Genomic DNA, 123,299 nt, shown 5'->3' on the forward strand with positions numbered 1-123,299 from the left:
AGCACCCCTCTTTCTGTGCAGCTCTCTTTCTGTGCAGCTCTCTTTCTGTGAGCCTATCGAATGCATCATTCAGATATTTATTTTTACTGTTTGTTTTTCTCGACTCTCCCGTCACTTCTTGGTCGGGGGGGGGGGGGGTGGGGGGGGGCTCCCTGCGTTCAGAGGAGAGGGATTCTCTTTGAGAGCACTGGGTGGGTCACCGCTTGTGAGGGGTGGGGGGTGGGGGTTGGGGGGGTTGGGGTGGGAGCAAACACAAAGGCTCACCTATTCAGTGTCTGTTGGACAAAAGCGAGCGAGGTTGCAAGGTGGACGGATAGAGGAGCCCTGGGGGGTGAGTTAGGCTGGGGGGGGGGGGGGGGTGGGGGGGTGACGTTGGGGGAGGGGGAGATCATCCTTTCATTTTCCCACTACTGAAGTGAACACATGATTCATCTGCAACTCTGCAACTCCAAAGCTGTGGTAGTAGGGGTGAGGGGTGTGTGTGTTTGGTGTGTGTGTGTGTGTGTATGTTTGTGTTGATCTAGTCTCTCGCAGCGACAACCACGAAGTAACTCAAGTCCTTGTCGAGTGTGCTCCGAATCACCAGTGTGGGTGCGACAAGGTTTGAATGTACTTTTGTATTTGTAATTTATACATTTTAGTTTAGTTTAGTAGTTTAGTTTAGTTTAGTTTATTTGTTTATAGTTTTGTGGACAGTTCTCTTTGATTAACTGTACAGTTAAAGGAGCAGCTTTAGCCTATTTGGCTAATTTCCAGCTGTAGTCCCCGGCCAGTAGTCAATAGGCAACCTAAAATACATTAGTTAAAACAAAGAAAGAAAAAAAGTAAAATAGTTATATTTGACTAATATTTTACACAGAAACGGTTGCATTAGGCTTCGCTGTGTACTCCTCAGTGGATGCTTTTTGCGGGCTGTGAAGGGATTGTGTGTACTGAGGTGTGCTGTGAGACACGTCCACCTAGTGTGTTTCACTGACTGTGTGTTTCACTGGCGGACGGCCCTGAAAAAAAGAAAAAAGGGGATCAATTGTGAGAGACAGCGAGACATCTCTGTGGATCGCGTTTCGATTGGATTTAACCCACCTCCCACAGCCCCCCTACGCCCTCCCAAAGCCACAGAAACAAATGTCTGCCAGGGATAATTAACGCAAACATTTTGCTGGAAATGAAAGACTTTTATTAAAGCTTTTCATGACTACAGTGTGCCAGTCGTCCAAGTCCACCACCAACTGGGAGAAGAAATGAACTCCCCCATCGCTCTCTCTCTCTCTCTCGCTCTCTCTCTCTCTCTCTCTCTCTCTCTCTCTCTCTCTCTCTCTCTTTCTGACTCAACTCCTTTGTTCCTGATAAAGACATTCCATGGTCTTTGTACCGTCTTTCTTCTTTTTTTCAGCAGGTCGACGGGGCTTTGTTAACCGAGAAAAAAAAGAAAAAGAAAAAATAGTCCTGGCAGGTCACACAATGAGAATGTATGTGCTTATATTTCACAGGCCTGGCAGCCCAAGGTATTCATCTCAGCATCCCTGTTACTTGGTGAACTGTCAAGAACTGCTCACCAGCCAGTAGAACGAGCTTTGTTTTGCCAACAGCTCATATTTTGTAGGGTTGGCTGTTTGATACATTGAACGGTTTACAAGATAGTATTACCTCACAGTGGGGTAAAGAGGGGGTTAAGCTATTTGACGAATATTAGATGAAAGGTAAAAACAGGTCTGACCTCTTTAGTCAAATTTTAAATTGGATTCTTGTCAGCGATTGACTAAAACCTTGTCAGACTACTTTATCACCGTTTGTCTGTTAAAACCAACACACATTATAATGTAGACAGCTTAGCAGATTCTCAGTAGCATTTGATTATATTATGGAAACCAATCTTTCAAAAAGCTTGAAGTCTCTTTCAAAAAACTTGCCAATAATGTGATGTGTGATAGTAACGGACTTCTACAGAGGGCCAAGCTGAAGGCATGCTCTTCAAAGTAACCCATGACAGTTGTAATAAACTGTGTGGTTGGTTATTCCTATTTCCAATTGAAGGTGCGTTCACTTGCACCACGTTAAGACACCGTACGTGTCATTAGGTTAGGCGTTGTGTTCTCCAGAATGGCAAGTTTAAAACACACACCCAAACAGCCAACGCTTCGAACTGTCTTTTTGGACTGTACTGCAAATGTATTGGTTGTTGCTTTATGTCGTGCGGCTAGCCGGGTCGAAGCTGGAACAATTTCATGTTCAAAGTGAGTTCCCCTCCAAGGATACGCGCCACATGGTCGTTTGCATGGCCCCTCCCCCCTCTCTCCCTACAGACAACGTTCCCCAGACGAAAATAATTGAGCGGGTCGCACAAGGTGTCTTAACGCGTCCCAGGTGAACACACCTCTAGTCATTTAGCAGACATGTTGATCCAAAGGGACTCGCACTAGGAGGCATCACCAAAACTAGGCTTTCCTCTCCCCGATTGGTTGCTTGGTTGGTTCGCTGGCGGGTAGTTAGCTAATTGGTGAGACTGCTAGTAAGTTAGTTAGTTATCTAGTTCATTTTTGTGCTAGAGTTTGCACACTGAAATCGTATTCATCTACTTTATGTTTTTCTTCGTTCCAACTTCCACCGCATTAATATGCGCAACAGATTGGTGCTTGATGACAGACTTGTTTATCTGTTGGTCTAAATACCTTCCCATGTGATGTGCTTATCAGCTGTGGATCTCACCTGTGAAACCCATTTATCCTCCTATTCACAGCCATAGAGCCACAGTTTGCAGGCTTCAATAAACATGTACTATGTTTCCTTTTTTCCCAGGTCTTTCAACCTCCTCTCTCTCTCTCGCTCGCACACTCTCTCGCTCACACACACACACACACACACACACACACACACACACACACACACACACACAGTTGTTATGACGCAGTTGCAAAACCCAAAAAATTGTACACTGCGAGTGTAATGTATCGGGAAGCTGCTTAACCACCTGAATAATGAAAACAGGGTTTGTATTAAACCCAGGAATGCACTGTGCATTTTCCACCCCTACACAACCAAGACTGCTGCTAACTTCGCGGTACGCAGCAATCCAAACGCTGGCGGGACAGAGCCCTCTGACCACCAGTTCCTGTTTGATTAGCGTCCACAGAACCAGCGCGGGGCTGCTGAACGGGAGCCTTGTTCTCCGGGCCTTTTGTTCCTGTGGATCCCCTGTGGCCTTACACTGGTTCTGCAGCCCCCCCCCCCCCCCCCCCCCCCCCCGCCTCCACACACACACACACACACACCACCCCCCTCACAGAAAAAAAGTGAGTGGGATTGCCATGGTAGATTACAAATCCTTGTTTATACAACAACAAAATGAAGTCTGCCCCGGTTGAATATCCTGCTGCGCTGGCTGGGGTTTCTCAAGGTCTGGAAACTCTGTGGGAAAGAGCGGAGCTGCTGCCGTTACCACGAGTACGACTACTACTACTACCACCACCACCAGCCTGCACCGCCTCCCCGCTCGCTCCCTGCCAACACAAACAGCCATTACTACAACCCGACTCCTGAGGAGGACCCCCGAAACAGAAACGGGGGGGGGGGGGGGGCCTTGTCCCGGGATTTACATGCCAGAAAGAGGGGCAATTAGGAACATTGTTGCATGGAGGAGCAAGAGATTTTCATTACTAATGCTGTTGACCCAGAGGATCCCCATGGGGGGCGCGGGGGGGGCTGTCTCCCTACGATAACGAGGAGCGTGACCCGCTGACCGCGGAGGGGAACGGGGTGTTAATGAGGCCTCACTGTGGGGGTCTGGCGAGGGGGGGGGCGGGGGCTGGGGGTTGAGGTCCTGGCATCTGGCTCGGCCGCGGTGGGTCGGGCAGCACATCTTCTATGTGATATTCTCACGACAGTTCCCCAGGCATGTGGAACGCATCCCGCCGCTTTGATCTCACGACTCAAGGACTTTGCTCTGGAGTTCTTTTTTGGCGGGGGGGGGGGGGGGGGCAGGGGTTCTTAATCTGCTGGTGGTGTTTAGAAGAAGAAGAAGAAGACAGCCGTGGTCATAGGGGAAGCAATGTGGGGCTGTTGTTGAGCGATGCACGAGTCTTGTTTAAGTTTAAACCCGAGATGCCATGACTTCTGTTCCAAGTGATGAGATATACTGTAGTATGAGAGCAATCCTCCCAGGGCTCAAGCTAACCAGGGATTCTTTGGTCTGTTGACAACAATGGCGGTTCATCGGGCACTATACGCCGGGGAGGAAGTGATGTGAAGGGCTTCGTCCTTTTAAGGCTGTGCGGTTCGCAGCGGTAGATGACTTTTATTGTTATTAGACGCTACGTCATTTCAAATATAACCGAGCTGATGGCGTCAGCGAAGACGTTACACTGTGCAGGTTAAGTGTTCCAACTGATTCTAGTTTTCTCAATATTGAGAATGACTCAATATTGCCCAATCTCATATGAACGACACAGCGGAATAAGCCCATATACCCCTCCTTTAGCGGTTACTGGTTAGTCTGTTTCTAAGGCCTACTAAGGAACAAAAAGTCCCTGTACACACTGGTAAGTATAAGCAAATCCCCATTCTGGTTCAGGGCAGAGAGCAGTGCTGTACAAACACGAGTTACAAGGAACGTTAGGAGTGCATGAAGCATACTCTTCATAGCGGTCATAATGCCTCACTATGAACAAGGCCATAATTACACGCCACTGGCGGTTTATATGACACCAAAAACAGGATGAGTCAGCCGTATCTGTGTGCCTACTCAATCTTCCCCGAGACATAAGCCCACAGTTCTCCTCAACAGATGTAAAACATGACCACACGGACCTGGCAAGTGGGTACGGGGCACCAAACCCAACAAATAAAGCAGAACCAAGGACCATTGTTCTGGGGGGGGTTACCTGCGGCGGGGGGGTGGGGGGAGTGGAAGCCCTTGCTCAGGGGTGCTGAATGTCTCTCTTGTACGTTGGTCCCAGATGGGGGTCTCTGTGGTGGACTCTGCGGTAGCAGGCCTGGGAGGGTGCCCGTACGCCCAGGGTTCGTCTGGCAACGTGTCAACGGAGGACGTGCTGTACATGCTTCACGGCATGGGCATTCGGACGGTGAGTGTCCCCGTCACTGTCACTTGGTGGGTTTTTCAAAGCGTTAAGATTTTGAAGTGATGTTATTCAGCGTGCCTTTGTGATTGCCAATAGTGACATTGTCATCTGGTCGTTATTTGGATAGTTGATTATGGAGATACTTTGATTGAAAGTCCTTTCGATATCGTCCCGATATTTTTTTGGAAACCAATGAAGTCACAGATTAGCCCACATATTTTGTGCTCCAAGTGCTCTCCCTTCTGGTTGGACTCACTTACTACACATTCAAGATATTTAATTTTTGGGTAAACTAGTTGTGTAAACTAGAAATGTGCTACTCTTATGCTCTTATACTATACTTAACATCAGCGGTTTGTGGTTTATTAAAATGAATTAATGGGAATTACAAATTTTAAAAAAAAAAGTTTAATGATGAGATGAGGATGAATATGGGGATGGTAGTGGTGATGATTGTGAAGATGGCGGTGAATGGTGATGATGAGGATGAGGACAGTGATGGTGATGATGCCGATGACGTCAACCAATATTATTATTGCTTTGTATTATCTATTTCAGGGAGTGGACCTCTCCAAAGTGATTGCGGCGGGGGACTTCATCTGTCACTCGCTCAACCGCAAGACAAACTCCAGGGTCGCGCAAGCAAGAGGATCGCAGCTGTGAATCACAGCCTGGGAGAAGCAATCCTAGGCACTTCAGCTGCTAGTGTTGCTGGTTATCTCTATGTCCCGTTTGCCATCTGCTGGTGAAGCAGCCAGTAGATAAGGCAGTAACTGGGCAGCCTAAAAGCAGAGACGAGGTCGGTGGCAGTCACACAGAATGAGAACGATTTGGGTCTCGCCCAGCTCAATTGACATGGCCAAAGATGTCTGATTTAGATATTTATTTTTACCTTATTTTGGTTTTATCAAATACATTGGCTGTTGAGGACAACAAAGTAACACACCCACACCCACACACATTGATAATGATGCCTCAAATCCCAACCCCCTGAGCTCACTTACCATTGCCAAAGATTCCTGATTTGGAAATATATGTATTTATATCTATATCTATCTATTTATATCTATAGAGAGAGAGAGAGAGAGAGAGAGAGAGAGAGAGAGAGAGAGAGAGAGAGATAATGATATATTACTTGCATTTTATCATTCATTCATTTTATCATTCATTCAGTGCACTGGATAGCAAGTGATGTCGTTCATGGACTGCAATCACTAACATGGGAGGCAAAACACAATTAACTTAAGGTCTGAAAGCCCAGAAGGGAATGTATGTTGGCAATTGAAGCAGATACTTATCCAAATGTCTGTAATTTTGTGTTTGAACATTACATCCATGACATTTTGCTGTACAGTTCTTAGAAGACAAAATACCTGACAGGATCATTTGCGTCACTGGTTTGCCCCTTATAAGCTGCCAATCTTGAATGCAGATTCAAAACATTCAAAGCATCCAACACTAGGAGTGCAATCATCAGATAGTAACGCAGGACGATTCACTTCTGTGGAGGATTCAGAAGCAATAGGAGCTTTCTTTCTTTGCGTGCCACCCTAGCATCTCCTTGAGCCTTCTCCAACATATTCTACCGCCTCTCTGCCAGATCAAGCTACTGCTTGCACTCATTATTAGACCTCTCTTTGATACCTAGCATTAATGCCAGGAGATGGGCGGTATCAATGCATGTAATGCCAGTATGTCCTGTGAAATACTTGCACACAAATATTAAATATATGGATATTATGTGGGCGTTGGATGCCATGCCGCTGATGTTTTGCCATTTGGTAACGTGAAAGTGGTAAAGTGTTTTTTTTATCATTTAAAATACATCAATACAATACAATACATAAATGTTGTCATTTTTTCAAGCAGCAAATCAATCAAAACTGCCCTACCTAATCAATAACATCAATCATATCCTGCTACAAATACAAAACCAAAAACAAGAAAACAAGGAAGCATGGACATGAAAGGGGGAGAAATACCAACATGAATACCCCCATAGTCCCTTTACGGAAAGGGTTCCTTAATGTACAGCAACAGCAAAACAAATACCAGTAAATAAATGACTAGTTTACTAATGTAACTACATGGAGCACATGTACCATTCGGCCTGTGGAGCCCCCCTACCGAGGAAAGCCTTATATTCTTCCCCGTCTCATTACAGAGAAACCTTGGTTTCGTTTGTCAGAGAATAACCACACATGTTGGTTTCCCCAGGGGGTGAAACTGGGTTTGGCCTGTTTTCCTCAGCACACTGGAGAAAAAAATGAATCATATTTAAGCAATAGATCACGACAGGCTGTGGAATGTCCTCATTATACCACCGTTAAGGGGCATTGTCCGTCCCGACGCGCAGCGGAGGAGGGACGGCGACCCCCTTAACTGTGGTATAATGAGCATTCACTGACTGAAGTGATCTATTGCTTTTAGAAAACAGTTACGTAAGTATGGCGAAATGAAAGTCATAGGCACCCTCAATTTTGAAAAAACGAGAAAGTCGAAAAATATTTTTTTTAACGAATACAAAAAAGTAGTCTCCTGGCTGCCTGCAAAGTGTGCGGCGGTTGCTATGCAACACACTGTAGCGTCCTTCAGAGAGAAGGCTAGAGACGGTAGCTTGGTTCGCCGGCAATTTAGCCTATCGAGCAGTTCACTCACCGTGTGCCTATTGCTTTACAACATTTCCACCCTCTCCATCAATCGACATATTTTTAGGCTTCAGTGAACTATGGTATTGCTTTTATATATAAATAAACAACAGTTCAAGTTAGGCGCGGGGTGATACTGAACTCTGTAAACTGAACGGGCCTCATAGCTGTGTGTATACGCTCAATATACAACAGTTGGGAACCAATCAGATCGCTTGATTTACGCCACCCGTTTTAATATATAATGACTATAGTGTTGGATATTACAATCACACTTCATTTTGAAGTTCATACTTACCCAGATTTACACAGAATCCCTATGGTCACTAAGATGACGATTACAATGAGCACCAAGTATATCAGACCGTACAGGAGGTGGCCTGAATAGACAAAAAAATACACACGATAATCATTGTATATAGTTGTACTCCATATAGAACCATTATAAATAATTTGATCATGTATAATTGCCTTACCAGTCACCCACGTGTGGCCATCAGATTTTGATTCCCCAGTATCGAAGGTTTTGTGAGAATCCACTAATGTTGGCCAGGGTCCCGCTATATATAATACATCAAACAAAACGTGTAAAGTAGAATCACGTGACCGGCGGTCCCTCAGCTACGAATCACAACGAATCACACCCCTGGAGACGTGAGCACACTCACCGAAGCTTGAACGATTGTGGAGTACACTACTAGCTGTGTCGCATCTCTGCCTCTCGCCGGAGTTCAAGCCTGTGCAGGTACACGGGTACTGAAGTGGCGTGCCCATTAATGCGAGGAATGCCGTTCTGCATTCAGCGTCTCCGCTGAGGAGGAGCGCTGGGTCCATCAGCCAAACGCACTCCTCATTTGCATCGTCATATTCCCCGCACGGCGCGCTCTCCGCATGCCAGCATTTGGATGTAAAGCTTTTCAAGCGCTGTCTGTTTGTTTGGATGCAACAAAAAAACGAAACAACAACAACAAGGGTATAGGGGTAAGAGGGCTGTTTAGCATGCTCAGTGCTGTTTAGCATGCTCAGCACTTGAAATTGAAATTGTTTTTTTGTTTTTTTTTCCCCCAATTACTGCCGAGACAATGCTGACTCCATTATGTGCAGACAAGTGCTGCTGCTCTCACAGAGATGTTAATGGTATTGCATAAGGACATTTCTTTTTTGGTGTATGGGATCCCATTTCATCTTAATTGGCTGGTTTGTGGAGAGGAGCAGGGACAATGAGGGAGGGGGGGGACGAGAATGTAATTCAAGAAGACCTCATGCTAATTAAGATAAGGCTTCTAGTAGGGAAATATACATGGCGTTATTCATTACATTGCCTCACTGAATGATTTGTATTTTTTAATCCATGGTAAAAAATCGTTCACTTGCTTTGCACGTGGAGCTTGAATTTCGTGTGAATCGGGGACAAAAGCTCTGCTATTAAATTTTTTTAAAAAGCAGTATAACAGTACCTTACCAACATTGACTGATTGGGATAGACGTAGACAATGACATGTCACATTATATACATATATACAGTATATATTCTTATATTCAAATGTATCCTATATTTTCGCTCATTCAGACTTGCAGAAGAGGAGATAGATAGTTGACGAAAAAAAGTGAGAGAAAGTGAGACAAAGAGAGAAGAGCCGTAGAAAGTGGGAGCAAGGCAGAGGTCGGAGGGAATGAAAGTGAGACAGAAGAGAGGGAGAGAACGTTAGAGTGACAGATCAAGAGAGAGAGAGAAAGAATGACAGATAATTAGAGCAAATAAGACAGAGAAAGAGTGGTAGAGACACTGAGAAAAAATACAAAAACGAGACACACAGATGGCAGGAGAGAGAGAGATAGAGAGAAAGACTGATTGAGAGAAAGTGTGTGTGAGAGAGATGAAGAGCGCGGCAAAACCAGCCGCAGAGCAGAAGGGCGAGAGAAAGAGAACGGGTGTGCATTGAAGAGACAGAGAGCAAAACAGAGAGCAAAGAAGGAGAAACACAGCTGGCTAGAGAGCAAAGCGAGCCCACACACGCACGGACGCACACACACACACACACACACACAAACACACACAGCCTGCATATTCATGCACACCTGCAGCTCTTCTCCCTCAAGCAGTGGCCAACCCCTTCCTGACAGCTCCAGATGTCACCGCTGCACGTGCCGCTGTGCAGCCTGGCGGCCAGGCGCTGGCAGTCCTGCTCCCCCGGCCCGCAGTGACACATCACCAGCGGCATGGCCACGGCCGCCGGCAGCCCCCCGTAGAACCGCCGCGACGCGTCCCGACAGCGCGTGCGGTCGCACTGCTCGGCACCGCACGCCTCCAGCAGCGTCCCCAGGTTCTGGTTGCACACTCGGTCGGCGAGACACAGCCCTATCCTCTCCAGGCAGGACCCGCCGCCGCCGCCGCCGCCGCCGCCGCCGTACGCTGACACAGCGGGAGAATGGACACCACTTGATGCTGTTGTTGTTGTTGTTGTCGTCGTCGTCGTCGTTGTTGTCGTGGGGACAGGGATGGTCAGGGCCGGCCCGAAAGCCTTTTCGGTGCCCAAGGAGAGCTCAGCACTCGTCGCCCCTCCTTATAAGCCAACATCCACCCCCAACGGACACACACAAACACACACACACACACACACACACACACACACACACACACACACACACACACACACACACAGTGACTGTAATCAGTGCATAGGAGCACAGGAGCTTGTTCCCAGCCCACACCCGGCACAGGGTGAACGGGACACCGGGGCAGACTCCTCTCTCCCATGTCTTCTACCACACCCTTTCTAAAATGCCCAATGCATGACTTGTATATACGTTTAACATTATAATGGTGTTACTCGTTTAAATATATTCAAATCTATTAATACGGTTAAAGAACATCCTTTTCTGTTCATTTCATTGTGGTCCGTCGAGTCAGACCGGGACGGACTAGGAACAAATAACGGCCCTGTAGGACACTTGAGGGTGTGCCAATTTTATTATTTAATTAATTTCTCAATTTAATTTGAATTGCTGTGGGCGGCTAGGGCGCCGTTTTTATTATGTATCCATAGGGGCGCCTTGCTGTCCATATTCATTTTCAAAACATTTGTGATTGGCATGGCGCCCACTATGGACTGTTGCCACCCTAAATGACCGCTAGGTCTACCCACGCCAACCTTTTAATTGCACCTGGTCCATTCCTCCCTTGGTCTTTCTTCATGACACAAACTGTAAGTTGTTTGAGTGTGTATTGGTTTAGCTCAAGGTGCGTGTTGAGATCACTTGAGATCACTTTATAACCCTTATAATTAAAATGAATAATCAGTAGTCTGGATCAGCAGTGTTGTTGTTACATAATGATACGGAAAACATTTTCTCTGTATTGATCAATAACAAAGAATCCAATAACAAAGTGCTCCGTTGAGCTGTTCCAACTAAATCAGGAAGAAGACAAGAAGACGATAATTACCAACACTGAATAAATCGCTGGCTTTCCAGTCCATGTCCTCAGGTGTGCTTCTCTTCCGCGGAGCTAATACACACACAGGAGAAAGATCAAGATTCAAAGTTCAAGATGGTTCATTTGTCAAATGCACAACAATAACAGCAGCAGTCGCTGGCAATGAAATGATTGAGTCTCAAGGCTCAGTTATGGTTCCACGTCGACGCAACGCAGGGACCACGCCGTCGCTTCCACGCAGTCGCTTCCACGCAGTTGTGAACCTGCTTTGGTTCTGCGTCGGGTTTTCGTGAGTCGACCAATCTCAGCCCTTGCTGCTGCGCCGACCTCGACGCAAGGTTACAATTTTTGGGAGGCGCACGTCAGGCCCTTGTGGTGGACGCAAGAAGGGTCCGCAAGGACGTAAAGGTGAAAGTATACTACTCCGTATCCGTAATCCGAAATCCGACTGCGAAACTACGGAGAACCCTCGAGCATTCGCAGTTCTCCGTCGGAATGTCGGACACGCAATGCAATTTGCCGCCCGATCGATCTTATATGCTGACTATTAACCATGTAAATAGTGTTGAAAATAAACTTCCAAAGCTTTTAAAATCTTATTTGGTGTTTTATTAGTCCTTAATGTGCAAAGTAAACAATGTACAAAGTAAATAAGGTGCAAAGTCAAACCGGGAAAAGTGATTCCGGAAATGATTTTGTTAGAGGACCAACCACAGCCCTTGCCGTCTCCGTCCGACTCCGTTGCCTCGACAGATAGTTAAAAAAATATTGGATGCGCACGTTGAGCTACTGAGAGGGTCTCCGACAGGCTCTCCGTCGATGGAGAGGGCTCTTCGTGTCTACGTACAGCACTTTACGGCGTAGTATAAATCCACCTTAATGCGTCCGTAAACCCCTTGCGTCCACGTGCAGCTTTTAAGCTCCTCAACAATGCAATATAAAAATAAAAAATACAAGAGAAACACAAACTGGACATGAAATAATTAGAATGAAATACAGATGTAATAATAATAGCTACAAACAAAATACAATTCTGGACATGAAATTATTTGAATCAAATAAAAATATTATAATAATAGCTGGAAACTAAATAGAATACTGTACATGGTATATAAAAATGTGAAATAAGAATATTTATGCCTAATATGTACTGATGTAGAAGAGTTGAGTGGTTATGTAAAATAGATGCAGCATCAACTGGTGTGAAATGTATACAGACAGATGTCGGCTGTATTAAAGTGGCCTAATAGTGAGCTGAGTAGCTCAGCATCACATCTCCACTGCTCCACCATCAGACAGCCATCAAAGCCATCGCTTCGAATGCATTTAATTCAAACCCTTGCGATGCCCCAGAGAACGGGGCAACCACGATTAGCAATGACCTGGATCTGGGTAAATAAGCGGGCCATTCAGGCTGTTTGAGAGATTATGGGGAACAAGGATGCTGAGAACACTGCACCTGGTTTCTGGTGACATTGTGTTGTGAGTGCTTGCAGAGAGCGACAGGGCTCCACCTCCTCCACCTCCTCCACCCAGACACACAGACACTGCTGCAGAGAAGGGAACTGCTCCAGCATGGCCCTCACGCTCATGTTACAGGCCTCCAAGCCTTTTATTTGACACCCTTTGTCCGGGAATGGAGCGCAGAATAAACAGGGAAGTAGAAAAACAGGATTTTCCTCTAATCAAGCAAAACCTTTTGATGATTAACCCAACCACACACACATGCACGTACGCACACCTGCAGGCAACACACACAGACGCACACATGCATGCACACCTGCAGGCAACAGACTCAGACACACACACACACACACACACACACACACACACGCACAAACAAAAAGACACACACAGTTGTATTGTACATTACGACTTTGTACACATCTTTGAATACAAATGTTCTGAAGGCCTGTATCCACATAAGTGTGTGTTTAATTATGGTATTTCTGTGTGCTCAAGCTGTCAGTAATAGGGAGGTGAAGCTTCTCACCAGTTACAATCATGCTACCGCTCCAGGCTATTTCTTGACCATATTGCTAGCTGCCAAACTCAATTCAGTTCCTTATCCGTCTGAGAAAATGTGATCATTGTTGTGTCGCCAATAATGACAACCGAGGAAAAACAACAACACACTAATACGCACAACATATACTTCTATATCACTATAGCACAATTTGGGTTCATTCTCTAATTATTTATTTATTTAGTTATTAGCCTTATTTATGACTGCATGTCCTAAGACTCAGACTGTTCAGAATCAACCTGTGTTATGCTGGGCATTTGAGAGATAGATAAAACACTCAACACCATGTGAACGATGGTGGTGAGTGTGATATTTACCGCCATCACCACACCGTGAGCCAATAGCAGCTGCATGTTCCATGTTTCCGCACAGATCAGAGATGCAGGCATCTACCGACCTCAAGCAGTCGCGGGGTCTAGAGAGCAGCCCCGTGGTCGCAACATGATGGATCACAGCTCCTGCAAACCAGTCATGCAAAGTTCACAAACCACTGTCAAAATAATTTGTATTTAAGATAAGATAATCCTTTATTAGTCCCACAGTGGGGAAATGTGCACTTTCTACAATTAGAATACTAGAATATATAGAATTTCTAGAATCAATTCAGTTTTTTGTGCATTGATGAAATGAGGTACTTCCCATTAGAAATTAGCATCTCTTTTATCTTGTCAACCACTTTGATTGATTTTACAACTAAGTTAGAGGCGATCACATACATTCACATACAAAAAAGGCCCCCCTGTTGAATAGTAAAATAGATAAATGAGAATGAAAGGCAGAATTCAAAGTGAGAGAATTCAATAAGATGATAGCAAATGTTTTTAATCCATTGAAAATCCATTGAATCCATTGAAACTAGAAGAAACAGTTGATCTGTGACATTTATTATTTATGTCTATGCTTTCATCCCTTTCTTAAAACGCAATCCAAAAGGCTATAACATGTGGCACTCACCTAGTATCAGAGCATTTCCCAGATGTGTTGTCGGCATGTTGACGTGTTCTGGATCTCAGGAGGGGTCAGTGGAGTGAACGGCTGCTGCTCTGTTGACACTGAGCTGACTCTGCCCTTGACGTCAACACAGACGAGCGAGATTTGAGGCAGGTGATGACTGGAGAGGACAGGAGGTGTCCTCGCGATAGAGCCCAATCAATGTGGAGCGTCCGCTCAATTAAACCGACGGAGCCTACTGCCCAAGGGCGTAACTTGGTTTTTGGAAGTGGGGGGGGGGGGGGGGGGGGGGGGGCACAAAAATACGGGGGGGTCTGTGGGTACTCGCCCAGAAAAAGAAATAGCAATTTTAATACAATTTCCTGCATTTCTACATACATTTAGGGACTACGGTAAATATGAAAACAGATCTGATCTGAAACCTCATCTGATCTCTGATATGAAAGCAGTTGATACAAACAAGGTATACAACAATGCTGATGGGAAAGCCAGAGCCATATTTAAATCACATTGGTTGTATTATTATTTTATTTTTAATTCTTATCATGTTAACTCCTTCCTCTCATTATCAAGAAGCCAAAATCAATAATCCTTTATACAGCACATATAACATACCTGCAACTCAGTGCTGCTTCTCCCTGCCTCGCCCTCCCTTTCTTCCATAGGCACCTGCCGCACCTCCACCTCATCAGATCTCTGATATGAAAGCAGAGTCGAGTTATCCTATTGAGCCTGTGGTGTGTGAGTCTAACTTTAAAGCACACTAGCAGCGAGAGAGACTCTGCTTTTCATACATTGTTGACGGATACTTGCTGCGGTTTAAGGTGGACTCGTTTTCAAGTTACATAGGTTAATAGAAAAATCATGCTGTTTTACAGCCACTAATCAACCACCTCACATGTCCTTTCCTTCTTTTCATCCCCTCTCCAAAGAAATACATTAAATGCGTTTCATTTTTAGGAAAAACCCCGCGAAGCCTCTTCATTCAGTGAGCAATTTTTCAAGTGTGCATGTGTGGTGGAACACGTCCGAGACTCCGAGTCCACAGACGCCAAAATGTACTATAGAACCATGTAGGCAGGCTGTCCGTGCCCACTACTCGTCCGTGGCAATTTTATCAGGGCCTTACAATCAGCAGCTCAATTCACATTCTCAGCCAGAATCTGATGGCTGGCCAAACATTAGCGTATTAAGCACGATTTTTGCGGTTAAAAAAGTTGGGGGGACACAAACGGGATTTTGAAAAGAGGAGGGGACATGTCCCCCCCGTCCCCAGTGGAAATTACGCCCATGCTACTGCCCATCGCAGCTGTATAGTTAGTTAAATCAAAACCAATAACAAACAATTTAACTGGATCAGCCTGATCCTTCAAGGCACCTGATCTGTTCTTCATGTAATTTATCAGGGCTGACAGGCTCCATTATTAAATGTCAGCCGTCAGACATTTCCTATATTTAGGTATTCACATAGTACCTATCTCTAGATCAAGGATTTCCAGATTTCGGAAACTTGGTACATAGGGCTTTTTTTACATGCTGAGCCTTTTTGCCTCTTGGACCCATAAGGTCCGCATGGATTTGTTTTCTTTTGTACAGCGAATGAGTCAGCCCCCCTAGGCCACCCCCTATATTAAGTGTGCAAAGTTGTGTGTCAATAGCTCAACAAATTACATCACAGTGTCAGTTTCAATACTAATAATAATAATTAGCGAAGCTCTAATGCCCAAATTTGCAGATAAACAGATTTTGCTCCTGGACTCAGTTCAGTCCAAATCGCTTGGGGCATGACCCCCCCCCCCACACACACACACACACACACACACACACACACACACACACACACACACACACACACACACACACACCGCCCCTTTCAGGACAGCAGTTTGAATTCCTGATTCCTACTCCCATCGTTTTGCATAAATGAAAGACTCCATAACGTGCATGTCATCATTTGACACAAACTCCATTAGTTTTCACGATGGATGAAACTCATCAAGGTTAATTATTTATGAATCTGCAAGAATGTGACTTGAGACGTGACACAAAGAAGGAGGTAAACACCGATGTGCGGTGGCAGGATCCGTCGCCCCTGACATTATATATGTGTGATGCAAGGGGTGGAAATACTGGAGAGACAAAAACCTGAGCCATTATATGTTTACATGTTAATAATATAAGTAAATAAGTAATAATGCCAAGTAGGCCTACCATCAATGAAACAACGTGAAGCAACAGTTCCCTGTTAATCTGAATTAAAGCACGGAAATAACGTTTAAACTAATCTTTGAAAATCAGTAGTATGAGTAAATTCGAATTTACTATATTTGTTGTCAGGGGAAATGCAAAAAAAACAACAACATTGCGCTGGGAAATATTATGCAGACGTGTTACATATAGGATTTCTAACCTAGGTTTATGGCAACCACTCACCCTGGTTGTTTGTCATGTAAAGGCTACAGTACGTTTATTTTGTTGATTGCTGTTAAATACTGCTAGTAATGATGTTGGTGTTTGAAGATTGTATTTGCCTGCGGCAAATAGCTTTAGCTGAGTAGGCCGACAACACAATTATTTTTAATGTCATTCATTCTAATCTGAATAAGATGAAAGCTCCTGAAAGCTGAACCCACTCACATTAACTTAAGTATTACCTTGACACATGACAATGACCATAAACAAAGAATACCTTTTATTATAATTGAAGATTAGACATTGATTTACCATTTACTCCTCAGCACATTAAACACTAGAAGTTAAAAACTAACGATTATTGACAATAGGTTTAAAAAGCCTGTCCATTTGACAGGTGTGTGTGTGCGGGCATGTATATGTGTGTGTGTGTGTGTGTGTGTGTGTGTGTGTGTGTGTGTGTGTGTGTGAGAGGGAGATCCTTATGTAACTGGGATTTTATTCAACTTGGCTAGAACCTTTGAAAGAAAATGGATGGTTGGGTGGATCAACGGATAGATGAATGGATAGATGAATGAATGCATGAATCAACGGATGGATGGATGAATGGGTGGAAGGGTGAATGAAGAGATAGATGAAAGAATGCATGGCTCAATGGATTGATCATGGGATGGATGAATGAATCGATGGTCAGACAGGGCCTATGGTTTCCACCAGAAAACTTAATATTGTTGGTTTACTTCATAGAATCGTGTGATAAATGGTTGACTTGACTGAGGTATTGAAGATACATATTGAAACCTATTGAAGATGTACTGCAATCTTGTTGAAATACGTTTATTCTAGTGAAACAATTTATACTTAACAACACAAGCAATGCAACCATGTCTTTGAGATAAACAGTTGATACCAAGATAAATACATCAGAAAGACAGACCGATGGACGTGTTGTCAGAGGTCTCCAGAGATCTGGTAATGGAACACAACTTTGTGGATACCAGTGAATATCGGCTGTGGTGCCAGATAGGTCACCATGGGAACAATGGCAGGGATGAGGCAGGCGTGAAAATATTACAATTCGAAGCATTAAAATAACAGCACATCCACTGAAGCATCATCAATCAACATTATGAGGGTCAAAACAAAATCATTAGGGCTTTGTCCAGGTAATACTAGGCCACCCAGTTAAGCCCTCTCTAGCTCAATGATTGAAAAAGAGAAAATCAGGATTTTCCTCACGTTTTTAAATTCTTCTAAACGGAGGAAAGGTGGGGATTCTCAAAGCCGCAATATGACAGCGCAGCAGGGGGGAGCACGCTCACGGCCCTCAGCGGAATGCATACCCTTGCAGTCGCGTGTTGTCACGTTTTAAGAGATTCCCGCTGATCATCTCAACCATCTGAACCAGCGCGTCATTCCCCTTGAGTAGACAGACGTCTAAGACAATCTAAACACAATGCATTTGTAAACCCGTTGTAGAATCTAGAGGATATTCCTGTCCGAACACAGCAAACATGAGACTTAAGTGTGGACCTCGAAGCTAAATGTGAGCGCTGGATGGTGGGTGGTGCATGACAAACAAATACAAGAACTCACATGCACACATGCACTATCATCCACTGAACCCTTCCAACCCTTCTAGAAGGACATCTCCCCAGGCGTACCCACTGCTGATCCCCTCCCTCCGCCCACCTGGGTATGTTATCCCTACACATTTATGCTGCTTTGAGGTTTTATCACAAAGCCACTGTAGGAAATACCAAAGATCAAGACAGATCTCTGGTAATGTAACCAAATCCAATGTAATGTAACCAAATGTAACCATCCGTTTTTAATAGTGCACATTTTACTGTGTACTATAGGGAAAAGATGCAAGATGCAATTAAATGATAGGATAAAAATTACAACATGGCAGGCATGGAATAGTATAGAGTATAACAGTTACATCATCAAACTCAGCTTTAAAAACACAAAGCTTCTATGTCGATACGAAACCTATTCTTTGGCAAGGCACAGTGAGGTCAATATTCTTCTATCAAGAGCAAACATCTTTTCCATTGCAAAGTCCATCTGTACATAATAGAGCCTATACTTATGTAACAATAGGCTGTGTTCTTTCCTTGCAAGATTCCATATATTTACAGTAATTACAGTAACTACACCAGCGCGTTTACATATGGATCTACGTCGTTTCAATGCCCGTCTCCTGCGTGGCGGCGTGCGTCGTGATGAGCTCCACGCTGTTGTTCGACAGCACCACCTGGTCGGAGATGCGCGAAACGTTGTCCACGTTGTGGGCCTGCGTGGACAGGGACTTGCGGCTGTCCGTGCTCGCCCTGGTGCGCCTCTTGGTGCGGCTCGGCTTCAGGCCCGCGCAGTGGCAGGAGAACGCCGCCTTGAACTCCTCACGAAACTTCCCTGTGAACCAAAAGTTCAAAGTTCAAAGTTCAAAGTTCAAATTACTTTATTGTCCCCCAATGGGGCAATTTGTTGTGCAGCAGATATATATGTATAGATATATATATCTATTATATATATAGGATGTATTATATATATATAGGAGGATGTATTATATATATATATATATATATATATATATTTTTTTTTATATATATATATATATATATATATATAATATAAAGTCACAAAAAAAAACTATCTAAAGGTGGGGAATACTTTCATGTGGCCTTGCAGAAACAAGTGCATTGCGCGTGGTGTGTTGGCCGTTCTGGCGAGCTTACCGCTTAGAAAGTTGTAGACGATGGGGTTTGCGGCGCTGTTGGCGTAGATGAGCCAGTGAGAAAAGGTGAACCAGGCGTAGACGGTTTCTCTGTCGTTCGTGTTTTTAAAAGTCCCAAAAACCCTGAAATGAATGCGAGACATAGCGGCCTAAAGCGTCAGTTCCAATTCTAATCAGTATTTTTATTTGTTTGTTTGTTTGTTGTACGTATGTTGATATCCATGCTGCATGCTGCACAAAATGTCACAACATGCCAAGAACGGACTAGACCAAAAATAGCCCGGTCTGACGAGTCTGAAGTGTGCGGCGGAGTGGACGGCGGAGGCAGCGGAACCGCCCGGCAGAACCCTTACCTCTTCATCATGTTGAGCACACTGATTGGCAGGTAGCAGAGGGCAAAGACAAACAGCACCACAATCAGCATGCGAGCCGTTTTCCTCCGGGCTCGGACCTGCTTGACCTCGGCGCACACGGAGACGGTTCTCACCCGCACCGGCGCACCGGGTGCGGAGGCCTGGGTGCTGCACTGGAATGAGTGCCACTTCCTCTGCATCACCGATGCGCTGCCTGGAATCTGGTGTTGGGTTTCATTTATAAGTAAAGGGAGAACGCGTCAGCCCCCCCCCCCCCCCCGAGAGACTTGTGGTAGAGCAGTCGAATCCAAGCATTATGAACGGTTGAGGTTTGTACATGCATGCAGGCGTATCGTTGCACCCACACACCTGTTGGCACCACAGCTTGTGGCATATCTGGATGTAGGCCAGAACCATGAAACATAGCGGCGCAAAGTAGGTGACGATGAAGAAGCAGGTATGGTACACCTTGGGGTAGATCTCCTCTGTCAAAAGAACACATCAGGAAGGTTTCTTTAGTGGATGGTTGACTGGTGCCAGACAGTATAACAAGCTGTCACACCGGAGGACAAGTGCAAACTGATTTTTTTACTCTTATTTAAATGATTAAATGAATTACAGACATACACATCCAATCATGCTTATGATGAAATAACATTACCAATTCCTGTAACAGGGAAATTATGTTACTGCTATAGCCAAGAAATCTAATTGGAAAATGCTAGCTACACAATATAATAATTCTAATAATTAAAACTAAATTAAAATTAATTAAAATTATCATATTGCCTGTTCTAGCCTGTTCTTTTTATTAAGTACATTATCTACATACACTGCTACTTCCAGGTCTCGAGAACATCATTATTTGGTTGTTGTGATATCATCACTGTACAATTCCTATAATAACCACGCAGTAGTGTTTACATAGTAGTTTATATTCGTTCCCATTTGTGTGCCACTGAGATTTCCCTCGGGTGATTATGATTACCGGTAATCGGCTAAGCTGGTTTCATCCTACATTTTCCTAGGGTGTTTAATCAAGTAATCTGATGTAATCCTAACATTTCCAGTGGCCAAGAAGCAGAGCAGCAACCAAATCTCTTTTAATTTCACACCCAAAATATCATCTGAAAATACTCAGTAAGTCTATGTTCATTCCAACATTTCTGCTGGAATAACAACACAACCATTTTTTTTTTTATCTCATCTTGCAACACACGACACTAATGCCCTCCCGAGCTCCACCAAGCGATCGTCAAGAGCTGGCCACACACCTCCCCAGTGCTCGTCACACACCGTGAACAGACGGGTCTTGTTGGTGAGCTCTGGGAATAAACTGGTGCACTCCATGACGATGGCCTGGGGTACCATGATGGTGCAGGACACCAGCCAGATGAGCACGATGCTCTTGCGTGCACGCCTCGCCGTGCTCTTGAACATCAGAGGATGGCAGATGGCGTACCAGCGATCCTGGGCGATGCAGCTCAGGGTCAGGACAGAGACGGACACGGAAATGGTCTGGAGGTTACAGACAGAAAACACAACAAAGGATGTGGTTAGTCACTAGTCTGGGGCTTACGCTAGTCTGTTCAAGTAACAGAGCGGAGGAGGTTATGGTGCTTGGCTGGATTATTGCTGAGTGGAATATGTGTGGTTTGGTTTTGATTCTTCTCTTCCAGATAAAAACTAGACTAAATGTTTTTACTCACACTTAAATTACGATCAAGGATTAGTTGGCACGCTGTTTAGTGTCTTTTACAATAATTATTAAATGATTGCAGACAATTCTATCAGTCACTTATTGTGAATTAGGTAATTAAAAAGCAGGTTGGTGTTAGGGCCTCTTGCATGATCCCTATGGGTTCTCTGACATTGGGAATCGATCTTAGAAACTTTCTCCTTGGAGTCCAACATTATAGCCATTATGCTACTTTGCCCTGCGGACCAGCTGTGTATTACGGAGGAAGGAAACTAAATAGGAAACTCCAGGTAGAAGAGTATACAGCTGGAGAACGCAAATTCAAGGCTGTTTGTTGGAGTGTTTTGTCACAGTTTACATATAATAATGATACGGGCCTGTACTTGCAACATTATTTCCAATTGCAAAAGAAACAAAAAAAACTAAAACTAAAAATAATAAGATATAAGAAGTCCAATAACCAAGGATTTAGTGTGTGTTTCTACTGGTGTGTAGAAACACACATTTCTGACATCTGGACATTATACTTTCAGGATGTGGCAAAAACCCAAATTCAAAACTGCATTCATAGTGTTTCTTGCTTTTGATGCATTTGTAAGTCAAATTAAACATTAACCATAGGACATGGATGGATTTGATCTCTGAGGGTGAGGTTGATTGGACACAAAGGCTTTTGTTAGAAAATATATATTTCAATGTCATTAAAAAAGCTTTGGCTGTCATGAGGCCTCATTACTACTATTGCTTTATTGCAGCACAGCGGGGTGGATCAATAGACGCTGTTGATGGTTCTTTATTGGAGAGACAGCTCAAAGCACAGATGATTAAAGGTCTCCTTTCCTCTGGTTGGGTGTTGAGCTCAATCCGCCTCAATAAGCCGACTGGGGAGCACAAAACAAAGGCCAGAAGTTTATCCACCAGTGCCTTTTGCCTAAAAAACATCAGGAAAGACCTTGGAACTGTTGTTAAAAGTCCCTAAATTGTGATTACATTTCCTGCTCTAGTGCATTTGATTGTTGGTGCCTTTTTCTGCACAATGCTTCAGCATTATCAGTATATCAGTATTTGAAGTACTGCAGTCGTGGTTTTACAACCAATCCATGGAATAATGTAGGATTGGTATTAAATGCTTTTGTCTCCTTATAGATTTTTATAAGGGCAATCGCTCTATATTACTTTATTTTCAATGGCTAACCTTCAGGTTGGTATTATTCATGATGCATTTATTTGAATAACTGTATCCTGTCCTTAGCCATTTAAAATATTGCAGTTCAACAAAAGGTCTCTTTAAAGGTCCCATGACATGGCATGGTGTGGTGTGATGAGCCGTTACAAGCCGTTTTGAAAATCTGCCCCTTATGACATCACCGGTGGGCGTTTCCACCTCGATGTGTGCTGGATAGATCAGTCCACCAGCCTACCCAGTGGGCTGTAGCAAACGTTGCTCATCTAATCCGTCACACATCTAGGTGGACACGCCCACCTGTGATGTCATAAGGGGAAGATTTCCAAAACGGTGGAATCTCAACGGTGGAACCTTTAATGAACAGCTCCACAGTAGCTCCCAGTCCTCTTGGGTGTATTGTTCGGCAGGGATGGGATGGGCAAGGTCCCTATCAATGTAAAGAGCTGATTCTGGTCCCACGGACGCAAGGAGGGTCTGCATGGAGGGTCCGCAAGGACGTAAGGGGTCCGTAACCCCCTTGCGTTGTGTGAAGGTGGGACCATAATCATCCCTTAGGGCATGACTAAACTGTCCCTATATCCCCATAAAGAAACTGTAGGACCCTACACACCAAACACAAAATCAAACATACACCCTTGTGCACTTCCCTTGTGCACTTCCCTTGTTCCCCACTTTAAAAATGTGTACCACGCTAATCAATGCTTACTGATTCAGTGTTTGTTGATTTCAAAAACTCTCCACCACCACCATTGGCTGATATTGGCAGGCCTGCCTGAGTGCTTCTGACTGATTTGCCAGACGCTTGTTAACTTAAGAGTGTACCGAAAGCGAAATCATTGCAATTGTAAACATCAGAGGCTTCCATCATATATATTGCCTTTTCTGATGTCCCCACTTATGTGCATGTGTGTGTGTGTGTGTGTGTGTGTGTGTGTGTGTGTGTGTGTGTGTGTGCGTGTGTGCGTGTGTGTGTGTGTGTGTGTGTGTGTGTGTGTGTGCGCTGCTTTGACCTTATCACCTCCCTCAAACAGCATGCCGTTATTGTTATTGTCATTAGATTATACTGTATATAAGGATGTGCAGCAAATTACAAATGACAAGGCCCACCACACCTCTGTCACCTCTATCATGTAGCCATGCACTGACTGAACCCTCTGATCGGCGCAGAAATGGACCATCCTTTGAAATAGGACCACCACTCGGAATGCCAGCATTTGATTACAGTCATCTTGCTACTTATATGGTAATGGTCCTTCTAAATAGAGAAATGAAAAAATAAAAAATAATAATAAATAGGCATGGCCAAATACTTTTGTTTCACGTGAGAATGAGCTTGATTTACATAACGCACAGAACCTGTGAGACGGGGAGGGCAGCTTCAGGTACCTGTATTTCATTATCCATGAGGCTAGTCCAGTTGGGTTTGGCTGACTGACCTAAATGTGGCACAGTAAAGAAAATGCAGAACCTGACCTTTGACATGACCGAATTGAATGCAAAGTTATGCGAAGTAAGTTATGCAGCCCACCGAATCTCGTCATCTCACCTGAAGGTAAGGCACGATTTTGCAGAGCGTGCTTCCAAAGAACCATGTTTCGGTGATGTCCACGACCAGGCTGGCGGGGAGACATGTGAGGGTGACCAGCACGTCGGCAAAGGACAGGTTGACAATGAAATAATTGGTCACCGTCCGCATGTGCCGGTTTTTCCACACAGCGAAGCAAACTGAAAGTAAAGGACAGCAATGCCGTGAGTGTCTTTCCCTCCTACACACCAACTAATCGCTGTGTGTGCCTTTTAAAGCCTTTTGAACTGCACAGTCTCTGTGCCTGAAAGGCAACGTCAATTCATTAGGCTGCATGTTTCAATGCTTGATTATTTCAGTGATTCAGTATGTTCAACACAAGCAAGTTGGTGGCATTCCCTCTAAGCAGTTTGAACACAACAGGGATTGCCGTTGTATAATGGGAATCTTTTTCTATGGTTATACTCTATATATACATTATAGAAGATAAAACATAGTAAAATGGGAACCATTCATTCATTATTTCAGTGATTCATTTTGAGCATAGGGAGATGATGGCATTCTCTCAATGCAGTTTAAACACAGCAGGGATTGCCGTTGTATAATGGGAATCTTTTTCTATGGTTATACTCTATATATACATTATAGAAGATAAAACATATATACCTGCATTGACCAGAATAGATCACTAATAGCCTAGTAGATTTTTATGCTAAAAGTAACATTTTATTCTGATTATTCTAATAGTTATTATAATATTGGAGTAGGCTACGGTTATTCATGAAATACTAGAATATCTCAATGGCATTTAAAGCGCGATTCCATTAGGAATTAGGAGTATTTGACATTTAAATTGGCTTCAGAGGAATGTGCCAATTGCAGCCACTTTCCTTTGAAGCGACCGCAGTAGCTGTCAATCCAATCCGCACAGTTGACACACTGACAACACTAACTAAATCACAGATAATCAGATCACAAACAGCATTAATTAAATACTTTGTACTGCATTTAAAAAAAATTGTTGGTTTTTTTGGTACGTTTGTTGAAATGCAATTAAAACAAAAAGTCATCCACATAATTAATTTAAATACTACGATTCAAACAGTACGACTTACCTAGTGAATTTCCAATAAGTGAAACGAAGAACACAATAATGTATCCTGCGATGAGCACCCATTCATACTGCTTGGGTTGTAGGTACTCCCTCCAGATGTACTTCACAAGTTCATCATCCTCATCCACCAATATAGCAGGAAGACGCAGTTGTTGTTCCACTTCACTGCTGTTATTCATATGGGCGACAGAAGGGTGACACTCTCCACACTTCGAAATGACAGTGATCCCAGATCCAGACATCTGGTGACGGAAACAAGCCTACTGTGTCCCCCCGCTGCGCCAAAACCCGGAGCTCAGAAAGCAGGTGATGCTGAAGAGAGTCACTCGGATTCCTCGCACCTTGTGGCGAAGCGCTGCCAGTTCGCCAATGCACAGCGTCAAAGTGACGCAAAATAACCTACCCAATCTCGCTACGGCTAACCCCCCCCCCCCCCCCCCCCCCCCCCCCCCACTATAAATCCTGCACATTGCATGCAAAGTAAAAAAAAAAAAAAACGACATTGTCCACACAGCTGACCAAGAAAAGGAATGGAAAAGCTGTGGTCATCATGAGCAGGTAGCATGCGTTTCAATCGGCGGTGAGAAAAAGACGCTCTGGTGTTTCAGGGGAACGTCTCTGACAGCTTCTTCAAAGACCCCTCTCCGTGCTGCCAGGTTTAAATCCACAGTTCAGCAGCACTTGCCGTAATGCCTTGTCATTTTGAAGAACGTTTTGGATGTTCTCTTTAGGTAGCTTTCATACAAAATAACGAGTTAAGAATAGATATGCCAGTTTAATGTCATGTTTAAAAAATAAAAGTATCCTAGGCTACATAACCTGTTACAGTATGTATTACTAGGCCATGTGAGTGCACGTATATGCACCCAAATGCGGCGCCACGCGTGTTTCTGAAAGTTGCTAATGTAACTTATCTATCTATCGGTGCCATCTACTGATTTTTTTTTTGTCACTGGGGGATTTTTCTACTTTATTTGTGTAGCAGTGACGTGAGGGCACGAATTACCAGCCTACCGCCTGGTAATTCATACCCTCACGTCACTGCGTCTCACAAGCGTCTCTCCCCTCTCGATACCTTTCCCGGGATCCAGCTGTTTCTTTGAGCTGTTCGTTGGGTTCTAAACACGTGAGCCTCTGGACCGCGTCCTGCCGGCGCACGGATGGCTTGAAAAGTGACTTTTTTTATTTCACCAGTAACATGGAACAAATTGCTGCGCAGCGGTGCTCGTCTTCATTTATTAAATCATGTGTACTGATGCTGTCATAACGTTACTGTCTCCCATGTTACTGAATAAATGATGGCCGTCAATGTAAATACGGTTGTTTGGTGTTAAATGACTTTTTCGGTTTGTTTAGACCCCAGGTTAATTGTCCATCAAATAGTGCCCACAAACGAACAAATACAAACAAATTCTGTGTTTACACGCCACTGCGCATATTCAGACTTAGAGACTGAGGCGCCCAGTTGGAATTATGTGTGGAGATAGTTGCATGCATTTAAGGCTGTGAGATAATTCTGAAATCTGAGTGCAGGGCAGCATTTTAATAAATCGTGAGGGTAAGTGTCGGAGAGGGTGTTTTATAACCGATTGGAATTCCCTTCTTAATAAAAAGGCAGTGCTATAGATACTGGTTGTAAGATTGTATTAGAACGAGACTGTAAGGTTCACCCTTGGCCTATTGAGCAAGCCTGGTGGGTAGAAACTATAGATAATTCACCACCATGTGTTCAACACCCAGACATTTAACATTCAATAATTCTAAGTGCTCTCCTCTCAGTCTCTAAGTTTGTGAGCATGTCAACACAGAATCTAAACGTATTTGTTTGTTTGTGGGCGGTACCTCAGGACACAGCTATGGGAGCTGCTAAACACACTTTAGGGATGTAACCCCACAAGAGGAGGTGAGTTGAAACAAAGATCATGGCTGATTTACGTCTCAACACGTCGACAATAAACCTGTGGTCGTCACAAACCAACCAAGCCAGATCCTTTAAAAGGTGAAGCTGTGTACAGACAATGCTTTGATTTATACAACAGCATTGTTAAATACTGTATCCTGATTGGTTGGAATCAGATTTCTGCCACATGGTACACTGATTGGTTTGTTGGTTTGTTTTGTCATGACAAAATGTCTTTGAACCTTAAAACCTGGGCACTGCTGAGAGGTCTGAGTGTATTTTATTGATTCATTCATCTGGATCATAAACCTGTCAGATGCTTGTATTTTTCTGGTGGCATCAATCTCTATTTGGCTCGCCTGGCCGAATGTATTAGTTGAAATCTTTGCCTGATACATATACAAATATATCTATGTAAAGCAAACATTAATATATTACATTCATTACATACAAACACACACACAGACACACACACACACACACAATGCTGAAGAAACTTGACTGACTTGATAGCCAAGTGGCTACTGTGTTCGCCTCCCAGCCTTGTCTTGACAAATCAAACTGGATTCAACTCATGAGTTTGGTTACAAGGCACACACACTATTGTCTTAGTGAGTCTTATTTTAATGCCAACAAACTATAGCTTGTATAACTTCTGTATGTTATTCATGTATAGCATACAGTGGCGGTCTAGACAATTTGTTCTATCCCTGTGTCTATTATATCCATCAGTGGTTCTTCTGCTGTCACTTCTTGAGAACTCAGGTCAATGCTGTCAAACGACGTGAATGGCAATGTTTACCCATCCATTTATACAACTCTAATGTACCATCGCAGGCATAGTGTTCACCCTTAATCAAACAACATTGCAATGATTGACTTGAGTTTGTGAAATTGAATTGAATTGAATGGAAAGACAGGCATCTAGAATTTGAATAAGGATTGATAGAAATGTATTCATATTTCCTCTGGTTTGTTTCTTTATTTCCTTATGGATTGTAACTATTAGGGAACAGGATATATATATTTCTTAATTGCAAAGAACATTGGTGTGGCATCATACGTTTGTATCTTCATTTGCAAAACAATTAATTCCCCCTCTCGAACCAGCAGTATGTCCTATGCTGCTGGTTCTTCTATGATACAATGATAACACGCTAACAATATTTGCAGTGGGAAAGGTCAACATAATGAACTACTGTTTCTATGACTTGGCTAATTATATGTTGCATTTTATTACATGATATCAGTGTCGTCTAATAGAGACAGCCAAGAAATGGTCTGTGAAACAAAGCAGGTTCTGACAGACTGAAACTTTAATAATAATAACAATAACAACTTTAATTATAACTTTAAAACATTCATGAGTCAATCTGTTTGGAATGAATTGCTGCTAAGGCATCAATAAAAGCTAATGCTGCAAAAATATTCTGCATATAAAGACCACTGGGATAAACACGAAAACAATTGGAAAACAAAACTAGTCCAAAACATGGCATCTATACATCATATATATAATTTTTTACCTTATAATTGATTTATTTCTCATACCACTGCAGACAATAGCTAATTTTGCAAGCAAGCTTATTTATAGCTTAAATAACCTTTCTCTATGAAACCGAACATATTGAAAGTTATTATTCTCTCTTCTCTATTATTCTCCAAATGCACCTTTAGAGTAAACACCAAAAACATTAACACTGTCGATAAGATCTCAAACAATAAACACCTTAAGCACTCACGAAATACCCCTTGTTCAAATGTTTCACATCGGCCAACCCATGTCACTTATTTCTTGTTCATAAAACTACCCATCTTTTGAATGAATTTACCCAGTTTATTTTCATGGTGACCGTGGGAAGTACGACTATGGTGATGCTCAGTCAACACGGGAGCCTTCCTCGACGATGAGCCCTTTTCTCTCTCCACGGATGGCGCACTAGCCGAGCCTGATGGCTCACGATGTGAAGAATACTTTCTTTCAGGAGCCCTGTGAGATTCAAATCTGCTTTTCGGATGGTTTTCGAAAACCGGATCCCTGCTTGAACTCCCTGTTTCGTAGCGGGCCCTAAGCCTTGCTTCGGCTAGCATGTTCTGCTGGTGCATCCTCGAAGACATAATGTTGGTGGCAGAGGTTTGCCGATGCTCCTCGACGTTGAACCGTGGATTTGACGGTTTACCGTAGGACTGTGTCAGCCGGCTCTTGGGGTTGTCTGAAGAGGTCCTGTTGTAGTGGATTGCACCCCGCTGAGGATCTCGACCGGGGAGGATTTGTGAACGCTGTTCTTCGTCCTCGGCCGTTAAAGTGTCTGTGCTGTTACCTGATTTCAAACTAAGTTGTTCAATGCTTTGTGAATAGTGGGCTTCTTTTTTCTCAGGTATGTTGAGCAAAGACCGAATCTTCATGGTGCTCTTTTTCAGAAAATGCTGCTGGTTCTTCTCTGTGGATGTAAACGGTGCCCCCTTGCTTTCTCCATCAATTGCAGCCGCGGATAAAGTTCTAGATGGTGGCTCCTGCCACGAAGACTGGTTCTGAATGTCCTCAAAGTTCTTGACATCATAATGAGACACAGAGCGTTGGTCCTCATTCAGACTTGACCCATATTGACCATAATGTGCTGAGACCCTGTCTGAGCCTCTCTCCATGTGCCTCCCTGAGAAGGGTACGCCATACATGTGACCCGGGGATTCATAGGGACTTCTCAGCTCACTGTTGTTCCTTGGGTCAGCAACACTGTGTCTTTTATCCCAGTTGTCTGTCGTAATGTCTGGGAGATTCATTCCCTTCCTCCCATTGGCTCTCCCAAGGCTTGCATAACTGGAATGCTGCGGAATCTTGTCTGCGTTATAGCTAACGTTATCCCTGGGGTTATCCAACATTTGTAGGCTTTGCCTTTTAAATTCCTCAAAGTTTCGCCTCCTGTCATGCTCTTCTGTAGCCCATTGCATTGAAGAGTAGTGCGGAGCAGGGATCAGGTTGCCAGAGAGATTAGTCGACGAGCTATTTACATAATGATGGGGACTCTCCGAATGTTCTGGAATCGTGGAGTTAAAAACCAGGGAGGACCGCATCCTCGAGTGCAGCGCAGAGCTCGGTCTAGCGTCAGGTGTTTCGTAATGGTCCAAAGAATCAGTGAAGGAAGTGTCAGGGTTTTTGAGGTAAGATTCTATCCTCCACGTTCTCATGAAGGACTTGGAGGTGTTTTCCAGAGTTGGCATGTATTCTTGCACAGAAAGGAGCTGCTTGTCATTGCCGTTGTGTGACGGACGCATGTTCTGGCCTCTGGACATTTGTGGCATCTGGGAGAAGTCCTCCATCATGGGGTAGTTGTTCCTGTCGAGAGGAGAGCATGTGTCTCGAGGGATGTTCCAGTTGCTGGCCTCATGCCTCTGGTTCTGCGGAATCACGGGAGGGGTAATGTGCCTGTCTCCAGCAGCATAGCTGTGTCTTTTGAGGTAGTTTGACATCTCCACAGGGCTCAGTTGAGGCGTGTGGTTAAAGCCCCCCAAATTGTAGTCCTTCAGCGGCATGTGTTCGAATGGCTCTTCATAAATACCCTCTTCGGGAAGTTTCATGCTGACCTGCCTCTCTATCTGAGCTTTCATATAGGTTGTGTCAAGAGTGTGCCTCAAGTGGTTCTTGCGTTCGAACATGTTGCCTGAGCCTGTGACATACGATGTGATTATGGGCTTGCCATTCGCCGTGTCTTTGGGCGTACAGGGCAGAGGTACTGGGCACAGTTCCTCTGGGACAGTGGACCGGGCGTACAGCGTTCGAAACTCCTCATCGTAAGACTTCACCAGATGGCCGGTGATTACCTGCACCATGCTGAGATTGATCTTCTCGAAGGACCACATGAAGCTATGGATAAACATACAGGACCATCAGTAATTGTTATAAGGGCATTAGGATAAGCAATCGTCACTATTAAAGGGGTGCTCTGACTGTTGCTTGTCAAGAAATGCTATTGCACGGTGAGCATCAAATTATTTATTGAATAATCAATATAACGATAAAGATCCCAAATTACAGAGTGTACCCCCCACCTCCAGATCTATCATTACACATACCTGTATGAGCCATAGATTGCTGTTTTGCAGTCAAAGAGGAGAAAATTCTGCTTCATTGCTCCGTGAAACTTGGCTCCTGACTGAGTGAGGTATTCGTGTCCTCTCACCGTGCGCACTCTCATGTTCTGTGGTATAGAAGGAAAATAAAAAATATATGTGTGTTTATGTATAAAATATGTCACTATTTTATCATCAGAAGCCTACAACATAAACAGAGATTAGGAATAACTATCATATGTATATAATGTCCGGTAATTCTCAAAAATAGTTGATTGAACTACTACTTCACATGGATTCACAAGGTGTGTTAGAATCGTTAAACCAGCCAGTTTGTAATTATAACCCCACCCAGTTAAAACAAGAGATACCTAGACTGGCTACCATTTCCACTGTGAGATGATACTCTTATATTCACTTTCTGGCTGTGTGAAAAGAGAACAAGGAGTAAAGCCACTCAATATCATATTCATTGAACGCAATGGATTTGATCTTAAAATTGCCTTTTTCTTTTGAAATGCTTTTATGAATTTGAACCGGTAAGATATTAAACACATCAACGAAGCATATGAATTATCTGGAAATGTAATATACTCTGCGTACGTACTCTAAGCTGTGGAATTTTTATATCTTGACTTTCAACCATTGCAAGGAAACTGTAGAGATTGAGATCATCCAGAAGCACATAGACAGGAACTCCTCTCCCAGCTGCATCCACTGCCTCCTTGAATATGTCTATATCAGTAAACATATCCATCACAATCGCAATGACCTGCGAAGCGAGAGAATGCATGTTAGAGGACAGATTTTGTGTCATTTACCAATGGATGCTTACAGTATATATTCCTGAATTCCTTCCTTACATAAGATACAAGCTGCAACAAGATCGGAGGTAATCCAGAATAACAAACACATTAAGAATAAAAAGCAGTACAGTGATACAAAAACACATTGAACATTTACTCAGATAATAGTCTTCCACGACCCAACCGCAACCAGACATTGGTTTAGTTCATTTCTATATAAATGTTATAAAAGGAGTGTTAAGGAGTGTTTGCAGAAACGCCCAAAGTGGGTTCAACATTGTTTCCCAAGCCAGTCATAATAACTAATCAAAGAATATCTGTTCAACCTGGTGAGCCGGGCATGACTATCTGAGACTTCATCTGACAAGCTCCAGGCCCGAATCAGAGGATAATATTGTACAGGATTTGTTTGGACAGACTCCACTGGAGCATGTTTCTACCGCCAATGCACACATAAATCCCATGACGTCAAGTTGCTAAACCAGTTTGTGACGCTCGACACCCACCCAATTACTCCTTCAAAGTGGAAGAGGAGCAGAACAAATGAAGTGTAAGAGCGCCTCAGAGGAAAAGGTCTGGTGACGCATCCTGTAAGAGGCGGCGGGGGGGCTGAGGAGGAGGGAGGGGGGTTTTGGGGGCAGCATTAGCTCAGGAGGTAGAGCGGGTTGGCAGGTAACCGCAAGGTCGCTGGTTCTATCCCCGGCTCCTCCTAGCTGAGCGTCGAGGTGTCCCTGAGCGAGACGCCTCACCCTGACTGCTCCCGACGAGCTGGCTGTCGCCCTGCGTGGTCGACTCCGCCGTCGGTGTGTGAATGTGTGCATGAATAGGTGAATGTCAGTCAACACTGTAAAGCGCTTTGAATAAAAGTGCTATATAAATGAAGAACATTTAGTGAGTGTGGATTTTGTACTACGTTTAAGTTAACTCATGGAAGTATGGACACTGGAACTTAGTATATGCTACACGTAAACCTCCTAAGATGGCGGAATTTGATTGGTTCGCTATGTCGGGATAGTGGGCAATAGCCCATGATTGAGATCTCAAACTCTGGATATTTTTTTCATCGCTCGGCTCGTAATAGAAACAAATAATCCCGGCAAAAAGTGTTATCTTGTTTATTTTTGGAGTGTTCACGTGTAGTATATACTAAAACAATTATTCACCTCAGGCTCCGTGAATAGTGGGGGCTATTCCCCACTGTTCCCCACTGTTCACTTCGCCTTCGGCGAATAATTGTTAAACAGCCCAGACACTACAGTCAACACTCCATGAACACACGTGACGCGGTCACCTGTCTGGCATCCTGGATGTGTTTGCGTACGACCTCCTTGATGGGGAGGCTGTTCTGTCGCGGCGGGTGATGGAGCAGGTCCACGCTCGTCTGCAGCCGCTCGTGCGCCACCTCCGGCCATCCCAGTTCCAGGTCGGGGGTCACCACGTCCGAGTGCATGGGCCAGTAGGTCCCGGAGGAGCAGTGGCTGTCCGGCGGCGCGTGATGGTGGACGTCCTCTGCCTGGGCGGCCGCCGCCGGGGGCTTCTGCACGTGGGCGGTGATGAAGAGAAGCTCCTCCTCTGAGAGGAAGCTCCCCACGCGCTCCCCCTTGAGGAAGGCGTTGTACGTGTCCCTGTCTCCGCTCAGCAGCTGATCAATGGCCAGGCGGTAGGCCTCCTTGTAAACGGGCTGGATGACGTCCTCGGGTCGGAACTCGCCGAGAGAGGACAGGTTGGACAGATGTTGGGACGTCATCGCGGAGGATCGGGAGCTGAACAGTGGAGGAGAAGGAGCCATGTAGACTCACGTTTCAATCACACACGAACCGACCGAGGGAAATTGTATCTACTCGCTAGTATTGAGGCATATATGACCGTCATACTATGATAACACGCATACAAACATGTAGTACAATAAGGTTGTGTTATGTCGTAGCTAGGATGGACCATCACTTAAACACAGTATTCCAAGACATAGATGAATACAAACTTCATCTGAGAATAAAGCTGTACTTGTTTTTTTAGTTCTCACTATACTAAGGTATACTTAACATACTTCAAATCCCCCATAGTGTATCCACATTTTGTTGCAAACCTATGGTATTTCATTTTGCCATTAAAGGACTGATAATGGCAGCATAGAATAAGGCAGGTTTGTATTCTGGGGATTATAAAGGTATCTTTTACCCATTACATGGTGTGTGATTATGAGTTTAAAGGTTCTGTTTACTCCAAAAGCCTGGGGCATTAAGACACATTGTTGTGTGTCCACAACTCCACACAGAGGTTTATAGGTCTATAACGCAGACAAAGCTACCCCAGCTAGTTCATTTATGTAAGGTTGTGTTTGAAAGAAAATGTAACCACTGCCAAACCTATAACACTATACGGTCTACTGCTATTTCTGAGCAGGACCATGTGTTGCTACTGTCTAATCGGTCCTTCATTAATTTATTCAGACTATACTGTGGAAACGCTATGAACCAGCTACCACGTTTATATACCACCAAAACCAAATACATTTGAAATGGAGTAATAACTTGCTTTACAGCAGTAACTTACATATAGATTGTGAACTATGCAGAACTCCTCTTGAAGGCTGCTAAAATATCCCATTGAAACAGAGTCCACACAATTCTTTACGCACCGCTAGAATGAGAGACTGATGTCACCCAGCTGGGTTCAAACTAAAAGTAGGAAGTGTCTCGACATGAGAAGCCTCTACAGAGGGTGTGGGTTCTAGTTCGGACATGCAAACTTGCTCACTGGCAGCAATAAACCTGTTTGACATTTCTAGCCACACCCATTCTCCACCCTCCACCTGTGTGTGTGTGTGTGTGTGTGTGTGTGTGTGTGTGTGTGTGTGTGTGTGTGTGTGTGTGTGTGTGTGTGTGTGTGTGTGTGTGTGTGTGTGTGTGTGTGTGTGTGTGTGTTTTCAAAGTGTCTAATCTCGGTTCAAAGTTCACCACCAGAAAGAAAGAATAGAAAAAATGAAACAAAGAAAGCTGGAATTATTATTTATGTTTCCGTTTAGCTGTAGAGCAGTTTAGGCGTTTAGGATTACGGTTTGATTCTCACTGTGGCCACCAATGCTTGAAATGTGTGTCTTAAGAAAATTTACATAAATGTGTCATCCAATTAGCACACATTTATATAATTACTGGAGTGCAACAGAGCTGCACATTGCTACTTATGATTTATTAATAAGAAAAGCCATATATGTAATATGGTACCATCTGTAAAAATGGTATTCCCTTTTTGAAGAAGTCTTCATAGCACCCTACTTATTCCAACCAGTTATATGTGTTTGCATGCCGTCCTATTTGGATGTTAGGAAACGTTCATTCCTCTGCGCTTAGCTTGGGGCTGAAGAGTAAATAGTGGTGAGATTCTGTCCAGCTCAGCAACAATTGCCCTTACAGAGCTCCTGTATCAGAAGAATGATCAACATGCTGAAAGGAGTTAGAAAAACAAGAATACCGTATTTTTGATTTGATAACACTGATAATAGTACGTTTAAAAAGTACTTGCAAAATATATATAAACAACGCAAGAATGTAGTTTAATATAAATTAAAAAATATATTAAAAGGCCTCGAACCAAATAATCAAAATAACATTAAATGAGAAAAAGATAAAGGATAAAATAAAAGGACAGACTTTGAAGCAATTTATTTCATTTATTTAAAGTTGTTTTGTTGTTTTGTTGCTTGGATTCTGCTCGCCTTATCTGATCCGGCAGGACATTCCAGAGACTAGGCACCCGGAATTACTCAGAATTACTGTGTTCTTGATGTTTATCATGCTATTGTTTATTGGACCCAGCCTTATACCATACAGAAAACAAATAATTAAAAGGACATTACCGGTCTGATTACCGGGTGATCCAACAATCACAGCAGTCTCTCCTTGCTTCACTAAAACATTTGTTACCAATATCATTTTTCAAAATTGAGTTCTTGTTTCGATTTTTTTTTTCACAGAGCATTAAGCATGCCTGCCCAATCGTGAAAAACCCATAAAATTTGTATGGGTCAGTACGGAGTTGGACAATATTAAAGGCAATCGGCATTAAAAGTTATTAACAAGATGACTTATCACAAAGACTATATTGCTATATTGACATTATTTGATTTTTGGCAGGGCCACACCAGGCTGTTCCAAGGCAAGGTTCCAAGGGCGTGGAATTTTCTTTGGGTGGCAGTATCTCCTGAGGCAGTACAGGTTGTCTGGTATGCTCACCGGCTCCACCCAGTCCACCAAGTCCCGAGGTGTCCCCAAGCAAGGCACCTTACCTTGACTGCTACACCATCGGTGTATGAATGTGTGTATGAAAAGGTGAATGTGAAGCCATAATTGCCTCCCTCTTCACATTTCCATTTCAACATGCTCCATTTCTTACCCCTGTGCTTTTTCCGGGGAACGAATTAGGGCGGTATCAGCGCGCAGATCAATAGAATTCAATAATACAAGAATCAAGAACACTTGATGCTTGAGCAATCCTTTTCTAAGGTAGGCGTTATTTGTTATTTCAGACGGAGCACGAAGGTTTCAAAATTGAATTGTGGACACTGGGGGGAAGAAGATTCAAAGATTCTTCTATTTTTGTTTTTCCATTTTCTCCCATCTCTCTTGCAATCGCTTTTCAAGGCCTGAGTGGAGTCATCTAGTGAAGGTTGAGCACCTCCAGTAGTTTTATAGCATTTGTTGTGAGCCTCATGCTATTAAATAAACAAGTGTTATTGAAAGAAAAAACCTGCTCCTCTCCTCCCTGTGAGAAAAACCCCTCACAAACACACACACAAACAGACACATACAAACACATGCATGTATACATGCACACATACACACACACACACACACACACACACACACACACACACACACACACACACACACACACACACACACACACACACACACACACACACACACACACACAGTCTCAATACTGTTTCACTAGGAGGTGTGAATTCAAATCCACGTTTGCTTCAATAAGAGGTTAGCCTTTTCTGTGAACATAACTATTATGAATATCACAATTATAGGGCAGAGTAATATCTCTAGGTCTCCAGGCTTACAAAATCCTTCCATTTCAGCCAAAGGTTCAACCCCACTCCTACACACTTCACAATCAGTGTGACACAATCAGTGTGACACATAACAACCAGCATGTTTATCATGTATCATGTGAAATTAAAAAGAGGAAACGTGTTGAATAGTAATGAATAGAATCAGAAAACCTGCACAGAGGAGGAAGGAAAGGAGTATGAGAGTGAGCTGTGAACCAGCAGTCAGGAGTCACAGGCATTTCTTTCTTTGCTGTGTGAGCACATAGGAATCACAATAGTTTCACATCCTGTGCTCCATTGGCTGCTCACTCAAACCCATAAGCGCATTGACATTGACATATATATTTCTACCTTTGATCCTGCAAGTCCTTGCAGACACCTGCCCGGCAACATAGTCTCAAAGACGTCATCTAGTATAAATGAATATTTCCTGTTTTCGCTTTCAACTTGCTCCATTTTAGCTCCGCACCGCAGCATGCCAAGAAAGCTTCTGTTAAACTGCGGTCTGAGTTTGTGAGTTACTCACAATGTCATGCGTGACAGCCAGTCAATAGGACGTCCAGAGGGTGATGTATAGCAGTGAGGAGATGTGTGCATTGAAAGCCTCAAAGGGAAGGAATGAGAATGTTTTGCAGTTATCCTGTGTGATCATTAATCACATTTAATAGACACTACCGATCCATATATCAAACTAATGTGTAGGACTAAATACCAGTTGAGTATACCAGTCTTTAATAATTTCCCTCCATATAGAAGGTAATTGTGTTTAATCTTCATGCCTATTGGTGGGATCCTGTTCGTATCAGTATACGTCCAATGAGATAAGGACAGGATATTAAATGACACCCTTCTTTCTGCTTGCTAATTCATAGCACAGTCAGCGTTCGCTGGGAGGAACATCCAAAGGAAGCTTGTGTAATTTCGATTACAAGAAGATTACAAAATCTTCCTTTGGATGTTACGGTAAGGTCTGTGATGGTTTCTCTGTGGTTCCTCTGCCAAACTTGGCATGACATCATCTCTTGCATAAGGACATTGTACGCCTGGCCAGGCAGATGTTGCAGAACCTCGATCGCTTCGATCGCAGGTTTCCTGCCTTGACCAGGGAGGTGAGTCCAAAGTTAAAGCCAGCGAAGCCAATTTGGAGAATCCCGCCAGGGTAAGCTCGATTTTCAAAAGTATCCATGCAAGAAATAACCACAACTCCCTTCAGGCCTCTCTGCAAAGCAACTCCCCCGGAAAACCCCATGACGAGCCCGCTTTGTGGAAGGCTCCGGTCAGGCGCCATGAGTGAACGGACGGAATGCAAGCAAGTAGGGATAGGTTGACTGACAGGTTGGCCATCCATTCCATCATCATTTCATCGTCATTTAATTCGGGCTGAATGAAATGATTTAGTGCAGGCACTAAATCATCCTTTTTTTTGTCAGAGCGTTTGATTTATTCATTGTTTGCGTGATGTCAAGGGAAATTCAACCAATTTGACCATAGATTAATCTAAAATAAATTGCCTTCCCTAGCTTTAAGAAAAGCTTACGGACGATCGTTTACGGACAATCACTGTCTTCTCTTGCAGCTGATGAGTCTCTGTGCTCTGGGAAACCCAAGCCCTATGGTGGTGTCGCATCACTCACAGCGAGACTCACACGTCTGAGCAGGCACTGTACTCTTTTTTTTCTTTTCTGTGAATTATTAAATTGTTTGTTTAGCACTCTCAATCTTATCTGTCAAGTTTGAGATGAGTCGCTATGAGTTGCGAGTTCTGCTGAACAGGAATACCAATATTATCACCATGGGATCTATTTGCAATAATAAAACATCTTCATGTAACTGTACCTGTCTTGAGCGTTACAGGGCAGAATGTGCAATATACCACAGGGCAACATTTGAATATGAGTATTGAGTATTTAAAAGGCCCTCCCACTGATTTGTAAATGTTCTACAGCATATATTATCACAGTGAGATGTTACCTTACCTTACCTTACCTTTATCCTTCAGAGATGTGGAGCAGAGCACTTAAGCCTAAGGAGGACATAATGGCTGATGGTCCGATGGTCCTGTAGCTCTATACCAACTGTGGCAGCCATCTTTGACGGAAAATGGAAGCTTTTCTAACGCCTTTAAGTAACAGTTATTCAACAGTGTCATTGAGACCTAATTTCACCTGAATTAGAAGTGAATTAGAACTAAATTAGTCATATGCTCATAACTATAGAGTAACAAAAATGAAAAGTCTTCATTTGGGCAATAGACTGCAAAATGATGACACCAACTCCAATAACTGAATACAAGCATGAAAAAGCTACAATAAATATGTATTAATAGGAAATACAGATTATAATAGTAAAATAACAATTTAGTGACGTTGTTAGATTGTTACAACAACGTGTATCAATCTTAAGCCTTGCAACATGTGAGATTGAGTAGAACTCAATAACAGCGTTCTGTCCACTTCAACTGGCTGTGCAACTGTGTGTCAGTAACTGACCATCTCAGTGATGTAAATAAATTACCACACGATGTGAAAGATAATATTAGCACCTCATTGGAACACACATTCTTGGTGTTAACACCTGTTCTGACTACTTTCTGCTTCTACACAGAGTCAATACAACGCCATATAAAGTTGTATGGGTCTGATATAAACCAGAAGGCTTCTTCACCAGCCCGCCCCCACACTAATATAGATTGAATATTTACCATTACACCTTTCTACCTCTCTTCTCTTCTGCACCTCTCTCACCCTGCCCGCAATCTAAGGTCCAGTGCATTCATCAACCTCTCCATCCCCAAAGTCCGCACCGTCTTCGGACGCAGTGCCTTCCGGTTCGCTGCAGCCTTTGACTGGAACACCTTACAAAACACACTTAAACTTTCTGTCTTCACCTCTCTCTCCGTTTTCAAACAAAATTTACTACAAATTACAGTTGACTCCTGCACTTGCTAACAGGCTTCTTGTCATGCTCCATTGATTAATTGCTCTGTATTGTATTGTATTTTATTGATTATATCGTATGTACTGTATTATATAGAATTGTTCTGTGTAATTTATTAACCTTGTTTCACTGTTTCACTTTTAGCACTCCCCTCCCCCTTCCCCTTCAGGCTGCACTTGAAAATAAGAATTTTGTTCTTAATTTGCTTGCCTGGTTAAATAAAGGTTAATAAAATACCTGTGTCCAGCAGATGCTTCATGAACTGCCTCCACAGGGCAATGTGGCTTGATTTATTGGCGGCATTATAACGTCAACCTCTGTTCTCTTGGTACTGGCGCGTGAACGATCACTCCACTCAAACATCATATTAAGCATCAGGTAGCCTACGATACTTTCCCTTCTGGCAACACTGGGACATGCTCGGTGGCGGTCTTAACATAGAGGCATAGGTAGGCGGCCGCTTGGGGCCCCCATAGTAGGGGGGCCCCCAACCAACCTCAAAAATATTTAAGCAATATCACACGAGAGGGAGTGCTGTTGTACTGTATATCAGCACGGCTGTGATTCGGTCGTAGGCACGAGGCCGCAGGCCGAGTGCCGCAGATAATCACACCGTGCTGATATACAGTACAACAGCACGACCTCGAGTGTGATATTGCTTTTATACAACAGTGCTACGAGCACATTTTATTAGTTAACAGTAATAAGAAACAAGAGATTATGATTTGTTTGTTTAGTAATCACTTATTCGGCTCCGCCAACAAAAATAGTTCCGCAACTGAAGGGAGACTAGGCTGTCAAACGGCTAACTGGAGGTTCGTTGATGTATCGATTCAATCCAGCCCGAAGTCCGAGGTAGCTGCTGATGCTGTAGAGCTCCCCTTTAGTTGTCCGGATCGATCCATAAAACTGCCTCAACACCGTGTTCAGCTCGGTCTTCTTAATCGATTGAAAGTTGACCTGGATATTTTTTAGATTAATCCAGGTCTGAAGGCAGTTCAGAGCCCAGGTTGTCTGCCTTACAGTGTTCGCTTCATTTTTGCTCTTCTCTAAGTTGTCGAGGTCGGCTGATGTCATATCAGCACACCTGGTTTGCGCTGATGTATCCAGGCCTCTTTCCTTCCCTTCGTCCTCCTCCGAGTCTGATGATGACCATTCATAGTTCAAATCAAATGTTATTTTTGGAAATATGTCCATCTTTACCGTGCAAAGTTTGCCACAATCTAAGATAGGCTATTTAACAGCTGATGTAACGTTAGCTAATAACGGTTATCAGAACGCCCGTACAGCGGAGTGATTATGTCTGTGAAAAGTCCCAGTGCTGTTATACTGTATATCATATTAATTTTATCTTTTCGGTACACAAACAGAGACGAAGCAAGACGAGTCTAAACGTGAAAATAAAAATAAAGGGTTAGGAAATGGGTTAGGAAATAAAGTTACCCAAGCGGCTCAAATAAAAGAAAAAGGAAAAAAGACGCAGATGAATATTTGGCAACGCTGCCAAAGATGACACATTTTTTTACGGCTACTGTCAGGAACTACTGGCTACTGTCATGGATACGTCAGGAACAACAACGTCCAAAGCGTTGAACATGCCGCTACAGCAGCAGCAGCTCGCTGTGAAGTGGTGCTGGTGAAGACCGCCCTGTGAGAAGACGTCAACTGTGTCAGAAGCGTGCAATGTGGAGAACAATCTATGTTTTCTCTATCATGTGCCCCTTTTCCACCGACAGTACCAGCTCAACTCGCCTCGACTCGCCTCGACTTGGCCCGCCTTTTTTTTGCGTTTCCATTGGCAAAAAAAGTACCTGGTACCTGGTACCGGGTACTTTTTTTAGTAGCACCTCCGTCGAGTGGCTGCTGGCCACTGATTGGCCAGCGGCTGCAAACGGGAATAATCACTCAAAGTTAAGTTGTGTCCGGCGTGGTTGGAGTCCACGGACCCGCTCCCGAGGGGGACACGGATCAGCGTTTTGCTGTGTGTGTCGCTCCTTTCCTGGGGCTAGAGTTAGGCTGCACGTGGTTGTGTGTGTCCGGCGTGGTTGTGTGTCCGGCGTGGTTGTGTGTCCGGCGTGGCTGGAGTCCATGGACCCTCTCCCGAGGGGGACACGGACCAGCGTTTTGCGTTTTCGTGCGCATTACCGTATGACAACAATAGACGCGCAGTCATTGTGCTTTTTATTTTCTTTTATTTCCCATCATAACCTTTCCCAGGAATCAGGAAATAGTCTTGATCAGATTCAGATTTCCCAGGAATCCCGTCCCCCGGGATTAAAACCTAATGACGACCTGCCCACGTTGGAGAGGTTCTTTTCTACGACCCGCCCACGTTGAAGAGGTACTTTTTTAGATGGAAACGCGACGTGCCTGGAACCAAACCAAGTCGTGCCGCGCTAAGTCATGGCGAGTTGAGCTGGTACTGTCGGTGGAAAAGCAGCAATAGACCCTCTCTCTAGTTCTCTCTCTCTCTCTCTCTCTCTCTCTCTCTCTCTCTCTCTCTCTCTCTCTCTCTCTCTCTCTCTCTCTCTCTCTCTCTCTCTCTCTCTCTCTCTCTCATAGACTCTCTTTCGCTCTCTCACAGACACTCTCTCTCTCTCTCTCATACACGTTTGAAATGTTCAATCTCAATTGTAATGTCAATTCACTTACAATATCCTGTATCTTGTACATGGGTTTGTTTCTAGAATGATTGAAATGTCTATCTCAAGTACAATGCCAATTTCAACCTCACTCACTCACACATACAAAGTCCATTATTAATCTTGGCACTATTAGCTAAGTACATGACTGTTTGTGGGGTTTTACCCTAACTACTTGTCCTGCTGGTTATATTGATATTGATTTGATCTTAAAATAAAAGAATAAACAGTGCTGGTTTTCCTGGCATTTTGGCAAAGACAAGTGTTGAAACCTTATTCTCTGTTGGGTTCCATCATGACTATATATATAGTTTGTGTATGCAGGGTTTAAAGGGGAAGGGTTTTTTTTCTCATCTCCAACCTTTACTTCCACGTGGAGTACATTCTCCGTGCTCTTTTAAAGATCGGATGAGGTGGGCCCCAGACATAGCTTCACCTTGGGCACCCAATTTTCTAAATCCGCCACTGGACATGCTCTGACGTGGAACTCGATGTGAAAAAATGCTTTAATATCGGCCATGGCCCACCTCCAGGTTTGCGGCAATACACTGTTTTAAAGTGTTATTATTTAAATTTAAAAAGGAATATGTGCTGTTATGATGTCAGGCACGTAGCCTGAATTAGCCGGGTTGCAAAGGGGTTACGATATCAACCCATTGGAACCTGCATTGAGCTTATCAACATAACCCCTGACAGCTTTCCCTGAAATCAACTACACATTCCCCGGTGATGCTGCGGTCGTTGTTCACTGTGTTAAGCTGTAATTTGAATGCCACTTTGTTAGCCTCATGCCTCAGAGTTTCATTTACATATGACAAGCGTCGGCTGTGTCTAAAGGTAGGCCAACCTTGCAGAGCGTGATGTTTCATCACACGTCCACGGACCAACACTTTTCTAACACTTTTTTACTTTTTTTAAACGCTTTTCTGATTTAAAGAGAGGTTTGGTTTTTAATTTACCACTTCTGGGCAGCCATAGGATGTAAGATATTGAAACGTGGATTAAGGATGTTATCCTGCGTTCAGACAAACACACAAGACACACACAAGAAATCCAATTTCAAGAAAGATAGGTCTACTATTGACAGAAGTGGTTGTGGGCGGGTGTGCTGTGAGACATGCGCCGTGCAACATTGGTAAATGGGCCTCCACAGACTTCATTATGTTGAGCATGCTTTCAATTGATTTGGAGTTGGAGTTGATCAATCTCACCTGAGTGTATCGACACACTCAGAGTAACTTAAACATCGGAGGGCAGCTCCTACATACAGAGACATAGGACATAGGTAGGGAGGGAGGTGACAGACAGAGACAGACAGACAAATAACTTCTATGAAGAATATCATGTACATTTATAGGGCCTATATATATATATATATATATATATATAAAAGTCAGCAAGTAAAATTGATTTATAAAGCACATTTATAACGCACTGTTCGCACTGACCAAAGTGCTGTATCAAGTGCATTCAGTAGGTAAAAAATGATTTGTATGGTAATGAAACAGCAAACCATCCCAGTTTCTTGGGGCAGCTTCATACAGCTGTTACCTGTACACGAGACAGAGCGAAGTGTCAGTCATCCAGATCATTCATTAGAACCCTCTAAAATAATATGACGTGTCATGGCAATTTCCTTTAACAGATATTGCGTCTAGGACAGATGAGATTTCTCAATGCAAAAAAGTACACAATACTTGGCAGACAATTATCCTAGGTTTAATGCATGCATTACATTAGACTCCTCTCTAGCAGAGTGAGTCCAGAATACAGTTTGACATTATTACAGTTATTTATACCGTTTCAGATCCTTCCCACATTGCAGATGTCAATAATCAAATCAAGCAATGTTTACCCAAGACACAGAGATGCCTGTGTTCTTATCAAGCAGAGGAGTGCCTAAGAGGATGTCTTCTCCTTGTTTAAGTACGAAGGTTGACACTATTGGTAGACTCTAAGGAAGGTAGGCCGGCGACCCATAGAGAAGGGTTTACATTTATATTATTATTAATCTTTAGTTTTACCAGGGTATTCACATTGAGACAGAAGTCGATTTTACAAATGAGCCCTGGCCAAGAAAGACAGCACCTTGCTAAAGGACACATAAAAACAGAGAAACAGAGTTAGATGCCACTGAGGAAGGTGGGACAGCTGACCACACCACAAGTGTTAACATTTTGATTGACTCTGAGGAGGAAGGTGGTGACTGAACCAAGCACAAAGGTCAATAAATAGACGACTCTGGGGAAAGGCAGGATGGCAAGACAATATGCAAATTTAGAAAACACGGCCTAAGTTATAAAATGAATAACATGTCGATTGTTCCATCACAGACGTCGTTGATCAAAAACACAGACTCTGTGTGTTATCAGCAGATGTTCTTCACATCATTAAACTAAACTAAACGTTTTTTTTTGAGTCTGGTACTGTGGCATGTCAATTAATGTCAAATAGTAGCAGACGTGAAGTATTCGTCTTCTACTTAATACCCAATTCATTATTAAGATAGAAAGTAAACCACCGTTCTTGTGGTACACATTTCAACTTGTAACTTCAAGGGTTAGGGTAAGGGCTTTTTTTCATAGGTGACCTGAAACGACATTGCTCAAACCTCAGTTCAGTCAGCTCAAACCGTGTAACTGGGCTACATCAAACGTTTGAACTTGCAATGGAAGTTGATCGGTCATTGAATACCAGCCCCTGAGGAAGTCTCCACTGCATGTGAAGATTTTGCAGAGATTAATGTTACTGGACGTATTTTCAAATATATTTAACACAGGTAAGAATGTATAGAAGGGAATGCAATTGGATCCTTTGGGGTTTAGCTCTCTAAACATGATGCATGATGATCATACACCATGCATGATCATACATCATACATCATATGATTTCAAAATGTAACAGGCAATTAACATGGGATCAAATAGGATGAATGTGATTGATGACCATTTGATTGGATCTTAAATTTCTCAAATTTACCAAAATAATTTGGTAGACACCACCTTGTTACATGATTTATATGTGGGGGTGAATTAGCACAAAGGTCAACTGACACACCTCCTGAGTAAGAACATCAAGATGTATTCCTGATGGAGTCCCACAGAGATCATTAATTGGCCTGGTTCTCTTTTCCTCTGCCCTCAAACGTTATCTAGAGGACTTGACAACGTTTGAGGTCAGCACTGCCACTCCAGCTTGATTTCCAGGGCAAGCATAACGGCCATGCTTGTCCTGAAATCACGCTGGAGTAGCAATGCTGACATAAAATCTTTTTTGGGCACTTTCTTTTCCACTCCCAACCACTGCCTAAGGAAGAACCGGTAACATTTCAGACATCAAGTGGCACAGGAGGTGTCTTCTTACTCCTTTGAACCTCTGAACTCGAACAGAGTCACGGCATATTTTACATGACAAGCACACAGCCTTGTCATTTGGGGATAAGGATATAACTGAGAGAATGGTGCCAGACCCCACAAGTCACTAGTGTGACTGTGTACGTGGACAGATAGTTGAATATAGTTGTTTCAGTCTTGTTTGTTTGTTTAGAAAACCAATTCTTCTGCACTCTTTCCTTGGAGCCAAATGTGCACAATATACAACTCATAGCCCTGCCCTGCCCTGGTTGTCAAGATATGGTATTCATTTTAATATTTTATAGTTTACATCTGAAGCTCAGCAGGAATGATCCCCCGCCCTTCATTGGTCGAAGTACAACCTTGGTTTCACACACACCTTTATGACTTTTGTTCAGTTGGTTAGCTTTAAGTTTTTTGAACAAATATGATGTTGTTCTGCTGTAAATGCAATTCATCTTCATCTTTAGACAAATTCTAATAATGGCTCTAACTAATGGCTGTGAACATAACAACAAAAGCCGTTTAAGATATCCTAAGTTTCTCCTCACACACCCTTCATCACAAGTCTGATGAAGGGTTTTTCCTAGTGTGGGGGCAACATCTACAAAGCTAGTTGATATGCGTGGGCCAATTAGGGGGATGTGTTTGAATGGGGAATCTCTAGGTGGCCATTATCTCCACGATGATTGGAGAGCGATATTTATCGGCGTAATGACGGTGATAAAAGATTTTTGATAAGCTGCTTCCCGAAAATCAAATGTTGTGTTGACGAGGGTTGCAGGCAGCTGACCGTGGAGGAATCAGCTCTCACTTCAGAAGAGAGAAGCAATGCAACGAGTTAGAAATACAATCCCTGTATTGTATTTCTAACTCAATACAGGGATCTGCAGGTATCTTTAAACTGGAGCATACAGAAATGAATATTAAAAAGATGTTGCAAACGTGAATATCCTGAAATAAAAGCAAGGTGTGCACAAGCTGTCTCCACAAATATAGCTTGGCAAGGGGTGTGCATAAGCTACACTATTTATGTGTCTGTGCGTGTGCGTGTGCGTGTGTGTGTGTGTGTGTGTGTGTGTGTGTGTGTGTGCGTATGCGTGACTTTGAGTGTGTGCATGTTTTTGTGTGCGTATGTGTTTCTGCAAGTGTGTGCATATGTGTGAGTGAGCGGGTGGGTGCATGAATTTGTGTGTGTATGCCTGCCTGTGAATGTGTGCATGTGTGCAACTGTTTGAATGCCAATATGTGCGTATGCGTTTCTGTGTGCGTGCGTGCATGCATGGACGCTGTAAAGGGGACCTTATGTACATACTGTATGTGGTGGGGACCTTATGTACATACTAAGGTCCCAATCTTAGTGTGTAATCATGTGTTAACAATACTAAGCAGAACGCTCCTCTGGGACTGAGTGAGACATTACACAGGGGGCCTCTCACTGCCCGGCTATTCATCTATCGTGCAGTGCAGTGTGGGTAAGAGCCATTGTTGAGAGCTGTGCATCGTGGCAGGGAGGTCAGCCATTATGTGGAGGGGGAGCTGCTCTCTGGCCTGCGATGGCATGCGTTGGCAGGGGATACACGGCTAGGTGTCACTCAGGCCCCCAGAGGCTACTCATGTGGGTCATAGCACCTTGTCGCATGTAGAAGGCGGTGTTACCTGGCTCAGTGCATGCTGCACAGAACGACGCTTGATTAACTCACTTGTTTGATATTTGACGATATTAGTCTAATAACGTCAAATGTACGTTTGAAGAAAATATGCAATGGTGAAACTAGAAGATGATTTTTAGGGAGGTTTAGGAAGGAACTGGTTTACTTCAAGTTATAGCCGGTTTCCGTTATTGTAGTTTTTATTGCATTCTATAAAGACACAGCTTGAGACACACATGGAAACCCAATGTACAAAGGTAGTTTTACAAATGAAGCCCTCACTATGAATTCTAGATTTCTCTTCCAGGGCTGCATTCTAAAAAAAGTCTGGTTTGCTGATTTGCCTCGCATTGCCTCTGATTTGCCTCGCACTTCCTGCTCAATTTTCTGATGTTTTTCCTTGTTCTGTTACAATTGTCAGAAGCTTGGCAAGAGGCTTGGTTGTTCGCCAAATCGTCTTGGGTTGCCTAGGACAGGGGTTTTCAAACTTTGAGTGTGTGTGGACCACTTTATATAATCAAGAATTTTCACGGACCACCTTATAATACACATAATAAAATATGTCTACACACAGTCCTACCTGAATTACCCGCACCTCTTAATAGGCATATATTAGCACTAAAAGTAACATAGCATCAGTACAACAGGCTTGTTAAAAGAACGTTTACTGCACACAACGGCTGCCACATATTTAATGTATTTATTTAAAGCGCATAAGGGCATAATCAGGTTCATTTGAACACCAGGCTTATATCCATAGCAATGATAATGGGGCATTAAATATGTACAGTAATCACAAACGAACTGAACTGAACTGGATAAAGTCAAATATCAAATCCCGGTTCCCTCCTAGCCACTAGACCAAATATTCTGGAACGTTCTAATCTTTGCACTAGCCTATTTTAGTAATCACACAATACCTTCAATTTAATTTCAATTGTATATCATACATACATATTTTTTATTTTTTATGAAAAATATTATTTTATATTTTAGTTTGCTTTTCCACGGACCACATGCAGTACCGTCGCGGACCACAGTTTGAAAATCACTGGCCTAGGATACATCGGAGTGTCCGAACAACAAGTGTTAATCAGGAATTCTACGACTAAGCACGAGTTTCTGACAATTGTAACACAACGAGGAAAAACATCAGGAAATTTAGCAGGAAGTGCAAGAGGCTTAGTCATTCGCCAAATCGTCTATAGTTGCCTAGGATACATCAGTGTATCCCCGGAATTCTACGACTACGTCTTCAGACATTACATATCACGCCTCTATATGGCTGCAGATAACAAGCAGGTTTTGTTACAAAGCCTGAAGAATGTGATTGGTCCTTAAATGATGTTGAGCCAGCTCAGCTCTCCCAATCTAAATTCAGCATCTGTCCTTTATCATGCTGGTGTTTGAAGCTCAAGAATCAAGGAAAAATATTTGAAATCCAGCAATTAAGTTCAAACAACTTTGTCCGTCAAAATGAAAGGCACTTCCTAATATCATCATTGTCCCAATAGGGACGAGTTCTGAGGAGCAACAACAGACAAAAAACACACACGCACACGTGCGCACACAGAAACACAAGCACACACACGCCCACACAGCATCAAATGATAATCCATGAGTGCAACATTCGACACTGCAAAATAACCGCTTTCATTCTTGCATTCTCTTTGATGGTTTGTGTCCATCAATTTTAAACATCCCCCTCCATCTTTGCACTTCCACTCTGTTCTGTGTTGTATTATTCATGTGTGTTATGCGTTAACAAGCCATAAGTTCCCTGCTCCATCTAATTAGGGATTTAAATTTAGGTGTACACACACATGGATAGCAGGGAAAATTATTTACAGTGACACAATATATGTCTGAACTATCAGGCTCTGGTCAGGTAGTGAAACAAATTGTCAAACCTACGTGCTCGCCTAACCTCTTTTCCTTGACCTCGATGGAGATAAGGTAAAGGAAAGACGTGAAGGAGAATTCATGAGGACAAATGCATTGCTCAGACAATCAAACCACACTTACTCACACTTGCGATCGCAGATGCTCATGCTCACCCTCCTGTCCATATATACTGACATGAATGCAAATTAGTATATGAAATATAAACTAGTATATGAGTGTATGAAAATAACTGTCGACCCTTTCCTTGGCATTGGAACAGCTCTTTGGATTGGATTGGATCAGAGCTGCCACTTAGACAATTCAGGGTCATTTCGCTCCATTAGAAACCTTCCTAAGCAGAAAAGACAATTCTACCGCAGCCTCAGTCTGCTTTTCTGATTCATCTGAAAAAAACAAATTAATCGTTTTTTTCAAAAAACCTTTTATTCATTGTTTGATGAATGCGTGTTCACATGGGGAACAGCGTCGACATACATTACCATTCACATACCCATATGAAGCTAACCTTCAACAGCACCACCCATCTGCCTTCTGTTATATTACTCATCTGCACTTCATAGAATTGTATTCAGTCACATACATAAACAGCCTCACGTCCCTAGTCCCTACGTCCCTACATATATAAACAGACTCAATTAAAAATGTGTGTACAGCCGCGTGGATGACGGGTTTTTAAATACGGGTCTCAGAAACTTCCGGAAGCACTCCCGCCCGACTGAAAGTGGCCGACGCTCCTTGCCAGGATGCGGGTTTGACGGGATGAGGGCGGCGGTCTGCAGACTCCATGATGAACAGGGCGGACGTCGTTCCCACGTCTTCAAGGCTCCCCCCTTCAGTCCCCGCTGGGCTCTTTGAACCCAAACCACCGTATTCCTTGTTCCGCCCGAGGGTCGTAATCTGTGACTGAAATGGAAACAGAAGAGTTTGAGATTCATTTGTTAATTATACGTCAGGTTATTGAGAAGTTATTGAGAGGATTGTACACTATATTCTCATTCGGTAACACTCAATAAATATTCTCTAAAGACAACTTTCACTGAGGAAACCTTGATGGTGCCACTCTTATGTTGTTAGTTTGTTAGTGAAACTAATGCAGTGGAATACATCGGAGCTGGTTTTGACCTGGATGATTCATAAGTACGTTTAAGTGCAGGTTGTTTTCTATAATTAATTGACAATATGAAAAGGCTTATGCAGAAGGAATGAGTTGTGCAATATGTGACAGGGGTGGCTCACTGGCTTTGTTCTGTCACATTGACACAGAACAAGACCAAACTTGTCAGTGTGAGTGTGTATGTGTGTGTATGTGTGTGTGTGTGTGTGTGTGTGTGTGTGTGTGTGGTGCGAGTTTGTGAGCGTGTGTGTGTGTGTGTGTGTGTGTGTGTGTGTGAGTGAGTGGGTAATGCTGTCAGAGAGAGCTGCGGCACCTGTACAACACATCACCCCCATCACAGGTAGAACACCTATAATGGTTGATCATGTGAACGCAGCTCTCACATTGTGCGGTAACCCACTTGAAGACGTGAACCAGATACAAATGCTCAAGTGAGTGTTTGTTTGCACTGTGTGTGTGTGTGTGTGTGTGTGTGTGTGATTGTCTTCCAGTCTAGTTGATGCGGTAGCTCCCTGAGACTCCCTGCTGAGTGCATGACGGGCCCGCTGCTTCTGTGAGCGCTGAGTGCCCCTAACACGCGGCGCGTGCGGCGCGGTCACCTCGAGCTAACCTTTTGAGCGCTGGCGTGTGAACGGGGAGCGTTGTTATGTTTACAACAGCGGATTACAGGTGTCCCTCTGAGTGACAAGAGCTCTCTGAACAACGAAAACGATTTAAACTGCTCTCTTCTAGACTATGAAAATGTTTATCAATGATGTGTAACAAAATGAAAATGGCCTCTGAAATGTAAGGGAAAAAAAGAAACATACACTCCTAAAACACATTTAAGGAATGCCTCTGCGTTATGAAGGAGTCCCCAAAAAGCATAGCCTACTTAATGCATGGTGAGCTACAATAGCATTGAATTATTCATTTAACGCCACATGGAATCTCACTGCTGGTTCTGTATTCACTTAAATGTTAATAGGGTTCTCCTCATTCATGTTTCTTGAGCAGAACAGAGAAACAATGCCACTCAGGAAGTTGTGTTCTGGATCAGCCGGCTGTTCCCTTGCATGATCGACAGCCCCATCGCTGTATGAATGAGTGAATGAGCGAATGAGTGCATGTGAGGCACTAGCTGTAAAGTGCTTTCAGTGCCCGCATGGAAAGAGAGACATAAATGCAGACTAATTAGATATAATTACGCATTATGTTCCTCACTCCACTGCTTTATACTATACTATATAGGGCTGCTGCAATGCAATTTCCGCAAATGTGCAATACCCAGCGGTGTAACATCTCGGTTGCTATCGTATTCTTTTATTGTTTTACATCTTATAGATATAGGATTCCATTTAACATCCGTTTAACATGATGGTTACGGCAAAGACATTAATTTGTCAAATTGCTTCTTTCATTAGGCGAGGTTGAACTTGGCTCAGTTCGGAACTCGTTTGCTGTGGCACTTCGGGGGCGGTGCCGTGCTCTCTGAACAGCTGGCGTGTCCCTGATCCTGGAAGGACGGGCCCAGGAGTCACAGCGGGGCAGGGCCTCGATGGTGTGATCTGTTCTGCAGTGGGGAGACCAGCTGTGGCCGTTGCATCTTGGTTTTCCAGATGCAGACCCGGTCTAGTCGGGCAGCGATCCATTGACTATCGCTTTATTAGTTTGAGCATGAACTTGCCTTAGAGAGAGCTACACAGCGAGACTTTTTGAAGGTTTCTATTTTCCTTTTGGGACTTTTGAGTTTGTCCCAGAAAGCCAGGGGAACAGCCATTGAGTAATCAAGGGTTCAAGGCACCTGCTACACTTTAAAAGAAACAAGGCCATTTATAGCGCTTACTAATAATAATAGGGTTTGATCATTTAAGCTCAATGTTAAATAATATCGTGCTTGGTTGTGGTTTGAATTAGCATTGTTGAAGGCATTTAAGTTTGACCCATTCAATTTTGTTTCATTTGTTTAGAAAAAAACTTTAAAGAACCTTTTTGCATGATTTAATTGCCTTCTGTGTGTCGGGTCTTAGCCCCCCTGGTCGGTGGTGGATTCTTGAAAGCGTGCGTGGGTAGTGTTTACCCTTTGAGCTGTCCCCTTCTGCTCATCCATCTCCGCCTGCAGATAGGTCTGCCTGGCATAAACGCCTTTGTTCAATATAATATTGCCTTTTATCTGTGCTTAAGGATTCACAAAAACACTACCAAGAATGTTTATATTATGCTAAGCAGTGTTTTTCCGAGTCAGGACTTTCCACACACTCAGAGCCCTAACACATGTGGGGTAAAAAGCCCCCCCATGCGGACACGTCAAGAATACGTAACAGGGGAACCATTTGCCATTTGTCTTGAAAATCTGGGAAAAAGGCATTTCCATGCACATGTGAGTGAGTGACTGAGATAAGGTGGATTGCAGACAAGACAGAGAGAGTGACGGATGGAAAAGACTGGCAGACTGACTGGTCAAGATGATCAGTCAGACAGTCAGAAAGACAGGTTAGAGACAAGGCAGAGGCTGACAGACAGACAGGCTGACAGACAGACGGCCTGTGACTGACAGATCTGTCGGCCTACCGCAGAGCTCGGGGCTGCGGGCGTGTCCACCAGATAGCGTGCGAAGGGGTTGCATTGGTTTTCCCCTGCGCACTCCTCCACTCGCCGCCTCGGAGCGGCAAGCATCGGTCGAATTACTCCAGGTTTGGTCTAGGAGAAATGAATAAATGCATGAGAAGTTGGAGGTAAGTTCAGAGGGTTGTTGTGGTCTGAGATTGCAGTGCACTGCTCCAGAATCACAATATTGACAGAGAGCAGAAATGAAAGATGTGAAATCGATTTGGCACCTGGGTTTCTGACAGGATTCGTTCCAGGGAAGATGGCGTCGGGCTGCTTACAGTTGCCTGAGGACATAAGCGGAGTTTAACAGAACATAATGGCATTTATAACGTCTCCCATGGCATTCGGTTACAATTGTCAGGTATAAATATTTACCCTGAGTTGAATTACACATGTATCAAGAATGCTGTGTGAAAGACGTTGCCATCTACTCCTTGTTGGAGTCTCCAGAGAAGCATAGATCCAGAGTGTCATGTTTTGGGATGGATATCGACAGTGTTGTGCAAGTTCACACTTCACATGAACTAGTTCAAAGTTCAGTTCATACAAAAGGAAATTAATAAATTCACGTTCATAGTTCACCAATTCAGTTTTGAACTAGTTCATGTTCAGTTCATTAACAGTTTTTTTAGAAACCAAAGAAAAACTGTTGAAAACTGAAAAACTGGAGTGAATATTCTGTGCTTATCTTTTAAAATGAATCCTCTCCATTACCAGCTGCCCATCACTACAATCTCAAATTGTGGATATTATTTGTACACCTGTTTCATTCATCACAACTAAGGCAGTAACTCTATTTAATAAACATGTAATCTGGACCTAAGCATTAATTCAGAATGTCACAAAATCTGAACTAGTTGAAGTTCAAGTTCTTTAGTTAAAAATATGTTACGTTCAGTTCAAAGATCATAGAAAAATGAACTTGTTCAATGAACTAGTTCTTTTGAACTAGTTAATGCACAACACTGGATATCGAGTTGGCAGGTTGACAGTTTGTTCTTTCTACGTGCGCAACAGCCTTCCCTATTTACAGCTTGTACATTTAATAAACCCAAAAAAAACAGCACACACTTTTCCGTTCGAAGTAAACCCATCTCAGTTTATACAGAAGGAGAATAAAACACAGAAAGTCATGAAACATGTCAACCCAGTTAATAGTGCTGCCAATAATAGTGCTGTCAATAACACCATAATCACACCCTAACCAGAAGTATTTATTTCTATACTTTCTATAATTTCTATACTTGAAGCAAAAAAACAAAAAGGCTTTAAACTTACATATTTAGTCTCTCGCCCCATGGGCCTCGCTAGTGAGTTGGGCTGGGTTTGCTGAAAGACAGGAGGAGAACAGGGAAGCCACCCGTAGTGAATAAGACTTGACATCCTCAATATGTACTTCAGGGTGGACTTGTTCAATGTCCTATCTCTACCTCTACACTTGTGGTTGTGGTTCATTACTGATGAGGCTGTATTTTCTATCTGCTTTCCTTTTAGAATAATATCTACATTTACATATTCATTGGCCAAAAAAAAATTTGGAAAATAAATCACACTTCCAAATCTTCCAAAGCACTTCCAGATCACAAGGACACACACACAAACAATATATACCCATATATCTATATCTATTTATATAGATGTATTTGAGATATATACAAACATAGATATAGTTATAGACATAGATATACACACACACACATCTAATTTACTAATGCTTTTCATTTTGCAATATTAATGTAATCTTATTCTGCTCACTTAAAAAAAAAAGTACTGTAAATATTTAATTGTAATTTAATTAATATTTATTTATTTACAGTAGAAAATGTGGAGTTGTATTTTTACCATTTTGTTCTTTCACTGGTTATAATATATATATATATATATTTATATTTATAAAACGGGTGGCTTAAATCAAGCAATCTTATTGGTTCCTAAATGTTGTATAATGAGCGTATACACACAGCTATGACGCCCATTCAGTTGAACTGTTGTTTATTTATATACAAAAGCAATAGCATAGTTCACTGAAGCTCACACGGTGAGTGAACTGCTCTATAGTAGGCTAAATTGCCGGCGAACTAAGCTGCCAAAAGAAGGCTAGAGTAGCCTTCTTTCTGAAGGACGCTACAGTGTGTTGCATAGCAACCGGCACGCACTTTGCAGGCAGCCAGGAGGGACTACATTTTTGCATTCGTTAAAAAAAGGCTTTTCTGACTTTCTCGTTTTTTCAAAATTGAGGGTGTCTACGACTTTCATTTCTCCATATGTAACCGTTTTCTAAAAGCAATAGATCACTTCAGTCAGTGAAATGTTCTCATTATACCACAGTTAAGGGGGTCGCCCCTTAACTGTGGTATAATGAGAACATTCCACAGCCTGTCATGATATATTGCTTAATTATAAAACGGGTGGCTTAAATCAAGAGATCTGATTGGTTCCCAATTGTTGTATAATGAGCGTATGCACACAGCTATGACACCCATTTAGTTTCCCTCCACTGCGCGTCGGAACGAACAACGCCCCTTAACTGTGGTATAATGGGAACATTCCACAGCCTGTCGTGATCTATTGCTTAAATATAAATGTGTGTTATGTATATATGGTATATATACATAAACACACGTACAAACACGGCCACACATATAATAAACACAAGCCGTGTTCCATTAGAGTATAGGAAAGGATTTCAGCTTTGACAAATAATGGTAATCACTCTGTTGCACGTGCTGCCCGATGGAGATAATTCTGTCAGTTCCAATGAAGCCCATCACGCAGCAGATGCCATTCCTGGGAGGTGTTTATTGATGTTCAGAATTCCTCTTGGATGGCATTATGCATCAATATCTGAATGCAATTATTTTTTTCCATTTTTCTTTTTTTTTCAATCATTTAGAATGGGTGCTTTTCTGTATTAATTATACTTTAAATTGTTACATTACGTTTACTGCCAATGGAGCTCTTTCGCATACCATCAATATAACCATGATGTGCTCATTCCTCAGGTTGAAGGCTAAGGCTTTTATTTGACGGGAGATATTCCATTAACATAAATAAAGAAGACGTGTATAAAAAGTGTACGTGGAACTGAAGCATACCGGACAGTATTTGGTCTGCTTTCCCTTAATATGTGTGTGGATAACTTGTGTGTGGATAACTGTTTTAGACACAAGCTGTGATCCCACTATGTCACAGCGTAACTGCAGTTGTGGCCTTTTGCTTTCGTTTTGAGACGATTCTGGACCCAACCCTGCACCTGTTGTCTCCCATCAAGAGTTCAAGGTGTTGGATTCCGTACCTTCAGACCCGTGACCACGTGGTTGGACTCTCTGGACGGCTGAGCCAAGAGCGGGGACACCTTAGTCTGAACGGGGAGGAAAATTTAAACCATCAAAAGAGTCATACACTTTGTACACTTTGTCAACACATACAGAGTTCTACCACACGGCGGTCGCTCACTTTGGGCACGCCGTCGTCCAGTATCTTATCAATGACTGCGTACAGCTCCTCTGACTCCTGTCTGAGCTGGGCAGGGGAGCACATCTGGGAGGGAGGACAGGAGGGAACGGAGGTGTCAGGGTGGAGAGAGCAGTCAGGCGAGGGTTGGTTTCTTCCAGGTCTAGGAGTCTATAACTGTGTTTAGAGTCAAGTCAAATATAGCCCCTTGATCACAGTCACAGTCTCACTGCCCCACATTATACGATACCCCCCCCCCCCCACACACACTAAGCCCTCTAGTCTAAAGGGCAACAGGAAAAAGACTCCATAAACCCAGGGGGAAGACACTTTGAGAAGGGAGGAACACAGAGGAGATATCAGCATATTTCCTTCCAGGGACAACCGCAAGAGCAATTAGTGGCAGGTTGGCAGACGTACAATGGTAGCAAAAAGGATTAGCAATGACAAAGGAAAGCAGAAAAAGGTTACGTCAACACTATTAGAAATGATGGTTGACTACAATTGGTTGAAACATATTTAGCATTAAATATTAGTAATGAGGACGATTTGGTCATTTATCAGACGCTTGTATCAAAAGGGACTTCCAGTGAACTCCGATACATGTGGAACAGGGATTAGGGAATCTTACTCCAGGGGAACGAGGTCATTGGGGACACGACAGCCTGCTCAGCAGGGAGTCCCCAACAGCCTGGGCCATGACACTCTCCTACCCGCCTCCATTAAGTAATGGAGGGTTGCTAATGTGATGATTGAGCACGGCGCTCCAGGAATTACCTCAGCGTGTGGGTCCTCCACACCTCCAGCCCCTCTGGGCTCGTCCGCTTCCACCTGCTTGTCTATCACCTGCCAATGCAAAGCGTCAATTCAGACCCCGGGGAGTTCATTACTATAGGAGGCTAGGTTGACGTTACGTTAATGTAATGGCATTCAGTTATATATAAAACGTAAGACTTATACTGAATTATACCGGCGCTGTAGACCTACAACAGCCCCTTTATCAACGATCAAAGACCTATCCCGGGGATAGGATTTATCATGTTGCTCCTTTATGAACCAAAACATCACATCAGGATACGTTTATAAATAGATAATTTAATAAAATAATAACAACGTCATATATGTTTTATACATCCGAACACAAATCTTTTGAAATATTGCAGTACATATTAAAGGTGACATATTATACCACCAGGTGTGAGTGTGATTAGCTGTTACAAGCCTTTTTTTTTTTTTTTTAATCTGCCTTCTGACATCACGGGTTGGCGTGTCCACCTAGATGTGTGCTGGATAGATCAGTCCACCAGCCTACCCGGTGGACTGTAGCAAACGTTGCTCATTTACCCGTCACACATCTAGGTGGGAACGCCCACCTGTGATGTCAGAAGAGGCAGTTCAAAAACGGCTTGTAACGGCTAATCACGCTCACATCTGGTGGTAGAATATGTCCCCTTTAAAAAATAACGAGCTTAGCTCACCTGCTGATCCAACAATAAGGTGTTTGTGGGGATGGCAGCCAGAGACTTGTAGCTTGACTTTATCTTGTGTGGCTGTGGTTCACCCAGGGAACAGAAGGGAAAATATATCAGTTGAGGTTTGTGGTGTCCTTTGAACTAAAACAGCGGCTTGGTTGGGGCGTCATGTCTATTTGGAAGTCAAACTGCAAGCAGCCACATCTATCAGCCAACTTTATAAATAAAAAACAAGCAAGCACACCGCAATGGACGTTCAAATTAGCGCTGTGTGTTTCTGTAGTGCGGGTAAATGAGCGGGTTCCTGCTGGTTTCTGTTTGAAGCTGGTGTTTGGAATTGCACAGTTCTCATAGTTCGCCCCATGCCATAAAAAAGTGGCAGCTGCATCTTTCTCCTCAGATGCCACACAGACACTTTTCAATGTGTGAAATAAATTCAGACCTCTTCAGAAAGAAGCTTCTACTTTCATTCCTGTTCCCTTTATAGTTTGCTTTGGGCTTTGTTGAAACGCTGCAAACTTTAGCTTCAAGACCCTTCCTGAGCCACGGACGACACACACAGCAAAATCACTCTACGTATACCTCAGCGGATGGAAATAGTTTAAGGGAACATTGATATGAAAAGGAATGAACGCGGGCTCTTTATCAAAACCTCTTAGAGACACGCACAGCGGGAGAGCGCGTCGGCGCGTCGACTTGACAGGCAGATGTCATGCAAACGGCGAACACAAGCGATAGCTACCTTTCTCTTACGGCCCTCCCTGTCAGTGTACTCTGAGCCCCGGCTGCCTGGCCTCGGAGACGGCGTGGAGCGCAGAGAGGGAGAGGGGCACGGGGACGGGCAGGGGGTGAGGTCGCGCGCCAGGGAGGCGGGCGAAGGCGTGAGGGTGAAGCGGTCGGGGGTGGAGGTGTGAGAGCGGCTGGGCGACGGCCATCCAGAGAAGACGACGGGGGCGTAGCGCGAGGGAGACAGGCAGGAGGAGCGGGGGGGGGCGGGTGAGGTCGTGACCCTGGGGGAATCAACCGGGATGGGCCCGGGGGCGGGGGTGTTGCCCGGCGCCGGTGACTTTGTTTTGGGATACTTTGGCGGCTGGTGGGAGTGAGAGGTGAAAGGCTGGTGTTTCTTCAAGCAGGACTGCAGAGATCGAGGTGGTGGAGAAATGCAATCAAGCCTGGCGGTGGCCGGGAGCGGCGAGGGACTGCACACCCGCCGAGCCCAGACGTTTCCTGAGGCCGCTGTTTGGGGCTGATTGAGTTTGGCGGGAGATGTTTGCTCGGGCTTGTCCGCAGATGACCCGGGGACTGTCTGATTAGCACCCCCCTTTGGGCCGGGGGAGGTGGCTCCGGAATACCAACAGGGGCGGGACGGGGGCAGTCGTGTTGACTCGGTCCCCTCATTGGGCCTGGTGAGATCCGCTCCTTTAGCAGGCACGGCGTTGAGCTGGGGGGCCGCTGATTGCAGCGGAGGAAGGGGGACCGAGCGGGCCCCCAGCGGGACCCCCTGCTCGCCTCCTGTGGCTCGGAGCGCGGTAGGACTCGTAACCGGACGGGAGAACACGGTTTGAAACATCGGCCCCTTGCCTGTGCGACAGCTGCGATCGGAGGACGCCGTTTCCGGCAGGCGGGGCCCTGAGCCGCGGCCGTCCGGGATGTGCACCAACGGCAGGGCGGGCCGCTGTCTGAAGGAGTCCCAGTCCCAGCGACTCTGCGGCGGCTCTGCGAGGCCCTCCTTGCGGCCCGGCGACGGGGACAGGGCGGACCGGGGGGACACGGGGGCCAGGCCGGAGGCGGCGGAGCAGGCGGTGCAGGAGGCCAGGGTGATGTGGTTGATGGGCCAGCAGGGGGAGTAGGGCCGCTGCAGGGCCGGCGAGAGCACGGGGAGACGGCCCTTCCTCAGGATGGCCGTGAGCAGCGACAGCCGGGTGAGCGGGGGCCGGTGGTGGCGGCGGGGAGGCGGGGGCGGGGAGTGGGGGGCCCCCACGGACGAGGCCAGGCTCTCGCAGGAGGACTGGCAGGAGGCCTGGGGTAGGTGCAGCATGCTGGAGCCGCTGGCCAGGGCGTGCCTCCGCACCCGGACCACGGTGGGGGTGAAGGCCCCCGAGCGCACCGAGGAGCAGGGAGAGACGGCGCGGCTCAGCGACAGCGGGGACGTGACGCCGGACAGCTGCATGGCCGACCAGCTCCTCTCCCTGTCCCAGCCGTCGGAGAACAGCGACTCCCGGGAGGACGCCTGGCTGGAGAACAGGCTGGAGACGTCGGCGGGGCTCTGGACCCTGAAGTCTGCCGGCGGCCTATTTGTGAAGTCACCCGAGACGTGCTCGGCACCGGGACAGATACCGTGACAGCGCTGCTGGGAAGGGCTCTGGTGTTTACCAACAACGGTCTCCATAGGAGCCGCTGGGTGGCGGCGGGTGTTGCTGTCGCCCTGTGGACTGAGCGGAGGTGAGGGGTGAGGGGGGCCGACGTGATCCGCCCAGCGCTTGGACTAAAGGAGAGGAGAAGGAGAGTTGGGAGCAGGAAGGAAAACGTGATAGCCGAGGTGGTGGACGTGTGCGCTCACTGATTCACTGTGAAGTCCACTCACAGGGGAATTCAGTGGAATGCCTCTGGAGACCGTACGGCGTGAACCAAATAGAACACGCTGTTAGAATATACTGATTAAAAGGAAGAGATGAAGCCCTGGCGAGATAGGACTGGCGAGGGGGGAGAGACGTTGACTCTGGTACTAGAGATCAAACAATAAAGTGCCTCCAAAGCACTTGAAAGGAAAGGCCATACTTATAGGCCATACTTAATAAATAATGGCTAGAAATAAAGCGATTTATATCGGTTGTCGACAGTGGTCTTCACAGATTTATCACACCATATGCAGGACTATTTATGGATCGTGCATATTATTAGAAGATTGTAAAGGCAACCTAGGAGACATTTACATTTGCATTACATTTAGGGCATTTAGCAGACGCTTTTATCCACAGCGACTTACAATAAGTCTACCACCGGTCATGACCTTCCCATCAGTTGTCTAACATCAAAGCATTACTATACGTGTCACGTATATAGCAGAAACACTATTGTACTATACATCTGCAACATACACTTCGTGTGCACAACATCAAACCCTTCATATTACAATATACATAATCCTGTGAATCCATGGACCTGTATGAATCTGTCATCAAATCCATTTTTATTGATCGCAATGAATTAAAGTGCAACTTTAATTCGTCTCAACTCCACTTACCCTAAAGTTTGTCCTCTCCTGCGCGGGGCTTTTCGCTCCTTCCTCCATGGCGGGATTCACAGGAACTATTCCCGCTTTATACGTCCAAGCGTGAGACATGGCCTCCCGGATCCGTCGGCAGAAAACAGCTGAACTCTGACCAGGGAGCGAGAGGGAGAGAGAGAGAGGGAGAGAGAGAGAGAGAGAGAGAGAGAGAGGGGGGGGGGGGGGGGGAATTAGGCAAATGTTAACTGGTGGGAAGGTAACCCGAGCGGGCCCACACTGAACTCTCTCTCCAGAATTGACTTGTGACTTCCCCCCCTTCAGGGAAGTACCGTGACTTCCCCCCCCCCCCCCCCCCCGGGAGTGTGCTAACTTTCGCTGGAGCACATGCTCACCACATAGGATTCGCACGCGCCACCAGCACATGTGCTGCTGCTGGGATTTGCACGGCAGGGGAACCCTCAGCCAAACGATCATGTGACTGTTACAAGGTGCCGAACAACCTCGGTTTGCATACGGTGCTACAGTGTGTGTGTTTAACAAAATGACCACCGTACAGGTTTGAATCAGGTGGGATCTGTAGCACTCTGAGCAGTGTGACCAAGGGAAAGTTAAAGTTGGAACGTAATATTGGTTGAAAGCTCAAGTGGTTCCCCCATTAACACTGGTAAAATGACCAATGATAGTTTGAATTATTCAAATATTCTGATGGTATTATGAGGTAATCATACCTGGACAAACCCTTGCCTGTCCCTTAACTATTTGAATCCGTAATGACACATGACTTACAAGGGAAGTTATGACCAGGTTTATCACCAGAGCGATGTTTAATCCATCGTTCACTTCATCGACAGGCATTATGCAATGAAAAGTATGAAGATTGAGTTATGTCTTTGAATCCCTCTTCGCAAAGGAATCAACAGGCTGCTGGAAACATTCCTGCACATTGGTCGACCATACATTATGACACTGAGCTTCCTGTCCCGCCTCCTCCCAAAGGCCCTCTTTTAGATCGGGATCTGGGAACTGGGGAGGGCTGTGCAGTCTGTCACTGAGGCTTTGAGGAACAGGGCAATTTGCATGTGACAGAGGATGTTATGCAAACAAAATATGTAGGGCAACATAAAACCACTCATGTCACTCGCAACGGGTCAACCCACTTGGGAAAGGGATTCATTTGGGACTCATTTGGCGCCATGGCAGTAAACAACTCTTTTTTGGATGCTTAAACATCAACAAGGCAGAAGGCAGAAAGGCTTAGGATGAGAGAGTGTGACTATTTGGAAGGATATGATTAACCATTGCGTCTTGCCAAAGGCCTACTCAGATCGCTTGTAAATGATGCTCTATTTCTGACGTCCAATCTGACATTGATCGGACACTCAGGAACACTCTACAAATAGACCTCAACAGCCCGGGCAACGAAATAGAAGCATTAGCATTCAAATAAACAACCTTGAATGAACTTTACAGGCCATTGGCCATGAATGATGGATGTCAAGAAACACTTAATACTCAAAAGGCAGGGAAATTGAAAACAACATTAATATTCAACATTCATTAGGAGGGGACTTGTTGTCAATTAACGGTGCAGTACAACACATCTCGTGACGCGATAGCATTGACCAGATACATTGGTAGAAGAAGAAATCCAATGATAATGTCCTTGTCTTTAAGAAATGAACAGTAATTGTTTCCATGTATGTGTCTCGTCGTCTGCGTGTGGCAACGGTGAAATACGTTGTCATGAACAAATCGCTCTAAATGCTAAGTGGACCCGCCAGACAGCAGAGGATTTAAGAATAGATTTAAGATCGCCCAATTCTGTTTGACCAGTCCCTGTACACGTACAGGGACAACACTCTCCTTGCGACTACAGGATCCATTTTGCAATAACAACTAGTGATGGCTCGTTCGCGAACGAATCAGTTTGAACGAACGACTCTTTAACACGAACGAACCGACCTGATTCCCCGTTTCAGTTCGTCTCGTTCGTATTGTTCGTTCTCCGAGACTCGACTCCCAGCTCCACCCACTAGTCGCTGAGTCGCGCTGACTCGCGAGTCGCCGTTCGTTCACTGACTGTATTTAGCGGTGAAGACTCGAGGACTGAGAAGTCACGAGAGCCAGCCGGGCAACAAAATCCCGATTCCGAACATGAAGCGCTCCTCAGCTAAAAGGAACTTAGTTAATGTTGTGTTGATTGATGACCGATTGATGACCGAGGGAGGAGCTGAGTCTGACTGACTCGGCTGAGAACTGTGCATTCGCGATTCATTTGAACGAGAACGAGGGAGGAGCCGAGTCTGACCGACTCAATGACTGTGAATCATGATTCACCGCTACCGGAAATGCGAACGAACGAACGAATGAACGAACAAACGACTCTTCTTGGCGAACTGACGGACGCAAACTGATTCATCCAAACGAATCATGAAATCCACCACTAATAACAACAAGCAGGAAGACGCAGCAAAAACCCGGCTTTAAGCGGGGAGCGATTTGATTGGCGGCAGGCTGCGTCCACAAAGACTACTCCCCCATACAGACACGCCCTCGCCCATCCGTCGACTGACAGAGGTAGTGTGCACGAGGTCACGGTCACACTCCACTGTTCATGGTTCGGCGTTCAGTCACTTTTTAAATGTCACTTTAGCGTGCTAATGGTGTGTTCCAGATGCCTCGGACACCTGCCCTCCGTGTTGCACCGTGTTGCATTGTGACGTCTCGTAGCATTTATAGCGTTCCCGTTCGTCTTTGTGATCGTGTCATGTCTAGTCATTGTTAGCTACATTAGCCTCTTTAGCAAACCAGCTCGAAAACAAACAACACAACTTTACATTGTATCGCACGCACAGCAAGACCATGCAATGCATAAATTGTAATCAAGTGGGTAAGAGCATTTAAAATCGACATTAAAATGACCAAAGTTGTACAAATGCAAAGAAAATAAATATCTGCTCCCCCCCCCCCCCTGGGGGGGGAGCAGTGGGTGACCATAGCCGGGAGCGCTTCGACGCCAGACTAAAGGCATACAAATAACAGCCAGGCCCGGGTCCTCGGAACATGGCCACGCATTACCATTTTGATTGAGTCGAAGGGCTCAGCAACCAACACGCTATGCTAAAAGATGAAGTGGAGAATGGGATTACAATTACAATCACATTTACCTTTGTCTTTCCTATGTGCATTGTGTGCTGCTACCTTGGCCAGGACTCACGTGTTAAATAGATATATATCTCAAAGTGATTTCTCCCTGGTTAAATAAAGTTTAAATTAAATAAAAAGGGATAATTGCAGTCAGACGATCTCAATGGGATGGTTAAAATGATTATAGCTTATGAATAGCATGGAAATGTTTACTCTTATTCTGAAATTACTCTTCAAATTCATACTTATGTTATGCATATTTTAACCATGCGAATGCGCGCGCACACACACACAGGCGCACACACACACACACACACACACAGACAGACAGACAGACAGACAGACAGACAGACAGACAGACAGACAGACAGACAACACACACTGTGGATTTGGCTGTCTGATAACAGACTGCAATAGTAGAACTTACTGCGGACTGCTCAGTTGTTTCTCAACCATACACACACACACACACACACACACACACACACACACACATTCTCACACTCACACACACACACTCACTCACACACACACACACACACACACACACAAACAAGGAAAGATCAGATACAAAACTAATGAAACATTAAATATTAACATTAAGGGTTATAATTACGTGCAGCGTTGTTATAATAACTGAACCGTAATTAAGGACGGCCAGTTAATTACATGCGTTATCATAATGTACCTTAATTTGGTCTGCTTGTATTGCTCCAGAAGCTTTACACGCCTCTGCATCAGTGATCGTTCGCAGGCTCAAACATAGAAGACGAGAGATGGCGAGCTTGATATTCCACAGGATACCTGAGAGAACAGAATGAAAGGTGTGTTCATTATTCCTGTTCCTGTCAAGCACATTGAAGGAGAGAAATCAAGAGGGCTTTCACATCGCTGGGATTCATAAATTCAAAGATGAGGAGTTATTAGTCTGTAGTCTGAGTCTGTATTACCTCGATGGATGGAAGTTGTTTTTCTGCCTGATACATTCCCAAACACGTTTTGTTAGGGAAACGTTTTCAAAACCTTCCAGGGGCGCCACTGGTCATGATCTCCTCCTTTCACCGTTTCAGATTTGTTGATAAAATGTCACGTCCATGTGGCCACTCCAAAGTGACTCAAGTGATTCTTTGGAAGGGTTGTGCTGCTCATCCATATTAATAGACATGGGCCTTGGTTTGGCTATATTTATTGTTGCCGTGGTAATGACGGGAGGAGTTGTAATCTCTTGTTGATGCTAATGATAGCCTCTGATGTAGTGGGGTCATCTACCCAGCCAAGGCACACAGGAAGGTTCCCCAGGGATCAGCAGACGCCACAGCAGTAGCAGGCAATTGTTCCTGGACTTGATTGCTCACTATTAGCACAATACAATTCTCTACATCTCAATGAGTCGTTCTGAATAGGCTCCATTTGTAGAATCAGAGTTTTATTGCCAGTACGTTTTTACGTACAAGGAATATGCCATTAAGTATGACTATTGAATGAGTCACCCTTAATGAAATAATGGGGAGAAGGACAACTGGCAGGGCTTCCTTTGTGGAATCAGAAGGCATGTTTCTGACCAAACCATCTGATATAGCAAATAATTTTAATAATTTCTTCATAAATAGGGATTATGCACTGAGGCAGAATATGGTCAATACTGATTCTGATTATATAAAGCTCATAGCAAATAATGTGATGTTAGACAAGAGTTGCACTTTTCAGTTTAATAGTGTTGATAAGCGCTGAGCTGTGTTCAGTCCCTGCCTGAACACAGCTCAGTGGGTACTGACATGCTGGACAGTAAAGTAAAGGGTAAAATTATTCCCTTACCTAAAGATGGCAGACTAGCACTCACTGGGAAGAACAGTAGACCTATCACTATTCTCCCAGTTCACAGTAAACTGATGGAGAGAATAGTCTACTCACAAATACAGGAATACTTTGACTGAAACGGTTTGAACACAGGTTTTCAACATGCTTACAGACATAACCATTCAACGTGTTCCGCCCTTACAGTAATGACAGGTGACTGGCTCAAGGAAATGGATAACTCAAAGATGACTGGTGCAGTATTATTTGATTTCAGTGCGGCGTTCGACGTCATAGATCATGATCTGCTCATCAGTAAACTAGAATGCTATGGATTTAGTCCAACCGCCATCCTATTTATGAAGAGTTAGTAGGACACAACGGGTTTATTACACTGGCAGCTGGTCTCACTCTAAGGTCTTGGACTGTGGGGTCCCGCAAGGGAGCTGCCTGGGCCTGCGCTTATACTCCATCTTCGCAAACGATTTACCATCCGTTTTGTGTATAGCAACTGTACAAATGTACGCTGATAATTCCACATTGTATTATGCTTGAAAAACTCAGTGAACTGGACAATGTTTTATCAGCTGCGTTAAATAAGGTTTTTGATTGGATAAAACAAAATAAGTTGGAACTGAACATCTCGAAAACCAAATCAATTATCTTGGGATCGAGTCATCAAAGATGAATTTGAACTTGTATGGGGAACCTATAGAACACGTAGATAAAGTAAAATTACTGGGCACAATAATTAATAGTCAGCTGTCATGGGCAGAGCACATTGATACCATAGTGAAGAAGATGGGTTGTGGTATCTCCATGGTGAGGAAATGTCGTTCTTATGTCCCTACACACATTGTGGGACAGGTGGCAAAATCTTTAATTTTATGTCCCCTGGATTATTGTGCACCAGTACATAATAAAGAATAAAGAAATGACAAACCCCCCAGAACCACCCATGGTTAACGGTAGAGAACAGGCTGGTTTTCAATACGACAATACAACATTTTTCAGGCGCACAATCTTCTCTTCTCAACCCATTTTCTTATATAACCAAATTGCTGTAACCAAGATGTAGTCAGGTTCATTCTCATTTTACTAGGTCAGCCAATGACGGCCAGATGATGTACCAAGTCCAAAATCAAATGCTTTAAAGAAAACAGTTATTTATCGTCCCATCAATCATTGGAATAATTGCCCACTGAATATACGTGAATTGAACAGCAAAGTATCTTTCAAGTACCATTTGAGATGTACTACTACTACTACTTAAATTTGTGAGTAGGGAATGGTAACCATGAATGTAATAACTGTTTATGAATAATTTCTGATGATGTTTATAATGCTTTACTGCTTTTAGATTATCATTGTTAACTGAATTATGATTTATATATTGTGTATTGTTATGTTTTGTGTCTTTCTATGTGGACCCCAGGATGGGTTAGCAGATTGTTACCTCTGAACTGTCTTGGGTATATTCAGATGCAGGTCACTAAGCAGCAGGTAGGATGCTGAAGGGGTTCTGATATATTGGCTGGTCGTCAAACACCCTAGGGAATATAACCTCATTATCAGCACATGAGTTTTACATAGAAAAAACACAGAAAAATAGCGAATAAATAAATAAAACATGGACTAGGCCGTGGCAGGCGAACAGGTGACCAGGAGACAGGAGACAGTCGTGTTGACCTCGTGACACGACAAAGACAGCGTATATCTCAGGAGCAGAATAATGAGAAAGAAGAAGACGGAGACAAAGAAGGAGAAGACAAAGACGGAGAAGACGGAGAAGAAGAAGAAGAAGAAGAAGAAGAAGCAGAAGAAGGAACAGAAGTAGAAGGAAGTGTCAGGTGTCTGCTGAAAGGTAAAAGAGCCGACGGCTGGGGAGCGAGCTCATTGGTATGCACCTTGGAGGGCCAGCCACCAGCGAGGGCATATTTTTAGACACCTTGTTGAACGGGGCTGACTTTAATCTTGCTTTGTCCAACCGCCATCAGATAAAGGAAAAAGTGAAAAGAAGGCAGCAGAATTGGGGCGAGTTCTCTGGTTCTGGTTTTATTCCGTCCCCCCCATCCCCCAACCGCCCCCACCCGCCCTCACCCCATTATTGTTCCAGAACTTCTGTCGGCACCACCCTGTCCTCCACCGATCTTTGTGTCACACGGCAACTCGAGCACCGGTCATAACGGCTTGCCACCCTAAATTTTCCGTTGAGTGTTTTATTGCTACAGGAGTTGTGGGGGTCATGTCGGACACCTCGACAGCTCCCCCCAGGCCTTTCCTCTCCCACGCGTCACCCATGGCAAGCGTGATGTGACTGGGTTATTGCTGGTGCTCTCTCTCTCTCTCTCTCTCTCTCTCTCTCTCTCTCTCTCTCTCTCTCTCTCTACGTCCCCCACCCTCTAAATCACTGTGTGAGGCAAGACCACCCGCCTCACTCAGTGATTTAGGGGGTGGGGTTTGCTGTGACCTTCCCTCTCGCGTGACACCCACGACGAGTGTGATGTGACTCGGTTATTGCTTGTGTGTGCAAGGTCAATATAGCCAGTTAAATGCTCTCTCTCTCTCTCTCTCTCTCTCTCTCTCTCTCTCTCTCTCTACTCATTACTAGATGTTGGCAAATGTAGAATCAAATAATAGACTCATTTTTTTGATTCTATTTTGATTCATGTTTCTAAAAAATATATATATACATATATATTTTCCTGATAATCTCGACGTTGTCGTCGTGCATTATATGTTTAAATTCCAATGTATCAGTCCCGTAATGATCCCACGGACACTACATGCGCATAACTCTGCTGCCACGTTAGAACATCAACAACGGGGCGTGTCCCTAATTAAAGAGTTTAGTGGCAGACAAACAATGCCCCTCCCTCCAGAGACGAGAGTCTGCCTCTGCCAGCTGCTCCCTCCAAAATAAAAGTGTGCTGCTAGTCAAGTCCACATCAGAGAAGATTTCTGATCATACAGAAAACCAAAATCCCTATTTACACACTGACCTCCTGGAGCCTTTATTTAGTCAGCTCAAATGACTGTTTGACTTTAAACGATGAAAAGCCACAATATAAACACCACTAATCTGTGTGTAGCTGTAAGGATATTATATTAAAGTGTAAACAACATTTCACCTGGCTTGTAGCTTAAAATAACCTTGACATATCTGTAGTCAATGCTGCTGGAGACACGCAAATTCTCCCTCCTACAATCTAGGAGGGGCTCAATCTTACACATTGCGACTTAAATGTGTTTTCACTGATTATATGAGCATGCATGGGATATAATGGTATTAGTGATGGTTTTGTGTGTGTGTGTGTGTGTGTGTGTGTGTGTGTGTGTGTGTGTGTGTGTGTGTGTGTGCGCACGCACGTGTGTTTGTTGTTGTGTTTGGGGACAGGGCAAAAGAGAGGAGCTGTGTCGAACGTAGCTTGGCACCATCTTACCTTTCCCAGACGCCAGTTTGTGTGGTGTGTTCCAGTCCAGCGCTCCGTTCCGCTCTCTGAGAACAAACACTAACGCAGGTTTCTAAAGTAAAGAGTGAGTGGTGTTCCTTTTCATCTCAGATGTGTATGCCGTGTAATCTAAAACTGGTTTGCTGTTGTGTGCCATTTGGCTGCCTTTTATAGCCACATAACGTCCAGAAATAGCCAGAAGTACGCAGCACTTTGGGCAGTGATAACAATGTTCACACTCGGAGCAGGGTATACCACTATCACTTCCCTTGAGCCATTGCTTTGGTTTACTTGTTAAACTAGGGACAAAATATATATATTCTCAGAATGTACCCAACACATGTATTGCCACATGGCTGTTGTAGCACAGTGTTTTCTCTTGGTTCAATCTGTAATCTGTGTTACGAACATGTCTTTACACAGCTCGCCAAAGACAATAGGCTACCCTTGACAGTAGCCTACGGCATTTCGAAAAAACAAGGTAAACAAGGTAAGAACAGACAATAGGTGCAACAATTCAACACACGTGTGCTATTTACACGTATTTTGTTCACGTGTGTACAACATTGAGCATCTCGGGAGAATCAAATAAATACATCTCACTGTGTGAATTATTAATGGCTATTTGGTGTTTTGTGTATTCGAAATACAACTCAAATGACGTACAATTTCCCCTTGTTATTCAGTGTTTAATTGCTTCCAGGGTTGGATAATGTATGGTGCGGTAAACAGTGATAAGATATGACAAGAAATCATTGAAGTACTTTTGAAGGATTCACTAACTTTTTGTTGTAGACCTACATCCCATCTAGTTGATTATCTTCAGCATATCAGCAAACAACTCAAGTGTACGTTGAGCTCTCCCCTATCACCTTGAGTTTAATGCAACGTTATTGTTATTGCGGAGTGCTGCACGACTACCAATAGCTCTACTGACCAGCCGCCAACTCATTAATATAGACAGTAACCCTAACCATATCATCTTTAATTAATGACTGACCAGACAAGATAATGTTAAATATTCATTTGAAAAGATAAGAATGTCCTTAAAATGATTAATAGGAGCCGGACTGCTGGAGGCTGTGTTACCTTGAATCTTTCTGAACGATTTCTGTAGAGAAAAAATAAAAACATGTGAAATTATTCTAGAAACTCCCTTTTTTTTGCAATCCTGCTTGTTGTATGTTGTATGTGTATGTTATGTGTGATGCATCAATCAGTACGTTTACATGCACAGCTTAATTCGATTAAAGCCGTAGCTCGATTATGCTCCTCAATTGGACAACTGCAATTGTCCGCGTATACATGGCGGTGAGTAAATCGATTCATTGGCCGAAGCGTGTCATGCCCCGGTACGATAGGTGGCGCTGTGCCCATTTCAACTAGTGGTAATAGAGCCACCGGTTGACCTCTTTACGTCACCAGCAACAACAAACTCATTCGAGAAAGCGATGTTTCAACAGACAGCTGTCAGTTCACTTCGGGTCCATATCATTTCTCCGACGCTCCATTGTTCCGACCTCTCGGTCGTATGCCGACTCCTCCGGCTGCTCTGCCGGCGGAGCAGTCCGCATGTCGCGTTTCAATCTGGACTTCAGAGAGTCAAAGCCAAAGTTAATTTCCCCCAATTCATTTTGCCCATGGGCGAGATAAACCCCACTAGGAGGCTTTACTTGTTGTGGAAGTACCAGAGAGTCGGAGAACCCGACGCAGTCTGTAAGATTCATAATATCAGAGAATACCCCCGTCAGTTCGGCCGCGGCACAGTGAATTAATAAAGATCGTAGTTATTTTACAACCTCGTTGATGAGCAACATTTAGAAAAACATGGACTTTTAATTCAGCCTTGGGTTAAATCGAAGCGTAGTGTGTACTGAATGCACGCTGATGATGATACACTCCTTATAGGGGGTAACTACATTGGCACGACACCGGCTTCCTCCATCTTCTGCGCCAGCTTTTTAAATAAATCGCCGACCCAAAGTGAGTTGACAGCTCTCTACTGAAAACATCTTTCTCCCACCGGAGCAGCCCCTCCGCCGCCCGTCCATATACGGCATTCCCCGCCGCATCGCAAGGAATGAATAAAGATCGTAAACACGTCGGGAGAAAAAAACATTTATTTTGACAGATGTGCCCGAAGTTACTACTTTACAACCTCGTTGATGACCCACATTTAGAAAACATGTACTTTTAATTCAGCCTTGGGTGAAATGGAAACGTAGTGTCCGTGTGTTTCCACCTTTAATGAATGCATGCCATGCGCGCTCCCGCGGCCGGGACACAATTCTTATAGGGGGTAACTGCATTCACCGGCTTCCTTCATCTTCTGCACCACCTTTTTAAATGAATCGCCGTTTCTCGTTATCCCTTATCCGACGGCGACGATAACAACAACAACAACAACAACAAGACTATCGTCTCCTTCTACTTCCGGCTCACGGCCCCGGGAAAAGGTCTCGAGCATGCGCAGAACGCAAATCAACGCATAAGCCAATTCAATTGGCTACATGCACGCTTAGCCAGTTCGATTCGAGTATAGCTCGACTAAGGTGTATACATGCATCTTAGTAATCCAATCATAGTTGGACTAAGCCAATAAATCGACTTTCTTGAGTGTCATGTAAACGCACTGTATGTCTCTAAGCTACTTGGACCCTGAATTTCCCCTAGGGATAAATAAAGTTTATATCTATCTATCTATCTAATTCGCTATAAATATCGAACAGCGGTGGGCCATATGTGTGGGACAATGCTTTACATTTTTTGAAAAATACTTTATTTTTTTTATAAAAGTTACAATGTCCATATGCATTAGTTGAAATAAAATATTTTTAATATGTACTTATATTACTATATTATATTACTTATTATTAGCCCCAAATATCCTCAAATCCCAGCAACCGCCCACTCTCCCAGCACTCTCTTCCCCGCATCCACGACGAGGAAATCTCCAAGCCTGACAGAAGCATACCACAGAGCACCTTGCTCTGTGTCCTGTCCATAATGACTTATGAAGTGGATCCCAACAAGCCAGCAAATGTATTTGCTTGCAGGCTGGCAGCACATCCACTCTCCAACCCCCCACCCACCCACCTCTCTATAAACAAGTGAAAGCAGACCTCTAGACTGGACTCTAATCCTTTAAGTACACCACATTCTTCATTCCTGTCACAGCTGCTCTTGTCCCTTCAGATGCTGCCATGGCCGTGCCCTCCCTGCGTCTCTCTGTCTGAGCATGTGCAGGAGGAGATAAATAGACAAGAGATGGAACTGTGCTGTATTTCCAATATTGAGCGGTTGAATGAAGGTTCACCTGTGAAGGCTGATTTATTAGGGACAATAATACGCTTGAAATGTGGATGAGTGAGACCATTGAGGCGTTCTGTGTTGATAGCATCTTTCACAAAGCCGTACTTTTAAACCTGCATGAATTGAAGGCTACACTGATGAAAATGGAAACAGGACATTTTATAATAATACAGATATTTTACCTGGTTTGAGGCCAGTAGCTATCATTTATTTGCAAAGCCAAATACACCAACCTGTACAGCCTGGTCCATCGTATTTTAATACAAACCAGGATTCTCTTTTTCAACGTGCGTGGCGAAATAGGATTCACGAATTGAACAAAAAAAAAAGAAAAGAGAACAGCATGCATTTCATTGAGTTATTGTGTATACTCGGCTCACCAGAAACAACATCTGCACGGGCTACCTTCCCAAACCCGGGTTTGTACAGAGAATCTCTCGAGACAGACCTGGATGGCTGCCGGCATTAACAACCCCACCACACAGTAATTGACTGATAGCCTTGAGCACAGGCCTGGTGGGCCTTTGGCGTCATCGCTCCCGGAAGATTATCACCTGAAAAAAACAATAATGAATGGCTCTTGGCTGACGAAGCGAACGTGGGCTGAGGCATTTCCTCCTGGGGAAGTGACCAGGGAAGCCAGGATGCTCCAACGGCATGGCCTAAAGATGAAAGGAGAGGCAGGGGGGCTTGCAAGTACAATTCCAAGAGCAAGCAGTGATTGTTGTCGTTGAGAAAGGCGATCTGCTTGCCCAGTAGCCCTGCAGTCTCAGATCCAAGCAGGTTGCTTGGAGATATGGTAAAAACTGTTCAAAGACACACAACACACACAACAGCAGAGCGAGAGCGAGAGAGAGAGACGTGCTCCCTTGAGCTGCTTTGGAATTAGCTTCCCAGTTTAACAGGTGTCCCTTATGAACTTGACATAAATGGAATTAGTTAAAAAGGTATTTGTGGGAGATTGTTTCTAAACCTCCTGAAAAAGAGGCAATGAAGATGAATTTTTGTATTAGTTTAAAAAAAAAATGGGTTAGGGCTAAACCTGGGTTAAAAAAACGGTGTGTATGTGTGTGTATGTGTGTTCTGGCCCCTCTCTTAGATAAATCCTTCTCTTGTTAAGAATAGATAGGCATATTATATGTGTCCAGTAAGACCAGACCCCAGATGAAACATACCGTGAATAACAATGTGTTAACTGGTTTGAGTATCACTGTGGAGTCATAACCCAATCCAAATCACTTTCAAGGACTCATAAACAGGCATTCTTCTGAGTTAATAATTAAGGAATGTTTAATAGTCCAATGTTGTTATTGCCACTTTGAGAAAAAGTGTAAAAATAAAATGACACTTAGAAGATTAAAGAAAATAAGGATGGATTACACTGAATAACAATACAAGAAACAAAATGAGCCATTGGTCAGTGACATTTTCTAAACTCATTCGCTAAAACCATATTTTCGACTGGTCCTAAGAGATAAGAGAACGAGGTGTGTCTGGTGACCCCCGGATCCTCCCGACGGCTACACATGAAGATCAGGCCCATGGCATTTCATATGCGGCCTTTATAAAGGTTCATAACATTTCTGAGGGCCTCACGCTGTCAATTGCCCCGACGCTGGTACAATCGGCAGGTAGCAGCACATTTATAGCAGCCTAAAGCTCCACTGTGGAACCTTTACACTGCAAGCTTTTGGTTTGGTTTTGTTGGATTTGGTTTTGTTTTGTTGCAGTGAATCATGCACTACAATTCAGTTCTGTCTGTGCCGACTGACCCAAAAGATTAACGTCCAAAAAAACATTTAAGAAGTATTTTTCGTGACATAACAAATTAAAAAGATCCCACTATGACCTGGCTTGAAGACATATTTGCGATAAGCTTTGCCTGTTGTTTTTGTTTTTCATTGCTCTTCGTTTTCGGCAACGTCACTGTCTCTGAGGCCGCTTGTGTGCAAAGTTACATCATATCTTTTTAAACACGAGGTAGTGGTCGTGGAAATTCAGATTTCTGTGTTTTTTGGATGAGAATACCACATGCTCACTGCTGTTGGTGTTGTTTAAATTGTATATATTATGTTATATTCTTGTTAAATTCTTCAGGGTCTGTCTGCATTGCTTCCAATGTATTAGTATAGAAAGTGCTGTGGAAGACATCTTGTGTGTCTCTATAACTATAGCCTCAGACACTCGACATAGTAATTACAGCAAAATGGCTTCTAGACTTTCACTCGCAATGACCTCAGACTGACAAAAATGGTGATAACAGCCCTAAGATACCGAATGGTAACGGCACTTTGTTTCACCCCAGCAGTGCTTTTTAACCGGGGAGGGCGTCACTAGAGGTCACACAGGGTCTCTGTGAGTGTCTAGAAGCGCTGAGATCACGGTGGATAGTGAGGGCTCTTGAAGGAACCAGACTGGACGTGAACATCCGCCGAAACAGAGTAGGCTACCAACAGCTCTCCTTCTGCCCCGGGAGACGAGGTGTCCACGTCATCATCCGAGGTGGAGGGATGAGTCAGGATAATCCGAGGGATCTGGGGGATGATTGCCAAGCTTCAGAAACAATGTTTTGCCACAGAAAGGTCAAGCATGAGTTTTGTAATTTGTAGACCAATATATAACACACACACACACACGATACGGTTATAAGCTAGGTGCCTACAACTGCGCGGAAGTAGATCTGGAGGTAGAGCAGGTTGCCTGGCAACCGGAAGGCTGCCAGTTCGATCCCCACCTCCACCTAGCTCAGTGCCGAGGACACCCCACCCTCACTACTCCTGTCGCCATGCGTGGTTGACTCCGCCATTGGTGTGTGAATGTGTGAATGAAGTCGCTTTGGACAAAAGTGTCAGCAAAATCCCCTAAATGTAATTGTGCTTCTTGTGTTTGGTTTTTGCATAAAATTGACCGTCCCATCTCTTGGGTGTGCCCACTGATGGGTGTGTGGTGTGCATATGTCCCATGTTAAACCATGGGGAGCACGCCCTAGAGATGGAGTGCTCCATATGTAGAGAGTGGCGGGCAAGTGGGAGGGACTCAGAAACCTCCATATTTCTTCTTGCCTCGTGAGAACCATCCACATGTTCAGGTTTGCATTTGGTTTTGTAAGAATATCAGTTGCTTGACAGTAGTCTGACGTACGTAGCTCACAGGAAGTAAGAGATTGGCTTGATTACCGGATGCTGTATCACAATACTGAGCATCCACTAGCTAGACAACCTCCATGGTGAGTTGTGAGAGGGTTGATTGGCGAGTAGTGGTGGCTCGTTCGCGAACGAATCAGTTCGAACGAACGACTCTTTAAAACGAACAAACCGACCTGATTCGCCGCTCTCGTTCGTCGTCGTACGTCTCGTTCGTTCTCCGAGACTCGACTCCCAGCTCCACCCACTAGTCGCTGAGTCGCGCTGACTCGCGAGTCGCCGTTCGTTCACTGACTGTATTTAGCGGTGAAGACTCGAGGACTGAGAAGTCACGAGAGTCAGCCGGGCAACAACATCCCGATTCCGAACATGAAGCGCTCCTCAGCTAAAAGGAACTTTAATTTTGTTCGTTAATGTTGTGTTGATTGATGACCGTTTGCACCATTACACGATTGTGATTCGTTTGAGAATGAGAATGCGGGAGGAGCTGAGTCTGACCGACTCGGCTGAGAACTGTGCATTCGTGATTTGTTTGAACGAGAACGAGGGAGGAGCCGAGTCTGACCGACTCAGTGACTGAGAATCATGATTCACCGCTACCGGAAATGTGAATGAACGAACGAACGAATGAACGACTCTTCTTGGCGAACTGACCGACGCGAACTGATTCATTCAAACAAATCATGAAATCCACCACTATTGGCGAGCTGCTAATTGGTTGTCTGTGTTGGTGTGCCTTCTGTTGATTGGTTTACCAGGTGGAGGCTGGAGTATAAAATAAGGCAAGCCAGTAGAGCCAACCTTAATCTCATCGAGAGGTGGGTGTCTAGCCAATGAGTGGTGCTGCAATGAAATGTAGTACCCTCCATTTCTTTTGCTTGAGGATTTCACTTTCTTGAGGCTGTCAGGGAGGTGGGAGGTGAACGTTTTATAGTTATAGTTTTTTATAGTTTTTTTTATAGTTCCCCCGAGGATAACCTCAATCAGACAGACATCGTGCTGCGAATACTTTTAGTAGTATGGATCAAATTGAGTGGGATTCCCTTGGCGACATAATGTAGAAATCAGCCTTGAATTTTAAAAAATAAAAAAGGAAATGATGAAACAAGCGTGTGGTGGGTTGATGTCGCCCTCACTGTCATGGTGCTTTTCTCCCCTTCAAACGGGTTTGTTATCGTCCGCACGTCTGGCTCCCGTCTGAATAACTTCCAAATCGGTTCCCTCTCCAGATCAGACTGCAACGCACCAGGAAGGAAAACAGATGGCTAAATATGTGAGGCGAGCATGAAATAAATAATGTATTTATACAATTGTAGGCTACCAAAGATAACCTGTGTTAGCTGTTGTGGCTAACCACTTACATTTCCATTGCAGGCCACACTATCGCCCCTCCCGGGCGTGTTATCCACCTTGGACGTTTGGCCTCCCACATCCTCGTGGTGGAATCGCTGTGGACTCAACATTACAGCCGTCTCCCGAGCAGTCGGGTTGTCCTGGATACAAACCTGGATTGGCAGCCTCTTCTCCCTCAGCACTTTCATCTTAATGCAACTTCCTGCATGCCTGAGGGCACTGACAGCTTCGTGGTGGGCCATCCCCTTCATGTCAAGTCCGTTCACCTGGATGAACCGGGAGAAAGGCAGCTCCTCAGGCGGGAGAAGGTAGGAGCTCAGAGTTGAGGATCGTTTGTCATACCTTTGTACGTGTATTCCCAGTCAAGATTATTTTCCCCAGGATGTCAGTCTATTGAAAGGCTATTTTATAATAATAATAAATAAATAATAAAAACATTGGTGGTTTTCTTGAGCTTTTTTCCATAGCGCCTCCCTCCCTCTGGATTCTAACCTAGCTTGTGTCAGGATGCCCTCTTCAGGTCAAAATAAGAAACAGCTTTTTCTCATGAAGTTATGCGTAAAAAGTGTGAGTTGCCTAAGTAGTCACTGCAACATAACTTGTATTTGCCTCTGGTGTGTCAGTCAGTGAATTTCAGGTCAGTGTCAATAACAGAGAGGATGTTAATTAAACAATAATCATTTTTCCCCGAACCTCCAGCAATCTGTCTCCAGCGAGGACCCCTGCCTTATCGGAAGGACCTCCTTCACAAACTCTGGAAATGAAGATGCCCTGAAACAAAAAAAAATGCACATCAACCTAAAATAAATTTAACCAAAAAGTGATTATCACAGTGGAATATGGTCTTAGCTTTAGCCACCTTAAGCCTTTTGGTGGCTAAGCTCAATTAGGGCTTACCTCATCATGTTCTCGGTAGGGTAGAGAACCTTTCCCTCCAGCAATGCTGATGCCCAAACCACTACTCTGCCCGCACACTTTGATCTGTAACTACAAGGTTTCCCTCCATTAACAACGTCAGCAAAGTAACAACTTCAGCAAAGTGACAACTTACAGTGGCTTTGAAGCAGACATCAACCTCACAACAGTAGACACATCAGAGCTAACGGGGGAAAAAAACTAACAAAACAAGCTCCACCAACAACACATCGGCTCCTAAAAACACTCTGAGACGTACAGTAGATCAAGCAGTGAAGATCTGACGCAGTTACTCTTAAAGGCACTCTGGAGACGCGTGCTTCTTGAGGTGCTGGGGCCTGCTGTTCTCCGGGAGACTGGTACACCTGGTCTACCGTGGAGGAGGAAGTGGAGGAGGAGGAGACATCTAGGGCCTCAGAAAGACCTCTATCGAGACCGTCTCCTGGGTCTGGAGCTTTGAACCTGGATAACTTCCCATCCCCTTGGATGTCCCCCTTTAGGCGGCGAAACCCCCGCGACGTATCGCTCTCGGAAAACGGGTTTTCTCTGTCCTTAGGAGGGGGAGAGGGAGAGAGGGGGGGGGGGGGGGCATATTACCTGTGGTGGTATCAAAGATCAACAGTATCAGAGCGAGGGAGCTAAAACAAATCCATTCGTTTAGAACAAAAAATACATTGGATACCGTATTTAAGACAGCATGAAGATAGTAGATTACCAGGACTATACACTATAGTGAAGACAAACCTGGTGAGGGTGGTTCGTTTCCTCATTCTTCTCGGGGCCGGCAGAGCCCCCAGCGGCATCCCTAGCCAACAGGTTGTGGCTGGCCGGGGGCCGCGGCCCGCTACACTCACCCCCAGCGCCGCCCAGCACCGGAAGCTCTGCACTCCCTGGCCAGTGGCGGAGGGCCGCACTGGGCCAGTGTGGGCTTCCGGCCCCGGAGGACGAGTTAGAGTGAGCCTTCCTACCAACCTGGAGACATTCACAAGATAACCGTTTCACGGGCTCAAAGAAATGAATAATAAACGAAGATAGCTCATCTTTTCCCACGGTGTGCTAACCTACAGGGAGGAGGCAATCTGGGTCCTACTGAATGGGGGCATACGCTGCACACATTACATGCTCGTCGTGTCCCTGCATTGCTGCGCTCTCCCATTAAAAGGCCATTTGGCAGGCTGCCATATCAGGGACATGCAGATGGGGCCCGACGGCCCCAGGAGCACGGGGGGGGGCAACGCTGCTTATCATTAACTGCAGAGGAGAGGGGCTGTCGTTTAGAGGTCGTTAGTGATGACTTACAGAGTGGCGAGGAAGGAGTGGAAACGACACGTTTCCATTGTGGGGAACTTTAATATAATTTGAAAAGGCCTCATACTGCATGTGAGGAATTACAAGGCTGCATCTCCAAAACCCACATTTCTTTATTACACACTACCAGATAAACTTTAGCTTCAAAAAGTAAAACATTTACATGGTGTTGTTCGTCTGTTAGTGGAAACAACTTATAAAACGTGTGGGCTTGTAAAGGCAAAAGCCCAGAGTGTCTTATTGTACAAGTCCCACCCTAACCCGCTACCTAATATATATAGAAATGTCATAGTAGCCCTTGTATTAAGAACTCACTATGACACTACCAGACTGAAAAGGACCAATATATATTTTTCATTGGGGTTATTTTAAGTCATTGCATATTGCATTTCTAAAGAGGGTGAGAGCACGCACAAATACTTTGCAGCACGTTATGCGGGTCGCACACCAGAAGAGCCACAGACAGACTGACAGACAGACGTGCCACATGCGTGCAGAACAAGAAACATTAAGAGTGGCTGGGACAGATGGACAGGTTGTCTTAGGGGAGACAGGAATGGGAGTGAAATGAATTTGGCAAATCAACACCAAGTGGTTGAAGAACGTAGTAGTTTCGGTACGTTTATAAATATCAAATACTTTTTCGATTTGAATGACTGATGGTAAAGAAGTGATTAGTGTGGACATGGAGAGATTTAGTTACTTTGTTGACTTAAGGTGAACAAACAGAAAGCATATGAGGCTCCGCACACCTCAAACAAGTATTCAGGGTATGGAGACTTTGAAGAAACTAATGAGGCACTACACGACTATGAAGAAATAACAGAACTAGTTTTTGCAAAATTTTGCAGCCATTTTTATTGGATCAGTGGTTAAAAGTAGACCAAATCATTTGGCTCATCATCCATGCTATTTCAGAACTGCTTTGTGCAGTTTGATCAAAATGGAAATAATCATCAAAAGAATAGACATCCAATTTGTATGGCCTTTGGCTCACAATCAAAAAAAACAAAAAACAAATGTATTCCGTACCATAAAATAGCCTTTATGTAATATGCAAGAAACTTTGTTAAGTGCATTATAATAAAACCTCTAACAAGTAATAAAAAAAAGGATCCATTCTTGTCACTTTTAACTGAATTTTTTTGCAATGATTATTCTATACAGAACTGGCGGTTGGAAAATAAACTTGAACCATTTTGGCATCCATTCGATAAACATTGCAAAATGACTCCATGAAGCACAGCATAAATTATTATACATATAAACCTCAGCCTTGTGATCCCCCATCAAAAGCCCTCTAGTGGACACGCTGTGGTACTGAGGGGTTTTAAAACAAATCCTTGACTCCAAAACCATTTCAAATCACCCTAAAATCAGCCCCAAAGCTTTAAGGAGGGTCAACAGACAAGTCTGTCGGTTCACCCAGCAGTTCACTTTAAATAAGACATTAGTAAAAACGCATGTTGTTCAATGCTTTTACACTTTTTACTTTTACAAATGTACCCAATTTAAAGAAAAGAGTTTAGAAAATCTAAATCTAAGAAATGTGCTATACATTTTATTTACATCCGAGCTGCCCGAAAAGTAAAAAAGTATAATTATTCACAAATGACTATACAATAATCCTCAACTCAGTCGGTCCACAAAACCTCCCGTCTTAATGGATCCTCAATAAGTAAAAAGAGTTACCCAGTGTTTAACAAAGAACAAAAATATAATACATTTAAAGATTCTTGCAATATTATATCGAGTCCTTGTAGTGCAACTACCTAACGTATGTCTTTCTTATGTACAGAAAAAAAGGCCTTTTAAAAACGAGTAAAAGTCTTTTAAAATATCTTATTTAAAAAGTATCAAGTTTGTGCAGATTATTGCCTTGGAAATTATTCAAAAAGAGAGAAGGCACGTGAGGAACCCTAGAACCCGACTCGCGAGAACCACAAACCAGCAGGACCGGGCCTAAGACGGCACAGGTGACTGGTGCTCTGAGGAGGACCAGACGAGAGGGAAGGCCACACTGCAGGTCAACCAGAGGTCAACCAGAGGTCAATCAGAGGTCAATGCCGGGAGGTGGGTCGGAGGGCCTGACGGGGATGGTGGTGTGCGGGTGGGGTTGGGGTGGGGGGGGGGTTGGGGTGGATTGGGGGGGGGAGGGGGGGGGGGGGGGGCGGGGGTTTGTGCGAGACGACGTGGCAACAGAAACAAAAGGTAAAAGTATTCTGCAGGTTAACTAAACAGCGGGGTCAGACAGACGTGGTGACTCCGTTATTGACCTCGTTCTTGTTGGAGTCCAGGGCCTTGGCGGCGTTGAGGTCGTTGCGGAGGTTCTCCGCCGCCTTCTTCATGGTCTTCAGCTCGCCGGGGTGGGGCGTAGCCCGCCTCATCATCGGCCCCTGTGGGGTGGCGAGGGAAGCGTTAGGACAACACCACATTCACGCTACACGCGTCCGTCGACGGATCTCATTGACTTTGCACGGGGCGCTCTCTGAATGCATTGTGGGTCCGTCAGTTCTGTCTGCCCCGTGGCCTGCGTGAAAAGTTTAGAAACGTTCAACTTTTCGGGCAGCGATGGATCCGTTGACCAATCAGATCGCGGTTATGAATTGACGAATACACTACTGTGACGCTACTTGGACTCTGTCCAATGAAATCGCCTTTGTGATACAACCCGGGAAAACACGTGGATATGTCAAAAAGCCGGCCGGCAGCGGGGGAATTAAAAAATGGAGGAGAAAGTTATCATTGCTGTGGGCAATCGCCCAATACGGTTTGTCCTGTCCCTGTACAGAGGGCGACACTCTGCTTGCGACTGCGGGATCCATTTTGCAATAACAACAACAAGCAGGAAGAAGCAGGAAAAAGCCGGCTTTAAGCGGGGAGCGATTTGATTGGCTGCAGGCTGCGTCTACAAAGACTACTCCCCCATACGTCAGACACGCCCTCGGTCATCCGTCGACGGACGCATGTAGTGTGAGTGTACGGTAAGCGGGAGCTGACCCCAGACAGGAAATGGGAGCGTTACAGCAGGAAGTGCAGGGCGGTAGTACAAGTGACGAGATGCAACATTTAAATAAGGTTGAGGGATTGTACTGTTATCATTACATTTACGTGCACTGGCGCCATCTGGGGGGGGGGGGGGGCACAAGGTTTCTTGCACCCCCAAAGATAAGGTTGGGGGTGCAAAAACCCCTCAATATTGAAACGAAGTGAACCGGCACGTTATCGTTGTCTGTCCCTTTAAAGCAAGCGCGATAGAACGCTGCGCCGCGCCACCTCCCTGCCCCTCTCTCTCCCCCACCCAGCATCGCTGGCAACAACCCTGACATACCAATGGTTGACAGGTAGAATATGTCAGGGAGCAGGTCAGGCTTACAACCGCATGTCAAGGACATACAAGAAGAGGCAATACGTACATTGTAATGCCCACAACATGAGCCTTGCCTTTCAAGATGCCGTTTCAAAAGTGAACATATGCTGAGATGTGATGAAGACAGTCAAAGAGCTGATCAATACAATCAGAGAGTCACCAAAGAGATTTGCGCCCGCTTTGCCCCACCCGCTGGACGATGCGAGTGAGCAGTGTGAAGTCAGTTTTTGTGTACTATGAGAGCCGGGGGAGTTGCTTCCATGATTTCTACATTTCTAAATTAGTGACTGAAATGTAATTAAGCTTGGCCTACTGCCATTTATACGGGCATGTTTATGGAAAATAAGTGCACACTGCCACTTGTAAAACGCATTCGTGAATTGATGGTTAAACAGTTAAATCATACATCATTGCAACCAAAATTTGGAAAAAAAATCGTAATAAATAATACCTAAATAATTCATGAACTACTGTTCTGAACCTCAAATTCTGAAAGCAGGACTTTTGAGAAGTGATATAGCCTACTTTTCGTTGGAACACATTTGAACGAAATATTTATGACCCCCCCCAATGTTGACCTGAAGTTGGCGCCACTGTTTACATGTCATGTAAATGTGAGGAATGAACCAACCCTCCCAGTGCAGTGACATGGGCATGCATGTACCCCGTGAACTACCAAGCAGTTGATATGAAAGTGAGCTGCATCTTGTGACGGACACAATCTCTGGGATGACATTTTATTGGGTGGTGTGTATTGGTTGTGATTGTTTTGGTTTCGATTTTGCATGCAGACTTGACACTGCTTGTCTTTTCTAAGAAAAGGGAAAATAATAGAACATAGCTCATTTGCATACTAATCTCCATTCATTCCTAAAATACTTTGCTGGACAATATCATCAGGAGAAGAAAAAGGGTTTAGTTATTGTTAAAACTACAATGCAGCTACTGCTCATTGCTGACTGTCTCAAAGGATTTGCAAAATTGTGGTTTGAAAAATAGGAGGGGGCAATTTCAGCTCAACAGGGTGATTCAGAACATAATGGCTCCATTTAGATGCAAAAAATCTTCAAAGCGCTACCTCTCGCACAAGTCTTGATCTGGCGTTTAACACCGCCATTATGTTGGAGGGACAATAGTTCCCAAAGGCCGCACACAGACCAATTCGCAAATGAGTAAAAGTTGGGAACCTCTCAGTTCATTCCGGAGGGGCGTTATCAACAGGCACAGGCACAAACAAACCTACAACCAATCAGAGCAACGAAACGTGTGGCAGCGGCAGCCATCTGGTTTTTCTTTGGTAAATACCCAACTGTAAGAGCCAAATGCTGCTTTGTATTCATGTTGTCATTTCTTTTGTGTAACACTGGGTGGCGCATGTCTGTAAATTGGCCTCAGGTATATAGGTAGGAAATACAATGTTGTTGGCAGGTGTTTGAGCCGGAAGGGCAAAGGGTTTTTGACTGCTTGCTTGCGCGGCGCCTTGCTATGCTATGCTGGTGGGAACTGCTATGGGCAATGTGCTGTATTGGAATAAATGGACCACTTTGGATTTCAACATCAAGATCGTCTACATGCGTTTGTTTAGCACAGGGCAATGAAGTGGGCGTAGCATTCTTAACATCTAGCGCGTCAGCCAGGCCTTCCCCGGTCTCAGGCACCTCAGTAGTTCTGTGTTAGACCGAACTCCTTTAATACCAGCAGTGCTCCCATAGGTCCTCTGTACTTTACAGTCACCGTATCAATCACGCTCCGTATCGCACGCGTCCCAGGAAAATCATACACGAGCCCGCAGATTCATTTACTCAACGAAAACCAAAGGGGATCTTTCCCTCCGCTCCAACAAGGTCTTGGTCTCTCGGAACCAGTCCCACAAATACTCTACCACGCGAGCCCCCCGACCCCCCGCCGCCCCGACTTCTCACCGGGTCCTCGTCGTCATCCTCGCCGTCCTCCAGGAAGTGGATGGCGCTGATGCGGTGTGGGCCGCGGTCGTCCCAGCTCTCCTCCGCCACCTCGTTCACCAGACTTGCCAGGGCGTCGCAGCGCGCCAGGTTATCAGACACTGCGGCGAGACGAGAAAACACCAATCACACACAAGTACCAACACACACTCTGACGCATGACCCCGTATCTCTTGGCGCGATTACAGCCCCCTGGCAGCTGCACAGGCCAGGCGGGCCTGAACACATCCTCCGAGACTCGGGAGAAAGAGAGAGAGAGAGAGGATCTCTGCGTCTGATCGCTGCTTCAGATTCGAGCTTATAGCAAGAAGCTTATAGCAACGCGACTCAAGCCTGGATTCTCTCCCCCTCTCTGTGGATGTTCCGCATCCCTCCACCCTGCCCAACCCCTGCTGCAGCTAACCCCACCCATCCGAACCCGACGGGGGTGAAATGAGCTAAATAAAGGGCAGCGGTCCTGGAACCAGGAACCACATCAATGGGTTTAATGCGAGGCAACACTCTGATCTTAACAGGGGAGCCAGCACTTGAGTGTAAGCGTGCAAATGGATTTACAAATGAAGCGTTAGACGGCCACACAGCAAAGCTGGCCCCGTCGCTGCTCATAGAGCCATCTTCACACGGCCGTGTTTGTACGTGACGGGTGCAGGCCGGGCCTTTTATAAGCTGCTTTCAGTTGTCCAATCAAGTTTCTGAAGGGAAAATAAATCAAAAGAAACACCCAAGGCCTCAGGGAGGGGGCAAGCAGGGTGTTGATATACTATCACCGCCGTAGGCCCTGTCATCTGTTGGGGAGAGAGTGATTCTAACAGAGAGGGATAGGGAGGGAGGGAGTGAGAGAGCGACGGAGAGGCAGGGGGTGAAATCACAGAGCATGGAACACAGCGTGATTTCTAGATCCCAGAAGTGATAATGTGAGGGAGGGAAAACCTTTTAGAGAGATAAAAAAGGTCCACAGATGTTCCTGACAGCCCAGACTTGACACAAGATAATTGGAATAGCTCCATGTCTGTTCTTAGATCGCTGGATGATAATAGTGTTGGCTCGGGCGGTATCACAGCATACCAGGGTATTTAGAATTACCAAAGGTAGGATTCAATACCGTCCACAATACAGCAACCCACTTTCTATTCTACAACTCTTCTTCCCAACATCCAGGAGTATGTTTTACAGCCTGTTAAAGGGCCCATGACACGCCACCAGGTGTGAGTGTGATTAGCCATAACAAGCCGTTTTGAAAATCTTATCTGACATCACAAGTGGGCATGTCCACCTTAGATGTGTGACGGATAGATCAGTCGACCAGCCTACCCGGTGGACTGTAGCAAACGTTGCTCATCCATCCGTCACACATCTAGGTGGACACCACTTGTGATGTCAGATGAGACAGATTTTCCAAACGGCTTGTAACGGCTAATCACACTCACACCCGGTGGCGTGTCCCCGGGACCTTTATTGTATGTCGGCAAGTAAAGCGGCCTTTTGGAGGTCATTGGCGTCCCACGCACCTTTGGGGTCGGGCTCACAGGGCTGCTGGGGCAGCAGGACGCAGGTCAGCACCTTCTCCCCGGTGTCCGGGTCCTGGTCCGTCTGGAAGGTGAGCAGGGGCTGGGCCTGGTTCTCCGACAGCCACAGGGCCTTGAGCTTCAGCGAGGTCAGGGACAGCGGCAGGTGGGCCAGCCTGGAGGCGGAGGAAGGCAGCGTGATGCAGTGGGCTCGGCTTCTGTAGTGGGCTCGGCTTGTGGAGCGGGGTTGACTCGCAAAACGTAAGGTTGCTAGTCCGATCCCCGGCTCCTCCTGGCAGTCAGAGTCTCCCGGGGAAACGCCTAACCCTGACTGCTCCCGATGAGCGGGCTGTCGCCCTGCGTGGCTGACTCCGCCGTCGGTGTGTGAATGTGTGTGTGAACCGTTGTAAGTCGCTTTGGATAAAAGCGTGGCTAAATGCCCTGAATGTAAACGTAAATGTGTGAGGGCTGAAGCTAAAGGAAGCGATATCATGCTATAGCACAAAGCGACATTAGTGTGTAACCATAAAGGGGACATATTACACCACCAGGTGTGAGTGTGATTAGCCGTTACAAGCCGTTTGGAAAATGGAAAATGGAAAATCTGCCACTTCTGACATCACAGGTGGGCGTGTCCACCTAGATGTGTGCTGGATAGCGCAGTCCACCAGCCTACCCGGTGGACTGTAGCAAACGTTGCTCATCTCTCCGCCACACATCTAGGTGGACACGCCCACCTGTGATGTCAGAAGCGGCACATTTTCAAAACGGCTTGTAACGGCTAATCCCACTCACACCTGGTGGTAGAATACGTCCTTTAAAGGGATAGTTCGGAATTTAGGACATCGGACCTCATTTCCAAGTGAGCCAGTGTGTTATTTATCATTGGAGACCGTTTTCAACATGTTTCAACATTCAGTCCTTCTAGTTGCAGAAATCGCTGGTGCTAGGCTAGCGCAAGTCGAGGGGAACTGCTAGCCTGCCATTAAAACAGGTTTCCCCACTCCACAGTGCACCCGAGGCAAACCAATTATAACGCCTGACTATCGACGTAAATGTCATGTGTTGATAGAATAATGTTAGAAATAAAACTGTCCTACGACAATATATTGTCTCCAATAGTTGAAATGGGTGGTAAACACAGCTCAAAATATGAACACAGAAGACCAAACAGATGGCGTTACAGCAGGCCCACCCACCAGAGCTCCCCCCTCCCCACCACCACCACCACCACCACCCCGCCCCACGGCGCCCGGGAGCAGCCGGCTGCGGTCCGTACCTGTTCCCAGAGACGTCGAACACGTGCAGCTCCGTTGCTTGGGAGATCTCCGAGGGGATCCTGGTCAGCCGGTTCTCCCGCACGCAGAACACGTTGAGGCTGCTGCAGCCTCCGATCTGGGGGGGAGGGGGGGGAGAGAGACGGGGGTGAGGACGCATGAGGGGCTCACATTAGAGCAGAGAAAGAGGCGGCGCCGAGGGGCCGTCAACAAAAACCTTGAAGAGATTTAATAGGATTGAATTGTACAACGTTTGCTGGAGCTTTCCGTGATGACCATCATGGGAATAGGAAATCCATATAGACATTGTCACCCAGGCACTTGAGCCTTTTACCATTTCACGTTTGCAGTTGACCCCATTCCAAGGGGTCAACGCATTTTTTGGCAGACTATAGCGTGGTTAAAGTCGTTGGGGTTTCTTAAATGAAGAATGGGAAGCTAATCAAGTTTCTCAAATTCACATTTTCAAAGCCTTTTAAAAAAAGAGCTCACTTGTCACTACCAAAGGCACTACTTCACATGCGACTACGCAGAACCCAACCTCAGCAAAAGGATTTGACACACGAAAAATTACACAGTAAATGCAGCGAGGCAGCATAACTAATACAACCCTATCATCATCATCATCATCTAATCTTTAGACGCGGGGATCAAAGCGCATCAGCAGCGTTAAATGATTGATTTGTCAACCAAATGGAGAGATGCAGTCCAGCCTCTGAACCGGCCTTGGTTATCAACCACTAATCCAATCCACTAATCCATCGATCATAAATCCATAACAAAGGGCGCCTACGGTCAAGTTGTGGCACAGTGTACCACGCGACTCGATAGCGAAGAGCCACTCTATCGCCGGGATGGTGAAGATATGACGCCATGCGCCCTTCATGGTTCCAGGGAGAGAGAGACACCCACCGTAAACTCATTACGGGCCAAGTGTGTCCGACTGTGGTTCTCTCCTGAACACTGCGTTCTTTGCGGGGCTGAAACACTGAGCCATTGTGCCCGCTGTTTAAAAGGCTATTGAGATTACGCTTTAACAGTAAGCTCCGTCCAATTCAACCTACGAGAGGGTTTCTAGAAGAATGCCTGCGCTGAATAGACTCGGTACAATGTGCGCTGAACCAACGCCACTAATAAACAGCACAATGAGAGGAGCACAGCAACACAATCTAGTGTCCTCGATTCTATTGGCAACACAAACAGCAGTTCTTCAAGTGGTTTTAAGTTTGTGTTGAAGAGGAACTGTTCGTTGTTGTTTTCTGAAATTTAACGGGAAATGAGGATAGAAGTCCTACCTCTTTAGGCAGAGATGTTAGCTGATTTCGATCACAGTTGAAGTTGGACAGTTTCTTCAATTTGCCAATACTTCTTGGCAAGCTCTGGAACGCATTAAAGAAGATGCACATGTTCAAATTAATACCATCCAACTTTACAAGTGCCTCCAAAACGGAGAAAGGAAACAGCAACCAACTTCTCATTTACATTAAACCTTTTGAAATCGTTTTCTCTCAATATTTAAGCTAACTTTTTCAACAGGAAGAAATACATACATACATTTCCATTTCAATAAAAACAAATATCCCCATATTAGGATTATTTATGAATTATCCATTCTTATTAATACAATATGAATTATGATGGCATTTAAATTAACTTGGGTGCGCTGCCAACATATCTCTCCATCTAGCTTCCACCATCTAATGTTGTACTTGAAAAAAAAAAAGGATTAGCACACGTCTACTTAACAACCTCAAGGATGAGAGTCTGGAGAGGCACGACCTAATGCTTGTTCCTCAATAAAACTGAATTAGTAGAGATGACGTCTTGATATTGGCTTGATTGATATTGGAATGATCCTGTTCCAGTGGACAAATGTACGTCCATACTGTGGCTATGGTGATATACATAACCCTAACCCTATCCATATATGGTTCGTCCCCCAACCCACCTGCAGCTGGTTTTCCGTCAGGACGAGTTCAGTGAGACTCTCACAGTTGCCGATGCCCTCTGGAAGATACATGAGCCTGTTCTGGTCCACCTTCAGGATGGAGAGCCGTCCTAATTTACCTGACAAAATATAGGTTCACTTGTTACGGCGGGAGACAGCATCATGTTCACACAATGAGAACATGATTCGGTTCAATAAAGAAAATAAATAATCAGAAGAAGAATACAATTTACAGCATTCATTTTACAATGTGTAACTTTATATTCTTTGTGTTTTTGCAATTGGAACAAGGTTAGTATAAAACTGACAGTGTTGGAGTAGTTACTCTAAAAAATTAAGTAATTAGTTACTTAATATAGTTACTTCTGTAAATTGTAATGAGATTACTTTATTAGTTACTGCATTTGAAAAGCAACTCACTACTTATTACTTTACTTTCCTGTTTCTTAATTGACTGTGTAGATACATGGACAAACATCATAGCCCTATCATCACTTAGTGTTTATTGTATAAATGTATACAAAATGGCATGGCATATAAAACCATATGAAAGAACAATATCCCTGTCTGCACAAAGAAATATGCCTCACTGTAAAATCAACAGGATAATGGAGGCTATGGTGAGGTCAATCAGTAACAACACACACAAGATTCAAAACACAGGCTTTTGGAAACATGACAACAAAAATCTTCTGAGAACAAAACCAGCTTGTTATTAGATTCATGGCAAACAAAAAATTAAGTGGTCAATGAAAAATATAAAAATACAATTTTTATCCCATACAATTTAAACAGAAACGCACTTAAGCAGCGGTGACACATGCTGTTACTTTATGTGATAGTCCAAAGGCTGAATGAGACTGATCTATTTCGCAAGCTATGACATCGTAACTGTGTCTTCCTCTCACCCTCTTGCAGACAAGAGCAGCCTCCTCACGTTTAAAACTAATGCTGTCTATCCAGTGCACCGTCATTCTTAAGTAACTTTTGTTGTTGGCGGACACACGATCCAGGGACTCGAAAGTTATGTTGAGCTTCGATTCCATGTCGGAATAACAGTCTTGTCCAGGTAAACCGGTTCCTGTTGGATGTTGGCTTGCGCGTTGCGGGTATTTTATCTCGTATTTTTCTAAATCCGGGTTGCGACAGTTGAAAGACACCGGTCGCCTGGGCATTTCACTCGAATATTTTTGTCCTTTCGAGCTATAAACTGAACGTAGTGAGAATATCGCCACTGGCTGAAACCCCCCGTCTCCGTCTCCATCCCTATCACCATTTCCCTCTCTCCGTCACACCAGCAGCTGCGTCACTCAGATCGATCGCTGTGGTGAGGTGCTGAGGCAAGCAGCACACACGCACGCACCACAGATCTGAACTTTACACACAGGCAAACACGGCTTGGGTAACGCAGGAACGCGCGTTCCTTTAGTCTAGTAAAGTAGTGTAGTTACCGATATTTTTAGTGTAATGCGTTACTTTACTTCGTTACCCAAAAAAGTAATATCGTTACTGTAATCCGTTACTTTGTAACTCGTTACCCCCAACACTGAAAACTGATATTAAGTATTCCCAGCTCAAGCCTGCACACAAGTATGAATCCGTGTTAAGAGGCTTTGGGTTATGAACTGCAAGCGATACAATTTCCTAATAATATATATAACCAACTGTAAATCTGAATCCAAATCAAATATGGTTCAGCTTCAGAACGCCTTTGTGCTTTGTGAAGTATTGTAGTAAGCCCCTTTTGGGGGGGGGGGGGTCATGTGTAGGGCAGTAGGTCAAGGCCGGGCCTCAGCACATCCTCAGCCTCACCTGAACACATCGCTGAGCAAGAGGCCTCAACCCCTAGCCTCTCTTCTCAGTACACACAAGGACTACGTAAGGAGGGGGAGGAGGAGGAGAGGAGGAGGACGACAGCTCACCGATGCTTTCAGGCAGAGCCTCGATGAGGTTCTGGGAGACCAGCAGGTCTGAGAGCTGCAGCAGACCCCCCAGCTCCTCGGGAAGGTACTCCAACTTGTTCTCCGACACGTCCAGGCACAGCAGGCTCTTCATGCTGCCCACATCCTGGAGGGTCACGGGGTCAAGGGGCAGGGGTCAACTCAGGACCGCAAGGCCGTAGTCATGTCACAATCACTTTGAAGCCAGCCTTTTCACTCACTGATCCTATCCAGAGGTCATGTGCACTATGCAGGCGATCTACCTGAAAACGCTTTACTTTATAGTCACAGACTTTTGTTGTCTTAATTAACGTGCATACTTTTATTTTATATACGAGCATGTATTAGATACGGTGGTTGGTAAGATGCATATTTTATCTATAATTACTATTTCTATTCATGTCGTATTTTGTGTTTATAATGTTAGTTTATTCTATTCCGTTTACTTTGATGTTCGATGATCTAGTGATTCAATCCTGAACTGGACTGTACAGATTTAATCTTGATGAAGAGAAGGTTGGAAGGGTGGATTATGTCATATTGCCTAAAATCCTATTTAATGTTGAAAGAGTCCAAGAGGCTTGTGATGCCAATGACTGAAGAAAAAAAAAAACAGCATATACATTGTGCATTGATACATTGTGTTGAATGTATTCTGTTAACATTATTTCTCCCTGTGTATAATCTTACAAAGCGTTGAATACTGAAGTCATCTTGTTATAAAAACAGTTCCTCCAAAGCCCACCCCTCTCTAGGTAATCACCAAGGAGGGAAAGGCATATTCTCAGTTGCTATTCCCGGCTGTGAACATTTTGCTCACACCTTCATGTGGATCCCATAAGTAACTCTCAGAGGCTGTTAGCAGTTTCAGTGGGTTTTTCGGACACCACCCCTCCCCCCCCCCCCCAAAAAAAAAACCTGTGTATTTTGGTGTTTTAATGACCACTCTTGCGTAGCATTAGCTGCAGGTGGAAGTGACACGGTGACACGGCGCAGACTCATTTCGGAAGAGTAAAAATACACATGTCAGCGCAGACTCACCGCAGGTATATCGGCCAACTGGTTTCCATCGAGCCACAAGTCCTTCAGGCTGACAAGGTGGCCTATTGTTTCGGGCTGCGTGGGAGGAGGATGTGTAGGAATTGGAAAGAGGGAAAGAGAAAAATTAGACGAATGCAGGGGAGGGTTGGACTAAGGCATCCATTGGTATTGTGCTGAATTGTTTCAGAGCTCTTATTTGAAAACCTCAGAAAGCACAGCGTTTTGATTTACCTTCAGTTAGAAAGACAACGAAAATAAACAGGGAAATGTACTTCTGAAAAGCATGTCTTGGCATCAAGTATGTCAAGTGGTAAAAGCAGTGCTCAGGAGAGTAGATTTTCTGAATAAAATCTAATCTAAAATCTAAAATAAAAACCTACTGCTGAAATATATACATAAAAACATTCTGGCCGGGGACTTACCAGGTTGTACAGCTCATTATTGCCCAGGTCGAGTTCCTCAAGTTTCTGTAGCTGTGATAGCGACCTGTCGATCACAAAGAGAAATACAGCTCATGAGCCCAATTACTATGCTTTCCTAACCACTGGCCACAGGTGGAAGAAAAGTTGAATATTTATGACAGGCTTATAATAATGACAGGCTTCTAAAATCAGCAGAAATTACATTTTGTATATACTGAGGCACCAGTTAAGACCTTTTTTCTTTTTCCACACATAGCTCCGAGACAGGTGGGGGGTATTGCACTCTATGCATATTTCATGAATAAATAAGAACAGAGAACAGACTGTATAATACAAAAATGCTTACTCTGGTAAATATGTCAGCATGTTCTCTCTGAGCTCCAGTGACACCAGGTTGGCGAGGCTGGGGAAAAGCAGAAGAAAAATAGGATCATGAAAATCGTGCTAATCCTCTAAAGTAATTTAGTGTACTACTTATTGAATGATATTTAAATGTCAGTTCGAAAGACTAAAGAAAGAGCAACTAAATACAAAAGGGAGGCAGACATGAAATCTGAAATGTTCCCCTGGTAGTAGACATCAAGATTGTAGGAAGCGGACCCAAGGAGTGTCAGTCTTATCCTGTTATAAAGTCCAGTCCAGCATAAACAACCGCTTTCAGACAACCATCAGAACATCCAATGTCCTGTGTCATCAGCTTTGCGTACATTTTAACGTATTCTAGTTACTAACGTATTCTAGTTACAACGCAAGTGTTCATTAAGCCGGCGTTTACGCAAATATGGTGTAACCAAGGTCTGGCCTCTATGACGGTCTGATCTTTTCCCCCGAAGCAATATTTCACATCAATTTATGGCCGTTTATGCGATGACAGATAAGAACAGATTATCTTGTTCAAGAAGGTTCCCAAACTCTGCCCAACATTGGCAACTTCCATTTAGGGACGACTTGGGGGTAAAAGCTGTGACAGAGACACGGACAGCCCCGCTCTGCATGTACCACGGGAATAAGCCAGAAAAATACAAGTCAAGATTTAGCGCGGAGGATTAACACAATCTCGTACATTTGAACATTGTTTTTAATCTAACTTGAATACACAATTTCTGATGGCCTCAACGAAACGGACAATCAATCCCCGGTGGCCCGTGGTCACAATGCAGGGTCACAGGGCTAGGGATTACCCGGATGATTCTAGTAAAAACTGTCTTCTGTGTGGCTTCAGCATTGGTTCGAAAAGATTAAATAACTCAAAACGTCCATCAGCGTCAACAAACTGGTTTTTATTTATTTTTATTTTAACCAAGGATGACGGTGACTAAACCCCAGTAGCAACAATCGCTTCAGGGAACTAGGAATATGAAATATTTATGTCACACACACACACCTAGAGTTCATGGCTGCCTCAGTATAAATGTCACACCCCTCTCCCCCCGAACGTATTTTTCAGACTGCGCTATGGCTTTTATTACGTGCTCCCTCCTTGGTAGACAGAAGGCACTAACTCAGGGCGTTATGTAAGGCAGATACGGGACACATGCCGTACCATGAGGGGAGAGGAGCTGACAGAGCTGTACGGCAGACTCACATTCCCCCTGTCCCAGAGTCGGTCTCCAACCTCTCTCTCTCTCTCTCTCTCTCTCTCTCTCTCTCTCTCTCTCTCTCTCTCTCTCTCTCTCTCTCTCTCTCTCTCTCTCTCTCTCTCTCTCTCTCTCTCTCTCTCTCTCTCTCTCTCTCTCTCTCTCTCTCTCTCTCTCTCTCTCTCTCTCTCTCTCTCTCTCTCTCTCTCTCTCTCTCTCTCTCTCTCTCTCTCTCTCTCAAAAATCTTGCATGAGTCACATGCAAATGATGCAAAACCCTGCGCCAAAATACACACATGGTAGGGCTTTATCTCCACATTATCATTGCTAGAAGACAAAGTCGGTTGCATGGACTGGGAATGATCAGCAGCATTTAAAATGGGTTGCAAAGCTAAAGTGCCACGAGTGATTGATGAATATACTAAACATTAACAATGCCCAAAAGTGAAGGTCAATAAGGTTTAAAAAGGTTCTGATAAGTTATCAGCATCAATTATGAGGTTTAAGACCTACATTGTTAGAGTAGCTCAAAATAAATGTATGGCAACTATCCATGTACTACACTTGCACGTAGTACACTATCCGCACTGACTAAGTGCGCTGATTTTCAGATGTCAGTGTCGTTCCAAATCGAATACTCCATGCTGCACTACCCGGAAATTACGATCGCGACTGCCTCCGTGGCTCCTCCCCCGCAAAAAACATCCCGCTGTGAATGGTGAACTCTTTACTCATAGTAGCTATAAAAAGCTATAAAAGCTACAAAATAACTAAATTAATGCAGGCTATGTGGAAAATGTGCCGATGTTGGCTCAGCCCGGCGCCGCCTTTTCCGCTACGTAGCTAAGATGGCTGCCGTTGAGTACAAAAAGTGTGCATCAATTCACACTTCACGGTTTGACTGTTTTAAGTACACCATCCGGGTCCTTTAGGTACACTTCTTTTCGCCTGATCTGAATTGGAACACCCTACCTAATCAAACTAAGCATAGTGAGTGCGGATAGTATGGATATTGGAACACAGCATAGGGGTATCCATAACAAATACAACATTAAGAGATGATTCCTCTCAATGGATATCAGGAATCTTTTTAATTGAGTCAAAAATGTGCCCTTCAACCTTTCCCAACAGTGATATACATCTATGCTTTTTTTTAATTTTATTCATAATACAAATGTTGTCTTTGTTGTAAACTTGAAATGAGGGGTCTGATGGATAGCATAAGCGCTGCAATTACATTTTATTCCAAACTAATCTTCTATGTGAACCGACAATTCTGACCAGACAAGAAAGCTTAAGCTGGCTTTAGCGCAGACAATATCAAGGTAATACAAAAAATAAATTAATCCGATTTCCTGGGAAATCCAGAACAATAATATGACCGATATCCCTCACTGTCTCTTACAAGAATTATTTAAAGATTTGATTTGATACGTAGCCAAATTCAAAACAGTAGTAGAGTAGTATTATCATAATCCTCTTAGCCCGGTTCTTTAAAGGTACACTTATGGTCGAACCAGAAGCATTAAGGGTTGTTGGTCAGTGAATTTTATCCTACATGGTAGAATAAAAAACAGATTTAATTATCCTTCTTCCTGCTGTCTTTGTCTTTGTATACTAAAGTTCTTTCCTGGCCGAGTAGGAAACCAGAAGTAGATGACAGAACATTCGTAACCAACAGTGTGGTACGGCTGTTCAATCTCACATCTGACAAACTCCATATCCAGCGTAGCTACAGCAGAACCATAATACCGAACAATATTATTCCCATGAATACACCGTATTATCCTCATCACATATTTTACAAACCGCATTTTTGCTTTTCCCCGAGCCATTTGATTTGACAACTTATATGAATACTAATAAGGGTTAGATATTTTGATCATGAAACATGCAATTGTAAGCTTTGGCTTTTACTGCACCATAAGAATGTATTCATTTATTTCAGCTGAGGAAAATGTCTGGCATGATACATTCATACAACTGTAATAATGACAGTAATAGTGTAAATGCTTACTTTCCAATGTTCTCTGGTAGGGCCTGTAATGAAATATCATTGATGGAAAGGCATGTTAAGTTCCGCAGCTCTGGAAAGCTCTCTGGTAGTCTGCAACAAAACAAAAAGAGCAAAAGCAAAATGACTAATTGTACTCAAATAAGAAGACTGAAAAATGTGTGCGAAATGTTTATCACAAGCATAACATCCACTACAAAATTTAAGTGAACTTCACTCATTGCCCCAAGCATGTATCAAGTCTCACAATTATTATTTTTTTAATTATTCAGTTTGATAAAGTCCTTAAATTCACAGAACTCTGAAAGCGTCCATCAGCAAGGTGACTTTGGGCATCAACAGATATCTCCATGTGACTGTATCGAGACACATTGAGCCACTGTGTAGCTCGAGTCACTTCTCTGCCACAATAAACGTTACAGCAAAGAGAAAAATCAACCAACAACACATAAAAATATACACAAAACACCTCATCACTAAATCTGGAAAGAGTCCGGCTTAGTGCACTTTAAGTAGACTGATAGTGTGGTGTTTACCGTGGCAGCACTCTGAGTGCGTTTAGTCCCGCGTGCGATAATACCTTGTGTTTTCTGCCTACCAAGCGGAGGCATGTGCAATGTGGCCCAGACCCCTGCTGAGGTGCAAATTAGGCTAAACCCCGACCAAACAACAGATAAATCATGCCATGGCAAACGTTTACCAGCCCCTCCAACACATTGTGTGTATTTAGGGATCAGCAGAATTGTTCAAGGGGATTTACACAAGGTTAGGAAAAGTCTGATGAAAAATAAATTGACATTACATGAACAATAGAAAAAGCTACGTTTGCTCTGTTGGTAGTCAGTTGTACTACATGCACCATTCGATAAGGAGAAAAAAATTGTATTTTTTTAATACATTAAGTAATACCTAAAGTTCCATAAAGTATATAATTATAACTACCTTTGTAATGGGTTTCCACTGAAGTCTGCTACTTGGAGGGCTTTGCAGTAAGAGATGGTGTCTGGAATTTCCATTATATCTACATTAAAGAAAAAGAAAGAAAGATGAAGCCATGTAAAACCTTTTCCAACATGAAACATTTGATCAACACTTTACACCATTATACTCCAACTTAAGTCATGCAATGTCTTATTCTAAATTGAGCGTAAGACTATTGGCCCGAATGGTAACTAAACACACACCTGTGAACACAGCAAACAATATTAAGACCTAGCAAAAGCACAAATACTCAATATGACATGATAACGCAGGCAAAAACAAACTAGCAGAGAAACAGTATTTAATTAGCATTCAAGATAACATCCTGCTTCACGGCCATAACTCTGAACCCTGCACGCAGAAAACCACCACAACAACCCAGGTTTAAAAATGGTTTCAGTGTGTACAGAAAACCGGAAGGGGGTTTGCATGCTGTGGGCCGCAGGTGTTATTTTAACGCTCCGCAAACCAGCCACAAACCGAACATAGCGAGTCCAAACACAGTATGTTATTTATATATTGGTGTGTTTATGCTGCCCTTACCGTTCCTAGACACATCCAGTTCCACCAGCTGCATGAAGTTCGCAATCTCCGGCGGGAGCCTTTGGATTTCATTGTCGCTCAAGCCAAGCTTTCTCAGTTTAATCAGCTGGAAGAATGGCTGAAAAAGACAAACATTGAAATAGAGCTGAAAATATGTACACACAAACCCAACATTGATCATTCTTCCCACACATTCCGAGCAGTTCTTTGGAAAAAAAAAAAAAGAATAGTAAACACAGTAATAGCAGTATTGCTCAATAAACATCAAATATGCCCTCAGCTTAATGTTTAATGAGCTTACAGTAATGACAAATACAATCAATACATTATGTCAGCCTTACACGTCAGATAAACTCATCCGTGAATAACTAACAGTTATACACTTGTAGTTATATCGTTGTCTACTTGTCACCCAAGTCAGAGTATCCTAGTCACATGTTCAAACTACAATTTTGGTAGTAGGACAACAACTGCTGTAGTGGGTTCAAATGCACAATGACTTAGTATCATTGTATAAATATGTTATGTCAACATGTCAACTGTTATGGAAATCATCATATTTGTTTGTTTTGAAAGGGATTGCATGTATTGGACCCACTAATGCAGGGAAGTAGTGTGCTTTGTTTATGGAAGCCTAGTTAACTTGTAATGTATTACGATAGGCATGACTAGACACACCGCATGCACAGTGGTTACCCAGAGGCCAATACAGATTATGATCGTATAGTTAAAGTATCAAGTGTTGTGCTTTGCCCAGAATTGCTCCAACTCCTACCTAAACAGCTTACCCTGCACCATCAAATAACCTTCACCAAAAACAATGCCTGGGATTCTACAGACCTAAACATGTACCAGAATATGCATCATTTAAATGATCATTGCACACAGAGAAAAATTTAATGTATTTGTACAGCCCTAAAATCCAGATTAAGTAACATTAAGGCTGTTCTTAGTCAGAACAAACCTTTCCTTAGATTGCCCATGTGCTAATCAAGGAGTTCTGGATTACGTTCCTTGGTTCTGTGTTCTGTAACCGAGGGTTCAATGCTCAGCATTGGATCCTTCTAAACATATCGCCACGTAGTTTCAGACCCTGACTGGTGGTCCCTTCAAAAGTACTCATTCCCTTCTTTGTAAGCCATTTACAAGCTGGTCTGCCTCTGCTATTTGAGCCCTCCTTCTTGGCTGATGTGGTATGAAAACATACCACTTTGTTTTTTAGGTTAATGTTTGGTTATCAATAGTTCACTTCCGACTACACTTTCATTTAAAAATGCATCTAGGTGTGTATCAGACTCTTTCCAAACCCCTTCATAGACCATTGGAAAAGAGTGCTGGGGAAACAAAGAGGTTCATTTCTAAGGGGGAACAGATTACAGTACTACAGAACAGTTACTCCTAGGACGTTCCTCTTGGAAAATGTTTCTATCTTGACAGCTAATTCCAGATCCTTCCAGGATGTTTTGATCTGAACATCTTTTGCACCCGCCAGCCCACCTCAGCTTCCCCCTACCTGTGGGCAGAACCCATTGCAGTGTCTCCATTCACACTAGGCCTTCCTATCAACTGGAGACAATATGCACAATGCCCACTGAAACCAAACAGGACATCTTCTGATCACTGCAACAATAAACTGGTCCTAGATATCTCCCAGACGACAGATGTTGGGGTGTCACATTAAACAACTTTGTGTATTTTAGTCTTTCCAAGAAAGATTAAACGGTGTCTTTCACTTTACACACTGTTCAATGCGGGACTGTTTTGTTTTTAAGCCTAAAGATTTTTCTGGTTCCTAGGTTATATGCAACATGTCACAGATTCGATACAAACCTTGTGATTCACTGATTCACAAAAACCTTTTCTAGTTTCTAAATCCCAGATTTTCAAACCTGCATCCCACAAATCCTCTCAAAGTAAAAGTATCGCTTCTGTATCCTATCGGAGCGAGTGTATCGGGATGTGAATCGAATCGTGCTCGAAAGGAGAATTGCATATCCCTGTTTCTACTCATCTCTGCCACACATCGATGTCCCAAAAAACTGATAATAGAAAATTGTTTATGTTCATGTTGGTATACTCTCTTCAAAGTCACGACCAAGGGACTCGGGCAGCGAGGTGTGTGTGGATGTACGGAGCTCTGCCTTGGACGTGGTTGATGTTGATCACGCCATCGACTAGACAGGGATAAGCTTCCCCGACACTAATAGCATATATACCACCGCGTGTGAAGCATTTCTAATACAAAATCTAAAAGCAAGTTCAAGCAAATTTGAACAAAAAATTTGAAAAAAATAATAACAAAGTTGCCCTGGGGTAACACACATTCTTTTTAATGTCCTACTGTTTGAATTCAAGCCCAATGAAGCCCAAAGTATCATTCATAAACGTGTTTCAGTGTGTGAAAAACTCCTTAAATACAGCCCAAACAACAATGATATTGTGCTACCTTGGATCAACAGTTGAATGGGTTTGAGGTTGTCAAACTGAATTTGAGAGCTCTAAAAAGTAATATTATTGGAAATAAACCAACTTGATTGGCTTCTAGTAAATCATAACACCGGGACCTGCAGCCTTTAAAGTGACAGCCCATGTGCAAAGCGGTAATAGGTCTACACCACAGGAGGCAAATAGTAAACATATTTGGCATCATTGCCAGATCAAGTTTAAGACTGTATAAACCTCTATATTCTATTTATGTCACGCTTTGTTCCTAGCTGATATTCAAGCCTATAGGCTAAAATAATGATATATTATCAATTTAAATATAGTACTAGGTTGTATATAGGGTCTGTGTGGCAGCACTGCGTTTATAAACCTGGCTGCCAGAACAAATCAGCAATCTGTATCGGCCCATTGGAGCATCATTAGTGCATCACTAGTGCATCACTGGTACCCATCTAAGTACAATGCCTAGATATTTGAGGTGATTCCCAGAAACAGGTACCCTGGAAATCTAGAGTTCTCACGAGAGCACAAGTTGAATTTGCTCAGCAAGTCACTCTGGGAACGAGCAATATAATCCCTCCCCGATGCCCCTCTCCCAGCACATTAACCAATCACATCGGTGTATCCGATATAGGTCTTATCTATTGGTTAGCTCCGCTGGTCTGGATACGTCACTCCTTGTATTCTTCTGATTGGTCGTAGTGTATGCATATAATGCATGCTTGGTGCCGCCCCTCAAGTTGTCATTTTCATTACTCGTTGCCAGACCCTACAGCTTTCTAGATGTGGGTCTGGATTTCCAGGCTAAGAAACAGGTAGATTAGAAACAGCTTTTATCTGTACTGGCCATCTGAGTGAGTCATGAAACATGTTGGATCTAGTGTTGGTTGAATAAAAAAGGAAGATAATGACAAGAGCCGTTTGATTATTGTAATGTGGTTTTATCGGCTATCGTTTTTAGTAAAGGCTTTTGTCATTACTCTAATAGCGGTGGACTAACCCGTTCTTCCGGTTATACTGTCATTTGTCACACCCATAGCTGTCATCCTGTCTGACAAAACAACTAAAACTAACTGTCACCTGGTTGCTGAACAATAGCCCCATAAACCATTGTCTTGACACACGAGTCAAAGAGTTATAGTTATCTTCAGTCTGAGCCGGTTAACCTTCAGCGATGGGTTTTTGAGCCTACTAATACAAATAATGCTGTAAGCTCTTGTAGAGTGTGACTAAATGTTAAAAAAGAAATGTTTAAGAAAAAAATGTTGAAGTCATACAAGGCTAAAAGTAAAAAAATTAAAAACGATGTCTCCAATATGTTTTTGGTCTAAACTATGTTGTGAATCTGCACTAGCCTAATGTTAATATACAAAGGTGTGTAAGGAGGTTAGATAGGAAGGGCTGGGTGAAGAAAAAGGTAAAGTGCAACCACCAAGTTACTAATTAAACAAATATATTACACATTGCTCCAGAACAGCCATATGTAGGCTGCACACACGAACCGGTGTGTAGCCTCCAAGCGTTACACAATATCACAGTCATCAACAGTCATGCAAATAGCATTCCTGGGTGCTGGAGTGAATTTCAACCACCAACTTTCCAAACCATGTAAAAGGACTTTGCAGCTAATCAGCGGGGATAACAAATCAATCAAAACGTGATTCAAGGCTAATCCAACTGCAGTGCTTCGTAGGAAACCGTTTGTTTATTCACAACAGAGGGCATGGAGGAGTGAGCCAGCCCCAGAGGTATCCATAAATCCCCAGGGCTGTTCACGGTGTGCTGGCGATGAGCGCGTGCCAAGAAGCAAAGTGGTTTTAAAACAGATATCGACGTCTGGTTATTTCCTGATTTGCTTCATGAAAGTAATCGTCCTATTATCTAGTAGTTGAGGTCGTAATTGGGAAGTATACTCTTTGACAGTTCCCTTTATTTGATGCTGATGCTGTGAGGGGAGAAGTAGGCCCCAAGTAAATAAAAGATAAAACGGCTCAGTCGATTCCTCTTGTTAAGTTAAGGAGTAGGCCAAATCAGACATTAAAATAGCTTTTTGTTATGTAGGCTACACTCTTAGCCTACATTAGAGATGAATGGTGTGGAGGAGGTATTCAACTGATACAGGGTGAGGCTGGCTAGTTGCATATGGCAACTGGCCCTTTGTCTGGGCTGCTCTGTATAATAGAATTAGTAAACACATATGAAACCAGGTTAATGTCATGCAAATGGGACAAAAGGCTAGATGGAAATCTTTGAGTAAAACCGAAGACACTAAAAGGTTTTTATTTGCCTGTTTAGGACTTAACGTAAACGTGAGTTGAGCAGTAAAAAGACCAAACAATGTTGAATAAAAAAAGTACCAAGACTAGCCCACGCCACTTAAAGGTTGTATCAGTGATGCTAGGCGAAACATAAATTATCACATTCATCACAATCCGCTAGCTGCCTGCCCCATAAGCAGGCCGGCAAAAACGTGTCTCTGTAGGCAGCCCATGCTCCGAGATCGTACACAAAAACAAATGGTACTACCAACTACTCAAAACCAAAATAAATAATAGTCCAGCCAATCACAGACAAGGGGTGGTGTTGTGGGGCTTTGCGCTGCGTTCAGGATAGTTTTTACTGGATGCATGAAACACGGAAGGGAGGGGCGAACTGGTTCTGTTTGTTTGGGATCTCACTTCAAACATCAACAGAAGTGACGTCACCCAACTTCGCTGATACAACATTTAAACTGGAATTACTATGAAACCGGACGCATATTTCAGGTTCAACCTGAATGGTGAATAAATAACAGACCGTTGAAATTCCAATAAGTCCAACGGGACAAGTGAAAATTCAGACCACATTTACCATAACAGTTCTAAGGATAGGCTTTCTTCAGCCTGCAGCTCAAACGATGGGTCATGATGAAATGATGAATAATGATGACGTAATAGAAGCATTCCTGAATGATGCTACTACTATGGACTCAACTATATCAATAACCACACTGATCATAACAATACGTGCATACAGCGAGTTCCCTCCTGAACCAGCCTACCTGGAGGGAGAGAACTCGGCCAGAGAACAGAGCAGTGAGCTGGAGTCATTTAAAAGGTTTATCCAATTGGACGCGTCTTGGGTTCACTCTGAAAGCCGTAGACGACATTATGTCCACGCTAGGCAGCACAATAAACAATGGCCGGCTTTGTTGCCCTGCCAGGATTCCCTTGTTCTATTTATCTCAAACATAGAAAAATAACTGGAATATGGCTCCGCGATGCACAACAGCATGCTGATCTATAGCGTTTTGTAGATGTCAGCTACTAAAGGTGATCAAATCCGATGCAAGAAAAACCCTGGGCCTGACCCAAAAGCTAATATGTTCCAACCGCAGTATGAGCGAGGCGACAATGGGAGTGTACCTTTCAGCACTACTTGTGTTCAGCCAATCTGCAAGACTGGTTTCATGGTTCAAAACAACAGTTAAATCATCAGTTTTTATTCCTTGCACCCTGAGGTGCAGGCTACAAGAACACCCCAGAGCAACAGGATGACACATGTCATCCCTGGAAGGTGAAGAGGTAACACTACACGCGTTTGCGAATATGACAATATGACACTTTGGGAATCACAATGTCAGCTTTGACAGACAAACGAACACCCATTATATAATAATTCATATAAAAGTGGTAAAGCTATAGTATAATTGTTTTTACACAGATTTGGGCCTATAGATTTCAGTCCAGTCCAACAGTAAAAGGGATTGCATACTAAACACCATAGAGACACTGGTAGACTTTACGTTAATGGGGTTTCTGTTGGGGTTCAAACTGTGGGGAAAGTTAGTGCAAAGGCACAACGTAGGTTTTCCACCTCCTCTTCATTAGAGGATAGACAGGTTTCATCAGTCCTGTTAGGATAGGAGCCAATTGGATTAAACCCAATTGGCCCAAGGCCTATCCCAACATGACTTGTGTTTCATGAGGTCAGGTGAGTTGATCCGGCATTCCCTTATTCTACTCCTGCAGCTGATGGGGAAGTACTGTCAAACAGGCCCACTTTACCTGTAGGTGACCACTGACCACACTCAACTACAAGAATGGGACATTATCCAATTAGAAAAGATTCAAAAGCAGTCTCCCGTCAGAATTGAGTGTATTCTGCCATTCTGCCAGTTCTGACATTTGGCCAGGGCTTTTCAATGCATTAAGACCCAACAGCTTACAAAATAAAAGGGTAAAAACACTGCAAAATCAGAAACAGAAATGTATGGGTTAAAGACTTGGATGAATCAACTGCATCAAATGGCTAAAAGGATCGACCACAACCATAGCGTCCACACAATTACACAGGCCAAGCTTGCAAACAAACTGCAAACAGTTGAGTTACTAACTCAAAACGATCCTCTCTAATTAAAAAACAGTTACTGACAGCGTGCACAGGTTGGGTACATACAGCGTCGTCAGCAGCAGACATTCAACGGCTTGGCTTTTGTGGCAGAACACGCCTGTCAAATGCCAGAGCCCCTGCACAACAAACACCAGCATTATCAGACCGGAATTTGAGTAAGCTCAAACAGGTAGGAAGTGACTCGGACAGATGCCACGCATGCTAAAATGTCTGAGATAGACTGTATGAGAGAGAGAGACAGAGAAATGTTTCAAAGGTCAGACTTGTTTATCTCACGTTCATAGCAGGGGGACAAACAGTCCCATTGGGGTCTTGCTATTGCAATGTTCATCTCAGGACAGAGTCCCTCTGAGTTACAGCCTGCGCCAATGGAGTTAGAAGGGCTATAACGAGCCATTGAGATAAGCATCATCTATGGCTCGAGTACCATACGGGACAAGAGGGCAGGTGGAACCAGGTAGGACACTTTGACAGGCTATAGTGCGCTGACCTTGCGTAATTGATGTCCCTGGTTCCCACGAGATACAGATTAGGACATTGCCAACCCGTTTATATTAAGTGACCGTGTGCCAAATGCATGAACGCATACACGTTTACTTTGACAACGTTTTAAAAGCATTACAATTCGTTTGCTTACCTTGGGCAAGTCTCGGAGTTGATTGGCATCCAACAACAGCTCCTCCAGACTGCGGCCGTAACGGTAAATCTCATCGGGCACATAGAGCAGGGAACAGTGGCGTTTATCGATCGTCTCGACGTGACGGTTGCACCGCCACAGGGGGATACAGTGAAACATCACGGGGGGATGGATGGCAGAGCCGCTCTGAAAACGTCGTGCCCAGGAAGGATGCAACAGATTGTTTGTCTAGCTGACGGTGGTGGTTCAAAAAGTAAAATTCCCCACGAACTAAGCTCTCTGGACACGATCGCGGCTGAAAGTCGAGCGGCGAGTGGTAAACATCGAAACGCAATCTCACCGAGCGTAAATAAATCGCACTGCCAGCGAGGTCGCAGCGAGCACTCGTCGTTCACCTACTTTCTGGTTAGTTTGTAGGCACCTGCCTGTTGGTTCGTTCGCGTCTTCGCTGCGTTACGCGCGCCACGGACACGCATGGATCAACTTTCAACCCCCTTATCCAAAAATATTAGCCGCATCTTAGTTTCGATAGAGGGGTCGCGTTTCTCGTTTTCCTAGTGCCAGAGTTAATTTCCTCCCAGTCCAGATTCTGACCCGGAACATTCCCTCCCTCATTCCAATCCTACGTCATCTGCCAGAGCGCTCCTCCCTCTCCCGGTTATTCCTCCCCTTCCTCTCTCCAAGCCCGGCCTGCTGCCACATGTTTGCGTGTGCAGATAGTTTGATATCCAACGATAAGAAAATCATCATCCATCTAAATGCATCATGTCGATGTTTTTGTTTGTTGTGAAACTCTTCATGGGGGGTGGGGGCATTGCTTATGCAATTGTGTGACCCCGGTCTCCATGAGGTCAGATTTGATGGATAAAGCTCTATTCAACCAGTATACTTAAATGGCTGTAGTTAGACCCTGAACGACATGCGTTCAAAGTTGGGGCCTAATTGAAAGCAAAATTACACAAGCATGCTTTGTTGTTCTTGAATAGGCTACCAATTAAATTCCCGTTTAATAGCCTACCCTTTTCCCCCCGTTAAATGTTTTAGTGTTTTAATGTGTTTTAGTGTCGTTAACCTCAGCTTGAACGCTAAAGCGTTATACTATAGAATGCAGGATAGCACTTTTCTGTGCAGGCAGTAAACCATTTAATCGGACTTCAAGATGTCAATTATAATTTCCGTAGCACAAACGTATGGGCATCCATTTTACATTTTTGAAATGAATGATGACTTTAGTGTACAATCAAAACCAATGGAACTTATAAATCTAAACTAAGACAGGGCATGATGCAACCAATGAAATCACCCACCTTTTAGAACCAGAATATTTGTTGCTTTTTTTAGGAGGTTAATGTCAAAATGCTGCCTTTTTATCCTCTGAAATTGAGTTACGATATCGTTATATGGATTGAGTCTAGTGTGCTTTACTTCCCAGTGTTAAGCAAGTATTGTTAGTTTGACTATATATTTTTTCTTCCCAGAACTGTAGCCTAGTGTCTCCAAACAAAGCACACGAAGTTGGCCTCATTAATACTAGAGTAAATCAATAAATATTATATGCGCCAGTTTCTTTCCATGAGCACTAGAGGGAGCCAAATCATACCTAATGACCGAGAAGCTAAAACCACAAAAACATACAAAACCAAACGGCACAGCAATAGATTGCCCTTTCAGATGCTCGTTTAATAGTGAATATTATGAAAGAAACAAAAACATAATCTCTTACAAAGCGTATCAGAAAGCAAGATAATACAAGAGGAACCTATGCCTACTCTGTCTCTAGTTATGAATGGATACTGCAGTTCAACATTGTGAACATGAACGTGTGTGTGTGTGTGTGTGTGTGTGTGTGTGTGTGTGTGTGTGTGTGTGTGTGTGTGTGTGTGTGTGTGTGTGTGTGTGTGTGTGTGTGTGTGTGTGTGTGTGTGTGTGTGTGTGTGTGTGTGTGTGTGTGTGTGTGTGTGTGTGTGTGTGTGTGTGGATTGATTTAGTGAGAGCAATCATCTGCGTCCTAGTTGTTTTTTGAACGCTTTTAGTGACTTTGCCATCATTGGAGCAACTCCTGCAATAGAAAATGCACACATTACTCATGGTTGGTAATGTTCCACATTAGTGTATCAGCAGAGAAAATGCAAATGCAAAAGAGAGTGCAAATAATTGATTTATATATCCCCATCTCTATGAGAACAAAACATAAACCATGAAAACTAGAAAATCTAATAAAAGAGTGAAAACCATTATGAGTTTAATTACGAAACTCCTCCTCCCCATATGCCCCCTAAAGCCAAATTGTCATTCCGTCTAGTCTTACTTGTTCTTTTACGAGGGTCTTGTGAATTTGCCGTCCCTGAATTGGTGGGGTTAGATTTAGGGGGCTCAACACAGCTTGGTCTGGGTCGGTGTTCGTGAATCTTGACACTGAAAGGAAACAGTTCATCTTGTTCAAGGTGTTCAAGGAAAATACAAATATACACACACCCAATGAAATGCAGGCTGTATTCAATTCAATTCATGCTTGTTCATGAAAATATCAACAAGGAAACAGGGTTAGGTTGTAGCTCTCATGGCCACAGGAACCCACCTGGCTCTGACTGCGCTGGGCTGGATGGCACCAGCTGTTCCGTACATCTCCTGCTGAATCCGTACATCCCTCGGAGGCTTAGCAACGGTGTGAATAAATGCCATCTTCACCTGGCGACCTGCACCGCAAGGGCACAGGCAGTTGGTCATTTTTACAATGTGATGCAAACAGCGTATAGCACAGGTGTTCAAACAAACCACCAGGTTTACTTGCATGTAAAGGGAAATGTTTCATTTTAAAGTGAATACATTTCCCGGTGGGTTCAACAAACAAAGTTCTAAATCTAACTCTTCTTTGGTATTGGTTCTCTTGTTCTAGCAGCCCACAGCATTTCAGATTGTTTTTCCTACAGACTTGACCAGTGAACAGATGGTCAGGTTATATTAGGCTAGGCAGGACAGAATTTATGGGTCTGCCCATTCAGACCAACTAGTTGAAGCACAAAGCCTGGACGGCATTAGAACCCGACAGCTAAACCTCCGGAAAAGGATGAACCAAATTAAAGCAATTTTGCGTGATAATTTATAACTTAGAAGCCCTCTCATGGCTAGATAATTAGGGCATGATTCCAAATAAATGAGCTGACCTTTAATGAAAAAAATGAATAGTCACCTATTCTAACGTTCACTTAAGACAGATAGATTACTCATTAATACAAAACTGTGGGGAAAATGGGATTATAATAAATTCAAAACTATACAGTCAACATTAAGGCCTTTTATAAAAAACATTTCAAAAGACACAGCCCAGTAGAACAAGATACACTACCTTGAGGTTTCTTTGAGTGAGCAGAGACGATGGTCTTGGCCAGTCTTTTGAACTTGTTCTCCCTCTCCTGAGAGAGCCGGACATACATCTCCTTCCAGGACTCGTACTCAAGGAGCCTGGCTCCTCGGAAGTCTCTCTCACAATGTCTCCCCCAGAGGTGGTCGGACACTCCGATGTAGCTCTATGAAGAGGGGGAAATATCATTCATCCTTTCCGGGCAGGATAGTCTAGCAGTTAGTGTTGTTTGACTCGCAAGTAAAAAAAAAATGGCTTCTGCTTCAAACCCCATGCTACCCTACCTGTAGGCATACTTGAACAAGATGACTATGTGGTTTTGGATTAAAGTGACTCAACGATGATTCAATGGAGAATGAGGTTCCAAAGAGGTTCCAAACATCTCCAGATTCTTACAGGGTTGTATTCTTCAATCCGAAGCAGCTGATCCGGTGTACATCTCTCCAACACTGGCTCCAGGATCTCAAACGGGACACCTCCGGTATCGTAGAGCACTGAGAGAACATTCCAACAAACATTCACCATATTGAACGCCCAAATATGGGACAGTTGGCTTCACTCACTGTCAATGTTGTTCTGGAGGGCACGGATGCACTGTTGATACAAGCTCATCATGCTCGGTAGGAAGGTGGTCTTGTTCCCAGAGTACACTTGCATTTTCTTATTACACCGATGGCCGGTGAAGTGTTTCTCCCCAGTGTCATCGAACGATTCTTTCTCTACTGTGAAAAAAAAAAAGCTATTGAATAAAGGTTGACTTGTATGAACAGTTGGCCTCAGTGACATTACACATTTCTTAAAACTGAAAGACGAGATGCTTTCATGGTCTACTCTACACAGCAGTGACAGCACCCATATTTCTACTTATGTATACACACAAGACCAACCTCTCTTGGGCTCATAGTAGTCAACAACGGAGAACTTGTCACATTCAGGCAGGAATTCTGGCAAAGGAGTGTTGAGCAAGTCCATTACGTTATCTTTAACCTAATATAAATAAGAAGGGGTTAGTCCTGAACCAGGCGGCGTCAATTGCGGTACTTATACTGGCAATTTGTGCATTCATTATACACTTGAAACTGTCCACAAGAGTGCGGTGTACCTTATTCATGCCGATGCCGTTTTCCAAGAGCGGAGGCCACTTGAAGGTCTTCGTTTCTCGTTGTTTGGGGGCTTCCCCCTTCTCCCGAGTCTTTGTTTTTTTGGGAGGAGGCTGATTGGATGCACTTCTCACCTTCCGTTTCGATGCATTGGTGTCATAGCTCAGGAAAGACTCAAAAGACATGGTTGATCCCGCTAAATCATCCTCGCTTGAGTTATTTACTTTTATTTTGGTCTTTTTGCTGCTGGTTTTGGAATGTCCTTCACTTTCCAACTTTTTCATCATTTTAGGCATATTTTTTTCAACAACTTTCTTCCTCTCTCTTTTGCTGACCCAAGAGCTTGCCAACGTTTTGGTGCCCTCCTCTTTCTCACTGGCTGAATCAGATAAAGTCTTTGAGTATTTGGCTTCAGCTTTAGAAGGGAGAGGAAGTTGAACAGGCTGCTCTGCTCTCGATTTCAGATTTGGATGTTTTTTCTTTGATTCTTTGTCTTCGTAGAGTTTTTCAGTGTCTGGTGTGCTATGTGCTTTTTCTTTACGGGTTGGCCTGCATTTTGAGTCCTTGCTAGTGGTTTTGCTTCGATGCACAGTGTCATGATGCCCGTCATGTTTATTATTATTTTCATCTTCTTGGTGGTTTTTTTTAAGGCTTTTGTTTACATCGTCCTTTTTGAATTTACTAGATTTGTCCTTTGGAATTTGGAGAGTTTCTCTTTCCAGAGAGCTTCCCGACAGATCATCTTCTCTTTTCTTCTCCTTACGTTGTTCCTGTGGTGAAGCAGGTCTTTTGTCGTCAACTTTCTTTGAACCCTTAGTTGCTGTTGGTGTTTCCTTGCTCTCGCCCTGAGATTTTAAGCAATCTCCTCTTTTGTCCTTCTTTCCACTGCTTGTGTGGATTTTCTCCTCTAATCCATTTTTCGATTGTGTAGTTTGTGAAGTGTCTGAATCTACTGGATTGCTGTGTTTAAGCAAATATAATTTAGAAAAATGATCCAAAGAATTACTGCATTCAATTTAAAAAACAGAAAGCAATGTGAAACAGCACCTTATGGAGTCCTTAGGCACTAATTTCTTCCAGTATCTTACTACCGATTTAGCAACTTCTCCGACGACCTTATGATTCCGCAAAGAATTTACCGTTTTGCCAATACCGGTTTCCTGTCAGGATTTTAAATGCAAAATTTATAACCTCAGCTCCAAAAAAGTCAGAACTAAGAGTACAGAGGAAACAGTTGTAGTCACAAATGTTCAAATATATAAAACAAAAGTCTTACGGAAAGAATATCCAAGGAGACATCCAGATCCTGAAGCTTCTGCAAGGTTTTTAGAAGCTGTGAGAAAAATAAACAAAATACATTAACACCTCCATTATATATATTCCTGTCCGTCAATCAGTTTGCATATACAATCTAGCTGAATCGTAAACCATTTGTGCGTTTCATAAATTGCATGAATTTGTGGTAAAAGGAATACGATTTTTGATGAAAGTTTAGGCCTTCATGCCAAATATGGTAATCCTGGATTTGGATCACTAGAGTGTGACTTGCTGACTTGCATTTTGAGGAGGAGCTATCTATGGGAACCCCAAACACACCCACTTTGGCTGATCATTTTACTACGACCTATAAATGGGTAATGCAACTGCTCCCAAGTTTGGTTTAAAATGCATTCGGTTACACCCAAGCAGGCCATTCAATAAATTAAAACAACCCATGTAATGTCTGGGGAGTGAAAGTTTCGGGCATTACTTCATGAGCAATGATTGAGTCGTCTACCAAACCAAGTGACCAATGGCAAGCCGACAGAACTCTTGCAGTAATGACGGACAGCAGCCATAAGTTGAACAACTGGAAGTGAGGTTAATTTTAGCACCAAGGCAACAGAACCTGCCCCCCTGCCGCAGAGAGACGACTGTTATAGCATTCGGTCAGCAGCAGCCTGCGTAAAACCAAAGCTGAGTGCAAGGAATGGGGCTTCAAGGAAAGGCCACTGGGACACACCATTAAGAAACTACCGTTTTGAATCACTGTTTTGTCATCATTTCAACGACCTTGAACTTTTTTTAATATAAACCTAGTTTAATTAAGCGAAACTGAATGGTTTGTACTTTAAGGGCGTCACAATATGCCGAGTTGTGAACAACAGGCTATCTTGATAGTGTAAACATGACCTGGTTTGCCATGGCCGCGTTTATCAGCCCTTCATTCGCAATTGGCCTAGGCCGTTTCATTACCTCAACAACTGTGAACGTGTGGACATGAGTGCCTGAGAAGCCCAGCTCTCGTAACGCCATGTGTATAAAGTAAAATAACAGCACAGGTCAACATGGTCTAACAGGTCTAACGTTTGTGGGTGTCATTCTAGGCCTGCACAAACGTAGCCTACCGTAGTAGACTTCGACGTGTCCTTGAGTTGTAGTTTGAGCTGTATCACTTTTTTCACCAGATCCGAGCTGGCCATCACTCTTTATTCACGTGTAATCGTTTACACACGCGGAAACGGATATCCATGACACTATATAATGGGCGGCACCCATGAACCGATAATCCGTCCCTGGTCATTATTGTACAGGCTGCATTCACTGGATCAACTCATTAGAGCCATTTAAATGGATGGCTGATTGGAACGTAATTTCTTCTGAAAAGACCATTAAATGAGACACTGACCCAAATGTCTCTACATAAAGGGGCCTCAATGAAATGTTTATTTTTAGAAGCTAAAACAATACACATTCTGGCACATTTTAAAAATGACATTCTATGATACTATTAAATAATTATTTAGGCTTATTTTTGTACGTAACGATAACAGTATAGGCCTACTGCTAAGGAAAATATCTGGACTTGGATGGATGCAAATACAGTCTAACAAATCCCAATTAAATTGCCTGGAATCGATATGCCATGGACGAGGCACGTACATAAATCAATCCAAAGCTATTGAAACAACTGTGTTGATACTTTAATAGACATCGAAAGTGGGCTTGAAATAATCCTATATCCTTTGTAGTATTTGGATCTTCATTTATAATGGACGTTTCTGCTGGATCTGTGTGTGTGCGTGTGCGTGCGTGCGCGCGCGTGTTGGGGGTCTTGCTGGGTCGGTCCTGCTAATCTGTCCATTATTGCGCAATACTTTGTTCTCATGCACTCCCATAGAGGAGGGGTTAACCTTATGTCTTATCGAGTAACGGTGTCCCTCGGTCTCTCTCTCCCGCAGACGATTTAGAGCCGCAAGGGCTTTTCTCATCGGCCTCATCCTAATTCCTCAGGTGAGTAACTTCTGATTTATAAATCACGCACGTTGTTTTTATTGTGTAGTATTATGGATTGGACATGGTTTGGAAAATCAATTGGTGTCCTTGCTTCCGTGCTTTGTGTGTGAGGCCAAATATACATTTGCCAAAATATCTCTTGCTTTCAAAACAAAATAAACGGTATGTATGTATAAACAACTAAGTAGTCTACAAAGCCTACTGTGAGCAAACCACCTTCCTGCAAAACCACCGCTTAATAAGCTAATGTGAGAATAATTCAAGGCGTTATAGGGCCTATTTCTCTCACTTTAATGAGAATATCGTATTTTGGTTTCAATCTAGGAATAGGACAACAAACTCGAAAATAATATTGGTTTCATTTATATTTTTACTTAAACAATACGAGAACACGAGGTGCTTTCTTCAGGCCTCAAAGTCTATAAAAGGAACGCCATGCTGGACCCGCCACCGTTGCTATTCCTGGACACGTACTGATAAATTGTGACAGATGCAGAGAGAGGAATGTTGACGCTCGCACTTACTTCACTATCACCAAGCCCTGAGGCAGCTTTCCAATTTGTTAAGGATCATATGCTGTAAGAAAAACTAATATTTAATGTGTTTTTGTTTTATCGAAATGTATTCTGACTAAGGTGCTTTACGTTAAATGTGCTTTGGTGAAGGGTAATTTGACAAGGCAATAACAGAGCGTAGTGAACAGGACAGTAGCACCTTTAACAATAAGATCAGACCGTTTTTAATTAGACGCGTTTTAATTCATGAATTCCTCATTTCCAATCTGTTTGTCTATCATCAAGGCATCATATTTCGGTCGGGGCACAGACATTTGCAAGACGCACACAATGAACCCCTTAAATAAATAAAACGTATCTTCCGATGCGTGTGTTTTGCTTTCAGAAGACCTGGGCCGTGACACTCTGCTTCAGCCATGGCTCCCAAGAAGAACAAGGCAACCAAGAAGAACAAGGGAGAGATCAACGAGATGACCATCATGGTGGAGGACAGCCCCGTCAACAAGATCAACGGGCTGAACACCCTGCTGGATGGGGGCAACGGCTTCAGCTGCATCTCCACCGAGGTCACGGACGCCGTGTACGCCCCCAACCTACTGGAAGGCCTGAGCAAGATGAGGCAGGACAGCTTCCTCTGCGACCTCACCGTGGCCACCAAGTCAAAGTCCTTCGATGTCCACAAGGTGGTCATGGCGTCCTGCAGCCAATACATCCAGAACATCCTGAAGAAGGACACGGCGCTGCAGACCATCGACCTGAACGAGCTGTCCCCCGTGGGTCTGGCCACTGCCATCACGTACGCCTACAGTGGGAAGCTGACGCTGTCCCTGTACAGCATCGGCAGCACGATCGCCGCGGCCATGCTGCTGCAGATCCACACCCTGGTCAAGATGTGCAGTGACTTCCTCATGCAGGAGCTGAGCGTGGAGAACTGCATGTACGTGGCCAACATCGCCGACACCTACGACCTCAAGGAAACCAAAAAGTCGGCCCAGAAGTTCATGCGGGAGAACTTCATCGAGTTCTCCGAGATGGAGCAGTTCCTGAAGCTCACCTTTGAGCAGATCTGCGACTTCCTGTCGGACGACTCCCTGCAGCTGCCCTCCGAGGTCACCGTCTTCCAGATCGCCATGAAGTGGCTGGACTACGACGAGAAGAGGCTGAAGTACGCCGCCGATCTCCTGACCCACATCCGCTTCGGCACCATCTCCGCCCAAGACCTGGTGAACCACGTCCAGAACGCCCCGCGCATGATGCAAGACCCCGAGTGCCACCGTCTTCTGGTCGACGCCATGAATTACCACCTGTTGCCATACCAACAGAACATCCTCCAGTCACGCAGAACCAAGGTGCGCGGTGGCCTCCGGGTGATGATCACCGTCGGCGGACGCCCAGCTCTGACGGAGAAGTCTCTGAGCAAGGAGGTTCTCTACAGGGATGGTGATAATGTCTGGAATAAGCTGACGGAAATGCCAGCCAAGAGCTTTAATCAGTGTGTGGCAGTCCTGGATGGTTTTCTGTACGTGGCAGGCGGTGAGGACCAGAATGACGCAAGGAACCAGGCTAAACATGCCGTCAGCAATTTCTGCAGGTGAGTAAACCGCTATCAGCCAATTCCTAAAGTAATCTGTAGTCATGACTTTTCTGTCGTTAATGACCACAAATCCTTAACTTTTATCGTACAATTTTTATCCAAGGTACGACCCCCGCTTCAACACTTGGATTCACCTGAGCAACATGATCCAGAAGCGCACCCATTTCAGCCTCAACACCTTCAACGGGCTCCTGTTCGCCATCGGCGGTCGCAACTCGGAGGGCGTCCAGTCCTCGGTGGAGTGCTACGTGCCCTCGTCCAACCAGTGGCAGACGAAAGCCCCGATGGAGGTGCCCCGCTGCTGCCACGCCAGCTCCATCATCGACGGCAAGATCCTCGTTTCCGGGGGATACATCAACAACGCGTACACCAGGGCCGTGTGCAGCTACGACCCCTCCACAGACAGCTGGCAGGATAAGAGCAGCATGAGCACACCCAGGGGCTGGCACTGCGCCGTCACGGTGGGAGACCGGGCCTACGTCCTCGGGGGAAGCCAGCTGGGAGGTCGCGGAGAAAGGGTCGATGTCTTTGCTGTGGAGTGCTACAGCCCCCACAACGGGCAGTGGAGCTACTGTGCTCCTCTTCGCACCGGGGTGAGCACCGCCGGCGTGGCTATTCTCAACGAAAAGGTCTATCTCCTGGGAGGGTGGAACGAGGTGGAGAAGAAGTACAAGAAATGCATCCAGGTTTACAGCCCTGACATCAATGAATGGACTGAGGATGACGAGTTGCCGGAAGCCACTGTTGGTATCTCATGCTGTATTGTCAACATACCCACACGTAAAACACGAGAGTCTAGGACCAGTTCAGTTTCTTCTGCACCAGTTAGTATATGAATTGTCAGATAAATGCCTATAATGCCTGTATCGTAGGACAACATATTGGTAACAAATTCTAGAAACAGTAAGATTCATCGGTAAACAGACGAATAAAGAAGAATATTTCCATCCCATGCAATGTTGTTATGGGAAATGGCTAATAAATTGGTTTACATTTGCATTTATCAAAATGTCATAACTGAAATGCTAACCCTTAGCTGATATACAAAGGGAATCAGTATTATTGATTATGTAAATCATATCATGTCATTGTAGCAGACAAAAATGAAGGCACAGAAAAGAATACATCAAACTCATCATCTGAGAGAAATTTGCTTTGGGTCCAATCCAGATAGGAGGATTTTGTCCACTCTGAAGGCACAGTAGTTATGTAAATGTAATGGGTTTATGGCAAAGAATTATATTGACAAGCAAGTTATGGTGGCCACATATCGTAAAGTCTTTAGAACTCAATGAGGTGAGGTTAGTAGGCATTTTATTTTTTAAACAATGAAAAATGATGCCAATCGCGGCCATATTTAATATAGACACTTGGTAATTTAAACACTTGAGTGGAATTACAATATTTCAATTTATCGAATATCTGATAATCCATCTCTGGGTGCAGCATTGCATTCATGTCACAAGAATGGTTGGAATGAGCGGGTTCAGACTTTGAAATGAGAGCATCTACCAGGAGTAGGTGTTTTTAGTCAAAGTTTCAACACATTTCTCTTCAGGGCTTCAATTTGTCTGTATACATGTCATATGTAGAGTAATACCCAGGCCGGCATTATGTGTCTCACAAGCCTATCCATGCAACATGCAAGGAACTAGATTATGTTCTGCAGAATATAGAGTGATGGGGATTACAATGGTTTAGACGTGATGTTTTGTAAAAAAAAGAAAAGAAAAAGATGTTAGGAAAATATTATCTGCCTGAGCTTTCAGTGAGGACAACAAAAGAATGTAAAAACTCTTTGACTGCTCATGATCTATTTCTATACTTGTATTTAAATTCAATAGTTGTAGTAGATTGTGTGCTACTGATCAACAGTTATTTATTTAAATGCTAAATAAAAAGCAATTATTTTGTGCAAACTTGTCTTTATTGATTTTTTAATCGCTTAGGAATCATCTGTATTAACACACTTCATCCCAACCCAAATAATTAATAATGAAATTTGACTTTTTTGGATATTTTCGAAGTACTTACATTTACTTGTTTACTTTAGCTTTCACTTTATTGTACTTTAGTATATTAACTTTACGTTTGCATTGAAGTCAATACATATTGATAATAATGTGTAATAAAGGAAGATTTACTGGAAAATATCAGAATATCCTTTATTATATATTTGTATGTATTTATAAAACGTGTAGGTGTGTTATTATTGAGAGTCTTATATGATACTGGAAAACCTTTTTCCAGTATCATAAAACAGATCAAATAACAATGATTTCTTGCCTTCGAGTCTTTCATTTTTGATTCACATACTAATATGTTAAGATGCACACATTGTACACATGTTAAAGCATAATCATAACAAACATGAGGTTGTTTCTGATTATCAAAATAACATACCATTTCATCATTAAGGTTGAGAATATGGTCGAGATTCGTCATTCTCAAAAATATTTGGCAAGATTCAAACCATTTGCATATCTGACAAGAACAATTCGCAATGTTGTCCACAGACTGTACTTATGATCCTGAACCTGTTGCGTAGAATAGATCACACCACTACAGCTACGTCTAAGAAATCGATAGGCCTATGGCATCAGATTACTCCAGGTCTGTGGGGACATTTCCATACAGTCAAAGAGTCAAAAAATAGTATCCATGTGTTCGTGGTGTAATTTAGAGCCAGACAATGGGCTCCACCTATAATTAAAGGTCCCGCCACTATAGTATGTATCTGATGAATGTTTCCAGCGGGGCTGCCAAGTTCTCAGAACACATTTGAGGGAAGGCTTGCCACAGCATGCTGAAGACATTTATTGATTCATACCTACTTGAAGTAAAGAAACAAGACAATTTACAGCCGTTTCCCAAGGTTTATAATTTATAATCCTTACCCCAACCAAACAATTTTTAACATGGAAAAAAAATGGTTATGGCCACCAGAGGGATCATTGACCTGTTAGTTAATGATCAACACTGATCACCAGGTCTTGGACCCTTTGACCTAGACCGGACCTTTTCACATCACCTCTCACTTTTCAGCAATCCTTGAACAACTCCCTTTGAACTAGTGGTGGGCGATACTTAAAAATGTGGTTTCGACCAGATACCAAGTAGGCCTAATACAGGACCAGAATTGCTGATATCGATACCGATACCGGTATGCTTCTTCAAATATAAACCACAGTCAATATATCATAGGCATGTCTTACATCACAATGTGTAATAGTTGGTCCACAGTGCAAAATTTATTACTGGAGAAAAGAGGCTGTAATATGAATATTGAGTATGTCAAAATATAGCATGCACTGTTTTTTCTGGGGGTAATGGCGTGCGACCACCTTTCAATTTACTAGTACACTGACACCAGCAGAAAATAAGTGACATGAATTACTAAAAAGCAGTAAGCTATTTTTTGGACAGTTACCTAACGATTGTTGAAGAAAGACAGATTATGTCAAGATTTTGCAGCTTGACATATTTTTCCAGGGAAGAGCAAACATTTTTGTAAGTTATCGGGGGGTACATTCCTCATCCCCCTGTTGTGTTAAAATAATTAGCTATATTTCCTAAAAAGGTGTCAAAGCATGTTGGAAATCAAATGAAGAGCAGATAAAATGAACTCTCGATGAAATAAAGACTTGAAAGATGGCTAAAAAAAGAAATAGCATGCAAAGTCAATGATCTGCCTCAAAGTCAAACGTGGAGTGGTCATGTGTGTCCCTCAGCAGTCTCAGAAGCACAAACATTCTGTTCAGAAGCAGAGCCTTACACCTTCAGGCTAACAACCCTTCTAAGGTGACCCTGAACAGCAACTCAAACCATTAGTCGTGATCAAATATGACCATATACCAAGGCATGTTGGAGTTTTTGCGTATCATTATGCCTATATCTATTGTTAACCTAAAACACAGAAACCTAGATTATCTTGTCTTCATGGTGTAAGACATGCTACCATGCCACCACCTGCCCCCGATACCCTCCTCATGCCTTCAGGCCGTCTCGAGTGAGGTCCTGCCATTCCTCACCGCCCCATCAACTCCTCCCTCACCTCAGGTCTTATTCCAGCGTCCTTCAAGACTGCCAGAATCAAGCCACTCCTTAAAGGCCCTGACACACCACACCAACCAGATTATCGGCCGTCGGACACTCCGACGAGCTCGGTGACCTGAGTCTGTTCGGTGTGTGCTGTGACCTGAGTCTGTTCGGTGTGTGCTGTGCGATCGGCCGTCGTCAAAGCCGTCTGTGATCTTTTCAGCCGATTGCACATGTTGAATCGGCCATAACCAAATTGATCCGACTGCCTTTTCTGCCGACGATCGGCAGTCGGAATGGTGTGTCAGGGCCTTAAGAAACCGAACCTTGACAAGACTGCACACTCCACTGTGACAACTCTCCTCATGGAGACAGAGTCGCTTCGTGCCGTCAGAGCCTTGTCCCTCTCATCGGTTCTCATTCTCCTCAACCTGTCCTCGGCGTTCCACACCGTGAACCACCAGATCCTCCTCGCCACTCTCGCCGAACTCGGCTTTGCTGACTCTGCTATCCTGAGATCTGAGCTATCCTTGTTATCCTATCAGGTTATAAATGTAAATGTCTAAATATAATACACTTCATATGCTTTATGATACACTTTAACACATGCAATACATCACATAGCTCAGTGTACAACATACAAAATTCTTGAAGTTAAAACACTTTGATAAAACATTTGATGTTAGTGTTGAAACTAAGCTAAAAATAAAAAATATATATGATTTACAAGAAAAGACGCAATCACTGTCATGTCAACAATTTGACATGACATGTCAAATTGGCCTAATCAGTCACCTGTACACTGATGGCAACGGTTCCTTTGTAGGGCTTGCACTCAATCAAACGTCAAAGATGCATGGAGGAATGTGGGCAGCACATTGTGCCCAATGTGCTGCAAGCATTTCACCTGCAGCCTCACTCCATAAGCAGTGCTGGGGGTTCTCTCTTCAACCCAGTCTTAGGCCTGATGTTCCACAGAACAGCACAAGCCTGTGTGTATTTCAGCCAACACCATGTTAGGATGCACATGGACCGATACCAGAACGGTACCAGTACCAGAGCTCACTCCATGCCCTGGTATTGCCAGCCTTCTCAGTCTTGTTGATAAGGATCTTGGTGAAAGGTATTTGCCTGTCAATCTTTCCCAGGTCCAAACATGACCTGGGCCCCACCTGCCCGAAGACTTCATGCAGAGCACTAATGTGAGACACACCTTTTATTTGTCCCGTCAATTTATTGACTTAACTGCTACTTCTATTGCTTACTACTTGTACTAAGACTCCTACTAGCTACTACTATACCTATTACTAACTACTACTAGTCCTAATACTACTACTACTTACGACTTATAATAATAAGAAGAAGAAGAAGAAGAAGAAGAAGAAGAAGAAGAAGAAGAAGAAGAAGAAGAAGAAGATAATAATAATAATAATAATAATAATAATAATAATAATAATAGGAGTAGCTTTAGTAATATAGTAGCCTAATCACTCTATCCAATTCTTTGTTTATGAGTTAACTGACTAATGTCTATGTTATAATAGACATTATTCAATTCATAAATTAAAGTATACACCACTAGTTGGACATTGGTAAGTTTATTCCAATGCTAATTTAGAAGAACATTGTCATTGTCAAACATTGTCACATAGAATAATTGTTAAAACCTAGGCTAATAATCTCTTCCATATCAGCTAAATCTCTTGCCCCATCTCACATGAGATACGTTGTGGATGTTTCCAATACAGCAATGTCTCCCCATAATGACAAATAACTGCCTGATTAATTACCTAACAATGACCAAAACACCATTACTACCGATAACATCCCTATGCTGCTATACTTCCCAAATGGTCTTTGTGATGTGAGGTTGCATTGTACAAGCCCTATAATATAGACTAATAAGTGCTCTTTTAAGTTTACAATATGTATCCTATGCCAATGACAGCTGCAGGCCCCTGCATAGAGCTGCTAAGTCCCGCCCCTTCCGCTAAACCCCAGTGGACCTCTAGGTTGAAAAATCGTTAATGCAAGTGAATGTGAGAAAATAATTCGTTTCTGGTCCCGTTTGAATTGTGCCATGAATGTCAACATATGTTGTCTGTGAATTTTTAATTTAATTTTTCATGTTAAGAGTTTGACAGTATATTGTATGATTCTTCGGCTAGCAGTTGTGGAAAAGACATAACAAGAAAGACTACATGTCGCCGTGTTATGGGGTGATGACGTCACACCCGCGACATGTAGTCTTTCTCGTTATGTCTTTTCCAGTGGCGTACTTAGCCCTTTGGGGGCTCCAGGCAAAGCTGAACGGAATTGTTGACAGGGGGGGGGGGGGGGTGCCGTAGCGAAATTGCGAATGGACAGGATTGTTGATGCCGTAGCAGAGTTGCGATCTGATTTTTATAAAGACAATATAGATATGGGGAAGAAATATAAGGACGGTATTTTGGGGGCCTCGATCGGGCCTTCTATCGGGCCTGGGGCTCCAGGCAAGTGCCTGGTTTGCCTAACAGTACGGTCCGCCAGGTGCGATTGTAGGTTTCTTAAACATCCGGGGCTCAGTGGGGGGTATCGAGCGATCGCGGGAGGACGAGATTGTTGACGGGGGGGGCGGCGGACGGAAGGTTGAATTGTCTTTTCTTTTTTTTCTTTTTTTTTAATTATTATTTTTTTCAAACACAAATAGATTCGGGGCTATTTCAATTTCATCCGGGGCTTTAGCCCCAAATAAAACACCCTAGTGACGCCACTGCGGCTCGCCCCTGGTCTTTTCCACAACTGCTAGCTAATAATTATTTTCTCACATTCACTTGCATTAACGGTTTTTCAACCTAGAGGTCCACTGGGGTTTAGCAGAAGGGGCGGGACTTACCAGCTCTATAGACCTCTGAAGAATAAGTCCCGCCTCCGAGTCTCCGGTTCCCTTGGTCAAATGTCTATGGGAAATAACATAGGGTTTATGAATGATCGTACATGACAAACTATGTAGGCGGCGAAGAAGTAAAAGCTGTGTCACGTTTTGAACTACACACATTTTCCATCTAGTTTCTACTGGCTTTTTGGATTGTCGGTGGCATTTATAATTGTTTACTACTTTAACGGCACTGACAATCCAAAAAGCCAGTCGAAACTAGATGGAAAATGTGTGGAGTTCAAAACGTGACGCAGCTTTTACTTCTTCGCCACCTACAGAGTTTGTTATGTACGATCATTCATAAACCCCATGTTATTTCCCATAAACATTTGACCGAGGGAACCGGGAGCCTCGGAGGCGGGACTTAACTATAACATATATAATAAATAACATGGGGTTTATGAATGATCATACATAACAAACTCTGTAGGTGGCGGAGAAGTAAAAGCTGCGTCACGTTTTCAACTACAACCGTTTTCATCTAATTTCAACTGGGTTTTGGGATTTTTGCTGCCGTTAAAGTAGCATTAATAATCGTTTACTTCTTTAACGGCACCGACAATCCAAAAACACAGTCGAAACTAGCTTTTAATTCTCCGCCACCTACAGTTTGTTATGTACGATCATTCAAAAACCCCATGTTATTTCCCATAGACATTTGACCGAGGGAACCG

General features: G+C 43.8%; 8 protein-coding genes across 9 annotated transcripts in view; 2 read left to right on the forward strand and 6 right to left on the reverse strand.

Moving 5' to 3' along the window:
- The window catches only part of hmgcll1 (3-hydroxymethyl-3-methylglutaryl-CoA lyase like 1), a gene marked incomplete at both ends in the record, with an annotated part of 12,906 nt that extends 7,168 nt beyond the window's left edge, over positions 1-5,738 (forward strand). The window contains 2 exons of the mRNA XM_084470095.1: positions 4,953-5,078; positions 5,634-5,738. Coding sequence (XP_084326221.1) covers positions 4,953-5,078; positions 5,634-5,738 — 231 coding nt within the window. The remainder of the gene's footprint in view (positions 1-4,952; positions 5,079-5,633) is intronic.
- A 630-nt stretch (positions 5,739-6,368) lies between these two features.
- Positions 6,369-11,820, reverse strand: gfral (GDNF family receptor alpha like). The gene is made up of 6 exons (XM_084470927.1): positions 11,169-11,820; positions 9,803-10,286; positions 8,392-8,651; positions 8,200-8,283; positions 8,022-8,103; positions 6,369-7,329 (listed from the first exon to the last, which is right to left on the reverse strand). The coding sequence occupies exons 1-6, from the start codon at positions 11,200-11,202 to the stop codon at positions 7,260-7,262; spliced, it is 1,014 nt and encodes a 337-aa protein (XP_084327053.1). The 5' UTR covers positions 11,203-11,820; the 3' UTR covers positions 6,369-7,259.
- A 6,910-nt stretch (positions 11,821-18,730) lies between these two features.
- hcrtr2 (hypocretin (orexin) receptor 2) lies at positions 18,731-25,344 on the reverse strand (the record flags this gene model as incomplete). The annotated part of the gene is made up of 7 exons (XM_084470139.1): positions 18,731-18,966; positions 19,290-19,411; positions 19,642-19,862; positions 20,011-20,126; positions 20,916-21,159; positions 24,073-24,251; positions 25,167-25,344. The coding sequence occupies 7 exons, from the start codon at positions 25,342-25,344 to the stop codon at positions 18,731-18,733; spliced, it is 1,296 nt and encodes a 431-aa protein (XP_084326265.1).
- A 3,375-nt stretch (positions 25,345-28,719) lies between these two features.
- fam83b (family with sequence similarity 83 member B) lies at positions 28,720-34,561 on the reverse strand (the record flags this gene model as incomplete). The annotated part of the gene is made up of 6 exons (XM_084470140.1): positions 34,493-34,561; positions 33,231-33,702; positions 31,741-31,905; positions 31,137-31,261; positions 29,246-30,927; positions 28,720-28,736 (listed from the first exon to the last, which is right to left on the reverse strand). Exons 2-6 carry the CDS (start codon positions 33,684-33,686, stop codon positions 28,720-28,722), a joined length of 2,445 nt encoding a protein of 814 aa, XP_084326266.1. The 5' UTR covers positions 33,687-33,702; positions 34,493-34,561.
- Positions 34,562-49,851: 15,290 nt separating this feature from the next.
- On the reverse strand, positions 49,852-69,801 carry mlip (muscular LMNA-interacting protein). The gene is made up of 12 exons (XM_084470923.1): positions 69,732-69,801; positions 65,183-65,298; positions 61,363-61,497; positions 58,861-60,603; positions 58,125-58,196; positions 57,424-57,492; positions 56,650-56,733; positions 56,489-56,554; positions 54,472-54,522; positions 53,421-53,477; positions 53,155-53,283; positions 49,852-50,393 (listed from the first exon to the last, which is right to left on the reverse strand). The coding sequence occupies exons 3-12, from the start codon at positions 61,459-61,461 to the stop codon at positions 50,163-50,165; spliced, it is 2,601 nt and encodes an 866-aa protein (XP_084327049.1). The 5' UTR covers positions 61,462-61,497; positions 65,183-65,298; positions 69,732-69,801; the 3' UTR covers positions 49,852-50,162.
- Positions 69,802-81,945: 12,144 nt separating this feature from the next.
- On the reverse strand, positions 81,946-106,387 carry lrrc1 (leucine rich repeat containing 1). The gene is made up of 14 exons (XM_084470490.1): positions 105,825-106,387; positions 98,351-98,468; positions 97,769-97,847; positions 96,830-96,919; positions 93,582-93,638; positions 93,236-93,299; positions 92,814-92,888; positions 91,755-91,899; positions 89,833-89,951; positions 89,180-89,263; positions 87,887-88,002; positions 86,611-86,783; positions 85,064-85,203; positions 81,946-82,167 (listed from the first exon to the last, which is right to left on the reverse strand). The coding sequence occupies exons 1-14, from the start codon at positions 105,981-105,983 to the stop codon at positions 82,018-82,020; spliced, it is 1,569 nt and encodes a 522-aa protein (XP_084326616.1). The 5' UTR covers positions 105,984-106,387; the 3' UTR covers positions 81,946-82,017.
- Positions 106,388-107,650: 1,263 nt separating this feature from the next.
- On the reverse strand, positions 107,651-112,747 carry eloal (elongin A, like; the record flags this gene model as incomplete). The annotated part of the gene is made up of 11 exons (XM_084471013.1): positions 107,651-107,883; positions 108,133-108,239; positions 108,403-108,520; positions 109,171-109,351; positions 109,582-109,679; positions 109,749-109,907; positions 110,073-110,172; positions 110,288-111,245; positions 111,333-111,445; positions 111,562-111,618; positions 112,673-112,747. 11 exons carry the CDS (start codon positions 112,745-112,747, stop codon positions 107,822-107,824), a joined length of 2,028 nt encoding a protein of 675 aa, XP_084327139.1. The 3' UTR covers positions 107,651-107,821.
- A 674-nt stretch (positions 112,748-113,421) lies between these two features.
- Positions 113,422-117,589, forward strand: klhl31 (kelch-like family member 31). 2 transcript variants are annotated; one of them, XM_084470948.1, is made up of 3 exons: positions 113,422-113,558; positions 114,465-115,667; positions 115,774-117,589. In XM_084470948.1, the coding sequence occupies exons 2-3, from the start codon at positions 114,493-114,495 to the stop codon at positions 116,504-116,506; spliced, it is 1,908 nt and encodes a 635-aa protein (XP_084327074.1). In that variant the 5' UTR covers positions 113,422-113,558; positions 114,465-114,492; the 3' UTR covers positions 116,507-117,589. The 2 variants fall into 2 exon arrangements, with proteins under 2 accessions (XP_084327074.1, XP_084327073.1); XM_084470947.1 differs by having other exon boundaries at positions 113,433-113,558; positions 114,462-115,667.
- Positions 117,590-123,299: the final 5,710 nt, after the last annotated feature.

Source organism: Micromesistius poutassou (assembly GCF_964030765.1).
Source record: "Micromesistius poutassou genome assembly, chromosome: 7".
Taxonomy (NCBI): Eukaryota; Metazoa; Chordata; class Actinopteri; order Gadiformes; family Gadidae; genus Micromesistius; species Micromesistius poutassou.

What these genes read in the sequence shown, in the direction of transcription:
- gfral (XM_084470927.1), bottom strand. Translation starts at nt 11,202, where the DNA reads ATGGACTGGAAAGCCAGCGATTTATTCAGTGTTG. An exon ending in TGGCCACACGTGGGTGACTG is followed by an intron (nt 8,104 to 8,199) that starts GTAAGGCAATTA and finishes TTGTCTATTCAG; the next exon opens with GCCACCTCCTGTACGGTCTG. An exon ending in GGGATTCTGTGTAAATCTGG is followed by an intron (nt 7,330 to 8,021) that starts GTAAGTATGAAC and finishes TTTTTTCTCCAG; the next exon opens with TGTGCTGAGGAAAACAGGCC.
- mlip (XM_084470923.1), bottom strand. Translation starts at nt 61,461, where the DNA reads ATGTCTCACGCTTGGACGTATAAAGCGGGAATAGTTCCTGTGAATCCC. An exon ending in ACGTGGTCACGGGTCTGAAG is followed by an intron (nt 54,523 to 56,488) that starts GTACGGAATCCA and finishes CCTGTCTTTCAG; the next exon opens with CAAACCCAGCCCAACTCACT. An exon ending in CCGCAGCCCCGAGCTCTGCG is followed by an intron (nt 50,394 to 53,154) that starts GTAGGCCGACAG and finishes TTTCCATTTCAG; the next exon opens with TCACAGATTACGACCCTCGG.
- lrrc1 (XM_084470490.1), bottom strand. Translation starts at nt 105,983, where the DNA reads ATGTTTCACTGTATCCCCCTGTGGCGGTGCAACCGTCACGTCGAGACG. An exon ending in AGTGGAAACCCATTACAAAG is followed by an intron (nt 96,920 to 97,768) that starts GTAGTTATAATT and finishes GTTTTGTTGCAG; the next exon opens with ACTACCAGAGAGCTTTCCAG. An exon ending in TAACATCTCTGCCTAAAGAG is followed by an intron (nt 88,003 to 89,179) that starts GTAGGACTTCTA and finishes CCTCCCCCCCAG; the next exon opens with ATCGGAGGCTGCAGCAGCCT.
- klhl31 (XM_084470948.1), top strand. Translation starts at nt 114,493, where the DNA reads ATGGCTCCCAAGAAGAACAAGGCAACCAAGAAGAACAAGGGAGAGATC. An exon ending in GCCGTCAGCAATTTCTGCAG is followed by an intron (nt 115,668 to 115,773) that starts GTGAGTAAACCG and finishes TTTTTATCCAAG; the next exon opens with GTACGACCCCCGCTTCAACA.